The sequence below is a fragment of the Salmo salar genome, chromosome ssa12, assembly GCF_905237065.1.
Source record: "Salmo salar chromosome ssa12, Ssal_v3.1, whole genome shotgun sequence".
Lineage (NCBI taxonomy): Eukaryota > Metazoa > Chordata > Actinopteri > Salmoniformes > Salmonidae > Salmo > Salmo salar.
In genome coordinates this window covers 61088740-61232918 of record NC_059453.1, presented here as the reverse complement: position 1 = coordinate 61232918, position 144179 = coordinate 61088740, and the positions used below count along the sequence as shown (strand labels likewise).

The following is a 144179-nucleotide window of genomic DNA, read 5'->3' as shown; positions in this document are numbered from 1 at the left end:
TAACCTGCCTAAATTATTACCATCCCGTAGCACTCACATTGGTAGCAATGAAGTGCGTTGAAAGGCTGGTCATGGCTCACATCAACACCATCATCCCGGAAACCCTAGGCCCACTCTAATTCGCATACCGCCCCAACAGATCCACAGATTACACAATCTCAATTGCACTCCACACTGCCCTTTCCCACCTGGACAAAAGGAACACTTATGTGAGAATGCTGTGCAGCACGCAGCTCAGTGTTTGACACCATAGTGCCCACAAAGCTCATCATTAAGCTAAGTACCCTGGGACTCAGCAACTGGTTCCTGGACTTCCTGACGGGCCGCCCCCCAGGTGGTAAGGGTAGGCAACAACACATCTGACACACTGATCCTCAACACGAGGGCACCTCAGGGGTGTGTGCTTAGTCCCCTCCTGTACTCCCTGTTCACCCACGACTGCGTGGCCAAGCACGACTCCAACACCATCATTAAGTTTGCTGACGACACAATGGTGGTAGGCCTGATCACTGACAACGATGAGACGGCCTATAGCGAGTAAGTCAGAGACCTGGCAGTGTGGTGCCAGGATATCAACCTCTCCCTCAATGTGAGCAAGACTAAGTCGATTTTTGTGGACTACAGGAAAAGGAGGGCCGAACACGCCCCGATTCACATCGAGTGGGTCAAGAGTTAAGTTTCTTGGTGTCTACATCACCAACAAACTATTGTGGTCCAAACACACCAAGAAAGTTGTGAAGAGGGCACAACAACAATCCTCCACTCCACCCTCTCCGAGCTGGGCATCTCCGGCGCGGCCCACGCTTGGATTGCGTCCTACCTGACAGGTCGCTCCTACCAGGTGGCGTGGCGAGAATCTGTCTCCGCACCACGTGCTCTCACCACTGGTGTCCCCCAGGGCTCTGTTCTAGGCCCTCTCCTATTCTCGCTATACACCAAGTCACTTGGCTCTGTCATATCCTCACATGGTCGCTCCTATCATTGCTATGCAGACGACACACAATTCATCTTCTCCTTTCCCCTTTCTGACAACCAGGTGGCGAATCGCATCTCAGCATGTCTGGCAGACATATCAGTGTGGATGACGGATCACCACCTCAAGCTGAACCTCGGCAAGACGGAGCTGCTCTTCCTCCCGGGGAAGGACTGCCCGTTCCATGATCTCGCCATCACGGTTGACAACTCCCTTGTGTCCTCCTCCCAGAGTGCTAAGAGCCTCGGCGTGACCCTGGACAACACCCTGTCGTTCTCCACTAACATCAAGGCGGTGACCCGATCCTGTAGGTTCATGCTCTACAACATTCGCAGAGTACGACCCTGCCTCACACAGGAAGCGGCGCAGGTCCTAATCCAGGCACTTGTCATCTCCCGTCTGGATTACTGCAACTCGCTGTTGACTGGGCTCCCTGCCTGTGCCATTAAACCCCTACAACTCATCCAGAACGCCGCAGCCCGTCTGGTGTTCAACCTTCCCAAGTTCTCTCACGTCACCCCGCTCCTCCGCTCTCTCCACTGGCTTCCAGTTGAAGCTCGCATCCGCTACAAGACCATGGTGCTTGCCTACGGAGCTGTGAGGGGAACGGCACCTCCGTACCTTCAGGCTCTGATCAGGCCCTACACCCAAACAAGGGCACTGCGTTCATCCACCTCTGGCCTGCTCGCCTCCCTACCTCTGAGGAAGCACAGTTCCCACTCAGCCCAGTCAAAACTGTTCGCTGCTCTGGCACCCCAATGGTGGAACAAGCTCCCTCACGACGCCAGGACAGCGGAGTCAATCACCACCTTCCGGAGACACCTGAAACCCCACCTCTTTAAGGAATACCTGGGATAGGATAAAGTAATCCTTCTAACCCCCCCCCCTTAAAAGATTTAGATGCACTATTGTAAAGTGGTTGTTCCACTGGATATTATAAGGTGTAAGTCGCTCTGGATAAGAGCGTCTGCTAAATGACTTAAATGTAAATGTAAACAACGTATTTTTCCCCTCAGGAGACTGAAAAGATTTGGCATGGGTCCCCAGATCCTCAAAAGGTTATAAAGCTGCACAATTGAGAGCATCTTGACTGGTTGTTAACTGCTCGACCTCGACCGTAAGGCGCTACAGACGGTAGTGCATACGACCCAGGACATCACTGGGGCCAAGCTTCCTGCCATTTAGGACCTATATACTAGGCGGTGTCAGAGGAAGGCCCTAAAAATTGGCAAAGACTCCAGTCACCCAAGTCATAGACTGTTCTCTCTGCTACCACACGGCAAGCGGTACCAGAGTTTCAAGTCTTGGTCCAAAAGGCTCCTTGACAGATTCCACCCCCAAGCCATAACACTGCTGAACAATTAATCAAATGGCCAACCGGACTATTTGCATCGACCCCCCCCTTTTGTTTTTACACTGCTGCTACTCACTGTTTATTATATATGCATAGTCACTTTACCCCTACCTACATGTACAAATGGCCTTGACTAACCTGTATCCCTACACATTGACTCGGTACCGGTACCCCCTGTATATATTATTGTTATTTTGTTGTTTTATTTTTATTCTTAAGAAAATAGTTAACTACATTGTTGGTTAAGAGCTTTAAGTAAGGATTTCACGGTTATGTGTACACCTGTTGCATGTGAAAAATAAGATTTGATTTGATTTAGTGTAGCTATAAATCACTTAGTTAGCTGTGTTTACACAGGGAGGCCAATTCTGATGTTTTGCCCAATTATTGACAAAAGATCTGTTTGGTCAAAAGACCAATACTTTGGCAAAGGATAAGATATGGGCTGCCAGTGTAAATGCAACCGTAGTTGCTGTGGGAATGACGAAAAAAATTAAGTAAAAAATCTTCAAACATTTTTCGACAGATAGCAGCACCACTGAACATTTCTACCATTTCACGAGTACAAGCAGCGTATAGCCAATCATCGGTCGTTTTATTACGCCTTTCACTAAAACGCATTACCATTGGATAATTTTCTTCCGCGCTTACCCTATACAAACAAGATGGCTGGGGTTGTTGAACTCCAGAAATTGAAGGTGAGAATTATTTAAAAAGGAATAAAATCCAATACATACGTAATTCCTTATAGTCTGGCAACGTGTAAAATGTATAAGTAATTTACGTATTGTACGGTTTACCACTCCACTCACTAGATAATGTAGTTGTACGGTAGTAATACTCCGTGTGATTTGCCTGCAAATGGAAGCTAGCTACCTAAGACAGCTGTATGCCACTGTTAGCTAGCTAACTAACATGCGCACGTTCGTTACTGTAAAACATGAAATAACCGAGAGCGTCGTCATTTGACCAGCTAGTTGCATTAATTAATTTAGCTAATAAACACATTTTACCTAGCAAAGTAATTGTGTTTTTAGCTAGTTCTGGTAGCTACCTAGTTTGATTAATCAGGCTGTAATACACAATTGGTATATTATGCTTTATAGCCGATTTATGCTTGATCTGGCAATGCGAGCGGAAGTTCCGTACGGAGGGTGACACGATTGCGACGCCTCGGGTGGCTTGTGGAGGCCAAATCAAATCAAGTTTATTTGTCACATACACATGGTTAGCAGGTGTTAATGCAAGTGTAGCGAAATGCTTGTGCTTCTAGTTCCGACCATGCAGTAATATCTAACAAGTAATCTACAAATTCCACAACAACTACCTTGTACACACAAGTGTAAAGGAATGAATACGAATATGTACATAAAAATATATAAATGAGTGATGGCCGAACGGCATAGGCAAGATGTAGTAGATGGTTTGGAGTACAGTATATACATATGAGATGAGTAATGTAGGTTATGTAAACATTATCTAATATAAAGTGGCAAGTGAAATTTATTACATCAATTTTCCCATTTATTAAAGTGCCTTGAGTTGAGTCAGTATGTTGGCAGCAGCCACTCGATGTTAGTGATGGCTGTTTAACAGTCTGATGGCCTTGAGATAGAAGCTGTTTTTCAGTCTCTCGGTTCCAGCTTTGATACACCTGTACTGACCTCGCCTTCTGGATGTTAGCGGGGTGAACAGGCAGTGGCTCGGCGGTTGCCGTCCTTGATGATCTTTTTGGCCTTCCTGTGACATCGGGTGGTGTAGGTGTCCTGGAGGGCAGGTAGTTTGCACCCGGTGATGCGTTGTGCAGACCTCACTACCCTCTGGAGAGCCTTCCGAGCTTCGCACGGCGATGCTTCCTCTTCCTCTAGGAGGTTTAACGGCGGTTGGCATCCAATAACTGTTGGATTACTGCCACCTACTAGACTGAACTATAGATCCCTTTAATGTTGCTTGAAAAAAAGCATAATTAATACCATACCATCTAATACTACTCACACACAGAACAAAAACATACTCCACTATTTAAACATATTTAGTCCTACTTCAGACCAACAGTCTGAAAGGATGGAACACCAACACTTAACAGGCTCCGAAGTGGCGCAGGGGTCTAAGGCACTGCATCCTGTATCACTGTATCACATCCGGCTGTGATTGGGAGTCCCATAGGGCGGCGCACAATTGGCCCAACGTCGTCCTGGTTAGGATTTGGCTGGGATAGGCCGTCATTGTAAATAAGAATTTGTTCTAAACTGACTTGCTTGGTTAAATAATAAAATGAACTCCCTGTAACTCTGTCAAGTCTCTCTGCAGCTGCCACCACAACCTCTTTTCCGCAATTTACATTCCATCCCTGCAGTACAGTTGATAACCATTGCTATAAATGCTATAAATGCCAAAAATACAATCTCACTGAAACATATCACTTGTTGGTTTATCCACCTGTACTCGTACAGATCTACTACTCACACCACTCCTCTCAGGATCCCTCCCCGTTGATCCATCTTCCTCTACTTTCTTCACTGCCTCAGCATATGACAACTTATGCATGACTCTAACCCTGGAATCCTCAACCTGCTTCTCTCGCACGGGACATTTCTGATCCCCAGCCCCATGGGCACCCTTACAATTAACACATACAACTACTATCCCCAATGCTACACATTCCTTTGTCTCATGCCCTTCTGGACACTTCTCACACCTAGGAACCTCCCTCCTACACACTGCTGCCACATGCCCATAAGCTTGACACCTGTAACAATGTAATGTATTTGGCACAAAAGCTCGTACAGGATAACTTATATGTCCTAACATCACTTTGTCGGCCAAAGACTCAACATCAAAACTCAAAAGAACAGACTGACTCTTCTGTTTCACCACTCAAGCCACCCTGTCTGTGTCGCACCAAACGACGAGCATCACATACACCGGAATCTTCCCCTCAGTTGGTCAGCTTTCACATTTACCGCTACCCCAGTAATCACTCCTTTCAATGGCAGCCTTTTCTTGAGAGCAAAACAAATCACATCTCTTGCCCCCATTCGTTTAACACGGAGCGCCTGCTACGTCTGACCAGCAGAAACATAATTATCACAAGACCACTTCCGGTTACCCTCACCGATTCCACAGCACCCAACTCTGATTTCACCCACCCTGAAACCACAAATGGATCAGCCAAAAGGCAAGGGTCCATTTTTTTCAAAAACTTCACTCCTACTGTCAAAGACCCTTGGTGCAAGCCTCAGGCTCCGAGAACTTCACCACAACTACAATTTCTCCTCCTGTCTTCAATTCACTCTGCTTACATTTCCTACCATTCTTCTTTAACAAACCATCTCCCTTTTTCTGACATTTTTTCCCAACTCAAGTTCACCCTCTTCCTCCCTCTCTCTCTTAGACCTCCTCTGCCTCTTTTACCCTCCGTATTCCAAGTATACGTCTCCTTCTGATAATACTGCACTTCTCCTGACATACATCTTGTTCTTGCCTTGTCAAGGGATTCCATTTAACCGGCTGTCACCATCTCTGTACAATCAGCACGAACCCCTCGGGATTTTTTTATTTTATTAATTTTTTATTTCACCTTTATTTAACCAGGTAGGCAAGTTGAGAACAAGTTCTCATTTACAATTGCGACCTGGCCTAGATAAAGCAAAGCAGTTCGATAACATACAAAAACACAGAGTTACACATGGAGTAAAACAACATACAATCAATGATGCAGTAGAAAAAAATAAGACTATATACAATGTGAGCAAATGATGTGAGATAAGGGAGGTAAAGGCAAAAAAGGCCATGGTGGCAAAGTAAATAAAGTATAGCATGTAAAACACTGGAATGGTAGATTTGTAGTTTGAAGAAAGTTCAAAGTTAAAATATAAATAATATGGTGCAAAGGAGCAAAATAAATAAAATAAATAAATACAGTAGGGGAAGGGGTAGTAGTTTGGGCTAAATTATAGATGGGCTATGTACAGGTGCAGTGATCTGGGAGCTGCTCTGATAGCTGGTGCTTAAAGCTAGTGAGGGAGATAAGTGTTTCCAGTTTCAGAGATTTTTGTAGTTAGTTCCAGTCATTGGCAGCAGAGAACTGGAAGGGGAGACGACCAAAGGAGGAGTTGGCTTTAGGGGTGACCAGAGAGATATACCTGCTGGAGCGTGTGCTACAGGTGGGTGCTGCTATGGTGATCAGTGAGCGGAGATAAGGGGGGACTTTACCTAGCAGGGTCTTGTAGATGACCTGGAGCCAATGTGTTTGGCGACGATTATGAAGCGAAGGCCAGCCAACGAGAGCGTACAGGTCGCAGTGGTGGGTAGTATATGGGGCTTTGGTGACAAAACGGATGGCACTGTGATAGACTGCATCCAGCTTGTTGAGTAGGGTATTGGAGGCTATTTTGTAAATGACATCGCCGAAGTCGAGGATTGGTAGGATGGTCAGTTTTACGAGGGTATGTTTGGCAGCATGAGTGAAGGATGCTTTGTTGCGAAATAGGAAGCCAATTCTAGATTTAACTTTGGATTGGAGATGATTGATGTGAGTCTGGAAGGAGAGTTTACAGTCTAACCAGACACCTAGGTATTTGTAGTTGTCAACAAATTCTAAGTTAGAACCGTCCAGAGAAGTGATGCTGGACAGGCGGGCAGGTGCAGGCAGCGATCGGTTGAAGAGCATGCATTTAGTTTTACTTGTGTTTAGGAGCAGTTGGAGACCACGGAAGGAGAGTTGAATGGCATTGAAGCTCGTCTGGAGAGTTGTTAACACAGTGTCCAAAGAAGGGCCAGAAGTATACAGAATGGTGTCGTCTGCGTAGAGGTGGATCAGAGATTCACCAGCAGCAAGAGCGACATCATTGATGTATACAGAGAAAAGAGTTGGCCCAAGAATTGAACCCTGTCGTACCCCCATAGAGACTGCCAGAGGTCCGGACAGCAGGCCCTCCGATTTGACACACTGAACTCTGTCAGAGAAGTAGTTGGTGAACTAGGCGACGCAATCGTTTGAGAAACCAAGGCTTCTGAGTCTGCCGATGAGGATGTGGTGATTAACAGAGTCAAAAGCTTTGGCCAGGTCAATGAATACGGCAGCACAGTATTGTTTCTTATCGATGGCGGTTACGATGTCGTTTAGGACCTTGAGCGTGGCTGAGGTGCACCCATGACCAGCTCTGAAACCAGATTGCATAGCGGAGATGGTGCGGTGGGATTCAAAATGGTCGGTAATCTGTTTGTTGACTTGGCTTTCGAAGACCTTAGAAAGGCAGGGTAGGATGGATATAGGTCTGTAGCAATTTGGGTCAACAGTGTCACCACCTTTGAAGAGGGGGATGACAGCAGCTGCTTTCCAATCTATGGGAATCTCAGACGACACGAAAGAGAGATTGAACAGGCTAGTAATAGGGGTTGCAATAATTTCGGCAGATAATTTTAGAAAGAAAGGGTCCAGATTGTCAAGCCCAGCTGATTTGTAGGGGTCCAGATTTTGCAGCTCTTTCAGAACATCAGCTGAATGGATTTGGGAGAAGGAGAAATGGGGGAGGCTTGGGCGAGTAGCTGTGGGGGGTGCAGTGCTGTTGAATGCAGTAGGGGTAGTTGCATTCAACAGTGCATCCCACTTGTAAAGCAGCTGCTTCGTCTTGATGCTCTTCTTTATCAATAGCGACCGCAACGCATTTCAATTTCAAACAAGCGCGCTCTCTTTCTCCCGGATTCCTTGATTTGCTTGTTCAGACTCTGTGCCACACGGTCATGCTCCTTCCCGGAAATCCCGTACGGTGATGTCTTGTCTCCCACATTTTGTAGCAATGTGGAGGGCTCCGTATAGCTCCACATTGACATGATTGTTTGACGGTAGGTGGGTTCGGGAGGGCCTCTATAAACACAAACTCACTTTCTTGACAACAGCTCTGTTACCCAAAGCGCAAGAAGTATGAATGCTCTGGCCAGTGGTGTAAAGTACTTACGTATAAATACTTTAAAGTAATACTTAATTCGTTTTTTGGAGTACTTTACTATGTATATTTTTGACAACTTTTACTTCACTACATTATATTTAAAACCAAATACTTTTATACTTTTACTCAAGTAATATTTTACTGGGTGACTTTTACTTGAGTCATATTCTATTAAGGTATATTTACTTTTACTCAAGTATGACAATTGAGTATTTTTTCCACAACTGACCGTATCGCTATAAATGCTGTATGGCCTTTGCAGAAAACGGATGAACTTTTAATGCCTCATGTCCACCAGATACATCAAAGTCTTTGCAGCGGAAATCATTCATTGTCAATGGTACAGTCCACAATGAGACGTTGGGAGTGCCGCACTAGGCTGCGGTGTCTTCTGTGTACCGCATGCGTTCGATATTTTCAACTAGGGGTTGCTTTACTGTGCGGTGGTACAAACGAAGGTACACACAGACTTTTAGCAAGTTGAAAAGTGAAGAACATGTGCGTCAAGTACGGAAAATGCGGGCTTGACATCCAGCAAAACAAAACTCATATGCACCTGGTGAACATCGGATGTTAGCTCTTGAAAACGGCCTTCTCCCTTGCCTGGAAACTCAATTGCATTGAGTTCTATGTCAGGCAGAAGGTCTGTTGCCAATGGCTGCATTGTTGTGCCAAAACTCTTTACTTATGTGGTAGCCATGTTATTATGACTGATTTAGTACATTTTTTGTAGTTGACCCTTTTTATATAAATGTAATCAATGTTAATTGACAGCTGTATTATATGCATACGCTCTTCACTAAAAGTCTTCTACGTTTGTCGACCCTACCTTCTCCAGTTGGCTGAGCTCAAGCAGGAGTGTGCTGTGAGGGGATTGGCCGTGAAAGGAAACAAAGGTGACCTTATTGGCCGGTTGCAGGCGTACCTTGAGGAGCATGGTATGATGGACATGTCTTTCTTCCACTAACACTTACTCTTTTCTTACCAGCACTGATTGTAAAATGTAGCCTAAATTAGTCCCCCCAAAAAATTGTGTCGTACGAAGGCATAATGTTTCCCTACCCTGTGAATGATGTGATGGGGAGTTCACTTCAGTTCCAACTATTAGCATAATGTATTGTCGTGTTTAGGTGTCGGTATGTCTGTGGTTTCTTATTTTTGCTCAGTAACAAACACTTTCCTTCAGATCGACTTTTTGTCTTGATTTGTTTCTGAACTGTCATGAAATGTCTTGATTTCTCCCATAACGGAACCTTGGTTTGGTAGATGTATGTAGCATTATTCACTCCGACAGATGGGGTATACATTCTCTTCTGTACTATGCTCCGTTAAATATTCTTGTTTTTACAGCCAACTTGTCTTGAAAATGTGTAGAACATTTTGTATTTTACATTTTATGTTCCAGAAGATGAGGTGAATGAAGAGGAGGTTTTGGGAGAGTTGGAGGTAAGAATGTGAAACATGTTTAATAAAAATATTATTGTTTAAAGCTGCCTTCTTTTTTCAGAATATTTTACTCTTACAATATTTCAGAATATTTAAAATTGTGCTGATTTACATGCTTGGTGTATATTTACAGGACAATCCTAAAGAGGAGGAAATCAGTGAAACACCTGCAGAAGTGGCAGTAGAAGAGGCAGCTGTACCTGAAAAGTCAGTACTCTATTTGTTACTCACACCTACCTATTGGATGTTCCATTTCCTAATGACTGATGGTTATTATGTGATTGAAGTGGGCCTAGCCTAATCATTGTTATCGTGATTCTCATGGCAAATTCAGCAGTTTTTCAACATGTTAAGATAAAGCTTGATGTTGGCATCTTCTTTTTTTAGTTTTTGAATGTCAGTCATGATCAATTTATGTTGTCAGACGGTATGTACAAGATGTCTTTGGGGGATTATTTCACTGGACGTGCAGTGGATTATTTTAACCAATAGAGGGCAGGCTAGGTTTATAAAGTTTTCCACTGGAATGTTTATTCAACTTCACATTTTGTCTTGCTTTAGGGATGCTGAGAAGAAAGTTGTAAAGATCACTGCCCCATCAGTTGCAGATGAGGTATGTAGTACAGTATTCTAATTGTATGCATGATGCACACAATAACTGCATTAAATAGCTAGATTTAAAATCTTGTTTTCCACAATGTTCTACTCATCAACTCTGGGTCGTTCCATTTCATTCCAATCAGTTTTGACTCAGCCCATTTGATTTGACTGAAACTTTCTATATATATTTGCCCATTGTCGAAGTGGTCAGAAAGGGACTTTTTGGAACTGAAAGCCAAAACATTTAGTTGGAGGTGCTAAAAATTCACTCATTTTGTATACCCCACCCTACCATGAAACATCCATGTCTTCATCAGTGGAAAAGATAAACAGTTGAGTTTGATATAATTTAAAAGCTTACAAACAGGGTTGTCAAACAATTTAATAATTTCTAGATAAAAAAAATAAAATAAACATTGTCATTGTTTTTCTCCTTTTAACATCAATTATCTAAAAACACCTAAAGTCAGATGTTTTTCATATTCACATATTTTGTAGATTAGACCCTATTTTACGTCATCTCAGGGGTTTGTGTTGTGCCTGCCTTCGGTTGAGACACAGCATACTCTTGAATACAGGGTGGGTGTAATTTAAATAATAGAAGTATAATTCATAGAATGGGCATATCCCTTTAGACTAAGGGCTGTGGCAGTCATGACATTTTTTTCAGCTGGTTATTGTCATTCAAAAGACTGCTGGTCTCATGGTAATTGACAGTTAATGAACATAAACACATTTAGCAGCTCCATGCATACAGCTGCTGATACGCGCCTTTGGAACATCTAGATAAAAAAGTCTAACAAATCAATTTAATATACACCATCACAAAAAAATATTATTTTACACCGGTCTAAAGAAACATTATAATACAAAGAAAATGTATTTCAGAAGTAAATAATGACTTGGCCTACTGTGTGTTATCTGGATATGTGCCATTCCATAGGCTGTAGGCTTGTTCGTTTAGCAGACAAGATATGCTTATAAGTCCCGTGCCATTATTTAATATTATATGATTTTATAGTAGGAATAATATAATTTAACTTAGCAGAATAAAATAGAAAATATATTTTCCCCATTCCAGAGTGCACATATGAAGTGGCTATGTTGATCATTTGAAATAGGTCCTATATGCTAGATTTAAAGTTATTTGGCCACTTTAGTTGTGAATGATACAAACCTTAGAATGTCTTAGAAATCAGAACATACAGTATATGGGCTGCATGGCGCGACTATAGGCTATTGATGATTTCTGAAAGTCCCCCAAAAAGTTTGCGCTTTGTTCTTTGCCTCAAGTTGCATACGCTGTTCTCTCATAAAGTGATCATATACTGGACAAAAATAAGAACGCAACATGCAAAAATGTATGATTTTGTTGAGTTTCAGTTTATATAAGGAAATCAGTCAATTGAAATAAATATATTAGGCCATAATCCATGGATTTCACATGACTGGGCAGGGGGCGCAGCCATGAGTTGGCCTGGGAGGGCATAGGCCCACACACTTGGGAGCCAGGCCCAACCAATCAGAATGAGTTTTACCCCACAAAAGGGATTTATTACAGACAGAATTACTCTTCAGTTTCATCAGCTGTCTGGGTGGCTGGTCAATCCCGCAGGTGAAGAAGCTGAATATGGAGGAGTTGGGCTGGTGTGGTCTGTGGTTTTGAGGCCGGTTGGACGTACTGCCAAATTCTCCAAAATGACTTATGGTAGAAAATGTTATGTTAATTTATCTGGCAACAGCTCTGGTATACATTCCTGCAGTCATCATGCCAATTGCACGCTCCTTCAGAACTTGATACACCTGTGGCATTGTGTTGTGTGACAAAATTGCACATTTTACAGTGGCCTTTTATTGTCCCCAGCACAAGGTGCACCTGTGTAATGATCATGCTGTTTAATCAGCTTCTTGATATGCCACATCTGTCGGGTGGATGGATTATCTTGGCAAAGGAGAAATGCTCACTAACTGAGATGTAAACAAATATGTGCACAAAATTTGAGCACTCGAATAGCGAATGGAGACTGCTTAGTTTTTTTCAATCTGGGTAGCGTACTCCAGTTGTTTTCCCAACAAAACATATTTCACCAAACTATTGACAGCCCCTCTGTGTGCTCGAGAAGGAAATGAAGGAGAGATGGAAATGCACTGTGGTGAGATATTCTGTACCTAAAGGTAATGTGTCAGCCTATTAATTATATATTCAAAAACAAATGTACTATAATTGTAGGCTAACCCTGTAAGCCGACCTGAAAAATCAATAAACTAACAGCATCGCCTAGTCCTAGGCCTACATGTTCTCTCCCAGACTCATGGATAGAACGTTTGGAGGACAGCATAAGGTAGCTAACCAGTCTATCAGATATGCATAAATATACAGTCCACACTCAAAGAAGATTACTAGAATTTGTTTTATTTTGGAGTATAGGCTAGACCAATTATGTAAAGACATCTTAAATCCGTTAAAAAATTATAATAATTTCTGCCATGCGTAATATGCGGTAGGCTAGGTATTGTATAACTTATTTCAGGCTTGAGCTCATGTTATAGGCCTATGGGTATACATAAGATCTAATATGCCTTTTGGGTGTTTTTAATTAATCATCACCTTAGAATGCACTGCCCATTTGGTTGTGTTAGGCTTTGAAACAACATCCACAACGACCATGTTTTCCACTCAGTTTCAACCTGTTGATCAATCTGAACAAAAATTACAATCACACTGAGGTGAGTTTTAAAAGCAAGGAACTGTTTTGATGATGTGTTTGTGATTTATGATTTCATTTACACTGTCAGAGTGGTTAGAGGGACAATAGAGCCCTTAGTACCAGGCCATTAGCGACCTGATGGTCATTAGAGAGTTGGGTACTACCAATGTATGTCATGTGGAATTTTACTGCGGTCATAACTCACATGACCGCAGGTGTGGTGGTAATATGGTCACCGCAACAGCCCTACTGCAATTTAGTTTGTACATCATTAACATTTTAATTGAGTACACATTTTTACTTCTAATTACTACCACAATGATGGCCACCGGTCCACCCACAGTCGAATGTCAACTTAAATGGTAATGTATAATCTGTTATCCGTACAGCTTATTCGGAAAGTATTCAGACCCCTTCACTATTTTGTTACGTTACAGCCTTATTCTAAAATGGATTAAATTGATGAGGGAAAAAACAATCTACACACACAACCCCATAATGACAAAGCAAAAACAGTTTTTTAGAAATGTTTGCAATCAACTGAAATATAACATTTACATAAGTGTTCAGACCTTTCACTCAGTACTTTGTTGAAGCACATTCGGCAGGAATTACAGCCTCGAGTCTTATTAGGTATGACGCTACAGGCTTGGCACACCTGTATTTGGGGAGTTTCTGCCATTCTTCTCTGAAGATCCTCTCAAGCTCTGTCAGGTTGGATGGGGAGCCTTGCTGCACAGCTTTTTTCAGGTCTTTCCATAGATGTTCAATAGGGTTCAAGTCCAGCCTCTGGCTGGGCCACTCAAGGACACTCCTGTGTTGTCTTGGCTGTGTGCTTAGGGTTGTTGTCCTGTTGGAAGGTGAACCTTTCCTGTTGGAAGGAGGTCCTTAGCATTGTGGAGCAGGTTTTCATCAAGGATCTCTCTGTACTTTGCTCCGTTCATCTTTCCCTCGATCCTGACTAGTCTCCCAGTCCCTGCCGCTGAAAAACATCCCCACAGCATGATGCTGCCACCACCATGCTTTACTGTGGGGATGGTTCCAGGTTTCCTCTAGACGTGATGCTTGGCATTCAGGCCAAAGAGTTCAATCTTGGTTTCATCAGACCGGAGAATCTTGAGTCCTTTAGGGGTCTTTTGGCGAACTCCAAGCGGGCTATCAAATCCAAATCAGATTTTATTTGTAACATGCGCCGAATACAATAGGTGTAGACCTTATAATGAAATGCTTACTTACAAGCCCTTAACCAACAATGCTTTAATAAGTTAAGAAGAACAAAGTGTTAAATAGAAAATAAAAGTAACAAATAATTCAACAGCGGAGGTAAAATAACAAACGAGGCTACATACAGGGGTACCGGTACAGAGTCAATGTGCGGGGGCACCGGTTAGTCGAGGTAATTGAGGTAATATGTACATGTAGGTATAAAGTGACTATGCATAGATTATAAACAGAGAGTAGCAGCAGCATAAAAGGGGGGTCTGGGTAGCCATTTGATTAGCTGTAGAAGCTGTTAAGAAGCCTTTTGGACCTCGACTTGGAGCTCCGGTACCGCTACCATAAAGGCCTGATTGGTGGAGTGCTGCAGAGATGGTTGTCCTTCTGGAGGGTTCTTCCATCTCGACAGAGGAACTCTGGATCTCTCTGAGTGACCATTCTTGGTCACCTCCCTGACCAAGGCCCTTCTCCCCTGATTGCTCAGTTTGGCCGGGCGGCCAGGTCTAGGAAGAGTCTTGGTGGTTCTAAACTTATTCCATTTAAGAATGATGGAGGCTAATGTGTTCTTGGGGACCTTCAATGCTGCAGAAATGTTTTGGTACCCTTCTCCAGATCGGTGCCTCGACACAATTCTGTCTGAGCTCTACAATTCCTTCGACCTCATGGCTTGGTCAACTGTGGGACCTTTATGTAGACAGGTGTGTGCCTTTCCAAATCATGTCCAATCAGTTGAATTCACCACAGGTGGACTCCAATAAAGTTGTAGAAGCCTCTCAAGGATGATCAATTGAAACAGGATGCTCCTGAGCTCAATTTTGAGTCTCATAGCAAAGGGGCTGAATACTTATGTAAATAAGGTATTTCTGCTTATTTTTTACGAATTTGCAAAAATGTCAACCTGTTTTTGCTTTGTCATTATGGGGTATTGTGTGTAGATTGATTAGATTGAGGAAATCAAACAATTCTATCGATTTTAGAATAAAACTTTAACGTAACAAAATGTGGAAAAAGTGAAGGGGTCTGAATACTTTCTGAATGCACTGTATTTCTATTATTTCAATAGGTTTCCTATGGAGGATTGACAGTATAATTTTTAATAAATGATATTCCCATTCAAGTCAACGTTCTCTGATGTGTGGACCTCCAACCGTCTTTGTGCTACCATTTAAAAGTTGACAGGTCAAAAAACTTTCTCCCATTAGCCAAAACATGACTCCCACCATGTATTCAAGAGCATTCTGTGTCTCAACCAATGGCGTGCGTGCACAACACAAAACACCCGATGATGTAAAGGGTCTAAGCTACAACATATGCGAAAATGAAAATATATACACTGCTCAAAAAAATAAAGGGGACACTTAAACAACACATCCTAGATCTGAATGAAATAAATAATCTTACTAAATACTTTTTTTCTTTACATAGTTGAATGTGCTGACAACAAAATCACACAAAAATAATCAATGGAAATCCAATTTATCAACCCATGGAGGTCTGGACTTGGAGTCACACTCAAAATTAAAGTGGAAAACCACACTACAGGCTGATCCAACTTTGATGTAATGTCCTTAAAACAAGTCAAAATGAGGCTCAGTAGTGTGTGTGGCCTCCACGTGCCTGTATGACCTCCCTACAACGCCTGGGCATGCTCCTGATGAGGTGGCGGATGGTCTCCTGAGGGATCTCCTCCCAGACCTGGACTAAAGCATCCGCCAACTCCTGGACAGTCTGTGGTGCAACGTGGCGTTGGTGGATGGAGCGAGACATGATGTCCCAGATGTGCTCAATTGGATTCAGGTCTGGGGAACGGGCGGGCCAGTCCATAGCATCAATGCCTTCCTCTTGCAGGAACTGCTGACACACTCCAGCCACATGAGGTCTAGCATTGTCTTGCATTAGGGGGAACCCAGGGCCAACTGCACCAGCCTATGGTCTCACAAGGGGTCTGAGGATCTCATCTCGGTACCTAATGGCAGTCAGGCTACCTCTGGCGAGCACATGGAGGGCTGTGCGGCCCCCCAAAGAAATGCCACCCCACACCATGACTGACCCACCGCCAAACCGGTCATGCTGGAGGATGTTGCAGGCAGCAGAACGTTCTCCACGGCGTCTCCAGACTCTGTCACATCTGTCACGTGCTCAGTGTGAACCTGCTTTCATCTGTGAAGAGCACAGGGCGCCAGTGGTGAATTTGCCAATCTTAGTGTTGTCTGGCAAATGCCAAACGTCCTGCACGGTGTTGGGCTGTAAGCACAACCCCCACCTGTGGACGTCGGGCCCTCATACCACCCTCATGGAGTCTGTTTCTGACCGTTTGAGCAGACACATGCACATTTGTGGCCTGCTGGAGGTCATTTTGCAGGGCTCTGGCAGTGCTCCTCCTGCTCCTCCTTGCACAAAGGCGGAGGTAGCGGTCCTGCTGCTGGGTTGTTGCCCTCCTACGGCCTCCTCCACGTCTCCTGATGTACTGGCCTGTCTCCTGGTAGCGCCTCCATGCTCTGGACACTACGCTGACAGACACAGTAAACCTTCTTGCCACAGCTCGCATTGATGTGCCATCCTGGATGAGCTGCCCTACCTGAGCCACTTGTGTGGGTTGTAGACTCCGTCTCATGCTACCACTAGAGTGAAAGCACCGCCAGCATTCAAAAGTGACCAAAACATCAGCCAGGAAGCATAGGAACTGAGAAGTGGTCTGTGGTCTCCACCGGCAGATCCACTCCTTTATTGGGGGTGTCTTGCTTATTGCCTATAATTTCCACCTGTTGTCTATTCCATTTGCACAACAGCATGTGAAAATTATTGTCAATCAGTGTTGCTTCCTAAGTGTACAGTTTGATTTCACAGAAGTGTGATTGACTTGGAGTTACATTGTGTTGTTTAAGTGTTCCCTTTATTTTTTTGAGCAGTATACTTATTTTTTTTTCGATAATTCAAGTTCAACGTTAAAAGAATTACATTTTTAGTAAACTTTTTTTTTCAAGAAATTATCAAATAGTTTGACAACCCTGTTTGTAAGCTTTTAAATGATATCAAACTCAACTGTTTATTTTTTCCAGTGATGAAGACATGGATGTCTCATGGTAGGGTGGGGTATGCAAAATGGGTCAACTTTGACCAACTCTTTCTGTTAAATGTTTTGGCATTCAGGTCCAAAAACTTCTACCATTTGCAAAATGCATAGAATCTTTCATTCAAATCCAAAGAGGTTCGGTCAAAAAGTTATTGAAATCAAATGGATGACCCCTCTTGTAATTCACACTGTGTTGGAATGTGAAACTGATCTATTGTAGGGCTGACGGCAATTAGTCAACTGTTCGATTGTTTGGTCGTTAGGTTGTTGATCGACCAAGATTGTTTTAGTGCTCAACTAAAACAATCTGTCGACTGACAGCCTAACGACCAAACAATTGACCAGTCGACTAATATATACATTACAAGTTTGGACACATCTACTCATTACATGTATAATAATTGTGAAGACATCAAAACTATGTAGTAAACAAAAAAGTGACTACCTGATGAAGCTCAACCAGCTTCATGAGGTAGTCACCTGGAATGCTTTTCCAATAGTCTTGAAGGAGTTCCTACATATGATAAGCACTTGTTAGCTGCTTTTCCTTCACTCTGCGGTTCAACTCATCCCAAACCATCTCAATTGGGTTGAGGTTGGGTGATTGTGGAGGCCAGGTCATCAGATGCAGCACTCCATCACTCTCCTTCTTGGTCAAATAGCCCTTACACAGCCTGGAGGTGTGTTTTGGGTCATTGTCCTGTTGAACAACAAATGATAGTCCCACTAAGCGCAATCCTGATGGGATGGCGTATTTCTGCAGAATGCTGTGGTAGCCATGCTGGTTAAGTGTGCTTTGAATTCTAAATAAATCCCTGACATTGTCACCAGCAATGGAATCCCACTATCACACCACCTCCTGCCCAAGTCAAGCACTGCTTCTTATCCCTTACGCAAATAGCCTACAGCTGTGTCTGTGTGCGGGAAACTCGTAGGGCCCAGAATATTTTATACAATGTTACAAGTTCGCTAGTAGTATGAATATTTAACTTGTATCTATTTGTGTCCACAGAGGCTGCAGAAGAGGGCAGAGCGTTTCAACCTGCCTGCTACTGCTGATAGTAAGAAAGAGGCCCGCGCTGCCAGGTGAGCCCCTGGACCGAATTACACATTATAATGGATCATATGTTGACTTTGGATAAAACTAGGGTTATACATATTTTGGATAAAACAAATGGGTTGTACTACAACCCTGGTTTTACGAATGATGAACAAGAGTTCTTACTATGCTATAAGATGTCTCCAGACAGCACCACTGAATAATAATTTATTACATTTTTTTGTATTTTATTTCCCTTTTTCTCACAAATTTCATTATATACAATTATGAACTTGTCTCATCGCTTCAACTCCCCAACGGGCTCAGGAGAGCCGAAGGTCGAGTAATGCATCCGCCGAAACATGACCCGACAAACCTTGCTCTGTAACACCCGCCTGCTTAATGTGGACCAATGTGTAGGTGAAAACGCAGTTCAACTGACGTCAGCCTGCAGGCGCCTGGCCTGCCACAAGGAGTTGCTAGAGCGCGATGAGCCAAGTAAAGCCCCCCCTGTCCAAACCCTCCCCTAACCCGGATGACGCTGGGCCAATTGTGCCCTGCCCTATTGTACTCCTGATCACGGCCGGTTGTGACACAGCCTGGGATTGAACCCAGGTCTATAGTGACGCCTCAAGCACTGCGATGCAGTGGCTTAGACCGCTGCGCCACTCAGGAGGCCACGACTGAATAATTTTCAACTTTGAAACCACCCAAGTCCTGTTTTGGCCAAGGCAGGCAGTGATTGTCCTGTGCATAACAGGAGTGTCCAAGGCGCTCCGGATACCATGCCTCTGAGGGCCAAAACGGGGCCACCAGTATGAGTTCCAGCCTGTGCTCCATCACTTTGTCCAAGACCTGTTGTAGCAGGGGAATTGGAGGAAATGCATTTTGACGAGCTCAGGGCCATTGGTGGGCCAACGGTGGGTTGTTGTTCAGAATGGAATATCAAAGAGGGCAGTGTGTTGCACTTCGAGATGCGAACAGATCTACGTGCGCTCCTCTGAACTGGCACCAAAACGCCTCTTATCACATGTAAAATGTAAAAGAGCCAGGCGAATTGTTTCCAGCTCCAAAGCATTTGACGATTTTCGGATTCTTCCCACCGACCGTTCGTTATGCGTCCCTCGTAAACTGCCCCGCCATCCCATCAGGGAGGCGTCTGTTGTTATGACAACCAGCAAGGCTACGGGACCCAGCTGGACCCCAGTTGAGAGCATGTTCGGGCTTTGCCAGAAGCATAGGCTGTGGCGACATTGCCACGTAATGGTTATCAGCCGATAAGTCTGTTTGGATGAATGCGTTGGTCTCATGAGTAATAGGCTGTGTGTCTTGTGTGCACGTATACCGGGCGGCTTTTACTGGCAATGGCAATGTGTAGCTAGTCTTCTCTTTCATGTTGCTAACAGGCAGGGAGCGGATTTCTCTGACTGTAAGATACAACACAAAGTCCCTCCCAGGATGCCTCTCAGGCCCTCCATGGTTTCTTCCCTCTGTACACCTGGGCAGCGTGCTGCTGCTGCTGAGGGCAGAAAGAATTACAGTTCCAGCCTCTCGCACCAGCTGCTGGAACGGCACAGGACACCTGTGTGGGTCTGTCCTTGGCCCGGGAAGCACTCACAAAGCGACGGCGAGGTGGCGGGCCTCCCCTGTTTTGGCGAGGCTGGTTGGGATGAGGTCGTGGAGCAGGGAAAGGAGCCCGAGGCCTGCAGAGCATGATAGCCTTGAAGGCTGCAGAGCCTTCCTGTTGCTGCTCAAATTTGTGTGTGATGGTCTCCACGAAAGGCCCGAAGAGCCCAGATACTGTGACAGGAGCATTCAGCAGCATGTTCTTCTCTCATTCTCAAATGAAATGAAATCAAGCTTTTTTTATACAGTACATTTCAGACATGGAATGCAACGCAATGTGCTTTACAGGAAAAAACTAATAAAAAACAATAAAAATAAAAGCGGCAATACGCTACATAACCAAAAGTATTAGGACACCTGCTCCTCGAACATCTCATTCCAAAATCATGGCCATTAATAATAAGGCTGCTATAACAGCCTCCACTCTTCTGGAAAGGCTTTCCACTAGATGTTGGAACATTGCTGTGGGGACTTGTTTCCGTTCAGCCACGAGCATTAGTGAGGTTGAGCCCTGATGTTGGGTGATTAGGCCTGGCTCACTGTCGGCGTTCTAATTCATCCCAAAGGTTTTCGATGGGGTTGAGGTCAGAGCTCTGTGCAGGCCAGTCAAGTTCTTCCACACCAATCTCGACAAACCATTTCTGTATGGACCTCGCTTTGTGCTCGAGGGCATTGTCATGCTGAAATAGGAAAGAGCCTTCCCCAAACTGTTGCCACAAAGTTGGAAGCACAGAATCGTCTAGAATGTCATTGTATGCTGTAGCGTTAAGATTTACCTTCACTGGAACCAAGGGGCCTAGCCCGAACCATAAAATACAGCCCCAGACCATTATTCCTCCTCCACCAAACTTTACAGTTGGTGCTACGCATTCGGGCTGGTAGCGTTCTCCTACCATCCACCAAACCCAGATTGGTCTGTCGGACTACCAGATGATGAAGCGTGATTCATCACTCCAGAGTACGCGTTTCCACTGCTCAAGAGTCCAATGGCCGCAAGTTTTGTTTCCAGAGGCAGTTTGGAACTCGGTAGTGAGTGTTGCAACCAAGGACAGACGATTTTTGCGCGCTGCAAGATTCAGCACTCGGAGGTCCCTATCTGTGAGCTTGTATGGCCTACCACTTCGCGGCTGAGCTGTTGTTGCTCCTAGACGTTTCTATTTCATAATAACAGCACTTACAGTTGACCTGGGCAGAAATCTGACGAACTGACTTGTTGGAAAGGTGGTATCCTATGACGGTGTCACGTTGAAAGTCACTGAGCTCTTCAGTAAGGCCATTCTACTGCCAGTGTTTGTCTATGGAGATTGCATGGCTGTGTGGTTGATTTTTATACACCGGCCAGCAACGGTTTGGCTGAAATAGACAAATGCATTCATTTGAAGGAGAGTCCACATACTTTTGCACATATAGTGTATTTACTACATAACAAACATATAACATAAAAAAACAAACTGAATGACTAAAAAGCACCCTAAGGAAAAGCAAAGCTAAAACGATCTATTTTAAGATGTCTTTTAAATATGTCCACAGTTGTGGCCCCCCTTCTAAGGCAGGCTTTTCAAGAGGCTGGGGGCATAATACCTAAAGGCTGCCTCTCCATGCCTCTTGGTCCTAGGCTTTGGGATAGTTAAAAGACCAGTGCCAGAGGACCTGAGGGACCTACTGGGTACATAACTCAAAAGCATGACTGACATGTATTGGGGTGCACAATCGTGGATTGATTTAAAAACCAATAGAAGAATCTTAAAATGTATTCTAAAACCCACAGGCAGCCAGTGCAGAGACCTTTAAAATCGGTGCAATGTGTGTTCTCCGTCTGTTCTTGGTCAGTGTCCGTTCTGCAGCATTCTTTATGTTTTTGACATTTGGGTGAGGTTGAGCCACAAGTGGCGGTGTGTCACGACCGAGAATCCCATGATTTTGCCCACATCCTAGGCAGCACACCTCATGTGTAGTGTGCCTTCCTGAGCTCGACGTACATCTCTGGAGTAGCCTGCCATTCCATGTCCAGAAGGACCTGGGCCTGGTAGGCCTGGAGGAGGACCATGGTGTTCAGCATGGCTGCTGACTGGGCGGCTACTTTGAACGACTTCTCTGCCAGGTAAGCGGTCATACGGCATGCTCTGGATGACAGCTGCGGCTTCTCTGCCGCGGAGGCTGTTGAGAGGTGTGAGGCTATGGTTTCTTCGTGCGGGGGCATGGTCAGATTCCCCGGCTCGGGCTCTGTGTCGATCCTGGACCATGAGTTAAAGCTCTGGATGGGAGAGTGTGTCTGTGGCTTCTCCCAGGACTACCTCAACTCATTCCTGACATCTGTGAACAGGGGGCGGGGTCTGTGGGGGCTGGCTGGCTAGCCGGTGGCTAACGGTGGGAAGTAAGCCCCTGCCAGCATGGTTTCAGGGGCTGGTTGTGGATTTGGCCAAGACAGGCCTAGCTTAGTCACAGCCCTGCCCAGGACCTCCATCAGCTCCTTGTTGTAAGGGTCGGCATCTCCTCCTTGTCCTCCTCTATGTCACCCTTCCCTCTGAGCCAGGATCTCCATAGGCGTTCCACTGGCTGGCATGGAAGTCTCTCAGCTCCCGGTGCGCTGCGTCCTCGAAAGAAGCAGCAGTTTGGGGAAGGGCTGAGGTGGAGGTTCTGTCAAGTATTGGAGCGCTACATCTCGGCCACTCGTCCACATGCTCCCGGGGAGCTATATGGGAGGAGCTGGGTTGTGGAGATATATACAGTGAGGGAAAAAAGTATTTGATCCCCTGCTGATTTTGTACGTTTTCCCACTGACAAAGAAATGATCAGTCTATAATTTTAATGGTAGGTTTATTTGAACAGCGAGAGACAGAGTAACAACAAAAAATTCCAGAAAAACGCATGTCAAAAATGTTATAAAATGATTTGCATTTTAATGAGGGAAATAAGTATTTGACCCCTCTGCAAAACATGACTTAGTCAAATACTTATTTCCGTCATTAAAATGCAAATCATTTTATAACATTTTTGACATGTGTTTTTCTGGATTTGTTTGTTGTTATTCTGTCTCTTGCTGTTCAAATAAACCTACCATTAAAATTATAGACTGATCATTTCTTTGTCAGTGGGCAAACGTACAAAATCAGCAGGGGATCAAATACTTTTTTCCCTCATTGTATACATCTCCACAGCCCAGCTCCTCCCATATAGCTCCCCGGGAGCATGTGGCCGAGATGTGGCGCTCCAATACTTGGCAAAAACCCTTGTTGGCAATCACAGAGGTCAGACGTTTCTTGTAGTTGGCCACCAGGTTTGCACACATCTCAGGAGGGATTTTGTCCCACTCCTCTTTGCAGATCTTCTCCAAGTCATTAAGGTTTCGAGGCTGACGTTTGGCAACTTGAACCTTCAGCTCCCTCCACAGATTTTCTATGGGATTAAGGTCTGGAGACTGGCTAGGCCACTCCAGGTCCTTAATGTGCTTCTTCTTGAGCCACTCCTTTGTTGCCTTGGCCGCGTGTTTTGGGTCATTGTCATGCTGGAATACCCATCCACGACCCATTTTCAATGCCATGGCTGAGGGAAGGAGGCTCTCACCCAAGATTTGATGGTACATGGCCCTGTCCATCGTCCCTTTGATGCGGTGAAGTTGTCCTGTCCCCTTAGCAGAAAAACACCCCCAAAGCATAATGTTTCCACCTCCATGTTTGACGGTGGGGATGGTGTTCTTGGGGTCATAGACAGCATTCCTCCTCCTCCAAACACGGCGAGTTGAGTTGATGCCAAAGAGCTCCATTTTGGTCTCATCTGACCACAACACTTTCACCCAGTTGTCCTCTGAATTAGAGGTCGACCGATTAATCGTAATGGCCGATTAATTAGGGCCGATTTTCAAGTTTTCATAACAATCGGAAATCGGTATTTTTGTACGCCGATTTGGCCGATTAATTTTTTTTTTTATAAGACCTTTATTTAACTAGGTAAGTCAGATAAGAACACATTCTTATTTTCAATGACGGCCTAGGAACGGTGGGTTAACTGCCTTGTTCAGGGGCAGAACGACAGATTTTTACCTTGTCAGCTCGGGGATTCAATCTTGCAACCTTACGGTTAACTAGTCCAACGCTCTAACCACCTGCTTTACATTGCACTCCACGAGGAGCCTGCCTGTTACGCGAATGCAGTAAGAAGCCAAGGTAAGTTGCTAGCTAGCATTAAACTTATCTTATAAAAAAAAAACAATCAATCAATCATAATCACTAGTTAACTACACATGGTTGATGATATTACTAGTTTATCTAGCCTGTCCTGCGTTGCATATAATCGCCTACCATAAACATCTATATTTATCTAGCCTGTCCCAACCATAAACATCAATGCCTTTCTTAAAATCAATACACAAGTATATATTTTTAAACCTGCATATTTAGTTAATATTGCCTGCTAACATGAATTTCTTTTAACTAGGGAAAATGTGTCACTTCTCTTGCAAACAGAGTCAGGGTATATGCAGCAGTTTGGGCCGCGTGGCTCGTTGAGAACTGTGAAGACTATTTCTTCCTAACAAAGACAGCCGACTACGCCAAACGGGGGATGATTTAACAAAAGCGCATTTGCAAAAAAAGCACAATCGTTGCACGGCTGTACCTAACCATAAACATCAATGCCTTTCTTAAAATAATACACAGAAGTATATATTTTTAAACCTGCATATTTAGCTAAAAGAAATCCAGGTTAGCAGGCAATATTAACCAGGTGAAATTGTGTCATTTTGCGTTCATTGCACGCAGAGTCAGGGTATATGCAACAGTTTGGGCCGCCTGGCTCGTTGCGAACTAATTTGCCAGAATTTTACGTAATCATGACATAACATTGAAGGTTGTGCAATGTAACAGGAATATTTAGACTTACGGATGCCACTCGTTAGATAAAATACGGAATGGTTCCGTATTTCACTGACAGGAAAAACGTTTTGTTTTCGAGATGATAGTTTCCGGATTCGACCATATTAATGACCAAAGGCTCGTATTTCTGTGTGTTATTATGTTATAATTAAGTCTATGATTTGATAGAGCAGTCTGACTGAGCAGTGGTAGGCAGCAGCAGGCTCGTAAGCATTCATTCAAACAGCAATTTCGTGCGTTTTGCCAGCAGCTCTTTGCTGTGCTTCAAGCATTGCGCTGTTTATGACTTCAAGCCTATCAACTCCCAAGATTAGGCTGGTGTAACCGATGTGAAATGGCTAGCTAGTTGGCCGGGTGCGCGCCAATAGCGTTTCAAACGTCACTCGCTCTGAGACTTGGAGTAGTTGTTCCCCTTGCTCTGCATGGGTAACGCTGCTTCGAGGGTGGCTGTTGTCGATGTGTTCCTGGTTCGAGCCCAGGTAGGAGCGAGGAGAGGGATGGAAGCTATACTGTTACACTGGCAATACTAAAATGCCTATAAGAACATCCAGTAGTCAAAGGTATATGAAATACAAATCGTATAGAGAGAAATAGTCCTATAATAACTACAAACTAAAACTTCTTACCTGGGAATATTGAAGACTCATGTTAAAAGGAACCACCAGCTTTCATATGTTCTCATGTTCTGAGCAAGGAACTTAAACGTTAGCTTTCTTACATGGCACATATTGCACTTTTACTTTCTTCTCCAACACTTTGTTTTTGCATTATTTAAACCAAATTGAACATGTTTTCATTATTTATTTGAGGCTAAATTGATTTTATTGATGTATTATATTAAGTTAAAATAAGTGTTCATTCAGTATTGTTGTAATTGTCATTATTGCAAATAAACAACCAAAAAACGTCCGATTAATCGGGTTCGGGGTTTTTTGGTCCTCCAATAATCGGTATTGGCGCTGAAAAATCATAATCGGTCAACCTCTGCTCTGAATCATTCAGATGTTCATTGGCAAACTTCAGACGGGCATGTATATGTGCTTTCTTGAGCAGGGGGACCTTGCGGGCGCTGCAGGATTTTAGTCCTTCACGGCGTAGTGTGTTACCAATTGTTTTCTTGGTGACTATGGTCCCAGCTGCCTTGGATCATTGACAAGATCCTCCCGTGTAGTTCTGGGCTGATTCCTCACCGTTCTCATGATCATTGCAACTCCACAAGGTGAGCTCTTGCATGGAGCCCCAGGCCGAGGGAGATTGACAGTTCTTTTGTGTTTCTTCCATTTGCGAATAATCGCACCAACTGTTGTCACCTTCTCACCAAGCTGCTTGGCGATGGTCTTGTAGCCCATTCCAGCCTTGTGTAGGTCTACAATCTTGTCCCTGACATACTTGGAGAGCTCTTTGGTCTTGGCCATGGTGAAGAGTTTGGAATCTGATTGATTGCTTCTGTGGACAGGTGTCTTTTATACAGGTAACAAACTGAGATTAGGAGCACTCCCTTTAAGAGTATTAGCTAGCTATATAGCTAGATGGACCATTAGCAAAGAGTGGGTAGCAAGCTAGCTTACTCAGGCTGCTAAACGGACCAATGCCGAAGGAATCTAAATCAAATCTAAAATATCTTCTTCGCTGCACGGTCGAATGCGTAGGCTGTCCGAAATTGAGATGTTTAGACGAAAAATAAGAAAACATGAATTTACAGGTGGTAAATGGTGGCTTTGATAAACAGTGGTGGCTGAATAAAGCAAGAGTGACACTCTGGCTGGGCAGAGTCATAGCCCGGAGGGGCCAATCACTGCCTGCCATGGCCAAGATGGGACTTGGGTGGTTTCAAAGTTGAAAATTATTCAGTGGTGCTGTCAGGAGACAGCTTATAGCATAGTAAGAACTCAAATTCGAAATGAAGTAAAAGCAGTCATGTACTGTTAATCTTGCATGTAGTCAACAGCAATGTTTCACACTTTTATGACCCCTTCATATCCTCAAATGTATGAAATATTGTGCTTGACAATCAAGTTTTGATCATTCCTCAGTGAACAATGTCAGGTAGTTATGTTAAAAGAATATTTAATATATATTATATGTGGCAATAATCTACTCCAGGGTCAACTCATATTGGGCTTTCGAAAGGATAGTAAAAGGGATGTTAAAAACATGTAGGCTGTGAGAGTGAATATTCATTGAATTGATCTGATGTTTTGTCAGATTTGGTTTACCGGCTCCATCACCGGCTTCCAAACCAGGTGAGTTGGATTTTCATAGGTTTTTCAGCATGACCAGTCAAAATTGTATGTTCTAATTCATGTATATTCTTTCTCTTTGTCTATTAGGTGCATCAGTTGCAAATAGTAAACTAACTGTGAGTATCAATGGGGTCATTACAATTTATTTATTTTCCTATTGCGACAGTGCCTGCACATAATCAGCACATTTACTGTAGGTTGCTATGACAATGTTGGTGTTTCCCCTGTATTAATTTGGCAAAATAATATGGAACAGGAAAAAATATAGTGATGGTAGATGGAAAGGCTTTCCCAAAAACCTTCTCAATTAAAGGACCCCCCAGAGGAAGTTGCCCCCGCTATTTCGAAGCAATTTCTTGTCCTAAAGAGGGAATGCACTTTTAGGTTCCACCTCCGAAGAATGACGACGGCTACGTATACATATTCACGAATTGGGTGTGGGAATTTCCATGTGGAGTTGATAAACATCAACAACAAGGCCACTGACAACTGTCAGAGTATCTAGCTAACATGCTAATCTTATCTAGCTAGCTATCCTGCTAATCTTATTTAGCTAGCTAATGTTATCTGTTGTTGTTGCTGGGTTTTACTACACCGTATTCAAAAGATTAGCCAGCTGGCTCTACTGCTGGTTCTGTAGATGGATTTATCATAATTTATTTAGGGAAACCTTTGCCACAGATGGAAACCACTGGACAATCTTTGACTTTGCCATCTATTGTTATTTCCAAAGTTTTGGCGTCTTCCATTTTTTATTTCTCCAAATAGGATAGAAGCCTACACCAGAAATAACTAATATTGATAACCATCTAGATGATACATAGCCTACATACAGTCTACTACTCAATGGGGAGGGCATGAACGGCAACACCGGGACACAGTTCCCTTCGCTCCCGCTTGACAAGCACTACTGTCCAGTAATGGTGTGGGAAGTAGCTACCTAGTAGCCATTAGCCAATATCAGGGTGACAGTCACAGTAAGCACACGCATACAACGAATGAAGTAACAGTACCCCCATCATAAATACTTTTAATCAAAAATAAACAATCGTCTGTTTTATAACTGAAAATGGACAGTTATTTGTGTAAAAGTAATAGTGAAATATGACTCATTCATCCAGTCCACTCTCACGGTATGGTAGCTCAATGTATGGTAGTTGCGTGGTAAGAAATGGAAGAAGAAGTAAACAGCTCAGTCAAAACCGTCTAACCTATAGCAGAGCGCTTTCGACACACCCACTCCATTCCACACGCCCACTATTTTCCTTTCGACACACCCACTCCATTCCACACGCCCACTATTTTCCTTTCGACTCTCCCATGCTCCAGTCGCCATATTGGGATGCAGCTAGCTCCTTCTCTGTAGTGAAGCAAAACTTTGCTGGTCAAACCATTAATCTTGGGGTGACAGGGGGAGCGGGTTTGCAAATTGGTAATATCACACAATTATACCATTTATAAAATGGTCATGTGTATATATATTTACATTTTTTTACAAAATGTTATTATACAGTAGCTAAAACAATATATATATATTTTTAAAGTGTGAAGTGCAAAAATATAAGTTTGCACGCCCTATTTTAATTTGATCCATGGCTCAGGTGGCCAAGTGGACACGAGGCTGTTTGACTCATCTCAGTCGCGAAGAGTAGTAACTTTGCGTCTGTTTCTGATTAATAAACAATGCCATGCCGGTGGGTAGTAACATTCAAATAAAACGAAACGTAGGCTGAAAATAATTTATACGTCAAATCATAGGAAAATACAAAACAAAGTGGGCAGTTCAGATTTGTCACTTCAAGCCCAAATATATCATACTTTGACTAAATCGTTGTGCAACAAATCAAATCAAATTTTCTTGGTCACACACATGGTTAGCAGATTTTAATGCAAGTGTAGCGAAATGCTTGTGCTTCTAGTTCCGAACTCTAACAAGTAATCTAACAAATTCACAACAACTACCTTATACACACAAATGTAAAGGGATGAATAGAATATGTACATATAAATATATGGGTGAGCGATGGCATGCAGTAGATGGTATAGAATACAGTATATACATATGAGATGAGGAATGCAGGATATGTAAGCATTATTAAAGTGGTGTTATTTAAAGTGACTAGTGATACCTTTATTAAGTCCATTTATTTAAGTGGCCAGAGATTTTAGTCTGTATGTTGGCAGCAGCCTCTCTATGTTAGTGATGTTTGTTTAACAGTCTGATGGCCTTGAGATAGAAGCTGTTTTTCAGTCTCTCAGTCCCAGCTTTGATGCACCTGTACTGACCTCGCCTTCTGGATGATAGCGGGGTGAACAGGCAGTGGCTCGGGTGGTTGTTGTCCTTGATGATCTTTTTGACCTTTCTGTGACATCGGGTGCTGTAGGTGTCCAGGAGGGCAGGTAGTTTGCCCCCGGTGATGCGTTGTGCAGACCGCACTACCCTCTGGAGAGCCTTGCGGTTGAGGGCGGCGCAATTTCCGTACCAGGCGGTGATGCAGCCCGACAGGATGCTCTCGGTTGTGCATCTGTAAAAGTTTGAGTGTTTTAGATGACAAGCCAAATTTCTTCATCCTCCTGAGGTTGAAGAGGCGCTGTTGCGGCTCCCTCTGCTGTTTCCTGAAGTCCACGATCATCTCCTTTGTTTTGTTGACGTTGAGTGAGAGGTTATTTTCCTGACACCACACACTGAGGCACCTCACCTCCCTGTAGGCCGTCTCGTCGTTGTTGGTAATCAGGCCAGCACTGTAGTGTCGTCTGCAACCTTGATGATTGAGTTGGAATCGTGCATGGCCACACAGTCATGGGTGAACAGGGAGTACAGGAGAGGGCTGAGAATGCACCCTTGTGGGGCCCCAGTGTTGAGGGTCAGCGGGGTGGAGATGTTTCCTACCTGCTCGTCAGAAAGTCCAGGACCCAGTTGCACAGGGCGGGGTCGAGACCCAGGGTCTCGAGCTTAATGACGAGTTTGGAGGGTACTATGGTGTTAAATGCTGAGCTGTAGTAAATGAATAGCATTCTTACATAGGTATTCCTCTTGTCCAGATGGGATTGTGCAGTGTGAAGGTGATTGCATCGTCATTGGATCTTTTGGGGCGATAAGCAAATTGGAGTGGGTCTAGGGTGTCCGGTAGGGTGGAGGTGATATGATCCTTGGCTAGTCTTTCAAAGCACTTCATGATGACAGAAGTGAGTGCAACGGGGCAATTGTCATTTAGTTCAGTTACCTTGGCTTTCTTGGGAACAGGAACAATGGTGGCCATCTTGAAGCATGTGGGGATAACAGACTGGGATAGGGATTGGTTGAATATCTCTGTAAACACACCTGCCAGCTGGTCTGCGCATGCTCTGAGGACGTGGCCGGGGATGCCGTCTGGGCCGGCAGCCCTGCGAGGGTTAACACGTTTAAATGTTTTACTCACGTCGGCCACGGAGAAGGAGAGCCCGCAGGCTTTGGTAGTGGGCCGTGACAGTGGCACTGTATTGTCCTCAAAGCGAGCAAAGAAGTTGTTTAATTTGTCTGGGAGCAAGATGTTGATGTCCGCCACGGGGCTGGTTTTCTTTTTGTAATCCGTGATCTCCTTGCCATGATTAAAAGCGGTGGTTCGCGCTTTCAGTTTTGCACGAATGCTGCCATTAATCCATGGTTTTTGGTTAGGGAAGGTTTTAATAGTCACAGCGGGTACGACTTCTCCGATGCACTTGCTAATAAACTCACTCACCGAGTCAGCGTATACATCAATGTTGTTGTCTGAGGCTATCCGGAACATATCCCATTCCACGTGATCTTGAAGCGTGGAATCCGATTGGTCAGACCAGTGTTGTATAGACCTGAGCACGGGCGTTTCCTGTTTTAGTTTCTGTCTATAGGCTGGGAGCAACAAAATGGATTCATGGTCAGATTTGCCGAAGCCAAGGCACGGGAGGGCTTTGTGAGCATCGCGGAAGTTCGAGTAGCAATGATCCAGAATTCTGCCAGCTCGTGTCGCGCATTCGATATGCTGATAGAATTTATGGAGTATTGATCTTAGGTTAGCTTTGTTAAAATCCCCAGCTACAATAAATGCAGCCTCGGGATGTATGGTTTCCAGTTTGCATAGAGTCCAGTGAAGTTCTTTCAGGGCCGATGAGGTAACTGCTTAGGGGGGATATACATGGCTGTGACTATAATCGAAGAGAATTCTCTTGGAAGATAATGCGGTCGGCATTTGATTGTAAGGAATTCTAGGTCAGGTGAACAAAAGGACTTGAGTTCCTGTATGTTGTTGTGATTACACCATGAGTCGTTAATCATAAGGCATACACCCCCTCCCTTCTTACCAGGGAGATGTTTCCGTTGGCACGATGCGTGAAGAAACCGGGTGGCTGTACCGACTCTGACAACGTATCCCGAGTGAGCCATGTTTCCGTGAAACAGAGACTGTTACAATCTCTGATGTCTCTCTGGAAGGCAACTCGTGCCCTAATTTCGTCCACCTTGTTATCTAGAGATTGGACGTTGGCGAGTAGTATGTTAGGAAGCGGTGGATGGTGTGCTTGTCTTCTGAGTCTGAGCAGTAGGCCGCTCCGTCTACCTCTCCTGCGGCTGACCGCGTTGTTTTGGGTCGGCCTTTGGGATAAGATCGTATGTCTAGGGTGGAGGTCCGAACAAAGGATCCGCTTTGGGAAAGACATATTCCTGGTCGAAATGATGGTAAGTTGACATCGCTTTTATATCCAATAGTTCTTCCCGGCTGTATGTATTAACGCTTGAGATTTTCTGGCCTAACAATGTAAGAAATAGTGAATAAAAACAAATTACTGCATAGTTTTCTAAGGACCTGAAGTGAGGTGACCATCTCTGTCGGCGCCAACAACATGGTTAAGGTCTGGCCATTATCTTTCAGCTCGAAAAGTTGATTTCTACTGGTGTGGGCGTTTAAATGTTAACTAGCTACAAAGTAGCTTACCTGACAGAATGAGATTGTGATTATTTGCATCAATCCAGTGTACGCTACGGAAACACTGCTAAGCAAAAAACTGTGCTTGGTGCATGCACACTTGAATTAAAGGGTAACTACATAAAAAATGTCAATTTTTCCCAGACCTCAAAAGTGGTCTCCTGGTGTGGTTTTAGCACTGTTGTGTACTTAGAGCATCCAATTTTGTGGTTTTTCTGTAAGAAATGTGTGATTGAAAGATCTAAACCCTGAAAAAAGTGTGAGAGAATCCGAAACCTGAACACTCCCCACCACCCTTCCGACAGCCTTGCAGGCATGCAAACTTGGCATTTTTCGTTGATATTCATCGCTTTGATCTCAAAATAGTCATTCACGTGAACCGTGAAGAGCTGTTAAAAAAACGTGGGGGGTCTGACGAAAAGTGGGCAGACGCAGTGTGTATCACCCACTGAGCTATAAAAGAGAGGCGCAAAAATATCTTCTCCCTGTGTGATCGCTGCCTTCTCTGGCGGCTGTGTCATCACACATTCCACGCAAAAACGTTGTTCCTGACTGGGAAATTTGGAATGCAACTCGAGGTAAGTAATCTGTGTTCGAAAATAATGCTGCGATTATACTTGATGAAAAGCTCATTATAGTTGCATGTATGTTTCAATAGCACAAATTATTACACACAAAGTTAACATTAGCTAGCTGATGTTAGCCGGCTAGCTACGTTAGCAAGCTAACATTACCACCTGCATGCCTCCGCTAACTATGTGTTGCCTCAGCTTACTTCACATGTCTGTCTAATAACCCACGGAACACTTATATGCATTGGAGGAAGCGACGGAGTAACTTTATAAACTTGGTTGCTTTATTACTAAACCTAGCATGGTAGCGCAGGCAGCTGCACAACAACGGTGTATACTGGAGTCATAATGTTCCAATACTTTAACAATGATACCAATGAATAAGTACCGCTGGTGCCGTGTTTGACTACTTACCTTGGGCAAACCCACATTATCACACTATGTGTGGGTAGTCTAGTTATTATGTAGGAAATTAGAAAATCAAATGTACTTATTATTATACTGTGTTGTGTTGTTGGCATCTTTGTATTAAATAGTGTTATTTATGCTATGCTTTCGTTTTCAGAATGAGAGAGTTTTAGGAGAGGGAGTCACTGTCTGAGCTTGAGTCAGGTTTGAGGTTCAAGTGGAGCTGGGCCTGGCTGAAATTAGATGCAAAGACTGATGCCAAGGGATTGCAGCACACCCCTCCCACATTTAAAACAAATAATGTAAAGATAGACAAGCCAGGTCATGCAATTTACAGCCTGTTACTGTTTATTATTTTGAGCATTAAAATAATTTTCGTAAAAATAATGGGGGTTATGAGTCGTGTGTGTGTGTGTGAATGACAGGTCAGATTATATTAAAATGAGACAGTTGTTTAATGTTGGATTAAAATAATTTAATTATTTAGCAGATACCCTAGACCTTCACCTTACAGTTCTTCATTAAACCCACTGGAAAATACATGTCCTCAACAAGAAAATAAGAAAATCCTAACTCTGTCTGGGGAGACTGAGATGATCATGTCATGATTAACCTTAAACCCAGACCAAAGAGCCCAACCCCCCACTACCGCAGGATACACTTTTCTCTGTCTATTGTGGTTTGGAAAGTTAGGAGTATTGAGATTGTTCAAATAGGTACTTGTTATTCTCTGACAATATGTAAGTAATATGCAAATTGTCACCTTTTTGGACTCTCACCTGTTTGCATCCCTGTTTGTTGGAGAAGAACAAGCCTGTGGTCTTCTGTTTGTAAGAGGATGACAGGATCTGGTTTCCCTCGCTTTTTCAATGTGATGTTATGAATAGGAATTTGTGAACACCTGACTTGTCTTTTATGGAGCACATAAATAACACCTCTCCTCCATCTGTGGCGTTAGGTCAGCGTTGAGGTCCTGAAGAAGCGGGCAGAGCGCTTTGGCATGAACGTCTCCTCTGTCGCCAAAACGGTGAGCTGACTCATGAATTCACTACATAACCAAAAGTATGTGAACACCTGCTCGTCTTCTCTCGATCCCCCTCTTCTCTTCTCTCGATCGCTCTCTTCTCTCTATTGCTCTCTCTCTATCCTGTATGGCGTCGTGTGGGCGAGCGGTTTGCTGATGTCAACGTAGTGAACAGAGTGCCCCATGGTGGCGGTGGGGTTATGGTATGGGCAGGCATAAGCTACGGACAACAAACACGGTTGCATTTTATTGATGGCAATTTGAATGCACAGAGATACCATGATGAGATCCTTTGGCCCATTGTCGTGCTATTCATCTGCTGCCATTACCTCATGTTTCAGCATGATAATGCACGGCCCATGTTGCAAGGATCTGTACACAGTTCCTGGAAGCTAAAAATGTCACAGTTCTTCCATTTCCTGCATACTGACTAGACATGTCACCCATTGAGCATGTTTGGGATGCTCTGGATCGACATGTAGGACAGCGTGTTCTAGTTCACGCCAATATCCAGAAACTTCGCACAGCCATTGAAGAGGAGTGGGTCAACATTCCACAGGCCGCAATCAACAGCTTGATCAACTCTATGCAAAGGAGATGTGTCTTGCTGCATGAGGCAAATGGTGATCACACCAGATACTGACTGGTTTTCTGATCCACGCCCTTAACATTTTTTTTTTAAGGTATCTGTGACCAACAGAGACATACCTTTATTCCCAGTCATGTGAAATCCATAGATTAGAGCCTAATTTTATTTATTTAAATTGACTTGATTGCCCAATGTACTTTACTCAAACCAGTGAATATCACTTATTATGAATGAGATTATTAACTATCAGCTCTTGGAATATCCAGGGCCTATACTGTTTGTATTTTTGTTCTAAAACAGCAAATCCAGAATTTCTTAAATACGTCAAGGGACAGGACATCATAATCCTTCTCGAAACATGGTGACGTGGAGGCATTGATACTCCGTGTCCCTCAGGCTACAGAGAAGGTTTACTACCATCAATCAAACATAAAAACATTAAACAGGGTCAGGACTCCGGTGTAATCATAATTTGGCATAAGCAGGACTTAGCACTGAATGAAATGAAAAAAGGTACTAACCACATCTGGCTAAAACTTAATAAAGGTACAATCGATTTTGACAATGATGTATACATACAGTGCTGTGGAAAAGTATTTCCCCCCTTTCTGATTTTCTCTATTTTTGCATATTAATTAAATATATATATATTTATTATTATTATTATTATTTTTTTTTTTTTAAATAAGTAGACCCAGGAAGCTAGGCATATGTCACTACTTCACAGGAGAGCCATTTGAATCAAAATGCGTTTTTTGGTAGAAATGCCTTCTGGAACATGTGAACTTTCATGTGCCTTAATAACAAACTTGAATGCCGTCTGTAAATACGAATACAATTGTTAAATTATGAGCCTAGTTTGTTTATCTACGGAAAAAGTCAGCAACCTTCCCGCTAGCCATGATTGGCTGAGATAATGACTGGGCTGGACATCAAATCAAATTTATTTATATAGCCCTTCGTACGTCAGCTGATATCTCAAAGTGCTGTACAGAAACCCAGCCTAAAACCCCAAACAGCAAGCAATGCATGTGAAAGAAGCACGGTGGCTAGGAAAAACTCCCTCGGAAAATCTCCCTAGAAAGGCCAAAAACCTAGGAAGAAACCTAGAGAGGAACCAGGCTATGAGGGGTGGCCAGTCCTCTTCTGGCTGTGCAGGGTGGATATTATAACAGAACATGGTCAAGATGTTAAAATGTTCATAAATGACCAGCATGGTCAAATAATAATAATCATAGTAGTTGTCGAGGGTGCAACAAGCACGTCCGGTGAACAGGTCAGGGTTCCATAGCCGCAGGCAGAACAGTTGAAACTGGAGCAGCAGCACGGCCAGGTGGACTGGGGACAGCAAGGAGTCATCATACCAGGTAGTCCTGAGGCATGGTCCTAGGGCTCAGGTCCTCCGAGAGAAAGACAGAAAGAGACATGCCGAGAGATGAGTTCGGATTTGTCTGCCATATAGCACACTTCTGTATATAACATGATCTGGTCAGTGTGTGCAGGTAATCCTTTCTAAAGCGTCTTTTTTTGAAAGATTTCACGTAGTAGAACTGCGTAAGTGTTGCTCTCCACTTTCTGGAGGCCCGAGTTTTGAAACCAGTGGAATTAAAGTCTGATAGCTAAGGAGATGGAGAAAATTCTTGCGTTTGATTGCAAATATGCAGACAGAGTCTAAAAGAGAACCCACAAAAGGCTGTGGTATAAAACACCTGTCTCCGGATTACATCATCAAACTAAAGGCAACCATGGCATCCGTGACAGAGAGGGTGAAGCGTCAATCCATGTATATGGGTAAGAGAGCTAGCTACATTTTCAGATATATTACACGTTTCTAATTTTGTCAAAGTCGTTTTAATTTCAAGTTAGTGTACTGTTAGCTAGCTAGGTAACGTTAGCTGGCTGGCTCGCTACCTAACGTTACATGTATGATCTGTGTAATAATATTATTCGTATCTCAGAGCCATTGCTAGTTATAGCCTAATATTAGCTTGCTAACATTGAGCCTAGTTGGTCGGCTACCTGTCGATTCATGCAGGGTAGTAACGTTATGAGTTGGGATTATGGTTCATTGTTTAGCTAGCTAGGTGTTTATGCCACTGAGCTGTACAGAACCAAAAGTTAGGCTTTGAGTAGTACACATACAACCCGGCTGACAGAACCTTCTCTCCCAGAGTTATAGCTACTGCAGTCCCCGTACTGGGCGAAGTAAGCCAAGCACTAAATTCCTAGAATTACTAGTTAGCCCTGTCTCGGACCTACGGGTCCTCAATAGCCATCTGATAAAAGTTAATGTTCCGTATGCTTACGCACAATGTGCTGTCTCGCTCCATTCGTCAAGGCGATTCGTTCACTACTGTCGATCTGCAGGATGCTTATTTTCACAAACATTCTGCCAGCACATAGGCTGTTTCTCAAGTTTGCCTTTCAGGGCATGGCCTATAAGGATCTCACTGGTCCATTTGAACTGTTACTAGCCCCTCAGATTTTCAACAATGTGTGCAGGTGGCATTCAACCCATTGAGGTGCAGGGGGCTCAGAATCTCTGTGTACTGTATATAGACGACTGACTACCTGCTCTGTACCCACACACAGGAGCAAGCAGTTAGAGACACGGCTATCCTCACAATCCACCTCACAGAGCTTGGTCTCAGGATCAATCCGATAAAGAGCTGTTTGGTGCCCACACAGAACAGAATATCTGGGCGTCAGAATAAATAATATTTATTCTCGCGCCACCCAATCAGAGAGGTGAGTCACGTCATTCCGCCTATGCCTCTTTGTGTTCAGGCTGGGGCATACGGTCACACAGAAAGGATCTCTGTATGTTGGAGTTGATGACCTCCACTATCTTACAGTGCTTCTAGCTCTATAGCAATTTCTGTCTTTTATTCAGAATCGTAACGTTCTGATCAGAATGGACAATATGACTGCAGTGGCATACATCAACCGCCAGGGTGGCAACCAAACCCTGCACCTTCACAAACTCCTTCTGTGGAGCAGAGTACAGCTCCTTTCTTTACACGTGACCCATGTCCCAGGCATAATGAATACAGAAGCGGACTTGTTGTCCAGAGGGAATCCCTTGTACAGGTAGTGGGAACCTCACCCCTTTTGTAGTGGCCCAAATATGGGAGAAATACGAACAGGCGTCCGTAGATCTTTTGGCATTGTGCGTAAACGCACGCTGCCCACTGTTCTTTACACTGGCAAGCGGCGATGCGCCACTATGGGGGGACGTGATGGCACACCTATTGCCAAGGGTGCATCTTTACGCTTTCCCCCCTCTGTCTGATCCTTCCCACTCTCTCCAGAGTGAGGGAACGACCAGCCCTGGTAGTTACCGTTATCCTGTTAGGGCTAGGGGGCAGCATTGACACGGCTGGATAAAAAACATACCCGATTTAATCTGGTTACCACTCCTACTCAGTAACTAGAATATGCATATACTTATTACATATGGATAGAAAACACCCTAAATTTTCTAAAACTGTTTGAATGGTGTCTGTGAGTATAACAGAACTCAAATGGCAGGTCAAAACCTGAGAGATTCCTTTACAGGAAGTGGCCTGTCTGACCATTTCTGGAACTTCTTTGCCATCTCTATCATTTACTAAGGATCTCTGCTCTAACGTGACACTTCCCACGTCGTCCATAGGCTCTCATAGCCCGGGGAAAAAAGAGAATGTCGTCATTCCAGCCCCAGGCTGAAACACATTATCGCCTTTCTCAAGTGGCCCATCAAGAGACACTAGCTTATGCGCGTGACCCCGACCGCCCCCGCCTTTGGGATTTTTTTCCTCTGTTTGCGCGAAAAGGAGATTCCCTGTCGGAATTTTACCGCTTTTCTACGAGAAAAATGACGTAAAAATTGATTTTAAACAGCGGTTGACATGCTTCGACGACGCGGCAATTGAATACTTTGAATTTTATTGTCAGGAATTGCGCAAGCGCCGCGACACTTCTTTACTATTTCGGATAGTGTCTGGAACGCATGCAACAAAACGCCGCTATTCGGATATAACGATGGATTATTTTGGACCAAACCAACATTTGTTATTGAAGTAGACGTCCTGGTGTGTGCATTCTGACGAAGACAACAAAAGGTAATGACATTTTTATAATAGTAAATATGATTATGGTGAGTGCTAAACTTGCCGGGTGTCTAAATAGCGAGCCCGTGATGCCTGGGCTATATACTTAGAATATTGCAAAATGTGCTTTCACCAAAAGCTATTTTAAAATCGGACATATCGAGTGCATAGAGGAGGTCTGTATCTATAATTCTTAAAATAATTGTTATGCTTTTTGTGAACGTTTATCGTGAGTAATTTAGTAAAATGTTAGCGAATTCCCGTAAGTTTGCGGGGGGTATGCTAGTTCTGAACGTCACATGCTAATGTAAAAAGCTGGTTTTTGATATAAATATGAACTTGATTGAACAAAACATGCATGTATTGTATAACATAATGTCCTAGGGTTGTCATCTGATGAAGATCATCAAAGGTGAGTGCTGCATTTAGCTGTCTTCTGGGTTTTGGTGACATTATATGCTGGCTTGAAAAATGGGTGTCTGATTATTTCTGGCTTGGTACTCTGCTGACATAATCTAATGTTTTGCTTTCGTTGTAAAGCCTTTTTGAAATCGGACAGTGTGGTTAGATTAACGAGAGTCTTATCTTTAAATGGCTGTAAAATAGTCATATGTTTGAGAAATTGAAGTAATAGGATTTTGAAGATTTTGAAAATCGCGCCACAGGCTGGCAGTGGATGTTACGTAGGTGGGACGAATTCGTCCCGCCGGTCCCATAGAGGTTAAGCAGGGATCTGTTGACCCAAGCAAACAGAGATTTTCCGTCCTCTTCCGTACATGCTGGCTCTTTGTGCCTGGCCCGTGAGAGGATGAATCTTCAAGGGCAGCTCTGCCATTTTTCAACCTTATATTCATCATCTCCAGCACCAAACAAGTGTCTACATTAATGAACACAGCGCGTTTCTATCATCTGTAGTTAAAAAGATAAGGAAGGTCTTAAGAAAATGATTCTCTGTGAAATCACAGGTTAGGATTAAAATGAAAAAATAGATTTTTTTCAAAACCTGCAACGAGTTCTAGCCTAAGGGAGGGTATTTGCTTGCTCCACACGTTACCCCGAATCTCAGTGTTTGAAAATCACTATTTTTAAAATGTTATGAACTTATTAGAACTTTTTAACTTTTTAATTTATTTTACAAAATGTGACGTTTTCACATATGTTGACCTGATATTGTGCTGGAGATAATGAAAATGAGGTTAAAAAGTGATGAAGTTGCCCTTTACTGTGACAGGCCTACCCTTTGTGTCGTGGAGACTATTCAGTGCGCTAGGCCCCTTCTACACACTCACTTTATGACAACGAATGGCGTGTGTTTGAGAGATGATGTGAGCGGAAACGGGTTACTCCCTTTCTATGCTCATTTTCAGAGGTACATTGCTTTCTGCGGGACTATCTCTGCCTGCTATATAAGCTTCAACAACGATACAGAGGGGAGACACCCCCTTATCTGCCATTTTATGAAGGGCGGCGTCGCTTTCACTCGCTATCCAAGAAGCTAGTCCCATCCTGGGACCTATCTATTGTGCTTGAGGCCATTTCACAGCCGCCGCTGGAAAGCGGGGAAGTGAGACTTATCTCATTTAAAACTGCTTTACTTTTAGCCATTACATCCGCCTAGCAAGTGGGAGAGCTGCACGCACTGTCTGTCCACCACTCATGCCTGCACTTTGCCCCTGGGTTGTCCAATGTTACCCGACAACCTAACCCCGCTTTTGTGCCTAAAGTAAGTAGTGCTTACAATAGACTCACTTTGGAGCTGTCAGCCTTTCACCCACCGCCCTTTTCCTTTTTGGAGGAATGGCGTCTCCACCGCTTGTGGAGCATCTACATGGACAGGACAAGAGCCCTTAGAAAGAGCGACCAGCTCTTTGTCTCTTGGGCACCTCCCCACGCAGGGAGGCCCATTTCTCGCTGACTCTTATCCCATTGGATAGTGGATGCTATTATAGTGGCCTATAATAGCAAGGGTTTACCACCTTCAGAGGGCCTGAGAGCTCATTCCACTGGAGGTTTGGCTGCGTCATGAGCATTGTTCAAGGGCATCTCTGTTCAAGAGATCTGTAATGTTCCGTGTTGGGGAACCCCCTCGTTAGAGCATACGGTGCTTAGTTTCGGGACTTCTGGGGGTTGATTCTGTCTAGACAACCTGGCTTCGGAGAGTATATGAGAACTACGGGAGTTGGCTATATCCCTATCGTAAAAGAGATCAAGCAAGTATTTTGAAATTAACCTTTGGGTTACTTGACGTAACCCTGTTCTATGATAATGAGTGACGTCTTTCACCACGTTTCCCTTCACGCTTTGCGTAAGGAAGAAAACATATACTTGGAAAGTGAAGCTAGTAGGGGATGACGGAGCCTTATAAAAGATTGGGGGCTTCCAACTATTCGCCGTCGCTCGTGTCTGTCTACAACAGATGTGTGATTGGAGCTTCCTTGAATCACTTACCCATAGTAAGAGACCTCTCTCATATTATCATAGAACCGGTGTAACGTCAAGCAACCAAATGTTTCTTTCTTTAACCGGTGATCCATAATCAAACAACGGGAGAACATCGCTAACTACACATACAGTGCATTCGGAAAGTATTCAGACCCCTTGACTTTTTGAACAAAAAAAATACGTTACAGCCTTATTCTAAAATGGATTAAATGTCTTTTTTTACTCATCAATCTACACACAATACACCATAATGACAAAGCAAAAACATTTTATTTTTTATTTTTGCAAATGTATTAAAAATAAAATGAAATATTACATTACGTAAGTATTCAGACCCTTTACTCAGTACTTTGTTGAAGCACCTTTGGCAGCGATTACAGCCTCGAGTCTTCTTCGGTATGACACTATGAGCTTGGTACACCTGTATTTGGGGAGTTTCTCCCATTCTTCTCTGCAGATCCTCTCAAGCTCTGTCAGGTTGGATGGGGAGCGTCACTGCACAGCTTTTTTCAGGTCTCTCCAGAGATGTTCGATCAGGTTCAAGTCCGGGCTCTGGCTGGGCCACTCAAGGACATTCAGAGACTTGTCCCGAAGACACTCCTACGTTGCCTTGGCTGTGTGCTTTGGGTCGTTGTCCTGTTGGAAGGCGAACCTTCGCCCCCAGCCTGAGATCCTGAGCATTCTGGAGCAGGTTTTCATCAAGGATCTCTCTTTGCTCTGTTAATCTTTCCCTCGATCCTGACTAGTCTCCCAGTCCCTGCCGCTGAAAACATCCACACAGCATGATGCTGCCACCACCATACTTCACCGTAGGGATGGTGCCAGGTTTCCTCCAGAATTGATGCTTGGCATTCAGGCCAAAGAGTTCAGTCTTGGTTTCATCAGACCAAAGAATCTTGTTTCTCATGGTCTGAGTCCTTTAGATGCCTCTTGGCAAACTCCAAGCGGGCTGTCATATGCCTTTTACTGAGGAGTGGCTTCCGTCTGGCCGCTCTACTGTAAAGGCCTGATTTGGTGGAGTGCTGCAGAGATGGTTGTCCTTCTGGAAGGTTCTCCCATCTCAACATAGGAACTCTGGAGCTCTGTCAGAGTGACCATCGGGTTCTTGGTCACCTCCCTGACCAAGGCCCTTCTTCCCCGATTGCTCAGTTTGGCCGGGTGGCCAGCTCTAGGAAGAGTCTTGGTGGTTCTAAACTTCCATTTGCAAAAATGTCTAAATACCTGTTTTTTCTTTGTCATTATGGGGTAATGTGTGTAGATTGCTATTTTTTTTTTATTCAACCCATTTTAGAATAAGGCTGTAAAATGTGGAAAAAGTAAAGGGGTCTGAATACTTTCCGAATGCACTGTACATACAATAAGTGTTTTTCTCATAATAAATCGTTTGCTTAATCAATGTCTAGTTATTCATAAAGGCAAGTCTTTTGATTAAGTGACAGGGCATAGGACAATCGTCACAGGTAACGTATATTTATTAGTTAAAAGATAAGTGAAAAGTACAAAATGTCCATTTTCAGTTGAGGCTTTTTCTTTTTTGGTACACCACTTTTTCTGTTTTATATTGAACTTTATTCTTAAGTTACACATACAGTAGCTTTTGTAGTGTGGTCTTTATCGCCTTATGGAAGATGGTGGCATCTCTGTCAATTGATCTGTTCAGGGATTTTAACTTACATTTTTTGTTATGTGTTGTGAAGATATGGCTGTCGTTAGTAGAATGAAGTCATGTACCGTGCTATTGAGAACACTGTCACCATTGGGCAGTCGATCTGTCAATTTGCAAATCATCTTTTTTTTTCTCACCTTGACGGGAGGTAATCAGTGAACCTGACTTAACCCTTACCTCACCCCTCTGACACATTTGAATCCTTCCTTTGTCTTTTGTGTTGTCGTCCCTCCTGCTACGAGGCTTGCGCTGTGAGGGGAGGGGTGTACATCAGATTTTGGTCAATGCCCCCCACTCGAATCCACTATCCTGTTTGATTGTCCTTGAGAGGCTCTCGCTGGTCAGGGATAATATCTAGTGACAGGATGGAGAAAGGCCCTGGTAGCCACGGTGATTGTTACAGAGAAGGGGTCTGCCACTGCGACCGGCCAGCCACCTGGAGAGAAGAGCTTGCTCGTCCACCTCAGAGCTATTGTGCCGGGGTGGCTAGGCAAGGCCAGGCCAGGCTGGGGAGAGAAGGCAACAACAGTAACACATGGGAGCAGGCTCTAGGGGCAGCAGAGCACAGCATTGTTCTGTCGGGACTGAGGTTCAGTTAGCAGAGCAGGGAGAATGAACTTCTCCCCTTCAAGGGCTCTGTGCTCTATTCTACAGGACCTTTGTGGACTCTTTGTGCTTTGTTGAAACAGCTTTGCTCTGTAACGTCAAGGTGATGTGCTCCTACGCTGTCCATTCTCATCTGCCAAGATAAGATTTTGATGAAATCACCCTCTTGATGTGATTGACGTTATTCCCTCACAGTCAGTTGAACTCTTTTCTTTTAAAATAATTAAATTATTGCTGCTACAGCCTTACAGTTCTGTCAATGGAATGCTACATTTCTTTCCTCCGAATAAGTGCTTTCTCACTCCAATTGAGCTGGTTAAATGTGAAAGCCAGTGAATGGAGCAACCTCAATAGGCGAAAATAAACAATTGCATTGGTCCAGGAATACAGCGGGGGAGAGCCAGGGGGAGGGAGAAAGGCCCCCCTAACAAGCTAAGATTCCCATGGAGACTTACGCACTTAGGCCTCTCTCTGTTTAAAGCAGGTTCTCGTAAAGTACTTCAGCAGTAGATGATTTCTTTTCTTTTAACACATACTCACTCTGACACACACACACACACACACACACACACACACACACACACACACACACACACACACACACACACACACACACAATTTGCTCCTCACTTGTCCAGCACTAGCCCTCAGAAAAGCAGTCCATTGTTTGCAAGTGAAAGGCTCTTGTTTCAGCTGTGTAACTAAATCAGGAGCTCCTTCCACACAGAGGCCTGCATAGCCTCACTCCTCCAGATTGTGTCCATTCGAGTGGCCGGGGTATTAACTGTGTTCCCCCATTGTTAGGAGAGCACCCCCACAACCTTAAACAACTTGCCCCACGCCCAATTTCTCCCGTGGTCCAAGTTTATGCCCTCGCCTTTCCTCAAGGTTTCCATTTCAACCCTTTTAGAAAGACAGCAGTGAAGGAGGTTGGTCAGTGATTCTATTTGAAGTGTGTATTCCATTTAGAAAAGGAGGCAATGTATGGTTCTAATTTTAAGTAAATGGATGAAAATGATACATTTCAATCTTTCTTAATTTGAATTGTCAATCTACTACTTGTATGGTCATATTAGAGCCATAGGCTATACCTTTTATGTATCAGTAAGCTTATATCAAGACCACTGACAAAGAATTTATTTCTATTTAATTTGTTGTTTTTTATGGGATAAGGCAAAGCCTGAACACTGTGAGAAGTGCACATGGGATTTACAAGGTTGGGAGAGAGTACGCATGGTTTCCTAAATCTAGGAACTGACCCTCGGGTCAGGTCATTGGTTCCTCTTCCCAGTGCACCCTCTTTGTATGATGTCATTGTGGCAGGCCTCTGCCAGCTAACCCACTTTGCAGCTACACAAGGACATGAGAGGAGCCTTTTTTAAACAGGGTTTGTTTATTCTTGTTTTAATTGGTTAACCATTTAAAGGCCCAATGCAGCCATTTCTATCTCAATATCAAAATATCAAATCCTTTTATGGGTAACAGTTAAGTATGTTACTGTGATTGTTTTCAGTCAAAATGTTCAAAAAGAAACAAATCACTTCTTAGGAAGAGCAATTTCTCAAGCAAGAATTTTGCTAGGATTGTCTGGAAGTGGTCTGAGTGGGGAGGTGGAAAACTGGAAAACTAGCTGTTTGGAACTCTCTTTCTTATTGGTCTATAAAGCCAGACTCAGTAAGTCTCATTTACGTCGTTTACGATTATGAAATATCAAACTGTTGGGGTAACAAAACAAACTCAGGCGAGACGTCATAACATGCTCCATATAAGAGTTCTCATAGCGGCCGCTGGGCCAACCACCCTTCGATCAGTCAGTATCAGACAGCTGTGTTCTGGTTTGCTTGTAGCCTACAACGAGCATGTAGGTTACTCTACTGTATAAAAATTACAATTTACATGTGGAGTCAGCTATGAACGTTACAGCAGTAAAATTGTATTTTACTTTAGTAGACAAGTTCAACGATATAGGCCACCTACTGCAGTGCAACGGTAGCACCATTATCTGCTTGATTTCTTGCAGTGTAAACACTTGCCTGGAAAAGTCCACCCTCAGCAAATATAGGGTTGAATAAATTCACCATCAAAAGGTTGCAATAGTAAACTCCACATCCAAGAGGAAAACAATTAGCCAGCTATCAACTCCAGCAAAGTTTGCAAGTGCATGAAAGTTTATATGGCTGTTGGCTTAATCACCCACCGGTAGGCTATGCACATTTGCAAGCAATGTGTGTGGATCGATCTGTTTCTAGCTAGCTTTCTTCACTTGCATACCAGTAGATAGAGCTGGCTTCGTGATTATTATCCATAGTGTCCAGCATGTCTGTCGAACAGACGGACTGACAGCCGGGAGCCAATATTATTAACCTCTAAGGCATCTGTGTCCCTATACCGGGGCGGTTGTTGCTAACGTGCGCTAATGTCACTAGAATGACGTTGTAAGTAACAGCAAACATTCCAGGACATAGACATGTCTTATATGGGCAGAAGGCTTAAATTATTGTTAATCTAACTGCACTGTCCAATTTACAGTAGCTATTACAGTGAAATAATACCATGCTATTGTTTGAGTGCACAACAACAAAAAACTTTTATCACGACAACTGGTTTGATTACATTCAGTAATCTTGCTCTGATTTGTCATCCTGAGGGTCCCAGAGATAAAATGTATCATAGTTTTGTTTGATAAAATCAATTTTATATTCAAATGTAGGAGCTGGGTTTGTTCATATTATCTATTACCAGATCTAATGTGTTATATTCTCCTACATCAACTTAACAATTCCACAAACTTCAAAGTGTTTCCTTTTCAAATGGTATCAAGAATATGCATATCCTTGCTTCAGGTCCTGAGCTACAGGGAGTTAGATTTGGATATGTAAATTTAGGCGAAAAATGAAAAAAATGGCCCGATCCTTAAGAGGTTTTTAACCATTACGACATGCATTTGTCAGCTAAATTAAGTTTATTCTGTATCACTCAACTCTCATTTCTGAGTCTCATTTGTATTGAGAAGGATATACGTACATGTAGCTAGATATGTATTGTTGATGTGTTGCTGTAGTCATACATGGATCAGAGGGACAGAGAAAGTGCGGAAGAGAAATTATCAATAGGCCTATGCGTTTAAATTACCTGGAGAAATCTGACCTGCAATTTGTAAACAAAGCTGCTGTACTTATAATTAGTAAAACCTTTATTGGTATCACTTTGAAGTGATCCAAATGGCAAATTCATCTTTCATTTATACATTTATTTATATATATATATATATATATATATATATATATATATATATATATATATATATATATATAATTTAAGCCAGAAAAAAAGTGAAATTGTATTTAGGACTTACTGAGTCTGGCTTTAAAGATGCACTATGCGGAAATCGCAATGCCATTTCCTGGTTGCTAAAAATCAAATAGTTTGCCTAAATTCCGTTTGTGACAGAGTAAGCAAGTATAGTGTACCATCTAAACTGCTGTGAAATATATTTTCTAAATAATTTGTATTTTCAGTTGTTTGAAGCTGGTGTACAAAACGGAAAGAAAAAAAATCAAAACGGGACGGATAGAAATAGTGCACATTGAACAGCTCTACTGTTTCTTAGACTTGCGTTCAATGAGTGACAGATCTATAACTCACATTTCTATGTTTTAACTAATTTACCGCCTGGAGATGTTCCCATGGGGGACCAGTACGGAGAAAAAAATGTATGAAATGTATGCATTCACTACTGTAAGTCGCTCTGGATAAGAGCGTCTGCTAAATGACTAAAATGTAAATGATGTCACCAGGCAGACCAAAACTCTATCCCACCAAAACAGGCTGAAATTTCAGGTGGTCTTTTATAACAGTTCTTACACTAAAATGGCATTATCAATTTCACAGTATTTTTCTAACCTCATAGTGTTGGAATATGTAAAACACAGACAATTCATGTTTTTGACTGCACTGGGTCTTTAAGTTTTCTTGTTTGGTAAGGCCTTCATACACAATTACTCAATTGCGGTCTGCATGAAAATTTAATCTGCTGTTGCTATTGAATCATCTATTAAATGATCTCTGCCAGCACCCTCATTTGCTTTGCTGTCATTTACTGTCATATTACATCACATTCACTAATGTTTTACATCAGTAAAACAACTTGTACCAATTTGAAAGATAGCCTTTTACTTCGCTTAAAAATATAATACTAATGATAGCCTTCTGGTAATTATGTTACTGTGATTTAGTAGTAACTTGTGGTGATGAATTTCCTCATACAGATCTATAATTTCAGTCAGTTTCAGCCTTTATAATCCCTGTTCCTGAATGAATTATCAACCCAAAACTGCCCTTCTTTCCCTCTCCCCTGCTCGCACGCCATGGTACTGCAGGATGTTCTCCAGCATTATGTAATTGCCCAAAGAAGCCATGTCCCTGAGGTATGCGTGGTTAGGGCTAGGAGAGCTTTAGTTACCAGTGATACCTCACCCCCCACTGCCTTTTCATATCCGAATCTCATTTCCTTGCGGACTTGGTTATGACCGAAGCCTCATTACTCCGCCTCGGCCCCATGCGGAGCGTTCCAGTCCGACCTGGAAAGGAGGGGGTGGTGTCTCTAATGAGGGCTCCCCGGGGATTGGGGGCAGGGACCCGAGAGCGGGTGACCTGCCCGTGGACCTGGCTGTGTTTGGGGAGGCGTGCATGGACTAATGTGATTGTTTAAATGACTAATTAAGAAAGTATTATTGGTGCAGCAATGCTGGCAGCTGGTGTTAGGGAGAGAAGTGAGAAGGTAGAGGTGGATTAGCTGGAGAGAGAAAGAGAACCATTTATAAGGTAAAGAGGCTTGAAGAAACAATCGGTTACAGTGCCTTACGTTGAGATTTTATGTTTTTGTCATTACCAAGCAACTGGAATTTGAATGATTTTATTTTGCTATCTGACCGTGTGTTCTTTAATTGGATCTCTGGGTCAACAACATGGCCTAAATGTAACTATTGTTAAAAAAATATATTGGTTCTCCACTCTTGTTGTGTTCAGACCACTCTTGTTGTGTTCAGACCACTCTTGTTGTGTTCAGACCACTCTTGTTGTGTTCATGTGTTCAGACCACTCTTGTTGTGTTCAGACCACTCTTGTTGTGTTCAGACCACTCTTGTTGTGACGTGTCTCTAATTTACTTCTGCTAATGCTAATACAGGGCTCCAAGCTAATGATGGCTAGCTCCCAAGTAGTCACTGCTGAGTACACTACAGGGATTTTTCTGCCATTGAAATACTTGGGTGGGCTGCCTAAGTATCCAAACAGTGTTAAAAAAATGTATATATGAGAAAAACAACCTGCACTCACTAATTGCATAGTTGAGCAGCAAGATGGTTAAATGCCAAGTTGATTAGTTGGTCAATATTTTCAACTACAGTGCCTTGACTTTTTTCCCTTGACATTTTCCACATTTTGTTGTGTTGGTCTGAATTTAATATAGATTAAATTTAGATTTTGTGTCACTGATCTACACATAATTCCACTTTGACACTATGGTGTATTATGTTTGTACACATTTAATTAAAAATGAAAAGCTGAAATGTCTTGAGTCAATAAGTATTCAACCCTTTTGTTATGGGAAGCCTAAATAAGTTCAGGAGTAAAAATGTGCTTAACAAGTCATGTAATAAGTTGCATGGACTCACTCTGTCTGCAATAATAGTGTCTAACATGATTTGTAAATAACTACCGCATCTCTGTACACCCCACATACAATTATCTGTAAGGTCCCTCAGTCGAGCAGTGAATTTCAAACACAGATTCAATCACAAAGACCAGGGAGGTTTTCCTATGGTTTGCAAAGAAGGGCACCTATATGTAGATGGGGCCAAATGATTACAAAGTTTAATGGCTGTGATGGGAGAAAATTGAGGATGGATCAACAACATTGTAGTTACTCCACAATACTAACATAAATGGCAGAGTAAAAAGGAAGCCTGTACAGAATAAAAATATTCTAAAGCATGCATCCTGTTTGCACTAAGGCATTAAAGTAATAGTGCAAATTAATTTTTTGTCCTGAATACACAGTGTTATGTTTGGGGCAAATGGTGGTGGCTTGCATCATGTTATGGATATTCTTGTCATCGGCAAGGACTAGGGAGTTTTTTAGGATAAAAATAAACGGAATAGAGCTAAACACAGGCAAAATCCTGGAGGAAAACCTGGTTCAGTCTGCTTTCCAACAGACACTGGGAGACAAATTCACCTTTCAGCAGGACAATAACATAAAACACAAAGCCAAATCTACACTGGAGTTGCTAACCAAGAAGACATAGACCCCTTTCTGTGTTTACAAATATTGCCGCACGATGATGATGTGCGCAAGTTGGTGGCAGAACAAGGGGGAGTTCTTATAGAACGGCAGCAAAAGCCTGTATTTGCATGTTGCTTATGAATTCATTTCACACTACTTTTGGATTGTAATTGGATTTTAAGGCTCATATGAATGTCCTGCTTAATGTAATGTTTGTCATCATTGCAAATCAACTGCATTATACTGAAACAACAGTTAAACTTCAACCAGTAAAATGGCTCTATGGCTAGCCTTTACTACAGCCTATATCAATGAGAGTTAGGATTCTAGCTGCTGCATCCAAACTAGTTACACTATTTTGCAAAGATCACAACCAAATATAATCTTAGCGATGGTTCAAGCAAAAATCAAAACGTATGAAAATCCCAAAAAAGGGATTTTGTTTAGAAGTAATAAAAAAGTAAATCTAGGCTATGTTGAATGGGCACAGATGGCCATCGCTTTCTTAATGCCGCCAAAAGTTGCACGTGACGTCAGTGTTTCATGTACTAGAAAATGGTCTTGAATGTTCCGAAGAGGACGAGTTACAGTTTTGACTTAAATCGGCTTGAAAATGTATGGCATGACTTGAAAATGGTTCTCTAGCAATGCTAGAGAACCAATGGTATTGTGTATATAATTTTCGTTCAGTGAAGTTACAGTTGAAGTCGGAAGTTTACATACACCTTAGCCAAATACATTTGAACTCATTTTTTCACAATTCCTGACATTTAATCCTAGTAAAAATTCCCTATTTTATGTCAGTTAGAATCACCACTTTATTTTAAGAATGTGAAATGTCAGAATAATAGTAGAGAGAATTATTTATTTGCGCTTTTATTTGGGGGTCAGTGAGTCAGAAGTTTACATACACTCAATTAGTATTTGGTAGCATTGCCTTTAAATTGTTTAACTTGGGTCAAACGTTTCGGGTAGCCTTCCACAAGCTTCCCACAATAAGTTGGGTGAATTTTGGCCCATTCCTCCTGACAGAGCTGGTGTAACTGAGTCAGGTTTGCAGGCCTCCTTGCTCGCACACGCTTTTTCAGTTCTGCCCACAAATGGTCTATTGGATTGAGGTCAGGGCGTTGTGATGGCCACTCCAATACCTTGACTTTGTTGTCCTTAAGCCATTTTGCCACAACTTTGGAAGTATGCTTGGGGACATTGTCCATTTGGAAGACCCATTTGCGACCATGCTTTAACTTCCTGACTGATGTCTTGAGATGTTGCTTCAATATATCCACATAATTTTTCTTTCTCACGATGCCATCTATTTTGTGAAGTGCACCAGTCCCTCCTGCAGCAAAGCACCCCCACAACATGATGCTGCCACCCCTGTGCTTCACGGATGGGATGGTGTTCTTCAGCTTGCAAGCCTCCCTATTTTTCCTCCAAAACATAACAATGGTCATTATGGCCAAACAGTTCTATTTTTGTTTCATCAGACCAGAGGACATTTCTCCAAGAAGTACGATCTTTGTCCCCATGTACAGTTGCAAACCGTAGTCTGGCTTTTTTATGGCGTTTTGGAGCAGTGGCTTCTTCCTTGCTGAGCGGCCTTTCAGGTTATGTTGATGTAGGACTCGTTTTACTGTGGATATAGATACTTTTGTACCTGTTTCCTCCAGCATCATCACAAGGTCCTTTGCTGTTCTGAGATTGATTTGCACTTTTTGCACCAAAGTCCGTTCATCTCTAGGAGACAGAACGCGTTGCCTTCCTGAGCGGTATGACAGATGGTGTTTATACTTGAGTACTGTTGTTTGTACAGATGAACGTGGTACCTTCAGGCGTTTGGAAATTGCTCCCAAGGATGAACCAGACTTGTGGAGGTCTACAATTTTTTTCTGAGGTCTTGGCTGATTTCTTTTGATTTTCCCATGATGTCAAGCAAAGAGGCACTGAGTTTGAAGGTAGGCCTTGAAATACATCCACAGTTACACCTCCAATTGACTCAAATGATGTCAGTTAGCCTATCAGCAGCTTCTAAAGCCATGACATAATTTTCTGGAATTTTCCAAGCTGTTTAAAGGCACAGTCAACTTGGTGTATGTAAACTTCTGACCCACTGGAATTGTGATACAGTGAATTATAAGTGAAATAATCTGTCTGTAAACAATTGTTGGAAAATGTACTTGTGTCATGCACAAAGTAGGTGTCCTAACTGACTTGCCAAAACTATAGTTTGTTAACAAGAAATTTGTGGAGTGGTTGAAAAACGAGTTTTAATGACTCCAACCTACGTGTATGTAAACTTACTACTTCAACTGTAGATGGGTGAGGCCAAAAATCTATTTAATCAATTTTGAATTCAGGCTGTTACATTAGAAAATGTGGATTAAGTTAAGGGGTGTGAATACTTTCTGAAAGCACTGTACATTAGAAAGACAAGAAGGAGTATTAGCAATGTTATCTGCCAGCTCAAATTGAACACGATTACACCGTTTTACAGTTTCCCAAAAATGTTCTGTGCTCTTCTTAAAAGCTGAGAGGAGTGAGATTGCATAGGGGTGACTTACAAGTACACATTTTAATGGCCTTTGATTTATAGAACTTGGCAGCACATATTGCCTCAGCCTTTTTTCGCCAGACTGTCCCACATTGCTCTGTGGACCTGCTCACATCAGGAGTGTTATGGATAAGTGAGTCAGAGGCCAGGACTCCTAACACCTGAGGAACACAGCACACGGTTTGTGGGGGGTGAGTGCCATCAGAAGACTGAACTCTTTCTCACAGATTTACAAATCCACTCCCTTGATAAGAGACCTGTTAGGTCAAGCTGGTTTGTGACAGGTTTAAGTGTGCGTCTATGTGTAAGGCTGGTTGTGTAGCCTAACCGGGGAAGGCATTTGTCTTGGTTGTTTTCCAAAATGGCTGTGGGAGTTGTAAGTATTGTTGGTGTTGGGGGTAGTGTTGAGGTGAGGTTGAATGTGTCGATGCTGGCGTTTTGATGGGGGTAAATTTGACCTGACAGGGCCCAGGGTCTCCAATGAATCAAATGTGTCAGGAAGGCGCTGGAGATGGAGCGGTGCCCATTGTGGCACTGACACCTATGAGAGGGGCCTTGGCTGCTCTGGGTCAAGTGTGACACCTCATTAGAACAATGTTGATTTAGTGAGGCCACAAGGCACTGGACAGAGAATGAGGCCCACTGCTCTTCATCTGAAGGGTAATCAGCTGACAGCTTGCAAATCAAGCACCTCCAATGCCACCCTGCCCCCTCTTTAAATCAAATGTTATTGGTCACCTACACATATTTAGCAGATGTTATTGGGGGTGTAGCGAAGCGCTCGTGTTTCTAGCTCCAACAGTACATTAGTATCTAACAATTCACAACAATACAACACAAATGTAAAAGTAAAAGAATGCAATTAAGAAATATTTAAATATTAGATTGAGCGATGTCGGAGTGGCATTGACTAAAATACAGTAGAGTAGAATACAGTATATACATATGAGATGAGTAAAGTAGTATGTAAACATTATTTAAACATCATTATTAAAGTGACTAGTGTTCCATTATTAAAGTGGCCAGTGATTCCAAGTCTATGTATATAGGGCAGCAACCTCTAAGGTGCAGGGTTGCGTAACCGGGTGGAAGCCGGCTAGTGATGGCTATTTAACAGTCTGATGGCCATGAGATAGAAGCTGTTTTTCAATCTCTCGGTCTCAGCTTTAATGCACCTGTACTGACCTAGAGCTGCTGGATGGTAGCGGGTTGAACAGGTAGTGGCTTGGGTGGTTGATATCCTTGATTATCTTTTTGGCCTTCCTGTGACATTGGGTGCTGTAGGTGTCCTGGAGGGCAGGTAGTTTACCCCTGGTGATGCGTTGGGCAGACCGCAACACCCTCTGGAGAACCCTGCGGTTACTGGCGGTGCAGTTGCCGTACCAGGTGGTGATACAGCCCAACAGGATGCTCTCGATTGTGCATCTGTAAAAGTAAGTTAGGGTTTTACGTGCCAAGCCAAATTTCTTCATCCTCCTGATGTTGAAGAGACGCTGTTGCGCCTTTTTCACCACACTGTCTGTGTGGGTGGATCATTTCAGATCATCAGTGATGTGTACTTGAACCTTTCCACCTTCTTCACTGTGTTTCCGTCGATGTGGATGGGGGCGTCCTCCCTCTACTGTTTCCTGAAGTCCACGATCAGCTCCTGTATTTAGTTGACGTTGAGTGAGAGGTTATTTTCCTGGCACCACTCTCCCAGGGCACTCACCACCTCCCTGTAGGCTGTCTCATCATTGTTGGTAATCAGACCTACTACTGTTGTCTGCAAACTTGATTGATTTGGAGGCATGCGTGGCCACGCAGTCATGGGTGAACAGGGAATACAGGAGGGGGATAAGCACGTACCCTTTTGGGGTCCCTGTGTTGAGGATCAGCGAAGTGGTGGTGTTGTTTCCTACCTTCACCACCTGGGGGCGACCTGTCGAAGTCCAGGACCCAGTTGTACAGTGCGGGTTTCAGACCCAGGGCCAAGAGTTTAATGATGAGCTTGGAGGGTACTACGGTGTTGAAGGCTGAGCTATAGTCAATGAACAGCATTCTTACATAGGTATTCCTCTTGTCCAGATGGGATAGGGCAGTGTGGAGTGCAATGGCGATTGTGTCGTCTGTGGATCTATTTGGGCGGTAAGCAAATTGAAGTGGGTCTAGCGTGTCAGGTAAGGTAGAGGTGATATGATCCTTAACTAGCCTCTCAAAGCACTTCAGAAGTGAGTGCTACGGTGCGATAGTCATTTAGTTGTGTTACCTTTTCTTTCTTGGGTAAAGGAACAATGGTGGCCATCTTGAAGCAAGTGGTGACAGCAGACTGGGATAGGGAGAGATTATATATGTCCGTAAACACTCCAGCTGGTCTGCGCATGCTCTGAGGATGAGGCTAGGGATGCCGTCTGGGCCGGAAGCCTTGCAAGGGTTAACAAGCTTAAATGTCTCTCTCACATCAGCCACAGAGAAGGAGAGCCCATAGTCCTTGGTAGCGGGCCGCGTCAGTTGCACTGTGTTATCCTCAAATTGGGTGAAGAAGGTGTTTTAGCTTCTCCAGGAGCAAGACGTCGGTGTCCGCGACATGGCTGGTTTTCCCTTTGGTGTCTGAGCTGTTGAATTGCGACTCCACTTTGTCTCTGTACTGACTTTTTGCCTGTTTGATTGCCTTACGGAGGGAATAACTACACTGTTTGTATTCGGCCATATTCCCAGTCACCTTGCCATGGTTAAACGCGGTGGTTCACACTTTCAGTTTTGCGCGAATGCTGCCATCTATCCACAGTTTCTGGTTTGGGTAGGTTTTAAAAGTCACAGTGTGTACAACATCTACTATACACTTCCTGATGAACTCAGTCACCGTATTCGTTGATGTTATTCTCAAAGGCTACTCGGAACATATCCTAGTCCGCATGATAAAAACAATCTTGAAGCATGGATTCCGATTGGTCAGACCAGCGTTGAATAGACCTTAGCACGGGTACTTCCTGTTTGAGTTTGTGCCTATAGGAAGGGAGGAGCAAAATGGAGTCGTGATCAGATTTTCCGAAGGGAGGGCAGGGGAGGAGGGCCTTGTAGGCATTTCGAAGTTAATCATGAAACATACACCCCCGCCTTTCTTCTTCCCGGAGAGTTCTTTATTCCTGTCTGACCGATGTACTGAGAACCCAGCTGGCTGTATGGACGGGGACAGTGTATCCTGAGAGAGCCATGTTACCATGAAACAGAGTATGTTACAATCCCTGATGTCTCTCTGGGAGGAGATCCTCGCCCTGAGCTCGTCTACTTTATTATCCAGAGACTGAACATTAGCTAGTAATATACTCGGAAGTCGGACTGGAAGTCCACTCTGAATACCTCTTCTCCGCCGGCGGTGTTTTGGAGCAGCCTCTGGAATAAGTTCAATTGCCCTGGGGGGTACGAACAAAGGATCCAATTCGAGAAAGTCGTATTCCTGGTTACCGACGCTTTGATATCCTAAAGTTCTTTCTGGCTGTATGTAATAAGAAATTCTGGGCTAATAATAAAAATCTAAATACTGCAAAGTTGCTTAGGAGCTAGAAGCAGAGCTGCCATATCTGTCGGCGCCATCTTACATTTGCACCCTGTCCCTAGATTTATTTTATTTATTTTAAATATTTGTATGTTGAATATATAAGGTAGCTAAGTTCACAACTGTTTTCAGTCACTTGTTTCGTAGTATTTCCTCCCCTCTTTTCTTTTTCTTAAAGAAATGGGTGCAGGTCTGTTTTTGTGACCTCCCTCTATCCTTGTCAGAGTATCCCTGACCTGTCACCTTTTGATCTTTGGGGTTGGATTTGTTCTCAGTAATGTCAAGATTAGTTTTGACAATCTGCAGTTGAGCTTGTAGAGAGGCCTTGCAGGTTTTGGGAATGGGGGTGGGATGGGCAGAACACATTTTCACATTTTATGTCTTCATTTTTTATTGCTCTCCCCCTGAATGATTTGTGGGTACTGGTGGATCATTCCTATTTATTCTGTGATGTCCAACTTACATAGGACCCCCAAAAATCTCTATTTAATACATTCTTAATTCAGGCTGTAACACACCAAATTGTGGAAAAAGTCAAGGGGTGTGAACACTTTCTGAATGATCTGTACATGGCTCCTGCGTGGCGCAGCGGTCTAAGGCACTGAATCTGTGAGAAGGCACATCTGTTAATTGAAATGCATTCCAGGTGACTACCTCATGAAACTGGTTGAGCGAATGCCAAGAGTGTGCAAAGCTGTCATCAAGGCAAAGGGTAGCTATTTGAAGAATATGAAATATAAAATAAATGTTGATTTGTTTAACACTTTTTTGGTTACTGCATGATTCCATATGTGTTATTTCATGGTTTTGATGTCTTAACTATTATTCTACAATGTGGAAAATAGTAAAAAAGAAAGAAAAACCCTTGAATGAGTAGGTGTTCTAAAACTTGACCGGTACTGTATGTGAAGTAGTATGCAATTTTTGGGGACCGTGCGTGCTACTTTCAGAACTACAGGCTAAAAAGTATGCAAAGTACAGGAGAATCTCTATTAATAGCCTACTGAGGCATGGAATTCAATAGTTCGAACATTTCAACCATGTCCTTTGTGTACAACATGAAGTTTGTATGTAAGCTACACCAGATAAAGGCGTCATCGCCAATCAAAGCGGCAGGGGAGCACTGAGCAAGCTGCTATGTAGGCAGCGGAGTGGGAAGCAGCTACATAAAGAAATCTATAACCGCAGCCACTACGTATTTTTGTCTTGAACACGTGTAACCTTTATTTAACTAGGCAAGTCAGTTAAGAACAAATTCTTATTTACAATGACGGCCTACACCAGCCAAAACCGGACGATGCTGGGCCAATTGTGCGCCGCCCTATTGGACTCCCAATCACGGCTGGTTGTGATACAGCCTGGATTCGAACCAGGGTGTCTGTAGTGACGCCTCTAGCACTGAGATGCAGTGCCTTAGAACGCTGCGCCAGTCGGGAGCCCATCCATCTGTCTAAATCGTTACGACAAAGTGTATATTTTGTTCAAATGTTAATATCCTTTCTTCCTTCAACTACCATTGCGCAAAGCAGTTTTCTCCTCTTGTCTTCAATCTTGCAGGCTCGCAGGGCCCTTGCGCGTTGCCATAGAAACTTGACTCACACAGCTTTGAGCTAGAAACCCAATCTCTTCCAGGTTGAACATAGTCAGATAATGCCGTCTGTTTCAAGGATTTTACAACTAGCTAAATACTTCACATGCTGATATTGAATTATGTATTATTGTGTGTTACGTTTTCTAGCTAGCTACCTTGCTACCCATCCAGCCTTTCTAGGGGAAGCATTGTATTGTGGGTTTTGTAGTCAACTGGAGCACTGCAGATTTCCACAATTTTCACGTTGCTTATTATAATGCTGAAATGGCCCAAAAAATCGCAACCTATATTGTTCTCATATATTTACATTATTTAACAATGTAAATCATAGGGATTTGTAGTTTTGAGTGGATTATTCCTTTAAGTCATACAAACCATATCTACCTGTATTTAGAAGCAAATATGTTTGACTAACTCTAACATCATATACACAATTTAAAAATCTCTGTTCTTTTAACTTAAAATCATGAGTGAGCATAAAATCACCAGTCTGATTAATCACCAACTCATTAGAATGTATGGTGGATGGCTGTTATAGAAATTGTGTAAACAAGCCTAGAGTTCAAAACTGTATCCCCCACACCCCCCTTATCCTCTGCTCTCCATTTCTCTTCTGTGTACCCATTTACTGAGGTTACATGTACAGGTGAATGCATATTCTAAGAGTGTGTGCATGCATTGAGTTGAGCTTGTTTTTGCTGACTTCATGGGGTGACAGATGAAAAACAATCTGTTTCCTTTCCATTTGCATTATTCAAGTGTGTTCATTTCTGTGCAGTGGGGAGCTAACATGATGCATCCCAGACTCCCAGTGAGTGCAGTCATTCCCCAGGACAGGCTAGAGCTAGCAATGAGTAAGTGGACCAAGCACTGTGCACTCACGCTATAAGGGGACATAGGCTGCACTGATAGACAGATTTCATCATCTCTCAATCTATTACTGAACCGTTTTTCATGTTATAGTATTGAAATAGTACGGAGGTATCAGGATACAGTGGAACACTAGTGCCTATTACACCGCAAAGCCACTCACTGTCACTGCTATGCTATGAAAGGCTCCCACCAGCACCTAAATCATTGTGGAAATCTTTTTATATCTGCAACGGTTTGAATTTGAGTGGGGTGACACTGATGACTTCCCCCATATGTGATGGCCGGCAATCACTACGCTGTGCCCCCCTCTCCCTACCCTGCATTCCACAAAAGACAATTGAGGAGCCGTTTTCTGCATTACCACATCATGCATACTTTAATTTGAATTGAAGAAAAGCAATGAGCCAAATTTAATTTATCGGTCCTGAGAATGAATGAGTGAATAACTGAATCCCCAGCTTCGGTCATTTATCATTCTCCACACATAGACAAGGCATTTGTCTACTCATTTGAAGGACCATCATTTACATGTGTGATTTTTAAGGAGGAGGCTTGGCCGGACTTTCAGCTCTATCTGCATTTGAATCTGGAATTATAATAGCAATGCCTCCCCCCCCCCCCCCTCCCCACAAAGTGTATGGAACCACACTCAAATGTACGCACACACTTTTGAATAGAAGTATAGAGGGCCATCTGTCCTATCTGGCCATACATATCTGGGAAAATAAAGAAGGCTTCTTGACATGTCACATAATTTAATGTCCCTCAGAATAGGGGCACAGACGTCAGTTCAACGTCTTGTTTTGATTTACATTTGGTTGAGTTCAAAACAAAGTTTATTAGTCGCTTACACAGTTTAGCAGATGTTATAGCGGGTGCAGCAACATGCTTATGTTACTAGCTCCTGACAATGCAGTAAAATCTCAAACAGGTGTACACAAATAATGAACTTAAACTAAGAACAAGAAATAAAGAAATGTCGGAACGAATCCAATTAACCCATATAGCACTGTAACAGTAATCCAAATGCAATCTATACGCATCTACACCAAATGAATTTACACAAGATATACTAAGAATGATATATACAGCAGGAAATAAATTGGTAGTTCTATTTTATTTTGAACCTCAATCTTAAGCTGTTGGGGGGGGATACTAAGCTAACATATGGAATTGTTTTAAGATGGTCATACCATGGATCATTTAGCTTTTGATTTTTAATTTTATGACCCCTTTAGGTATAAAAAAAAATCTATATTTAAAAATGATTTGAAACAATATTTAATTTGGCCTTTACTACTGAATAAGGCTTTGAAGTGTCCTATATCTTGGAGATATAAGAAAGCTCAGGAAATGTATATATTTTTTGACACATTTAACCCCTTATTTTTGTTGGCACAAAACTACCTCCATACTTCCATTCGTTTGTATGGGTTACCTTCAGACGAGTCCCCTTTCTATAGAGTGGTCATATTAGTTTGTAAGCTAAAGCGTTCAGACGCTACCGATTTTCAGAAGGCCAACATTGGGTGGATACGGTTGATTGAGACGCAGCCCATGCAAAAAAATACATATCTCAAGCTTAAACTGCTGGATTTGGATGGGGATTTGCATGATCGAGAGGGATAGAGAGCAGTTGCTTCGTGAGGTATCTCGTCCTGAAAATACATGATCTAAGTGAACAATAGTTGGCATTCAGCAGTCAAAAAATATGCCTTATTTATTTTAAAGAACCATTTTGTCAGACAGTATAAGGCAGCAGCTCTATAGAGATGAGGTGATGACTTGGAATTAAATAATAGTAATCAAATAAAACAGATACACAACTTAAATTTGATTAAAGTAATGTGAATAAATGATGGTTAATAAGTGATAAGCAGTAATGGGCAGTCTACCATCATGGGACTTTTATTCATTGTTTTATTCTGTGTTACAGCATTCAACCCACAGTGCATAGTGCATTTCATCAAAAAAATTATAATAATCGAAACTGAACCGACCTCAAAAACCACTAATCGCTCAGCAATATATATTACAGTGAGCAAGAATCCAGTATATAAATAAATATGCAGTGTGTATAAATGGTAACTAAAATGCTATGTACAGTAGTAGAATTGTCAACTAACGGGAATTCAATGTGAAATCAAAAAAAGATCACATCATTGGATTTAGGTTAAAAAATATATATTTTTATTTACTTTTTGCAAACCCAAATTTAATTTTCCACGTTGATTCAATGTCATCACATAGATTTTGGGGGGTTGAAATTATGTGGAAACAACGTTGATTCAACCAGTTTTTGCCCAGTGGGTGATGTCAAGGTTCAGAGATGATCGAGAGTTCTTTGTCGGTTTCTGTTAATCAGAAATAGCAATGTCTGAAAGCTTTCGTATTTGACTGTTTCTGTGGGCAAGGTTGTGATTTGTGGGAAAAGTGACATCATACGAAAAGTGTTAGACCCGTCATCTCGCCTCTGACCGGTTCATTTTTCCCTCCGTTTTTGCATTTAGCTAAGAATGATAGATTTATGAATGCACTTAGCTACATGCCATGGTCCACTATTGTAGCCTCTGATTTTTTACTCATTAGTCTGAATAATAACTGTCACTAATTCAAGCTGTTCTAGAATGGCTTTGTGAGTAGAGAAAGGAGGAGAGCGAGGAAGAGGGAGAGCAAGAGAGGGAGGATAGAGAGGCCTGAGAGATTAACTCCAGTGAGCTCACTCCGTGAGGCCCAGGAATGGCTGAATATTGTTCTAGGGGTGGGGGGGGATGAACTTGATGATCTCGGGGGGTGGAGGGGGGGATTGCTGTTCCCTGCTCCTGACAATCAAAGTTAGATTGGCCAGCACTGTGTCAACACTGGCCTCTGCTTAAGGCATCACAGGGGCAGGGGGGGGACAACCGGTTTTTGAGAGTTTGCCATGTGAACTATGGAGAACCCACAGAGCCTTTCACTGACTGTGCAGGCCTTAAAGAAATGCACAACTCTTTTCATAGGCCAACACTGAAACAACTCTTCCCTCAACTCAATCTTTTGTGACAAACATATCCTCTCAGTACATGATTATGTTCTTCTGTTCATCAATATCTTGTGAAAATAGTATCAAGTAATTGGAAATGAAAAGACTCTCCACCTCTTCTTCTCATTCCTTCGGCACATCTTCACTGTGAAGGGGCCAAAACGATCCATTCCTGTTGAATAGAAGGGTGGTTGGTGAAGGCAGAGCCAGGAAGAAGTAACACTACATGACCAAAAGTATGTGGACACCTGCTCGTCGAACAACTCATTCCAAAATCATGGCCATTAATATGGAGTTGGTCCCCCTTTTGCTGCTATAACAGCCTCCACTCTTCTAGGGAGGCTTTCCACTAGATGTTGGAACATTGCTGCAGGGACTTGCTTCCAGTCAGCCATGAGCGTTAGTGAGGTAGGGCACAGATGTTGGGTGATTAGGCCTGGCTCGCAGTCGGCGTTCCAATTCATCCCAAAGGTGTTCAATGGGGTTGAGGTAAGGGCTCTGTGCAGGCCAGTCAAGTTCTTCCACACCGTTCTCATAAAAACATGTATGTATTGGCCTACCTTTGTGCACGGCAGCATTGTCATGCTGAAACAGCAAAGGGCCTTCCCCAAACTGTTGCCACGAAGTTGGAAGCACAGAATTGTCTAGAATGTCACTATGCTGTAGTATTAAGATTTCCCTTTACTGAAACTAAGGGGCCTAGCCCAAACCATAAAACACAGCCCCAGAACATTATTCTTCCTCCACCAAACTTTACAGTTGGCACTATGTATTCGGGCAGGTAGCGTTTTCCTGGCATCCACCAAACCCAGATTCGTCCGTCTGACTGCCAGATGGTGAAGCGTGATAAATCACTCCAGAGTACGCGTTTCCATTTCTCCAGAGTCCAATGGAGGCAAGCTTTACAGCACTTCAGCCGACGCTTGGCATTACGCATCTTAGGCTTGTGTGAGGCTACTCAGCCATGGCAACCCATTTCATGAAGTTGCTGACGAACAGTTATTGTGCTGAAGTTGCTTCCAGAAGCAGTTTGGAGCTCTGTAGTGAGTGTTGCAACTGAGGACAGACAATTTTTATGCGCTTCAGCACTCGGCGGTCCCGCTCTGTGAGCTTATGTGGCCTACTACTTCGCTCCTGAGCCGTTGTTGCTCCTAGACATTTCCACTTCACAATAGCAGCTCCAGCAGGGCAGAAATTTGACGAACTGACTTTTTTTGAAAGGTGGCATCCTATGACGGTGCCACGTTGAAAGTTACTGAGCTCTACAGTAAGGACATTCTACTGCCAATGTTTGTCTACTGAGATTGCATGGCTGTGTGCTCGATTTTATACACCTGTCAGCAACGGGTGTGGCTGAAGTAGCCGAATCCACTAATTTGAAGGGGTGTCCACATACTTTTGTATATATAGTGTAGGTCAGACACTTTAGGCACATGGGGTATGGCTTTCCATTCTCTGCATTTGAATGTTGTTCAGACTCACAGCTTCGACGTCCCTTCAAAACCAGAAATGACTGTGGATGTCAGCACGAGGATGGAGAAGCTTGTCATCATAGTGTTTGAGACTGGAGCTACGTGATTGGGTTCTTCAAATCTAGCACTGATGCATGCACAATTCTGGTTTGAGAATCTCGGATCTTCAGAGCCGGCCCCCAACTCGAATGAGACCTGTGGACTTTTCTAATTCAAGAGAGAGGATTTGCAGGCAGCTTTTCAAGGGGACTGCTTTATCACTTTCCAGCGAATGGAGGTCTTCTGGTAAGGAATTTCTCTGGCAGTACTAGAAAAGCATTATCTTAAATTGAGAATGGTCGGTATCTGGAGAACCAGGGTTTTAAGGGGAAGCTTGGTTGATAGACTGGTATGTGGCTTCAATCAAATCAAATTTTAATTGTCGCATGCGCCGAATACAACCTTACCGTGAAATGCTTACTTATAAGCCCTTAACCAACAATCCAGTTCAAGAAATAGAGTTAAGAAAATATTTACTAAATAAACTAAAGTAAAAAATTATATGAAAAATAACACAATAAAATAACAATACCGAGGCTATATACAGGGGGTACCGGTACCAAGTCAGTATGCGGGGGTACAGTTTAGTCGAGGTAATTTGTACATGTAGGTAGGGGTAAAGTGACTATACATAGATAATAAACAGCGAGTATCAGCAGTAGCAGGGGTGTCAATGTATAGTGTGGGTGGCCATTTGATTAATTGTTCAGCAGTCTTATGGCTTGGAGGTAGAAGCTGTTAAGGAGCCTAGACTAGGCTTGGTGCTCTGGTGCCGCTTGCCGTGCGGTAGTAGAGACAACAGTCTATGACCTGGGTGACTGGAGTCTTTGACAATTTTTTGGGCCTTCCTCTGACATCGCCTAGTATATAGATCCTGGATGGCAGGAAGCTTGGGCCCAGTGATGTACTGGGCTGTACTCACTACCCTGTGTAGCGCCTTACGGTCAGATGCCGAGCAGTTGCCATACCAGGCGGTGATGCAACCGGTCAGGATGCTCTCGGTGGTGCAGCTGTATAACTTTTTGAGGATATGGGGACCAATGACAAATCTTTTCAGCCTATTGATGTGGATGAGGCGATGTCGTGCCCTCTTCACGACTGTGCTGGTTTGTTTGGACCATGATAGAACCTTAGTGATGTGAACACAGAGGAACTTGAAGCTCTGGACCCACTTCACTACAGCCACGTCAATGTGAATTGCGGCGTGCTCGGCCCTCCGTTTCCTCTGTAGTCCATGATCTGCTCCTTTGTCTTACTGACGTTGTGGGAGAGGTTGTTGTCCTGGCACCACACAACCATGTCTCTGACTTCCTCCCTATAGCATGTCTCATCGTTGTCGGTGATCAGGCCTACCACAATCGTGTCGTCGGCAAACTGAATTAATGGGAAACTACACCCCCAACTACACCTTCTTCTGATGTGGTTTAAGCATTGTTGTGGACTTAGAACATCAGATTTTTGTAGTTTTTCTATTAAAAAAAGTGTGAAAACCTGAAAAAAATAGGGAAACCTGGAAAAACTAAATGGGGAAAACTGAATTTACCAAAAGCAGATTTTATAGAGCCCTACAACTGTATATTGACTTCAACATCGCTAACAATAACACACTTTTTGAGATTGCGCAAAGGTTACATTTTTTTTATCTTCAAACAATCAATGTAAATCTGATATTGTCAAGTTAAAATTGTAATATTTGTGTATGGAGGTTAGGTCATTATAGACTATAGGCTACTTGTTCAGCCCGCAAATTAAAGATAACATTTAAATGATGCGTGCAGCATCTGCTTTTCCAGGCAAGTATTCTTTTCATTGGGGGCCAGTAGCTTTCAGTTGGCACTGGCCCGGTGTGCCAATGGCATATTTATCTGAATGTCAAGCCCTGCAAGGGCATTCTAATTTAAAAGATGGCTAGTCATTTTTAGCCTGGTTCTGTATGGAATGCAGGTACATTATGGGCCTCAGGTCCCTGCGCAGCGCCAAATCATGTGCTTGTGCCATTAACTGAAAAAACATTATCACCGGTGCCACCAGTGGAAAAAGTTAGTCTAGAAACCTATGGTGAGGAGCGCTTGCTAGGAAGCATTTCACTGTACCGTTTACACCCTGTATCCTGTACACTTGACCAATAAACTTCGATTTGATTATTGCTGAAGTAGCCTATGGCCACAATTGTAAACTTCAGAAAAATATGTAACTTTGACCAACTTATTTTTCTTCTTAATTCAACAATTATGGTGGTAGCGCAACCAAAAGCTCATATTTGCCTTCTTTGTTGGTCTTTAAGCTAGTAATGCTGTATGCGGCGTCCTCACTCTCAGCCCATCCCGCTCCTCACGTTGGTTATGGAATGTGGACGGGGATGGAGCCGACCTCAAGGGTTGTGTTTTGGAGGTTTGACCAGTGACCTGGAATCTGTCAGTTTGTTCTTGTTGGCAATCTCTTGCCAGAACACAGTGTGTGAGGGAAAAGCTTGCTGTGTCCTTGCATAACCTTAACATTATTCGCCAGGCCACCAGAATTTCAGCCCTTTTAATTTACACCCAGAATTTGGGGGTATTTTTCTTCCCCCTTACTCAATGTACTTTTGCATTTCTGTCAGCGGAATGTCATTTATTTGTTGCTTTTCCAAAAGTCTAAGTCTCCTCATCCATTTCTGATGTTGTGTTGCAGGTTGAAGTCGATGAGAAGCTGAAAAAGAGGAAGGAGAGATTTGGGATTCTCACTGCTGCTGCTGTAGTTGGGGCCGAAGATAGCGAGGTACAAAAGGTTTTGTTTTCACGTTCTTGGGCTATGACCTGTTGTTGCCAAAAGAGAGCTGGTGGGACAGATTTGTAAGTAATCAAACACTGTTGTGAGAAACATTCAAAATAAGCGAATGAAATGTTCACATAGTTGTGTTGGGAAGGAGGGTATAAGAATGTTTTGTAAGTTGCTATTAGAATGTTTTAGAACAGAAAAAGAATGAAGAATAGCAAACTTCTGAAAGAAGAATAATTGGGCATTGCCTCAATATTTAGGTGGTGTTTGAAAGAGAAAACCAAAATCAAACATTTTAGTTGATGTTATGAACCTATTTTGAGTCAATAGATGTGTAAAATATGTTGGGTAAATGTAATGTGAGTCATCTTTAACAAGTGTAAATGATTGCTTAATTTCCACATTCCACAATTCATATTCTTGGAAAATGTAATTGTTTCCGAAGTTCATAGGGGTATACAGCGTCGAGTTTAACTTTACAGTTCTCAAAGTTTCTACCTTGAGTTTTTTGAAAATGTCTTGAATGATTGATGTTCCCTTGAACATACACACAGGAATTCCAGATGATATCGGAGCATGTCGATGATCTATATAGTCATCCAGCAATGACAAGCAGTTAGTGTTTTGTGCATTGCTTAGTTCTGCTGTTATGATATCTAGCATACAATATGGTTATTAATTATTTTGCATAAATAAGTAATCAAATTACTAAGTCATATATGTAAGGATGATGCTTGCAGTTGTAATGTTGCAGGTATCAGGCCTGCTTGTTTTGATACTGACTTAATACTCTGATGTGATGTTTCTGCTTCCTCACCACCACCCCGTCATTTAAATAATAATTCAGCAATTCTAATCTCACTTGATAAGAAAGATCTATTTATTATTGTTGCACATGCATATTCCACAAATATAAATCCTGAGTCACAATTTACAATTAATTATGTATATGCTCTTCTGTATACATTTGAAACACATGACATTTATGTAGAATGTTCCTTACATGTTCATTTCCCCCCCATTTCAGGCAAAGAAGAGGAAACGTGCAGAACGATTTGGAAATAATTGATTCCATTTTATATTTGTACTTTTTTAATGATTTAATTTTGTATTTTTTTAACTTGTTACTCTTGTTTTACAGTGGTAAAATACCAACCTTTGCTGTTCAGTAAGAAATAATCTTTACAGTATGTAAAAGTTGGGAAATTAAAGATTTTATCCAATTTCCCACAAGTGTCCTAAAAACCCTTGAGTCCTATTGCTGTTGGGAAAAAAGTCTGTGTACCCCATCAGGTGTTAAAGGAACTCCTCCAGGGGAGGGATGGTCCTGATGTATCTGCTCTGCTCTGGAGGGGAGAAGGGGCTGATGTTCCCTGGCAGGGATTTTAATAACTAAACAACATATAACTAAACCTGTCAATAGTCCCCTGCAAACCAGGTGTTATGGTACCACTGCTCCAGGTTTATGACATGTCACTCAGTGGACATGCTGTAACAAGTGTGGAGGCACTAAGCTACTTTTCAGTTGGGAATTCATTGTTATATCAGATATCCACTTCAATAGTTTGCCAGTTTAGATTCCTGGCTGCACACTTAAGCTAACTTCATCATGAGAAATGCATCATCTTACAGTAATTTAATAGTGCTACAAAATACATTTCAGACACTTTGGGATGATTTAGGCATAGCATTTCAAACATTAAGTATTGACTTGGCATTGATTTTTGAACAGAAATGCTAGTTGGCATTTGGTAACGTGAGCCAGGTAAACAAAAGCATTGTTGTGGCTCTGCTTTTCCAAAGACTACTTTCATATTGTTTTCCTTACACTGTGATTTTTAATTTGGGTGAACTATTCCTTTAACACGTTTGCTAAGTGGGTTTGTAAACAGTTAATAATGAATAGATCGTTTCTAGATCTGTAATAAAACATGTGACTGTTATTGGACTTCTGACAAATTGTTCTTAATACATTTCACAATATCATTTAAATCAAACTCCAGCTAAAAGTCTCCTTAACCATATGCTATAGCATCAGCAATACCTACTAACACCACCAATACTGTTTTTTCCCCCTTCATATTTAAACAATTTAACCAACACACTTGAATATTCCCTGAGACAGTAATTTGGGATGGAGGCAATTATCACTTGAAGTTGAAGCGTCCCTGAAATGGGCTGAACTGGACTCTTTCATCCTTCACACAAGTGAACAAGTGTGATTTTTCTTGAACAACCTCCCTCTCTGAACACTGGTCTGTTATTGAGCAGGACACAAAAGTGTTACTGATTACTGTGTTCAGCAATCAATCCTATTGAGTGCTGCCCCCAACTTACCTTCAATGAACTTTTCTTCACTTTATGGCTATTGCTGCAATCATGAACTTCCCAACCCTCTTTCTTGAGAGTTTTGTAAGATTTTAATATTTTTCTTGTTTTCTGCTCGAGTGCATTTAAACAGGTATATTTTATGATTTGTAGCTGTTGTCAGTGGTTTAATGTTTTATGTGTTAAAGTATAGTGACACATTTAGCTGTAATGTTTGTGATAATGTAAATGACTAATGATGATAAGGAGTAGTTCTGGAAGTTGGACAAAGTGTTAGTAGCTAAATAATTGCCACTTTAGCACTTTAACCAGTGCCTGTCACTTGTAGCTTACCTGAGGGGATCTGATTGCCCTTTGGCAGCATGAAGTTGAGAGCTCTCATACCCCCCCTCAAATGATCTGTGCTCTACTAGTTTGACAGTTTTTCATTGAAGACGACATTGACTGAGAACAGGTCCCCTGTGGCTTTTAGTGGTCCATATAGACCAGAAATTAGTTGTGAATATCTATCGATGTGTGCGCATAGGTGAGAGTTTGATTTTCAGTGTGTGTGATTACGGGCAGAGTGTGTGAATGTTTTGTTTGGGAACGTTTTTGTGTGAGCGTGTCGTAAGGTTTATGTCATTGCTGGCGTCAATGTTCTCTTCTCTGGGGTGAGTGGTCTGTGTGCATTTGCATCAGTAAAGAGCTCCGTGTTCAGTCTCATTTGTCCCCCATTGATTCGCTAAATTAGGTTGATGAGAGGCCGTCCTATCAGGTGACATATTAATTGGGTCATGCTAGATCCCGTACGAAATCTAAACAATGGCCTCCCAACACTAAACCTTTCTCTTCGGCCTGTTTCTCTCCTCCTCTCTCTCTTCCACCAATTAGCCTCAGAATTAATATGTCAGTTTCCTGTTACCCTCACCCCTCAACCATCCCAAGAGTCAGGGTGCCACCAGGCAGTCCCTGACCTCTTAAATGCATTTTGTGTGACCCATGACAGGTATGTTTATAAGTTAGGAGCTGGAAATGCTACAAGTAAGGTGTGGCAGTGGGCTAGGGTAGGGGTAGCCAGAGAAACACAGGGAAAGGTCAATCAATCAGCCATGAATTTCGTAAGCTAAATAAATGATTTATTGTACAAAATAAAACAGAAAACAAATAACAAAAAAGAAAAAATAACAATGGAACAATTATTAATATGCACAACCATTAAACTACAATGTTGGGGTGAATTTTATCTACACAACATGATGAACAAATGAAAGCAAAAGAAAGTTGGCAAAAACAGAAGCGGAGAACCTGTCCAAAACATAAAATGTCAACATTTGGGTATTTATTTACATAGAGATTTTTTCCTCTCATATATTTATATATATGAAAACACTTTCTTACACATACCAGTATACAGACAAAAAAATTCAAAATGCAACTTTATCCACAGCATTAACCAGAGTTCAGCCATGGTCCTGGGCACAGCGATTTTCTTCTTCTTTTGTCAGTATACATTACCTTTAGCTATTTGCTTCAGTCACTCTTTTGAACTCAGTTGTCAATTACTCAATCTTGACTTGAGACTAAGGCGACCCTGTGGCTTTAGTCTACTTTTTTGGGTTTACTATCCAGGTTACAAGTTTGCACAGATTAACTCATAACAAAACCTAACTGTCAAATTTATAACAGAATGCTGAAGTGAGGTAGACATACTTTGAAATTCATTGATTTGATCTTAATAAATACAGAGACACTTGACCAGTTGAATTGTTTCCAACCGCTGCCCATACCACGTTTTTTTCTCCCTTTGAAATTGTTTAGCATATATATTCCTGCAGTTACAAAAGTTACAGCACACATCATCCTCTACTTTGGCTAACGATCCCTGGATACTTTTTCCCATTCTAAAATGGGCACTTTCACTCAAAACACACAAAGGCAAAACATGTCTGTGTTAGACCGTCAACACAAGTCGCTCAAATTCAAAAGGACAAAAGTCTCTCAGAGTTGATGACAGATTGATTGAAGTTGACGGAGGGGCATTTCCAGTTTAAAGCGTTCTATGTTCATCGGTCCAGACACTTGTAACACACGACTTATCACCCCGGGAGGCCGACGAGGCCTTTTGGCCGCTGGTCAGTCCAGGTTTCTGAGATGAGTGTAAGAGGAGCGTGAGAATATGGACAGGCCTCCGCTTCAGACGAAAAGGAAGTCAGGAAAGCGTGATGGTAACAAAAGAAGTGATAGGCTCACTAGTCTATCCACATGGTGTATCGCGAGATGCTTGGACCGTTCGTTTTTCAATTGTAAAAGCTCTTGTGCTCGATAAGGTAAAACACAAACACAAACAACACGACTCCTCACGCCATGAACGTCCCATAGTGCAAAATTTATTGTTGGTAAGGTAGTGCCCAGAAAGTATTTTTTGTACCCCTTTTTATTATATACATATATTATTTATATATAATGTCAGAAGGCTCTTCCTTTATCCAACAGCATAGTGCTTTCGTTTTTAACAAAGGGATATCTTCGCTTTGACATCCAGGAGACAAGACAGACTTTCTAATCTACGCTATGTTCAAGCACTTCCAATATTTACTGCATGTTACAGATGCAGTTGAGGTGGGGGTGGGGGCATTGAGATATTAAATCAAAATATATATTCTCTCTAAACTAGAAATGGCATTTCAGCTGTATTCTTGTCCGTATCAATGTTCCTTATTTTCATATGACTCACAATCTAGTTCTTCATCCCTTTACTTACTAGTATGAAGCCCTATGTCAATCAAGCATTTGAGTTTCTTTCCAACACAAGGTTGTCTTCTTTGCCACAACCATTTTAACATTCCCACCATAGCAACTTGTCAGAATAAATTTGGTCCTCTGATCATTAGGTTTGTTTGTGTAAATGGGAATGTTAAATGCAGAGTGAAAATGACAGAAGTATATAAGGCTGCGTTTACACAGGTAGCCCAAGTCTGATCTTTTTTTCCACTAATCTGTCTTCTGATCAATCAGGTCCACTCTGAAAAAGATCTGATGTGATTGGTCAAAAGACCAATTAGTGGGGAAAAGATCAGAATTTGCTTGCCTTTGTAAACACCGCCTAAGTAGGCTATATTCATGTGGACCAGGTTAGTCAATATACTTGTGGGGTTCCCTTTCACTGGGAATTTACTCCATAATCTGACAATTACAGTAGTGTAAACTGGCACCCTTGCATGATTCCCATATTCTTGATTTTTAATTCTTGATTTAGTTGATATGTAATAGATATCCAAAGATGGGCTTTACAAATATCTAACAAGCCAAATCTTGAATTCTAAAATTGTGTGCCCTAGACCAACCAGAAGGTTTTATGAGTGTAGCTTTGACATGTTTGTCTTAGTTCATCTAAACATTTTGCGCAGGTTGATATTGAGGTCATCTGAGCTGTTATGTGAGCTTCTGCAGTAAAACAGGTAGAATGTGTATTTCAACCCTTTCCTGTTCACTTTTAAAGGTCCATTGCAGGTGTTTTTGTCTCAATATCAAATAATTTATTGGTATCAGTTAAGTACCTTACTGTGATTGTTTTCAATTAAAATATTCAAAAGAAACAAAAATAGCTTCTTAGCACAAAGCTATTTCTCAAGAAGGAATTTGAGTGGTCTGAGTGAGGAGCTTAATTGGAGGAGGCTAATGGGAAGGCCATATAACCTGAAAACTTGCTGTTATTGGGCAAGTTCGTTTGGCATGGCCCGGTGCACCGGGTGGCTGGAGATTTCACTTAAGGACCAATGGAATGGTCTAAAATGTACAAACTCTGCCTACACAGGGCACTGGGCCATGCAAAATGAACTTGCCCATTGTCAGAGAGGACGGCAAACTCTGTTATTTGTTTATTAACTCATACCACCTGATGATGTCGCCAGGCGGTCCAAAACCCCACCCTTGCAAAACAAGCTGAAATTTCAGGCGGCTTTTTCAAACAGCTCTTACACTAAAAGGGCATTATCATAATTTTCACAGTATTATTCTAACCTCAGTGTGGTAATAATATAAAACATAGGGAAATCACATTTTTGACTGCACTGCCCCTTTAAAGGTAGTGAAATAACTCCTTTCTTTTCTTATTTTTCTCAATATAACTGTGAAAGGGTTCAGAGGACACAGAGTTTGGCTTTGGATCTCAACACTTTAAACCTTTAGAACATTATTATTTTCATAAACATTTTGGATTCATTTCATAAACTTTTAAGTCTAAAAGTAGACAAGTAAGGGAGATTTGTTTTGTAATGACATAAAGATGCTAAAAGTGAAGCATTGCACAATAGCACTGGTAATTAGAAGATGAAGTCCCCCTCTATTGGCACTGTCTATAAATGTCTTGGTTGTAAATCAAATCCCATTGATAGGAGTATAAATGTGAATAAAGCAATTTTTACACAGATAAAACAGTTTGGCCCCTCACCTCAGAACTGTATTTGCTTGGAAGTAAAGATGTGGTAAAATTATAATATACTGTAACTGCTTAGGAATGTCTCCCTCCATCAGCCTGGATCCACTATCCAGGACATCTCAACAAAGACACCATCTTTTCAAAAAACCTGATAGACATTTTCTTTCAAACATTTCTTTGAAGAAAACCAACCACAAAACAAACAAACACCTAAAACATAGTTTTGTCTTATTTACCATAAGTTTCTCAAGCTGCTCCACAGACACATCCCCTTTATAATATTCAATATATATTTCTACCACAGCCTCAGTCCTATCTTCATTTCATATTTCATTTTTACGTTTGACTAAAATGAATAACTAAGAGAATGTCGGTCCAGTGGGATTTTTTGTGGCGGAGTGAGAAGGGGGAGAAAGTCTGGTGCCAGAGGAGCGCTTAGTCAGGGTTTTGGGTGGAAATGATGTGGAGTTAGGCGTGCACGAGTATGCATGACTTCCGTTGGGTCTAAGAGCAGCCACATCTGTCCACCACCATGCCAGGGATCTTGCCGTGGATGATCTGCTGCTTGTCGTTAAAGTAGAGCATGTTGATGGGCGACATCTTGGTGGGGGTACAGCAGGGCCCTGCTGAGCCTCTGGGGTTGGCGTGTTGTACCAGGTGGGTGTGTGGATACTTCTGCATGAACATGTATTCGCACTGGCCCGAACAGTAGTTGGCCTTGTAGCGCTTGGGAGCGATGATCCAGTCCCAGCCGAAAGCCTCAAAGTCCACCGTTAGCGGGTAGCGGCAGCAGCGGGATTCAGTGGAGTGCTCATCGCAGTCCAGTCCCAGGTTACGTCGGGAACGTTTGGTCGTCTCGAGAACCTTAACCTCCAGGAACGGCTGCTGGAGTCAGGGGAGGGGGAGGGGAAAGGAGCGGGGACAGGAGGAGAATGGAGGTGATTAAGATAGAACTCAACAGTGAGGCGAGTAATGCTTCTAGGAAAAAACCTGGAGTACTGGGACGATTAACGTCACTGGAGAAAAAATGTAATCAATGCACTCCTCTTACTACCTATGGTTTTAACAGGGTTGGAGAGTAACTGATTACATGTAATCAGTTACATGTAATCTGATTACCAAAAAAAACGAACTAATCAGTTACGTTACCAGGAAAAAATATATTGTAATCAGATTACAGATACTTTTTGAAAAACTTGGTTACTTATTGGATTACTTATAAATTCAGAAAGGATGTTTGTGAAAAAATGCATTTACACCTTTCTGTTTTCTCAATGACACTCAATCAGCATTGAAAATAGGCACAAATTGAAGTTTGTTCCACCAGAGACCACTGTGATGATACATCAAATACATTTGATGGATATTTTTTGCATTCTTCTAATGCCTCTTAAGGGGAAAGAAATCCAACAGTAACGGAAAGTAATCCCAAAAAATCTAATCAAATTGTATTGGTTGCATACACATATTTTGCAGACGTTATCGCGGGTGTAGTGAAATTCTTATGTTCCTAGCTCCAACAGTGCAGTAATACCTAACAATACACACAAATTCCAAAAATATAAAGAAAGGAATTAAGAAATATATAAATATTAGAACGAGCAATATCAGAGTCCAGAATATAAATACACTGTATATGATGGTGTGGAGACATTATGGACAGTATATGAATAGAAAAGGTGTTTACAGCAGTAGTTATATAGGATGAGCCTGGACTAGAATACAGTATATACTGTACATTATGAAGTAGTTAAAACAGTATGGAAACATTATTAAAGTGACCAGTGTTCAATGACTATGTACATTGGGCAGCAGTCTCTAAGGTGCAGGGTTGAGTACCGGGTGGTAGCCGTGTAGTAACAGTCACTAAAGTTCAGGGCAGGGTACTGGTCGGGGCCGGCTAGTTGTAACTATTTAACAGGCTGATGGCCTGGAGATAGAAGCTGTTTTTCAGCCTCTCGGTCCCAGCTTTGATGCACCTGTACTGTCTCCGACTTCTAGATGGTAGCGGAATGAACAGGCCTTGGCTCGGGTGGCTGAGGTCCTTGATGATCTTGTTGACCTTCCTGTGACCCTGGGTGTGCTGTAGATGTCCTGGAGGGCACTCAGTGTGCCCCGGTGATGATTTGGGCTGACCGCACCACCCTCTCGAGAGCACCGCTGTTGCCAGGCGGTTATACAGCCAGACAGGATGCTCTCAATGGTGCATCTGTAGAAGTTCACTAGGGTCTTATGGGCCAAGTTGAATTTCTTCAGCCTCCTGAGGTTGCAGAGGCACTGTTGCGCTGCCTTCACCACACTATCTGTGTGGATGGACCATTTAAGGTTGTCAGTGATGTGCACGCAGAGGAACTTGAAGCTTTTCACCCTCTCTACTTGGGTTCCGTCGATGTGGATGGGGGCGTTCCCCCTCTGCTGTTCATGATCAGCTCCTTCATTTTGTTGTCTTTGAGGGATAGGTTCTTTTCCTGGCACCACTCCACCAGGGCCCTCACCTCCTCCCTGTAGGCTGTCTCGTCGTTGTTGGTAATCAAGCTTACCACTGTTGTGTCATCTGCAAACTTGATGATTGAGTTGGAGATGTGAGTGGCCACGCAGTCATGGGTGAACAGGGAGTACAGGAGGGCGCTGAGCATGCACCCTTGTGGGGCCCCCGTGTTGAGGATCAGCGTAGCAGAGATGTTGCTTACCCTCAGTTGTACAGTGCGGGGTTCAGACCCAGGGCCCCGAGCTTAGTGATGATTTTGGAGGGCAATATGGTGTTGAAGGCTGAGCTGTAGTCGATGAACAGCATTCTTAAATACGTATTCCTCTTGTCCGGATGGGATAGGGCAGTGTGCAGTGCGATGGCGATTTTCATCCATGGATCTGTTGGGGCGGTATGCAAATTGTAGTGGGTGTCGGGTAAGGTGAAGGTGATATGATGGGGGCAGGTAGACAAATCCCTGAGCCAACTAGGTGAAAATCTGTCTATGTGCCCTTGAGCTAAGCTCCTGTAAGTCGCTCTGGATAAAAAGTGTCTGCTAAATGACAAAACATTTTATCTAACTAGCCTCTCAAAGCACTTCATGATGACAGAAGTGAGGGCTACGGGGCGATAGTCATTTAGTTCAGTTACAGTCGTCATTGTAAATAAGAATTTGTTCTTAACTGACTATCCTAGTTAAATAAAGGCTAAATAAAAACTAAAAACAGTGCCTTTGGAAAATATTCAGGCCCCTTGACTTTTTCAACATTTTGTTGCATTACAACCTTATTCTAAAATGGATTAAATTGTTTTTGTTCCCTCATCATTCTACACACAACACCCCATAATGACAAAGCAAAAACATTTTTTTGAAATTTTTGCTAATTTATTACAAATAAAAAATGGAAATATCACATTTACATAAGTATTCAGACCATTTGCTCAGTACTATGTTGAAGCACATTTGGCAGCAATTACAGCATTGATTCTTCTTGGGTATGACGTTACAAGCTTGGCACACCTGTAGTTGGGGAGTTTCTCCCATTCTTCTCTGCAGATCTTCTCAAGCTCTGTCAGTGTCACGCCTGCCTCCCCATTCCTGGCGCTCGAAGGTGCCAGGCACCCCAGCACTCCTGCCACCATCATTACACACACCTGCCTTCCCCTCGTCACGAGCATCAGCGATTATTGGACTCACCTGGACTCAATCACCTGTTTATTACCTCCCCTATATTTGTCAGTTCCTCATCTCCGGCGTCCCACCTGGGCGAGCCTGAAGGGCCGGCCGAGGCACGGGCACTGGACAAGCCGGCTGGGCCTAAACTCCCGACGAACCGGCAGAGGCATGGGAGTCTGGCGAGCCGGCTGAGGCATCGGAGCCCGACGATCCGGCTGGGATGTGAAAGCCTGTCGATCCCGCTGAGGCATGGGAGTCCGATGATTCGGCGGAGGCGTAGCAGCCTGATGAGCCGGCTGGGCTTAAAAAAACAGACGATCCGGCTGAGGCCCGACGTGGGATGGGTGCCTTCCGAGCCAACCGGGGCAAGAACCTCTCGAGCCAGCTAGGGCGTGACAGCCCAAAGAGCTGGCTTAGGCACCCCCAGTTCCATCGGTAGCGGCCCCCGGACCCGACGTCACCACCAACCGGAATGCCGGCTCTCCCCAATGCTTCGTATGATGGGTGCTGCATTCTGTAACGACCAACGCTGGAGCCGAGAAGCTCAATTTTGAGTCTCATTGCAAAGGGGCTGAATACTTCTGTAAATAAGGTATTTCTGTTTTTTATTTGTAATAAATTTGCAATCATTTCTAAAAAACTTTTTTCACTTTGTCATTAAGGGGTACTGTGTGTAGATTGCTGAGGATTTTTGTATTAATTTAATCCATTTTAGAATAAGGCTGTAATGTAACAAAATGTGGAAAAAGTGAAGGGGTCTGAATACTTTCCAAAGGCACTGTGCTTTTGCTTTTTGTGGTACAGGAACAATGGTGGACATCTTGAAGCAAGTGGGGACAACAGACTGGGATGGGGAGAGATTAAATATGTCCGTAAACATTTCACCCAGCTGGTCTGCACATGCTCTGAAGACGTGGCTAGGGATGTCATCTTAAATGTCTTACTCACGTCGGCCACAGAGAACATAATCTGATTACATTACCTAGTTTGGGTAATCCAAAAGTTAGGTTACTGAGTATGATTTTGGACATGTAAATGTAACGGATTACATTTAAAAAGTGCCCTACCCAACCCTGGGTTTTAAAGACACATAATACTGAGGGGAAGATGTCAGTCGTATCAGTTGATGCTAAGCTGACCTCTAACATAAATTGAATGGCCAACATTCTATACGCTTAGCTTGATCTATGATCTCTGGAGTCATCCACAGGTTACCATAACCTTGACCCTTGGGCATGCGAGAGCAGCGAATATTTTACTTCAGCATGTTTATGTTACAAAGCCCTCATCTCTCCACAGAAATCCCAATTTAGACTTGAGCGTTTTTTTGTGATGCTTTCAACAGAATAAATAAGCAGAGGCCAGAAGGGTCAACCCACATCAGCTTGCGCTTTAGGGCTTTTGTTGCTATGGGGGAAATCAGAAAAATATAGGTTCAGAGGGGAGTTTGCCTCTTTCTTTACTTTTTGTGTTTTGTTTTATTTTTGTACACAGGCCTCTGTCTTTCTTCTTCTCCTTAAGAAAAACAGAGCTTGCTGCTATGCAAGGATTCATTGGCTGAGAGTCCAGAGTCAACCCCTGGGCCATGCTGTGAAGAACTGAACCAAATTAAATTACTAGTGGGTTACCATTTCGTGATGCTTAATGGGGATGAAACTTGACTTACTGTATGTAGTAATTTGGGTTTGAGATTGGCTAGTTGGGGCCCAGCCAAATCTCGCTTAGGGCCCCCAAAAGGCTAGAGCTGGTACTGCCAATGCCTCTCAAGTGATCTTTCCTTGATTCTTCGCTTCCTATCTCCCTGCCTATTTCTCAATCGTATTGGAGGAGAAGGTCCAAGGTCCTTCCCTTTAGACTTTCTTTTCCAATGCATTTTGAGAAAGAGGCATGAAGAGAGGATGCCAGGGATCGAGGAGAGATTCATTTACATTGGGTTTTTCTCATTTGGGCAAAAGACCATCCTCTCCTCCGAGACCCGGAAACCGATAAGTGGTCGAGTGGACGAGGAGTGTCAATTCATTAGTAGGCAAATGGAAGAGTGTCCTCCCCTCCTCGATAACCACCTTTCATCGATGATACTCGTGTGTATCCTACAATGGAAGAGTTTTGAAATCTGCCACACCCCCTTGATAAAGGTTTAACATCAGCCCTTGTTTTGTCAGAGGAGAAAAACATGCACGTTTAAAAACAATATGCTGCTTATTGTTTTATCTATAAATGTCTTGCACAAACTGAATTTGTTTTTAACACTTTACACATTTATTTGGGGATCCACCCCGTAAACGTAATTAGCCTAATGACGCGCAAGTGGAGAAGGACCGTCTCAATTCAAGCAAGCGCATTGACATTCACGTTCACTCTCCTCGCCGACTCTCCTCGATTAACTTTGACCTTGTTCAAAAGGAGGTGAGAGAGGACGCAGGAGGTGAGCAAATCTAATTTATAAAAGGCCAAAGTGTCATTGTGTCAGTGGGTAAGGCTGCGACAGGTCTGAGGGTCCTTACCAGCCCTTCCTCCCCCGGTCTTAGCGAGGTCACTGCCAGGTCGTTCCCGCTCTCATCGAAGGCGTTGATGTCGATCCCCCAGTTGGTGTGTGGCTGCTTGAACCAGTTCTGCAGCACGTTTTTGAAGTCGATGCTCTGCCAGTGGCCCACGCGGGAGTTGAGTTCGATCTTCAGCGAGCGGATCCGGATGTGGCGGCTGCCCTGCTCCGTGACGGGCTTCAGCCTGAGGATCTGCAGGTAGATGGTGGACGTCTGCTGCAGTGGCCGTAGGTACACCCACAGCTGAGCCTTCAGAACCTTGGTGAACATGAGCTTGGGGCTGAACTTGAAGAAGCAGCAGCTGGGCTTGCCATCCACCTGCACCAAGGGCTCCGCTGTGGGACAGAGACAGAGAGGGTTTCCACATGAATAAAGGTTTAATATCTGTAAATACAAGTAACTGCCAAAATATGGGGAACACTTGAGTAAATGAGGGATACAAAGTATATTGAAAGCAGGTGCTTCCACACAGGTGTGGTTCCTGAGTTAATTAAGAAATGTACTTCCCACTATGCTTAGTCAAATAAAGGTTAAATAAAAAAATAAATAGGGTCATGGATAAAAACGCTGGGCAGGCCATTATTTTGGCTATCATGGCTACGATCCCATAGGATGGCAATGATAGGCTTCTGATAGGCTAATTGACATCATTTGAGTCAATTGGAGGTGTACCTGTGGATGTATTTCAAGGCCTACCTTCAAACTCAGTGCCTCTTTGCTTGACATTATGGGAAAATCAAAAGAAATCAGCCAAGACCTCAGAAAAAGAATTGTAGACCGCCACAAGTCTGGTTCATCCTTGGGAGCAATTTCAAAATGCCTGAAGGTACCACGTTCATCTGTACAAACAATAGTACACAAGTATAAACACCATGGGACCACGCAGCCATCATACCGCTCAGGAAGGAGACGCGCTCTGTCTCCTACAGATGAACGGTCTTTGATTTTTACTTTTCGCACCAATCTCAGAACAACAGCAAAGGACCTTGTGAAGATGCTGGAGGAAACAGGTACAAAAGTATCTATAGCCACAGTAAAACGAGTCGTATATTGACAAAACCTGAAAGGCCGCTCAGCAAGGAAGAAGCCACTGCTCCAAAACCGCCATAAAAAAAGCCAGACTACGGTTTGCAACTGTACATGGGGACAAAGATCGTACTTTTTGGAGAAATGTCCTCTGGTCTGATGAAACAAAAATAGAACTGTTTGGCCATAGTGACCATTGTTATGTTTGGAGGAAAAAGGAGGAGGCTTACAAGCCAAAGAACACCATCCCAACCGTGAAGCACGGGGATGGCAGCATCATGTTGTGGGGGTGCTTTGCTGCAGGAGGGACTGGTGCACTTCACAAAATAGATAGCATCATGAAGAAGAAAGATTATGTGGATATATTGAAACAACATCTCAAGACATCAGTCAGGAAGTTAAAGCTTGGTCGCAAGTGGGTCTTCCAAATGGACAATGACCTCAAGCATACTTCCAAAGTTGTGGAAAAATGGCTTAAGGACAACAAAGTCAAGGTATTAGAGTGGCCATCACAACGCCCTGACCTCAGCCTATATAAAATTTGTGGGCAGAACTGAAAAAGCGTGTGTGAGCAAGGAGGCCTGCAAACCTGACTCAGTTACACCAGCTCTGTCAGGAGGAATGGGCCAAAATTCACCCAACTTATTGTGGGAAGCTTGTGGAAGGCTACCTGAAACATTTGACCCAAGTTAAACAATTTAAAGGCAATGCAACCAAATACTAATTGAGTGTATGTAAACTTCTGACCCACTGGGAATGTGATGAAAGAAAGAAGCGGAAATAAATCACTCTCTACTATTATTCTGACATTTCACATTCTTAAAATAAAGTGGTGATCCTAACTGACCTAAAACAGGGAAGTTTTACTAGAATTAAATGTCAGGAATTATGAAAAACTGAGTTTAAATGTATTTGGCAAAAGTTTATGTAAATTTCCAACTTCAACTGTACATACGAGATCACAAACAAGGTGTCAGCATATAAATGAAGATCAATGACACTGGACTGGAGCATGGCTTTACAAATATCAGTTTAGCGTTGTATGTTGTCAATATCTTCTTTCATACTTTAAGATGGTTAAAAAGGTATTGCCTTTGAAAAAACGACTTCATAATGAAGATTTCAGATATCATGGTGGAGCACTGGAGCTATTATAATATTGCTTTATACCGGTCCAATCCTTTCAGTTCTACACTGTGCCTGGGGGGGAAGGGGTTTGGGTCGATTTGGAATTGAGCAACTGACTTATGTCACCCAATGCGAGCTTGCCGCTCTCCAAATCCAAGAGCAGCCATTGGTTTTCACCACTAAATAACTGACACAGCATGGAGATCCCACCTAATGTGGGGATCAGGGGTCAAAACCAATCTCCACACAGCTGCCACCAAAATCACAGGCAGGAGGAGGGATGGGGAGTCGGATGGGTGTCTGAAGAGCCAGGAAAACAGCTAAGCAGGACTAGTCATCAAATGGTTAATAGATCCCTTGAGCAAACTCATGATCGAACCGTCAGTTAAACCATCAAAATGATTTGCCGTTTTAGAGCCACTTCTAGTCTAGATCCAGTTAACTAACATTAGTGGAGATTCGAATGGGCTCTGTAGAGCTAAACTGTATGTTATAGTAATTTAGGGACAATACATATTCTCTGTAACACCCAAATTAGAAGTTATAGTTACTGTTGCAGTCTCTGAAGTAAAAAAAAAATGCTGTCAAGATTTATTACCAGATAATCTAAATGACACCATACCAGGTTTTTAAATGACACCATACCAGGTAAAGTATTTTAAATAGAAGCACGCTGTTTTTAAAGGAGGCATGCTTATTTTAAAAAAATGCATGTATTTGGATGATGCATTTATTACAATGCATTGAGGGGCCCCTTGCTAAATCCAGTACCAATATTTTATGGAAGAAATGATATACATAAATTGCACCAAATATTATCAATGAGTTACATTCAACATTGACAGCAACCTTCCACAGAATTCACCAGTTGGTAAACTGCAGATAGTTTGGTCTTGAAGCAGACAGTCGAGAGTGTTAATGATCTAGAGACTCAGCTGAATAAGGCTTGTGTTCCCTCTCATTGTTCTCTGCTGAGAAGTGTGTTGCTGCCTCATTTTAACATAAAGTGCAGGGACCTGTCAATCATTACTAAATCTGAGGTTGCTCAGGCAACCTGCCAAGGCTTCCTGGGTCAAAAGGTCATTTTGGCACCTCGGCCTAGTTAAGAAATGAGGTCAGGGGTCAAAACCGTCAGCCTTTTACATCCTCGGGGTGCTGGGGAGGTGCAGTCCTTATAGCCAAATTGAGTTTGAAGGTCAAGGTCGAACCTATGGCGATGGTAATACGTTTTTCTTCACAACAGTCCTTTCATCTATTCACATAGAGAACCCATTTTATATTTCAAAGGTATACAACTTATTCATCCACAATTCTTGTTGTGTTTTGGGCGGGGTTTAAGCAGCCAATGGTGAATTGTTTACCAGACTTCGACTGACTGGAAGAGAACACAGAACAATACTTTTTTTTTTTACACTGAACAAATGTTGTAATTGATTTAGCAGGCATGCATAGAGGAATATGAATTCAATGAGGTAAAGACAGAATCATATCCATTAGAAGAGTCCAGAGGAACATTGAATAAGTGCCAAGCGAGAGACAGACGTGGTCCTTCAGCCTTTATTACAAGGGCCAGTCATTAGTGAGTGTAAATTATACAGTGTCTCACGGTGGACAAACAATATGTCAATGTTCCTTTTGGTGGGTTGCTTGGGTCGCAGCAATTAACGTGTTGTGTTGTTGTTGTGTTTGCTCATCAGCACCAAACCGGGAATGAATGATTCTGCAGTTTTCTCCTGGTTTACTTGAGATTACTATTTGTTGTTGTTTTTCTGATGCATAGTGAATGGTGAAACTTCACCAATACCTTTCCACACTGTACCTTTATCCAAATGAACAACTAACCAACAGCTGAAAGAAAAGACTCCCTTGAAACAACCGGTTTGAGTTGCTTTGGCAATTCACTTTCTTCTATATGTCTTCTGCAATAAGCTGAGACCTAAAGTAGAGTTTTCGACGTAATCTGAGATGCAGGTTTTTCTTGGTCATGCTACATTTAGTGCCATATAACACTAAGTTATTAAACACACCTGCACAACATATGAGCTACATCATGCTAAACAATGCGAGCATTGATTGGTAAAATCAATTTGTGCCTTTATAGAGCTTGAATGGGAAAAAATGTAGGGAAACTCAGTGAAATGTGCATACCTGCAGCCTAATTATGTCATATACCTTGGCAGAACTTTCCACCCATATTAAATGAGGGAGGCTTGTAAAGATCACTCAAAACCAATGGGATTTTAAGCCCCGGCTTGAAATACCTTGATCCCTTTTGCCAGGAAATATTACTGATGAATAGAGTTAAGTATTTTTCTGCCAGTGGTGTCTAGTAACATTTATGTGTCTTCATTTCCTGTACCCATTTCTTTATAACGGAAAACCCCTCCCCGATCCCCCAGTACCCTTACCTCTTTATCCAAACCTGGGGCACAAGCTCAGGTTTTGCATGCAGCACCACCTACCTGTGCAATGACAACTTCTCTACTTTTGTGAATTGATCATTTTATTTTTATATTCAGATTTTTCAGGAGGTGCTGCAGCACCCTCAGCACCCCTATTTCCCACGGCTATGCTCAGAAACATAATTCAACTGTTGACTGAGATATCAACCTTCACCTACTTCTGGCTTTTCTTACAAAGACAACCAAGAAGGACTCATACATGTGAGCAGTGTTTAAAATCAAATATTATTTGTCACATGCTTCGTAAGCAACAGGTGTAGACTAACAGTGAAATGCTTACAGGCCCTTCCCTTCAATGCAGAGAGAAAAATATAGAAAAAATAATAACAAAAGGAATAAATACACAATGAGTAATGATAACTTGGCTATATACACGAGGTACCAGTACCGAGTCGATGTGCAGGAGTACGAGATAATAAAGGTACAGTGCCTTCAGAAGGTATTCATACCCCTTGACTTATTCCACATTTTGTTGTGTTACAGCCTCAATTCAAAATTGATTAAATATATGTTTTTTCTCACCCATCTACACACAATACCCTATAATGACAAAGTGAAAACATGTTTGTAGATTTTTTTTACATTGATTGAAAATGAAATACAGAAATATCTAATTTCATAAGTATTCACACCCGAGTCAATACTTTGTAGAAGCACCTTTGGCAGTGATTACAGCTGTGAGTCTTTCTGGGTAAGTCGAGCTTTCCACACTTGGATTGTCCAACATTTGCCCATTGTTCTTTTCAAAATGGGTGGCTGATCATTGCTAGACAATCATTTTCAGGTCATGCCATAGATTTTCAAGTAGATTTAAGTCAAAACTATAACTCGGCTACTCAGGAACATTCACTGTCTTCTTGGTAAGCAACTCCAGTGTAGATTTGCCCTTGTGATTTAGATTAGCGTCCTGTTGAAAAATGAATTAATCTCCTGGTGTCTGGTTTAAAGGTTTTCCACTAGGATTTTGCATGTGCTTAGCTCCATGCTGACGTTGAGGGAGAGGTTGTTGTCCTGGCACCACTCTGCCAGGTCATTGACCTTCTCTCTATAGGTGGTCTCATCGTCGTCGGTGATACCACCATCGTGTCGTCATGAAACTTAATGATGATGTTGGAGTCGTGCACAGCCACGCAGTCGTTGGTGAACAGGGAGTACAGGAGAGGACTAAGCACGCACCCCTGAGGGGCCCCCGTGTTGAGGGTCAATGTGGTGGATGTGTTGTTGTCTACCTTCACTACCTGGGGCGGCTCGTCAGAAAGTCCAGGATCCATTTGCAGAGGGAGGTGTTCAGTCCCAGGGTCCTGAGCTTAGTGATGAGCTTAGAGGGCACTATGGTGTTGAACACTGAGCTGTAGTCAATGAACAGCATTCTCACATATGTGGATCTATTGGTGTAGTATGCGAATTGGAGGGGGTCCAGGGTGTCTGGGATGATGGTGTTGATGTAAGCCATGACCAGCCTTTCAAAGCATTTCATGGCTACAGATGTGAGCCCTACGAGGCGATAGTCATTTAGACAGGTTACCTTGTCGTCCTAGGGCACAGGGACTGTTGTGGTCTGCTTGAAACATGTAGGTATTACAGAATGAGTCAGGGAGAGGTTGAAAATGTCAATGAAGTCACCCGCCAGCTGGTCAGCGCATGCTCTGAGTATGCGTCCTGTTAACCTGTTATGGCTAGGGGGCAGTATTTTCACGGCCGGATAAAAAACGTACCCGATTTAATCTGATTATTACTCCTGCCCAGAAACTAGAATATGCATATAATTATTAGCTTTGGATAGAAAACACTCCAAAGTTTCTAAAACTGTTTGGATGGTGTCTGTGTATAACAGAACTCATTTGGCAGGCCAAAACCTGAGAAGATTCCTTACAGCAAGTGACCTGTCTGACCATTTCTTGCCCTTCTTGATTATCTCTATCCAATACAGGGGATCTCTGCTGTTACGTGACACTTCCTACGGCTCCCATGGGCTCTCAGTAGGCGGCAAAAAGCTGAATCGTGGCTTTGCAGGCTCTGGCTGAAAAAAAGTAGCGCGTTTGGATAGTGGCCGGTCACAGTACTATGAAACTCAGGCTCGTGCACGAGGGGATCCCATGCTTTTATTTTCTCTCTCTTTGTATGTATACACGCTTTCCCGGTCGGAATATTATCGCTTTTTTACGAGAAAAATTGCATAAAAATTGATTTTAAACAGCGGTTGACATGCTTCGAAGTACGGTAATGGAATATTTCAAAATATTTTGTCACGAAATGCATCGTGCTCGTGACCCTTATTTACACTTCGGAAAGTGTCTTAAACGCACGAACAAAACGCCGCTATTTGGATATAACAATGGATTATTTTGAACCAAACCAACATTTGTTATTGAAGTAGCAGTCTTGGGAGTGCATTCTGACGAAGAACACCAAAGGTAATCAAACTTTTCTAATAGTAAATCGGAGTTTGGTCAGGGCTAAACTTGGTGGGTGTCAAAATAGCTAGCCGTGATGGCTGGGCTATCTACTCAGAATATTGCAAAATGTGCTTTCACCGAAAAGCTATTTTAAAATCGGACACCACGATTGCACAAAGGAGTTCTGTATCTATAATTCTTAAAATAATTGTTATGTTTTTTTGTCAACGTTTATCGTGAGTAATTTAGTAAATTCACCGGAAGTGTTCGGTGTGATTGCTAGTTCTGAACGTCACATGCTAATGTAAAAAGCTGGTTTTTGATATAAATATGAACTTGATTGAACAAAACATGCATGTATTGTATAACATAATGTCCTAGGCGTGTCATCTGATGAAGATCATCAAAGGTTAGTGCTGCATTTAGCTGTGGTTTTGTTTTTTGTGACATTATATGCTAGCTTGAAAAATGGGTGTCTGATTATTTCTGGCTGGGTACTCTGCTGACATAATCTAATGTTTTGCTTTCGCTGCAAAGCCTTTTTGAAATCGGACAGTGTGGTTAGATAAAGGAGAGTCTTGTCTTTAAAATGCTGTAAAATAGTCATATGTTTGAAAAATTGAAGTTTTTGTATTTTTGAGGAATTTGTAATTCGCGCCACGCCTATCATTGGATATTGGAGCAGGTGTTCCGCTAGCGGAACGTCTTGATGTAAGAGGTTAATCTGTTTGGCCCTGCGGTTAACTTGTTTAGAAGGTCCTACTCAAACATTAGCTATGAAGAACGAGATCACACAGTTGCCCGAACTGCTGGTGCTCTCATGCATGGTTCAGTGTTGCTTGCCTCGAAGCGAACATATAAGACATTTAGCTCGTCTGGTAGGCTTGCGTCACTTGGCAGGTCGCGTCTGGGTTTCCCTTTGTAATCCGTGATAGTTTGCAAGCCTTACCACATCCAACAAGTGTTAGAACTGGCATAGTAGGATTTGATTTTAGTCCTTTATTGACGCTTTGCCTGTTGGATGGCTCGTCAGAGGTCGTAGCGGGATTCCTTAAAAGCGGCAGCTCAAGCCTTAAGTTCAGTGCAGATGTTGCCTGTAATCCATGGCTTTTGGTTGGGATATGTACTGTACTTACGGTCACTGTGGGGACGACGTCGTCAATGCACTTTTTAATGAAGCCAGTGACTGATGTGGTAAACTCCTCAGTGTTATCGGATGAATCCCGGAAGATATTCCAGTCTGTGCTAGCGAATCAGTCCTGTACCTTAGCATCCGCTTCAATGGACCAGTTCCATATTGAGCACTTCACTGGTACTTCCTTTTTGAGTTTTTCCTTGTAAGCAGGGATCATGAGGATAGGAGGGAATATGCGTTTCTGTGTGTGGAGTAAAGGTGATCTAGCGTTTTGTTGTCTCTAGTTGCACAGTTGACATGCTGGTAAACGGGAAGTGCATTTTGGAAGTGCATTTTCTTGTTTGCTTATGGCCCTATACAGCTCGTTGAGTACAGTCATAGTGCCAGCATCAGTTTGTTGTGGTAAATATATAGCTACGAAAAATATAGATGAAAACTCTCTTAGTAAATAGTATGGTCTGCAGCTTATCATGAGATATTCCCTAACATTAGAGATAGCGCACCAGCTGTTGTTAACAAAGAGACACACCCCTCCATCTCTCAGCTTAGCCAAACCTGCCATTGATCTTGACGATGCATGGAAAAGCCAGTGAGGTGTATATTATCCATGTTCTTGTTCAGCCACGACTCCGAGAAACAGAGTATATTATAGTTCATCAGGTCCCGTTGATAGGATAGTCCCGAACGGAGCTCGTCCAATATGTTCTCTAGCGATTGTACTTTTGCCAACAAAACAGAGGGCAATGGCGGTCTACATGCTTGCCGACGTAGTCTAATCATGACGCCACCTCGCTTGCCTCTCTTTTCCCGCCGCTTCCTCTTTAGAGTCCCAGTGATCAGGTCCAGGGTAAGCATAACATCCAGAGCTGCCGACTCATTGAAGTAGAAATATTCATCCAAATCGAGGTTAGTAATCGCTGTTAAGATGTCCAGAAGCTGTTTTCGGTCATAGGATCAGTGTACAAAATAGCAGATTTGGTCAGGAGCCCGTAACACGGCAGCTATCCAATGCAGCGCCATCATAGGACACATGCCTGTTTTGTTCTTCTCTCCTGTTTCCACTATGGCAGTGTAGAGTGCTGCTCTGCTTCATTACTGTAGCAACTTATTTCCCTACGGTGTGATGGGAGCATATGTAGCACATGAATTTTAACTGCCAAGGCACAGCAGGTCTGCAGGTGGGACTACTGAACATCTGGCCCTCTCCCTGGGTACCTGTTTTCCAATGCTAGCTCGGGGCACTCTATGTGTTAATGTAAGGGGAGACTTATAAAGTATAAGTGTTTATTCACCAATTTCATCTGTCCATTCAAATACCTCCGAGGCCATTTCAAAGCATGCTATGTTTTAATAGTTGGCAGTAATACTACCAGGTGGTGGTGCAAGGACGTGGCAAGAGAAGAACAAATGTGATGACCACATTTTTAGGAAATGCTAAATAAATTTTGCACAGCGAGAGAAGAGTGTAGGCTATATTACTCACACCATATGCTATGTTGCACAACACATCAGCACATTGCCGCATGAGCTGACCTCAGAGCGTGGCTTATGTCGTTTCAAAATCTCAAATTAAAATCATGGTGTCCCCGAACCAGACACAAAAAACTAGCCTGACATTAGATTGAAAGGTGGCAAACAGACAATCCCATTGCCTCGTTATGCAGACAGTTCACAATGGAGCCTTCTGCTTGGTCTGATAGGAGGCACATAGAGAATGTAGATTAAGTTGATGGAATATTTGATGGAGACACCACATCCAACCTCTCCAGTCCTATTTGTATGAAGGCAATCTGGGCTGACAGACAGACAGGGTGGTTTGTGTACCCTGCTGTCTGTCAAAAGGCTAATCCTTAGAGGCAACCCTGTATAACTTCACCCAATCAACCCATGCAGACCATTCACTGGTTATAAGGGAAAAGTGCCAATAAGATAGTGTCAGAGACAAGCGAACAACTATGGTTGCCATGGTTGTACATTCACTGAGAATTAATACGTTTATGATACGTCTGTTAGTAAACAATATAGTTGTTCCATGTTGCACTAAGACAGCAAGTTCAATTCAGTGTTCTTCCTGTCTCTTGGATTCCTAAAAATGTAATGATCATGGTTTGAACTTGTATTCAAACAACATTGGTGGTTTTGAAGTCCCCACGTGTGTGTGTGTGTGTGTGTGTGTGTGTGTGTGTGTGTGTGTGTGTGTGTGTGTGTGTGTGTGTGCATCCAAATGTGCAGTAAAAAAGGAACAGCATGCCAATCAGGCTCAATAGATAGACTGCCAAAAAAAAGAGCGAAAAAATTCAGAAAACGGTCATCTATTGTGAATGTCCAAAACGATAGTGCATAATGGCATAAATCAAGATGGGGATTGCATTTGCATATATATCTGTATTTTCTTTTCTTAATGGGAAATGCAAATGTGCCATTTTGTGGTGAGTGCACATTTGGGAGCCCTGGCGTTAGATAAATGTGACTCTAGGGTATCCCCGCACACCTCGGCAAATTAATCATTGTGACACGTTCACGACCCTTCTAATAAGACAGAGGCCACAGTGCACCCCCTCAACCATCCCACCCCCACTCCCTCTTTGTCTCTCGGCCTGCCCCAAAGGGGAGGAGAGGAGGGTGGGGGAGGCAGGGGTAGAGGTGGGGGGATGTGAAGTTAGACCCGTCATTCAGACCCCCTCCCCTGGGACAACGGCAGGCACAAGACTCCTATTAGGACTGAGCACAGGAGCCCCCCAGGAGCAACAAAAGACACCTCCTAATACTCCCTGTTCCAACCCAGTGAGCGCACACACATACACACACACATACACAGGGGCCCCAAACAGACTCTCTCCCCAAGACAGGGATAGGGGTCTCTTACAATAATAATAAAACCCTTCCACAGAAAAGAACTGAACCACAGAAATGCATGCAGAACTGTGGGAGAGGGAAAGGGAGAAAGGGAGGGAGGGAGAAAGAGAGAGAGCGCAGTGAGCTGAAATAAGCCGGACAGCTGGACAGCAGGAAACGGGCAGGGTTTTGGGGGTGTTGTGCGTGTCCGTGCATGCGTGCGTGCATGTGTGTGTTCTGATGGATTCTGACCGAGAAGGGATATTATGACCGATTCTGCAAATGTTTTTTTTTTTTATATTGCCAAATCATGTAAACAACACAATGTCCATTCATTTCAACTAAAGTGCCTTCAGAAAGTATTCATAGCCCTTGACTTATTCCACATTTTGAGGCCTGAATTCAAAATGGATTAAATCTATTTTTTCTCACCCATCTACACACAATACCCCCATATTTTTTCATTTACATAAGTATTCAAACCCCTAAATCGTTACATGTTAGAATCACCTTTGGTAGCGATTACAGCTGCTAGTCTTTCTGCATAAGTCTCTAAGAGCTTTGCCCACCTGGATTGTACAATATTTGCACATTATTCTTTAAAAAATTATTCAAGCTCTGTCAAGTTGGTTGTTGATTATCGCTAGACAACCATTTTCAAGGGGGGGTGGGGATTCAACTAAGCTATATGAAATTGTTTTAGGAAGTTCATACAAAGGATCATTTTGCTATTTGATTTAGAATTTTAAGACCCTTTGAAGTATCAAAAGAAAAAAAAATGGCCTTCGCGCTATTAGCCCATACAAACGCATTGAATAACAGATTCACTACATGGAACAACAGATCGTACCTCCAAAGAATCTAAAGGAAGTTTGTCCTGAAGTGTCTGTCATATATCTGAGAGATATAAGAAAGATCAAGAAACACTTGTTAAATATATATATATATATCTTCTTTTTTTTACATGAATTTAACCCCTTTCATAACTTTTTTCAACTGGTACTGGTGGACCTTCAGGCGAATCTTGTGAGGCCTGTGGGCATCCTAGAGTAAAACATCCGACGTACGTGTTTGTGCGAGTCTCACCTTTCCAAACTGTACGTGTTCCTGTGAGTCTCACCTTTCCAAACTGTTCGGACACTACAGACAGAATTTGACAGATCAGCTGTACCGACTTCAGATGACTCCCAAGACACTTGTGGGGTCATAGAGCTAAACGGAGAACACCGTCGTGTCCGTGACAGTCTCATACAGTTAAAGTCGGAAGTTTACATACACTTAGGTTGTCATTAAAACTCGTTTTTCCAACCACTCCACAAATGTATTGTCAACAAACTATACTTTTGGCAGGTTAGAGTTAGGACATCTACTTTGTGCATGACACAAGTAACTTTTCCAACAATTGTTTACAGACAGATTATTTCACTTATAATTCACTGTATCACAATTCCAGTGGGTCATAAGTTTACACACACTAAATTGACTGCACCTTTAAACAGCTTGGAAAATTCCAGAAAATGATGTCATGGCTTTTGAAGCTTCAAATAGGCTAATTGACATCATTTGAGTCAATTGGAGGTGTACCTGTGGATGTATATCAAGGCCTATCTTCAAACTCAGTGCCTCTTTGCTTGACATCATGGGAAAATCAATAGAAATCAGCCAAGACCTCAGAAAAAAAAACTGTAGACCTCCACAAGTTGGGTTCATCCTTGGGAGCAATTTCCAAACGCCTGAAGGTACCACGTTCATCTGTACAAACAATAGTACGCAAGTATAAACACCACGGGACCACGCAGCCGTCATACCGCTCAGGAAGGAGACGCGTGCTGTCTCCTATAGATTAACGGAATTTGGTCCAAAAAGTGCAAATCAATCCCAGAACAACAGCAAAGGACCTTGTGATGATGCTGGAGGAAACGGGTACAAAAGTATCTATATCCACAGTAAAACGAGTCCTATATCGACTTAACCTGAAAGGCCGCTCAGGAAGGAAAAAGCCACTGCTCCAAAACCACCATAAAAAAGCCAGACTACGGTTTGCAACTGCACATGGGGACAAAGATCGTACTTTTTGGAGAAATGTCCTCTGGTCTGATGAAACAAAAATATAACTGTTTGGCCATAATGACCATCGTTATGTTTGGAGGAAAAAGGGGGAGGCTTGCAAGCCGAAGAACACCATCCCAACCGTGAAGCACGGGGGTGCGAGCATCATGTTGTGGGGGTGCTTTGCTGCAAGAGGGATTGGTGCACTTCACAAAATAGATGGCATCATGAGGAGGGAAATTATGTGGATATATTGAAGCAACATCTCAAGACATCAGTCAGGAAGTTAAAGCTTGGTTGCAAATGGGTCTTCCAAATGGACAATGACCCCAAGCATACTTCCAAAGTTGTGGCAAAATGGCTTAAGGACAACAAATTCAAGGTATTGGAGTGGCCATCACAACGCCCTGACCTTAATCCTGTAGAACATTTGTGGGCAGAACTGAAAAAGCGTGTGCGAGCAAGGAGGCCTACAAACCTGACGAAGTTACACCAGCTCTGTCAGGAAGAATGGGCCAAAATTCACACAACTTATTGTGGGAAGCTTGTGGAAACTTTTGACCCTAGTTAAATAATTTTAAGGCAATGCTACCAAATACTAATTGAGTGTATGTAAACGTCTGACCCACTGGGAATCTGATGAAAGAAATGAAAGCTGAAATAAATCTCTCTCTCTACTGTTATTCTGACATTTCACATTCTTACAATAAAGTGGTGAACCTAACTGACCTAAGACAGGGAATTTTTACTAGAATTAAATGTCAGGAATTGTGAAAAACTAAGTTCAAATGTATTTGGCTAAGGTGTATGTAAACTTCCGACTTCAGCTGTATTTCCATGGAGGGGTTAGTAGGCCAAACCGTTCAGATGCCACGGACGATTTGTCACGGACGCTATGTCACCTTTCACTGCAGATGTGGAAGTGCAACATACGCGGATGCGGTGGATTGAGATGCATCCAATGCAAGAAAACTGACATCTCTGGCTTAAACAAACAAATTTGTATGGTGATTTTTTTATTATGCTAATTATATTTCCGTGGGGTTTGGCCTTGTGTTTTAGGTTATTGTCCTGCTGGAAGGTGATTTTGTCTTCCAGTGTTTGATGGAAAGCAGACTGAACCAGGTTTTCCTCTAGGATTTTACCTGTGCTTAGCTCTATTCCGTTTCTTTTTATCCTAAAAAACTTCATAGTCCTTGCCGATGACAAGCATACCCATAACATGATGCAGCCACCACCACAAATATGAAGAGTGGTACTCAGTGATGTGTTGTGTTGGATTTGCCGCAAACATAAGACATTGTATTCAGGACATAAAGTTAATTTCTTTGCCACATTTTGCAGTATTACTTTAGTTTCTTATTGCAAACAGGATGCATGTTCTGTACAGGCTTCCTTCTTTTCACTCTGTCATTTAGGTTAGTATTGTGGATTACAATGTTGTTGATCCATCTTCAGTTTTCTCCTATGACAGCCATTAAACTCTCTAGTTGTTTTAAAGTCACCATTGGCCTCAATTCCTGAGTGGTTTCCTTCCTCTCCAGCAACTAGTGATGAGCAATTAGTGCTTTTTGAGGTCAGTTCGGTTTTGGTTCGATTATTAAAAAGGAATCAAGGTTTTCGATTTTGGTTTTGATTATTTTTTTTATATTAAATGAACGATGCATTATGTGTGTTGAATGATGTGACAACACTGAATAAAGCAATTAATAAAAGTCCCATGATGGTAGTGACTGCCATTTCTGCTTATCACTTATTAACCATCATTTATTCACATTATTTTAATAAAATATTTGTTTTATTTTACGACTTTATTATTTAATTCTAAGTCATTATCTCATCTCTATAGGGCTGAGAGGGTGCAGAGGCCAGAGGGACCCACAAAAGGAAGATGTTTTGATAGGCTGTTTTGTTAGGCCATCATCGAATTTGTTCTTAACTGACTTGCCTAGTTAAATAAAGGTAAAATAAAAAACTTCCACATTGTATGGACAGGAAACGGTTCTAAAGGACAGGGACTCAGAGGATGGGGAACAAGGCCAGGTCACATTGATTTTGTCCACAGTGAAAATCCTTGGCCAAGGCTTTGAGCCTTGAACTTCTATCCTTGGGCTTTGTGCCTTGAGCTTTGAGCCCTGAGCTTTGATCCTTGAACTTTGAGCCTTGGGCTTTGAATGTGCTTCAGGGCTGCCTCAATAGCCCAGTGAGGGCAAACAGAGAGGCCAAACTCACATCATCACCCAAAGACGGGGGAATGGAGGGAGTGCATCATTTTATTTTATATTAAAAAAAAAAGAACCTTTATTTAACTAGGCAAGTCAGTTAAGAACAAATTCTTATTTTCAATGACAGCCTAGGAACAGTGGGTTAACTGCCTTGTTCAGGGGCAGAACGACAGATGTGTACCTTGTCAGCTCAGGGATTCAATCTTGCAACCTTTCGGTTACTAGTCCAACGCTCTAACCACTAGGCTACGCTGCTGTTATTCCATTCCAAATCAGTCACAGCTCTTTTTCTTCCACCAGCACTGTACATTAAAATAATCAAACTTGGCTCCAGGTCTAAATAACATTTGGACGTTTGGACAATGTGTTGCTTCCATATAATTAACTTCCTGAGTTGATCTCGGCTCTCGGCATGCTGAAACGGAAATGCATGCAGCCATAGGCGATGGATGAATACTGTAAGGAGCCAGTCTCAGGGCCACTTAGAAGGGCTCAAATAAAATGTTCATGCAGATATTCATCAGCTGTGGCAGTGGTGATCCACTCAATCCGCACCATCCAAACCTCTTTCAGGCACGTCGAAATCTTGGTGTGATCTGGCATTGTGTCCATGCTGCATTTCCTCTGATCAGAGATGCCTTAATTTAGGATTAATGGGCTCCGCCATAAACGTCTCCGCAGCACCGCCTCCACAGCCCGACTCACCCGTCAGTAATAATCCCCTCAATGATCTCCATTTTATATTTTCTCTCCTCTCCTCTGCCCTCCTCTCCTCTCTTCTGGTCTGTTCCTCCTCTACACAGTGCTTAATTACTGGTGGGAAGTAATTATTTCCTTTTTTAGTGAGACGTAACATCTGTTTCAGGTCTTTTTAAGTGTACCTATAAAAGCCCCTCCATGATTTTGTCCCTTAAGGATAGGACTGGGCTGCTTGTTGCTCCCTGTGGACCCCCTCCCCAACACTCCCCCATGCAGCCTTCCACCACTCTGCATGCCCACGCACTATGGGCCACATACAGCGCAGCAAGCTGGATGCTACAGTAGCGCCCTGAATCCCCTTAACAGGCACTGAGCAGCATACCAGCTTACTACTGGGTACACACACACACACACATGACAGGAGGAAGTGATGCAGTTATTGGTCTGATGATGGTCATCGTAATGTTTTAAGTCTCCCAAGTTTTCCACACCGGGACTGGTTGGTGTGGTGGGGACATGGGGGGAGCGTGGGAATACGGAACGAAAGGTAGAAGGAGTGAGATTCCTGAAAACGCTGGTGAAATTTCGCCCCCTGTATTAATAGGTTTTGGTCCTTAGAAATTCTATTAGCCATAAAATGTACAGTGTGTTCTTCTATTTCAACAGGACTGGCAGTTTCTATAAAGTTAGAATTTCTTCTTAAAAGAATAGTAATGACCCAGCGTCCAAACAAGTCATCACCAAAGTTTATCTTTCCCTTCAGAGGCCCTCTCAGTGGACGGGAGTGACTGAAAAGGGACAGGAACAGGTGTCACCATTAAACATAGCCTTCCATGGAATGAATAAATATATAAAAACCTCACATAGTCATTGACTTCCCACTGGCCAGTGAGCTGAAGACAGTCCGGCTTTTGCTGGCCTGTCCTTTTAGCGCTCTCCCTCTTAATGTTTATGGTTCCTGCACCTTCAGGAAATGACCCTTTTATAGGGTCAACACTATAAAAGACTTGTGGTTTTTTGGTGGGAGTGGTTGGTGTGTGTGTGTGTGTGTGCGTGTGTGTGTGTTTGCGTGCGTGCGTGCTTGTATGGGAGTGGGGGTAATGCTGTGTAAGCTACTACCGGTTCTCCTTTGCTGCCGAAGAAAGAGACCCAATGAGGTTAATTGGATCCTCATCCAATATATCACATAGCTGTGAACTCTGTGACCCTTTTTGTCAATAGGGAGACTTTTGTCCTGTGTGTGTGTGTGTGTGTGTGTGTGTGTGGGGTGTATGTGTGTGTGTGTGTGTGTGTGTGTGTGTGTGGTGTGTGTGTGTGGTGTGTGGACCAAGTTCCCTATTTTTCTTATGTTTCTCAATTGTTAATTGACACAAATAGAAAGATAACAGAACTAATATGGTAATCCAAGTGTCAAATCAGGTGCTGCAGCTATATTTGCAAAGATTCCCTGTCAATAAGCTCTGATGAAACTGTTGCGTCTTGGTAGCGAGGATGACTGATAAAGAAAAATAACTCCATTTAGATGTTTGATGCACAGATGAGAATGGAAAGAATGAAGAGGATATTTCGTCATATCTACACATACACTGACTCCTGTGTGCATTTTTATTTCTCATGTGTATTTTATCTGAATTAGTGTTGATTCTGTGCTCTTTTAAAAAATCTATTCAGGATTCAACTAAAATCAGCTATCTAGGCTATAGATGGGTTGGTTGTTTAGCAACAGAATCTATGCGTGCACAACTATGGCGCAAAACAGACATGGTTGGCTTAGATTGTTGACAACATGTAAACTATATTTTGTGTCCAAATATTTATTGAAAACAAAAATACATTTGCACAAATACATTGTTACAGTTGTTGGTTAGCTAGCTAGCAAATTTGAGCCATATTAGCATAGACATGACATCAAATCAAATCAAGTTGTATTAGTCACATTCGCTGAATACAACAGGTGTAGACCTTACAGTGAAATGCTTACTTATGAGCCCCTAACCAACAATGCAGTTAAAAAAAATACGGATAAAAATAAGAAATAAAAGTAACAAGTAATTAAAGAGCAGCAGTAAAATAACAATAGCGAGACTATATACAGGGGGGTACCGGTACAGAGTCAATGTGCAGGAGCACCGGTTAGTTGAGGTAATATGTACATGTAGGTAGAGTTATTAAAGTGACTATGCATAGATGATAACAACAGAGAGTACCAGCGGTGTAAAAGAGGGGCAGTGGGGAGTGGGCAATGCAAATAGTCTGGGTAGCCATTTGATTAGATGTTCAGGAGTCTTATGGCTTAGGGGTAGAAGCTGTTTAGACATGGTATCAATTACACGATACAACGAGCTGAAACGAGCCACCTATGATTCCCCACAAGGCAGCTTCTTCACATTGTTGATAGCTATCTGACCGTTCAGAATCATAACACACAGCCTTCTGCCTCATCGATGCGCACACATCATTTCTGTGACCTTGCCAGCCAACCTGTCATTAATAACCATAGAGTAAATACACCTCCCACCTCAGACCTTTAGGATTAGGCTGGGGGGCATAGCGTGGTTAAGTATGGGACAGGTGGAGTGTCATGCACTCCGGGGTTAGGAAAGTGATGAAAGTGCAAGATTCTGGGAGAGGGTGATAGGGCTTTCCTCAGGATAGGGGGAGACTTTTTAGGAGAGGGACAATGGAGAACAGTTAGATACATTGTAAATCTCATATACAGTGTCTAGCAGCTTGATCATCATGGTATCTTATGTTAGTAATTTTTCAGGCATGAATTATGGTAAGTATAACTAAAACTTGTATCTCATTATGGTAAGTGGTGAAATAAGTATAGCTAGTTATAATTGTAATTATAATCTGTAATAGCAGATAATAAGAAATGATGATAAATCTTTACCTGGCTAAAAGAGATGTAATATTTATTTAACTAGGCAAGTCAGTTAAGAACAAATTCTTATTTACAATGACGGCCTAGGAACAGTGGGTTAACTGCCTTGTTCAGGGGCAGAATGACAGATTTTTTACTTGTCAACTTGGGGATTCGATCTAGCAACCTTTCTGTTACTGACCCAACGCTCTAACCACTAGGCTACCTGCCGCCCCAAATATAATGTATTTGTTGACAGGAAACTCACTCTACATCTACTCGACAGATGAAGTTGTGTGGGAAAAGGATTGGGGGGAGGCAAAATGTACTGTCATGTGCAAAGGGGTGATGATATTATTAGTTAATAATCATTTTGATCAGAGTGTGAAACTATCCAAACAGATCTGCAAGGAAAGTGGATCCTTTCGAATATGCTAGTGGACGATAAACAGATTTGGCTTATTAATCTATATGGTCTGTCCAAATAATGATGATCCACACTTCTTAGAAAAATATTTCTAACACTCTATTGAACTCACAAGCAACGATCTTATTATTATGGTGGGAGACTATAACACGGTTTTAAGTACTTAAATGGACCGTAAAGGAAATCACACCACAAACTATCACCTTCAAGAACTTAAGGAGATCACGAATATCATGGACACATTAGAACTAGTGGAAACAGTGCCTTCAGAAAGTATTCACACCCCTTGACCTTTTCAAAACTGTGTTGTGTTACAAAGTGGGAATAACATTTATTTAATAGTCCTTTTTTTTCAACGATCTATACAAAATACTCTGTAATGTTAAAGTGGAAGAAAAAAAAATACATTTGAAAAAAATTAAAACCATTAATATACTACATGACCAAAAGTATGTGGACACCTGCTCATCCAACATCTCATTCCAAAATCATGGGCATTAATATGGAGTTGGTCCCCACTTTGCTGCTATGACAGCCTCCACTCTTCTGGGAAGGTTTTCCACTAGATGTTGGAACATTTCTGCGGGGACATTAAGCCATAAGAGCATTAGTGAGGTCAGACACTTATGTTGGGCGATTAGGCCTGGCTCGCAGTCAGCGTTCCAATTCATCCCAAAGCTGTTCAATGGGGTTGAGGTCAGGGCTCTGTGCAGGCCACTCAAGTTCTTTCACACTGATCTCGACAAAACAATTCTGTATGGACCTCACTTTGTGCATTGGGGCATTGTCATGCTGAAACAGGAAAGGGCCTCCCCAAACTGTTGCCAAAAAGTTGGAAGCACAGAATCGTCTAGAACGTCTCTGTACGCTGTAGCATGATAATGTACGTTCACTGGAACTACGGGGCCTAGCCCAAACCATGAACAACAGCCCCACACCATTATTCCTCCTCCACCAAACTTGACAGTCGGCACTATGCATTCGGGCAGGTAGCGTTTTCCTGGTATCAGCCAAACCCAGCTTTGTCCGTCGGACTGCCAGATGGTGAAGCGTGATTCATCACTCCAGAGAACGCGTTTCCATTGCTCCAGAGTCCAATGGCGGCGAGCTTTACACCACTCCAGCCGATGCTTGGCATTGCTCATGGTGATCTTAGGCTTGTGTGTGGCTGCTCAGCCATGGAAACCCATTTCATGAAGCTCCCGACGAACAGTTATTGTGCTGATGTTGCTTCCAGAAGCAGTTTGGAACTTGGGAAGAGAGTGTGACAACCGTTCTGTGAGCTTGTGTGGCCTATCACTCCTGTTCCTTGACATTTCCACTTCACAATAGCAGCACTTACAGTTGACCGGGCAGAAATTTGACAAACTGACTTGTTGGAAAGGTGGCATTCTATGACGGTGCCACGTTGAAAGTCACTGAGCTCTTCGATAAGGCCATTCTGTTTGTCTATGGAGATTGCATGGCGGTGTGTTCGATTTTATACACCTGTCAGCAATGGGTGTGGCTGAAATAGCCAAATCCACTAATTTGAAAGGGTGTCCACATACTTTTATATATAGTGTATATCTTGATTAGATAGGTATTCAACCCCCTGAGTCAATCACAAGAGGCTGCTGAGGGGAGGATGGCTCATAATAATGGCTGGAACTGAATAAATGGAATCGCACTAATTGATAACATTCCACTTATTCTGTTCCAGTCATTACCACGAGCCCGCCCTTCCCAATTATGGTGCCACCAACCTCCCGTGGAGTCAATACATACAGTGAGGGAAAAAAGTATTTGATCCCCTGCTGATTTTGTACGTTTGCCCACTGACAAAGAAATTATCAGTCTATCATTTTAATGGTAGGTTTATTTGAACAGTGAGAGACAGAATAACAACAAAAAAATCCAGAAAAACGCATGTTAAAAATGTTATACATTGATTTGCATTTTAATGAGGGAAATAAGTATTTGACCCCCTCTCAATCAGAAAGATTTCTGGCTCCCAGGTGTCTTTTACACAGGTAACGAGCTGAGATTAGGAGCACACTCTTAAAGGGAGTGCCCCTAATCTCAGCTTGTTACCTGTATAAAAGACACCTGTCCACAGACGCAATCAATCAATCAGATTCCAAACTCTCCACCATGGCCAAGACCAAAGAGCTCTCCAAGGATGTCAGGGACAAGATTGTAGACCTACACAAGGCTGGAATGGGCTACAAGACCATCGCCAAGCAGCTTGGTGAGAAGGTGACAACAGTTGATTCGCAAATGGAAGAAACACAAAAGAACTGTGAATCACCCTCGGCCTGGGGCTCCAGGCAAGATCTCACCTCGTGGAGTTGCAATGATCATGAGAACGGTGAGGAATCAGCCCAGAATTACACGGGAGGATCTTGTCAATGATCTCAAGGCAGCTGGGACCATAGTCACCAAGAAAACAATTGGTAACACACTACGCCGTGAAGGACTGAAATCCTGCAGCGCCCGCAAGGTCCCCCTGCTCAAGAAAGCACATAGACGTGCCTGTCTGAAGTTTGCCAATGAACATCTGAATGATTCAGAGGACAACTGGGTGAAAGTGTTGTGATCAGGTGAGACCAAAATGGACCTCTTTGGCATCAACTCAACTCGCCGTGTTTGGTGGAGGAGGAATGTTGCCTATGACCCCAAGAACACCATCCCCACCGTCAAACATGGAGGTGGAAACATTATGCTTTGGGGGTGTTTTTCTGCTAAGGGGACAGGACAACTTCACCGCATCAAAGGGACGATGGACGGGGCCATGTACCGTCAAATCTTGGGTGAGAACCTCCTTCCCTCAGCTAGGGCATTGAAAATGGGTCGTGGATGGGTATTCCAGCATGACAATGGCCCAAAACACACTGCCAAGGCAACAAAGGAGTGGCTCAAGAAGAAGCACATTAAGGTCCTGGAGTGGCCTAGCCCGTTTCCAGACCTTAATCCCATAGAAAATCTGTGGAGGGAGCTGAAGGTTTGAGTTGCCAAACGTCAGCCTCGAAACCTTGATGACTTGGAGAAGATCTGCAAAGAGGAGTGGGACAAAATCCCTCCTGAGATGTGTGCAAACCTGGTGGCCAACTACAAGTAACGTCTGACCTCTGTGATTGCCAACAAGGGTTTTGCCACCAAGTACTAAGTCATGTTTTGCATAGGGGTCAAATACTTATTTCCCTCATTAAAATGCAAATCAATTTATAACATTTTTGACATGCGTTTTTCTGGATTTTTTTGTTGTTATTCTGTCTCTCACTGTTCAAATAAACCTACCATTAAAATTATAGATTGATCATTTCTTTGTCAGTGGGCAAACATATAAAATCAGCAGGGGATCAAATACTTTTTTCCCTCACTGTATTAGAATCACGTTTGGCAGCAATTACAGCTGTGAATATTTCTGGGTAAGTCTCTAAGAAGATTCTACACCTGGATTGTGCAACATTTGCCCATTATTCTTTAAAAAATTCTTCAAGCTCTGTCAAATTAGTTGTTGATCATTGCTAGAAAACCATTTTCAGGTCTTGCTATATATTTCCAAGCAGATTTATGTCAAAACTGTAACACAGCAACTCAGGAACATTAGCATTCAATGTCTACTTGGTAAGCGGATCACCACCTCAAGCTGAACCTCGGCAAGACGGAGCTGCTCTTCCTCCCGGGGAAGGACTGCCCGTTCCATGATCTCGCCATCACGGTTGACAACTCCCTTGTGTCCTCCTCCCAGAGTGCTAAGAGCCTCGGCGTGACCCTGGACAACACCCTGTCGTTCTCCACTAACATCAAGGCGGTGACCCGATCCTGTAGGTTCATGCTCTACAACATTCGCAGAGTACGACCCTGCCTCACACAGGAAGCGGCGCAGGTCCTAATCCAGGCACTTGTCATCTCCCGTCTGGATTACTGCAACTCGTTGTTGGCTGGGCTCCCTGCCTGTGCCATTAAACCCCTACAACTCATCCAGAACGCCGCAGCCCGTCTGGTGTTCAACCTTCCCAAGTTCTCTCACGTCACCCCGCTCCTCCGCTCTCTCCACTGGCTTCCAGTTGAAGCTCGCATCCGCTACAAGACCATGGTGCTTGCCTACGGAGCTGTGAGGGGAACGGCACCTCCGTACCTTCAGGCTCTGATCAGGCCCTACACCCAAACAAGGGCACTGCGTTCATCCACCTCTGGCCTGCTCGCCTCCCTACCTCTGAGGAAGCACAGTTCCCGCTCAGCCCAGTCCAAACTGTTCGCTGCTCTGGCACCCCAATGGTGGAACAAGCTCCCTCACGACGCCAGGACAGCGGAGTCAATCACCACCTTCCGGAGACACCTGAAACTCCACCTCTTCAAGGAATACCTGGGATAGGATAAAGTAATCCTTCTAACCCCCCCTTAAAAGATTTAGATGCACTATTGTAAAGTGGTTGTTCCACTGGATATCATAAGGTGAATGCACCAATTTGTAAGTCGCTCTGGATAAGAGCGTCTGCTAAATGACTTAAATGTAAATGTAAATGTAAGCAACTCCAGTGTAGATTTGGCCTTTTGTTTTAGGTTATTGTCCGGCTGAAAGGTGAATTAATCTCCCAGTGTCTGGTGGAAAGCAGACTGAACCAGGTTTTCCTCTAGGATTTGCCTGTGCTTAGCTCTATTCCGTATCTTTTTTCTTGAAAATCTCCCCAGTTCTTAATGATTACAAGCATACCCACAACATGATGCAGCCACCACAATGCTTGAACATATGGAGGGTGGTACTCAGTAATGTGTTGTATTGGATTTGCCCCAAACATAACACTTTGTATTCAGGACAAAAAGTTAATTGCTTTGCCACATTTTTTGCAGTATTACTTTAGAGCCTTGTTGAAGAAAACTGCATGTTTTGGATTATATTTATTCTGTACAAGCTTCCTTCTTTTCACTCTGTCAATTAGGTTAGTATTGTGGAGTAACTACAATGTTCTTGATCCATCCTCAGTTTTCTCCTATCACAGCCATTAAACTTTGTAACTGTTTTAAAGTCATCATTGCCCTCATGGTGAAAGCCCTGAGCGGTTTCCTTCCTTTCCAGCAACTGAGTTAGGAAGGACGCCTGTATCTTTGTAGTGACTGGGTGTATTGATACATCATCCAAAGTGTAATTAATAACTCTACCATGCTCAGAGGGATATTCAATGTCTGCTTTTTTTATTTTTACTCATCTACCAATAGAGGTATTTGAAAAACTCCATGGTCTTTGTGGTTGAATCTGTGTTTGCAATTCATTACTCGACTGAGGGACCTTACAGATAATTGTATATGTTGGGTACAGAGATGAGGTAGTCCTTCAAAAATCATGTTAAACACTATTATTGCAAACAGAGTCCATGCAACGTATTATGTGACTCGTTAAGCACATTCTTACTCCTGAACTGATTTAGGCTTGCCATAACAAAGGGGTTGAATACTTACTGACTTAAGACATATCAGATTTCATTTTTAATTCAATTGTCAAAATTTCAAAAATACATATTTCCACTTTGATGTTATGGGGTATTGTGTGTAGGCCAGTGACACAAATCTCTATTTAATCTATTTTAAATTCATGCTGTAAGACAACAAAATTTTGAAAAAGTCAAGTGGTGTGAATACTTTCTGAAGCACTGTATGAAGGCTAAAAACCCCTGACCTAGTGAGATATACATGAAGGAGGCTTAATCAAGCTATCTGTCTTGACTACTTTCTTGTGTCATCCTTGCTGGCACCAAAAGTATAAAAAATGGTGATAGGAGACAGAATGCAATCGGACCACCATGGCTGTCAGTCAAAACCCATACAGTGCTGTAAAGCGTAGCGCCTGAGCTCGGATGTAATTTATAGGATGTTACTGTACAGCCACTGCGTTCCAAATTAGGTGCTTATCAGTGGCCAAATCTGCCATTTTCTTTTTATATATATTATTTTCCAATGAAAAAAAAAGACAGATACAAACATTGACATTCCTTGTAGTGTTGAATGGGATGGCAAATTTAGAGGGCAAAACAATACTTAACTCACATATACAAATTTAAGATAAAATTCCTATTAGGTGCTACCTATTAGAAGAAGACAGCATATAGTCATTACAAGCAGTGTAGTTAAACTAAAAATAAATATTGAGTGGAGTACAGCACAGAGTAGCAGCAGATCATCAACCCAGTTATGAAGGGGGAATAGTGTGAGGACAGACACTGGGAGACGAGAAGCAAGTACAGGGAGTGAATATTTAATAAATACCAGACATGAAACAAAACACGGACAGTGTCTGGACAACGGAAACATAACGACATTAATGCTGACATAGGTATCAAACTGAGGAATAGACAGATATAGGGAAGGCAATCAATAAAGTGATGGAGTCCAGGTGAATCCAATGAAGCGCTGATGCGTGTAACGATGGTGACAGGTGTGTGTAATGATGGGCAGCCTGGTGCCCTCGAGCACCAGAGAGGGGGAGCGGGAGCAGGCGTGACTGTACCCCCCCTTTAGGGGCGCCACCCGGCATCCCACCTGGGTGAGCCTGAAGGGCCGGCCGAGGCATGGGAGCCTGACAAGCCGGTTGAGGCGTGGGAGCCTGACGAGCCAGCTGAGGAATCCCCGGTTCCTTCGGCAGCGGCACCTGGACCCGACGTCACCAACCAAAACAAAAACAAACAAAAAACTCCCTGATGCTTCCAATATTGGTGTCAGCATTCTGTGAGTACAGACGCTGGGAGACGAGAAGCAAGTACAGGGAGTGAATATTTAATAAATAAATATTTAAATATAAATAAATATTTAATAAACAGACATGAAACAAAACACGGACAGCTTACGGACAGCGGAAACATAACGACATTAATGCTGACACAGGTATCAAACTGAGGAATAGACAGATATAGAAGAGGCAATCAATAAAGTGATGGAGTCCAGGTGAGTCCAATGAAGCGCTGATGCGTGGAAGATGGTGACAGGTGTGCGTAATGATGGGCAGCCTGGCGCCCTCGAGCGCAAGAGAGGGGGAGCAGAAGCAGGCGTGACAGAATAGACCATTTATCCAGTATTGGCTGCCATATTTTGTAAAACATTGGACTTCTATAAGAGGTATTGTATTGAATATGTTCTATATGCATTACATTCCCTAAATCCCGTAACCACATTTCAAAAGGTAGGTACAGTCTCCAATTTCCAAAATTCCAAAATGAGCCTTTTGGCTAATAGAGTACAAAGAGAGACAGCCTTCCCTTCCTGGTTATTCCAATCAACTGTACCAAACAGAGCAATGAATGGGTCTGGGAAATCTGCCATTTTCAACCTGTATATGGGTACAAGAGTAAAGGGCTATCTAAGACAAAAATAATTATAACTGACTTTTTCCTGCACAACATAGGTACATCATACCCCCTTATTGTATAGGACACTTTCAGAGGCCATTCAATTTCAGAGGCCATTCAATTCAATACTCATCTTTAAAACAAAAGCAGTTTCAGTCAAAAGAGATTAGACTAACAAAGGAACAGTGGTGTAGTAAAAATACTTGAAAGTACTACTTAAGTAGTTTTTTGGGCATTCTGTACTTTACTATTTATATTTTTGACAACTTTTACTTTTACTTCACTACATTCCTAAAGAAAATGATGTGCTTTTTACTCCATATTTTTTCTCTGATGCCCAAAAGTACTCGTTACATTTTAAAACTTAGCAGGACAGGTAAATGGTCTAATTCACACATTTATCAAGAGAACATCCCTGGTCATCCCTACTGCCTCTGATCTGGCGGACTCACTAAACACATGCTTTGTTTGTAAATTATGTCTGAGTCTTGGAGCGTGCCCCAAGCTATCCGTAAATTAAAAAAATAAGAAAATGGTGCCGTCTGGTTTGCTTAATATAAGGAATTTGAAATGATTTATACTTGTACGTTTACTTTTGATGCTTAAGTATATTTTAGCAATAACATTTACTTTTGATACTTAAGTATATTTAAAACCAAATACTTTTAGACTTTTACTCAAATAGGATTTTACTGGGTGACTTTCACTTTTACTTGAGTCATTTTCTATTAAGGTATCTTTACTTTTACTCAAGTACGACAATTGGGTACTTTTTCCACCACTGCAAAGGAAATAGAGGAACTAACAGCACAGGTAGATAGCAATAAAACATTTACTATAATGTAACAGAATGTTAGTGTCACGTCCTGACCATAGAGAGCTCGTATTTTTCTATGGTAGAGTAGGTCAGGGCGTGACTGGGGGGTTTTGTCTAGTTTCATTTTTCTATGTTGGGGTTTTCTTATGATTCCCAATTAGAGGCAGCTGGTCATCGTTGTCTCTAATTGTGGATCATATTTAAGTACTTGTTTTTCCCACTTGTGTTTGTGGAAGATTATTTTGAGTTAGTGCATGTTGCACCTCTTCGTCACGGTTTGTTGTTTTGTTTATAGTTTATTGTATATCTTGCATAGTTTCACATATAAATAAAGATGTGGAAAGATACCCACGCTGCGCCTTGGTTAGAGTGAAAACAAAAAAAACTGGAGGAACTTATTCAAGAACAATCCAGCGAAGTGGATGAATATAGCGAAGTGGATGATTGTAACGGCCGTCGTTCAAATGAGACCAAGGTGCAGCGGAGGATGTGTTCATCTTACAAGATTTTAATAACCGAATGAACACTATACAAAAAGAACCAAAAAAACGACCAGCAACAGTTCTGTCAGGAACAAACTAAACAGAAAACATTCACCCACAAACCCCAAAGGAAAAACAGGCTTCCTATGTATGACTCTCAATCAGCAACAACGATCTACACCTGTTCCTGATTGAGAGCCATACACGGCCGAAACAAAGAAAACCACCAACATAGAAAAAGAAACCTAGAACGCCCACCCATGTCACACCCTGGCCTAACCAAAAATAGAGAACAAAAAACCCTCTCTATGGCCAGGGCGTTACAATGATAAAGAAAATGCAATACATTTTTTTTGAATCTTCAACATAAAAATGCTACCAAAAATGATTTACAGAAACTCGGTAAAAATGACAGTCATCCATGATTCACCAAATTATATTTTAAAAGAGGAAACAAAATATTTTAAGCATGTTTTCTTTTCAGTCTCCTCCATCTCCCCTAAATGGTGTTAACGTGATTGAATAATTTATGTTTTAAGATAATGACTAAAGTGTTCCACCCTGAAACTATAACTGTGTGAAATGTATTAGAATTATAAGACTATAATCCAATAATGTGTGTGTAAGACAAGTTAAGACTAAAACATTGTGTTACTATTTAGCAATAAGAGAAATGTATATTTGAGACATCAAAGGACAACTGAACTGTCTACAGATGACCTTGTGATAACTCTGAAACCAATAACAGGAAAGAGGCCTCCCCAACCTAGGTAGGGGAGTAACTGTTAGAAATGGCTAGGCTTGCAGAAGATAATGAGATGTGTTAGTATAGTGGAAAAATACAGACTATCTGAGCAGGGAGTAGCCTATGACAGGAACTTGTATGTGTGTGTATAAAAGATGGGCTCTGAACTTGAGAGGGCAGAGCTCTCTGAATAAAGGACTGATCTATTGCAGACTGGGTCTTTGAATAATTATTTATTAACCAGAGCATTACAACCTCTGGGAATTATTTAAAGATTGAGTGATAGTTGAGTTCAACCATTGAGATAGCAAAATTCTCGTGACATAACAGTAAGGATTATTTTCCTAATAATGATCAGGTTAAATTAACAAAATGTACAGAAATATCTGTGTGAAGGCCAACTTACAGAAAAGGAAATTAAATCCTTTCAGTCTGGAAAAACCCCAGGGTTTGATGGCATACCAGTAGAGGTATATCAAATATTTTTTGATGTACTCAAAGATCAATTATTTGCATGTTTTAACTACTCCTTTAAAATGGTAGACTATCAGGTATTCAGCAAGAAGGTCTGATTTCACTATTACTGAAACAGGACTCATGTGGTAAGTATAAAGATTCAGTCAATTCAAGCTGGAGGCATCTTACACTTCAAATGTTGTGATGCAAAAACCCTGACTAAATTAATAGCGCATATAATTAAAAAGGTTTTACCAGATATTGTTCATTCTGATCAGACAGGTTTTTTACATGGAAGGAACACTGGAGATAATATACGACAATTACTTGGAACAATAGAACAATATATAACATCAAAGAAACAAGGACTGGTCTTCACAGCAGATTTTGAAAAGGCTTTTGATAAAGTATGACTACAATTTATATATAAATGTTACATTTCGGTGAATCTGTTATACAATGGGTTAAAGTTATCCATAGCAACCCCAGGTGTATAATAGTAAATAATGGTTACTTCTCAGAAAGTATTGAAGTGTCAAGAGGTGTAAAACAAGGCTGTTGTCACGACTTCTACCGAAGTCGGTCCCTCTCCTTGTTCGGGCGGCATTCGACGGTCGACGTCACCAACTTTCTAGCCACCGCCAATCCACTTTTTATTTTCCATTTGTTCTGTCTTTGTCTTACACACCTGGCTTCACTCAACCAATTACTTGTTTATTATTTAACCCTCTGTTCCCCATGTTGTGTTTGTGAGTGATTGTTTATTGTATGCGGTACGTCTTTGTGGGCTCGTGATGTTACTTTGTAAATTTGTCTTTTTGAGTGAAGTACGTTGATTACTCACATCTGCTCTCCTGCGCCTGACACTCTACACCAGCTACACACAGGACCCTTACAGCTGTCCGCTGTCTCCATATCTATTTGTTATGGCAAACGAAATGCTAGCTATTAAAATCTGATCCAACAAGAACATCAAGTGTTTCGAAATCCAGGGCTTAAAAAACAAAATTGTCAATGTATACCGATGACTCAAGTTTTCTATAAGTCTGCAATCTGGATCCCTGCAAGGTCTCATTGAAGATCTAGATAACTTTTCTAGCCTTTCTGAACTAAAACCCAATTATGATCAGTGTACAATATTACATATTACATATTGGATCGTTAAAAGACAACTTTTACATTACTCTGTAGTTTACCAATAAAACTGGCTGATGGTGAAGTAAACATATAGTACCAGTCAAAAGTTTGGGCCACCTACTCATTCAAGGGTTTTTCTTTATTTTTACTATTTTCTACATTGAAGAATAATAGTGAAGACATCAAAACTATGAAATAACACACATGGAATCATGTAGTAATCAAAAAGGTGTTAAACAAATAAAAATATATTTTAGATTTTAGATTCTTCAAAGTAGCCACCCTTTGCCTTGATGAGAGCTTTGCACACTCTTGGCATTCACTCAATCAGCTTCACCTGGAATGCTTTTCCAACAGTCTTGAAGGAGTTCCCACATATGCTGAGTACTTGTGTGAATCAGGCCTTCATGGTCGAATTGCTGCAAAGAAAACACTATTAAAGGACACTAGGAAGAAGAAGAGACTTGCTTGGGCCAAGAAACACATGCAATGAACATTAGACCGGTGGAAATGTGTCCTATTGTCTGAAGTCCCAATTGGAGATTTTTGGATCAAACTGCCATGTCTTTGTGAGATGCGGTGTTGGTGAATGGATGATCTCTGCATGTGTATTTCCCACTGTAAAGCATGGAGGAGGAGGTGATATGGTGTGGGGTTGCTTTGCTGGTGAAACTGTTTGTGACGTATTTAGAATTCAAGGCACACTTAACCAGCATGGCTACCACAGCATTCTGTAGCAATACGCCATCCCTTCTGGCCTCCACAATCACCCAACGACAACCAAATTGAGATGGCTTGGGATGAGGGACTGCATAGTGGGACTGCATAGTGAAGGAAAAGCAGCCAAGAAGTGCTCAGCATAAGTGGGGACTCCTTCAAGACTGTTGGAAAAGCATTCCAGGTGAAGCTGGTTGAGAGAATGCCAAGAGTGTGGAAAGCTGTCATCAAGGCAAATGGTGGCTATTTGAAGAATCTCAAATATAAAATATATTTTGATTTGTTTAATAACATGATTCCATATGTGTTATTTCATAGTTTTGATGTCTTCACTATTATTTTACAATGTAGAAAAATTGTAAAAATAAAGAAAAACCCTAAAATGAGTAGGTGTTCTAAAACGTATGACCGGTAGTGTATATGTAACAAAAAAGCTGTAAAAGCAAAAATGTTAAACAAAGTTACTTTTGTCTTCCGAAGAGGGGATGGATGGGCTGATTTTCTTTTCTTTTTTGCATATCTTTGATTTGATTGTTCTCGAGACAAATGAGAGAACCTGTTTAAATATCAAACTGTTTGCTCTGTGGTTGTGACTTTGAACCCTGCTTTTGTAAAGACTTTGGAAGAGCTTGGCTAGAATCGCAACTCAAACAGATGGTTGACCGCAGGTGTTGGATTTAAGTGGTCAAATTGCAATAAGAAGGGCCGATTACTGAAACAATCCAGAGACAGGGGGGATGACAAATTACCAACAAACGTTTTCCAAATGTACGTAGTTGTGTGCTGGGAGAGAGAGAGAGAGAGAGAGAGAGCATTGATGGGAGAGGAAGGTCTGGTCTCAAAGCCATGGACAGGTGACAAATGAGGGCCTATTGGGGTCAAAACCTCACCCCTCATTGGCCCAGCATCCACCAGCACACACAGACACACACATACAGCCTGTTTGTGCAGGGCTCAGCTCAAGTATAAAATCAGACAGCTTTCTGTGTAACTAGCATATACACACACAGTTTCAAATCATTTTCTATGTGGTATATAATGTTGTGACACAAATGAACCACATAGGACCAGAGCAGTTCCTATGTGTGGAGCTTCACTCCATATACATGGGTAGGGCACTGCATCCATATCCTTGCAACACACCGTATGGGGAGGGAATGCTACAGTACGTTACAGTGCCGCACTGTGATATAAATAGCTTTTCCATGAAATTTTATAGTAATTAGCGACCAGGAAGCATGGACCCTCTCAACCCCTACTGCGGCACCCATGTACCTTGAGCGAATACTAAGAAGCAACTCTGGCATACTAAGAAGTGACGCTGGCACCGGTCCAGTTCAGCGTGTACTGTGTGAACCCGCACGGCCCATCAAAGGCAGTGCACACACCCATGAGAGGGTGATTGGGTTCGAGGTGCGCAGGGAATAGTGTTTGAAGTACTCTCTGGCTCTATCTGAGAGACGGAAAAGGCGCTTTTCATCTTGCGGGATTGCTGAGGTGCCACAGGCGAGATGAGATTCAGTCTTCTCTTCTCAACGTGAAACTGTTCCATGAACACCAGAGGAGAGTGATAACGGAGAGAGAGAGTTCAGAGGGAGAGGAGGAAAGGGGAGAACAGAGAGAGGGGTAGAGAGATGAGGAGTAAAGAGAGAAGAGAGGAAGAAAGAGAAGTGAGAAATTAGAAATGAGAAAGGATCAAACATAGAGTGGGTGGAAGAGGAGAAAACAGAGAAGAAAAAAGAGAGAGAGGGAAAGATGCAAATGCAGCCCCATGGCATCCTGCTAACAGTGCAGAGCAGAGCAGCACAGTACATGTTTCTTGCACCAGTGTCAGTGAGTGCACTCCCATTCATTCAAAACAAAGCAGCAGCTCCCACGCCTGACATTTTAATAGAGATATCTTATGGACCTATCAATAACCAAGGCCCACAACTGTCTAATAAACAGGCCATTAAAGAAACAGAAACATGGGGTTTCCATCCCTCCCATTCAAAGCCCATTCCCCTGCAAAACAAAAGCCTCTCTTCTAAATGCAAGCGTCACTCTTCTTCCAGTCCCATCATATCATATCTGTGCTGCTGATGCAGATGCTGCTTGAGGCCAATTACTTCTCCTCTAATGGACAGGAGCAGTTGTGTCATGTCATGTCCGGCTCGAGGAAGAGTGTTGAAACAGGTTTAACACATCCATGGGGCGACAGAATACAACACTGGACAGGGCATCCTTGAATGGAGGCACCACATCCATATAACCCTCAAACACAAGATACACTGTTACGCAGGCTCTGTCATCAGAAGACACTTTTGCAGTATGTCCCACTAACAACACGCAGAGAGAGAGGGTCGAGAAAGAGGGGAGGAGAGGGAGAGAGATGGAGAACTGCTATGTTGTCAACTGGTGGAGAAAGCTGGACATACTAAGGCTGGAGGAGAGCCTACATTGACCATTCTATGGCCACTTCGTTGACCTCAAAAACCTGGACGATGAGAATCACATCAAATAATCACATCAAAGTCATACATCGTTAGATTGATAAATACTTATCAATAAATAGTATCGTACAACTTTATGATGCTCCACATGAGTCTCATTCTATGTAAACGTGTTCAAAATGTACTAAAGCTCGACAATTGCTCATGTTTTCACCACATCTCCATTCTCTAACATAGACCATAGGCAATACTTGTTCAAAAAACGATTCATAGGAATCATTTTCCATAATGGTAAGCGAGCTGCAAGCCTGCAACAGCAGTCAAGATCTCATGCCTGGCAAGAACAATGATGCATCCCTCAGAGGACCAAAGGCTGAACTTGCTTTGAGGGTTGTCAATAGCAACTGACACTGTGATTTTCATTACCATGGGCCACAGTTGTTTTGGTAGCAGATATTCAAGAATAGGTAATTCATCACAAAGTAGGCCTATGTGCAGAACGAGGATCATTCATGAAAGTTCAGCTACAAAGAAGTTTTGGTGAGTAAAATGGACGATTAATTAACGGAAGAGACAATCTATTAACCCTAATGGATATGGACAATTGAAAGTCATTTCTTGACGTTTTAACAACTCCTTATTTGTAGAACGAACAAATAAACATCAAATGAACGGCACAGGCACTTATTTATCTCTGACAATAATAATCAACTGTAAAAATCATCTCACATGCGTTTGGCACTCACAAACAGATAAACTGGTTAAGTTTATTATGTCACTAAAAGAGAGGGCACAATGTGGGGCTGTATGTCCATTACTTTTAATTTGTATGTTTAGTCTACAAGACCAGACTGCAACCTGGTCAACCTGGGGTAGACGGAGCATAGTAAACATTAAACCCATGACACTCCAATTATTATGATATGTTACATTTCGTATGGTATGTATTCATTTGTGGATGTCCATCATCCATTTCCTATGATATGCAGGGCCGGCTGGAGTCACTAAGCGAGATTTGGTTGGGGGGGGGGCGACAGAGAGACTCTTGACGACAGAGAGAGAAATGTAAGTTTTAAAGTTAATTTGCTGCAGTTCTATACATTTTGCCATCGGACAGAGAGAACATTTAGCAATTTTATAACACATTTCATGCAATTCTACAAATATTGCCATGGGGCTGGGAGACATTTTTGCAGTTTTAAGCAGGTTTTTTGCAGTTCTACATGTTTTGCCATGGGGCGGAGAGGGCCATAAGCGACCTCTTATGTTGCTTATGCCTGGAGATACCCTGAAGATATTACAATTAGTATGATACAGTTGCTTAAAATTGATTTTACTGTCTTAATTGTCTATGATATTGTAACGCCCTGGCCATAGAGAGGGGGTTTTGTTCTTTATTTTGGTTAGGCCAGGGTGTTACATTGGGTGGGCGTTCTATGTTAATTTTTCTATGTTTTTGTATTTCTTTGTTTTGGGCCGTGTGTGGCTCCCAATCAGGCACAGCTGTAGTTTGTTGTTGCTGATTGGGAGTCACATATAAGTAGCCTGGTTTTCCTTTGGGTTTTTGTGGGTGATTGTTTTCTGTTTAGTGTGTAACCGGACAGAACTGTTGCTGGTCGTTCTGTTTATTTTATAGTGTTCATGCGATTCATTAAATCCTTTATGATGAACACATCCTCCGCTGCACCGTGGTCTCTTTCTGACGACGGCCGTTACAGATATACACAAAATACTCTGTAATGTCAAAGTGGAAGACAAATTCTAACATTTGTAAAAAAAAAAAAACATGAAAAATAAAGGAATATGTCAAATCAAACTATTTGACACATGCGCCGAACATGTGTAGACCTTACTGTGAAACGATTTACAAGCCCTTAACCAACAGTGTAGTTCAAGAAAGAGTTAAGAAAATATTTATATATAGACAGGGGGTGTGTCAATGTAAATCATCCGGTGGCCATGTCTTGATTAGATAAGTATTCAACCCCCTTATTCAATATATGTTAGAATCACCTTTGGCAGCGATTACAGCTGTGAGTCTTCCTGGGTAAGTGGCTGGAACTGAATTAATGGAATCACATCAATTAATACCATTCCACTTATTCTGATCCAGTCATTACCACGATCCCGTCCTTCACAATTATGGTGCCACCAACCTCCTGTGGAGTCAATAAACATTAGAATCACAATTGGCAGCGATTACAGCTGTGAATATTTCTGGGTAAGTCTCTAAGAGCTTTCCACACCTGAATTGTGCAACATTTGCCCATTATTCTTTTAAAACATTCTTCAAGCTCTGCCAAGTTGGTTGTTGATCATTGCTAGACAACCATTTTCAGGTCATGCCGTACATTTTCAAGCAGATTTAAGTCAAAACTGTAACTCAGCCACTCAGGAACATTCACTGTCTTCTTGGTAAGCAACTCCAGTGTAGATCTGGCCTTGTGTTTTAGGTTATTTTCCTGTTGAAAAGTGAATTCCTCTCCCAGTGTCTGGTGAAAAGCAGACTGAACCAGGTTTTCCTCTAGGATTTGCCTGTGCATAGCTCCATTCCGTTTCTTTTTTATCCTGAAAAACTCCCCAGTCCTTAACCTTTTCACATGCGAGTTCCAAATATCTTTAACGGTCACCCCAGCGTGAGTTGTTTTATGCACGTGATGTCAGAATGCACTCACTGTTCCAAAATGTGATTGTTACGCAACAGGACAGTTAACACGCGCTGCCTGCTAATTATCTATAGGCTATGTTTCAACTTGTCAATTTCAAATTATTTTCTAACAAGTTGTATTTTCTAACAACAGTTTGAATTGAAGTGTGTTCCACCTCCTCATTAATTTACATAGAAGTAGCCCATTTCAGTGTTGCGGACAATTTATGTTTGAAGCTTTATTGAGCTCTTCGAGGAGAGCTCTTCCCCATTTTTTCCGCACATCAAGTATGCAGACATTTGCACAGTCTTGCTGGCATATTTTCCGGCCAGCGCTCTCATTGCCTCCATTGTTGTTTTCCTTACAAATAATAACTTAGGACATGTGTGCCTTATTTTCTGTATATCATGTTGTCGTTTCGACTGTAGCATCCAGTATGTATGTATGAATGTATGGAGCATAATGTATTTACAGTTGTACTCACGTTTTCAAGTATTGGTGACAAATAATGCATTTCGATTATTGCATAGATTGTAATGGACACCTATGATGTGTGTAAAATACTTGTTTGGTATTTTGTTGTACTGATTATAATGAGTTAATGCTAAGCTATTTGCCAGCTATGTGTGGCGCCATGTTTGTTGATATTATGCAGTGCATTCTGGGTGCCATGTAAATGTCTGTCAGACCAAATAAGTTATAATGAGGTGAAGTAATGGTTCACTTGTCTTTCGAGTAAACTTCTGGAAGTGAATGAATGGAAGTAGACAACACACCCCCTTAAACATGCATACTGAAAACAGACCAAATTCATCTTGTCTCTTATTATTTTTGGTTGACACAAAAAAAAAACATGGCGGCGAGCACAAACTACCCATCGTCGGATTACTTTTGATTTCTATAAAGTGTTTTACTCAATTATTTTGATCAATGTTAAGTTCACCCGTGATGTGATGAATTATAAATAGTAATTTCTATTAGCTCATTCATATTGGGGTTTCTGTCAGCCGAGAGTTCTCATATGACCGCTTGTGTTACGTCAATCTTTCCTCAGTTAGCGGTAGGACTAATTTAGCCTACATTTTCCAGTTTGGATGATTGTGTATGCTGTCGCTACTTCTGTGAATGTCTGAATATTGCATCCCAAAATATACTGGTCACATTCAGGACATAACTTTGTAAGGACTGTAAGGTAATTTCACTGTAAGGTTGTATTCGGCGCATGTGAAAAATACAATTTTATTGGATTTGTTTGTGCAAAATGTTTCTGTGAAAAAAACAGTGTGACTAGCTCAAATGCTGACTGTTGTGTAAAGCGAAACTGGACGTTCTAAATAAGCGCTCTAATCACATTGGTTTGAGCTTACACTGCAGGAACCACTGTAAAGTGATCACACGTGTTTGTTGGTACATGTGAAAAGGTTAACGATTAAAAGCATACCCATAACATGATGCAGCCACCACTATGCTTGAAAATATGGAGAGTGGTACTCAATTATGTGTTTTATTGGATTTGCCCCAAACATAACACTTTGTATTCAGAACAACATATTTATTGCTTTGCCACAATTTTTGCAGTTTTATTTTAGTGCCTTGTTGCAAACAGGATACATGTTTTGAAATATGTGTATTCTGTACAGGCTTCCTTCTTTTCACTCTGTCAATTAGGTAACTACAATGTTGTTGATTCAGCCCCAGTTTTCTCCTATCATCAACCCAATCTTCGGGCTACCCAAGAGGAAACGCCGGGGTTACAGAGGCAAGAGAGGGGGGATCCTGGTGAGATTAAGGCGAAAGGAAAACCAGCCACCTCTTCCCTCCATTCTACTGCGAATGTACAGTCACTTGATAATAAGATGGATGACCTCAATTGCGGATTTGCTACCAACGGGACTCTCGGAATTGCAATATTCTTTGCTTTTCAGAAACATGGCTCTGAGACAAGATACACCCCATGGCTATCCAACTTGATGGATTCTCCATTCACCAGGCGGACAGGACAGTGGAGTTGGGGAAATCGAGGGGGGATGGGGTTTGCCTCTTCATCAACTGCAACTGGTGTGCTAATTCCAGCGTGGTGGAAGTGTTGACCCACTGTTCACCCATCTTGGAATACCTTATTGTCAAATGTTGACCCATCTGGCCTCCCGAGTGGCACAGCGGTCTAAGGCACCGCATCGCAATATTGCGGCGCCACTACAGCCTGGGGTTTGATCACAGGCTGTGTCATTGCTGGCCGTGATCGGGAGTCCCATAGGGAGGCACACAATTGGCCCAGCGTCGTCTGGGTTAGGGGAGGGTTTAACCGGGGGGCTTTACTTGGCTCATCGCGCTCTAGCGACTCCTAGTGGTGTGCCGGGTGCCTGCAGGCTGACTTCTGTTGTCAGTTGAACAGTATTTCCTCCGACACATTGGTGCAGCTGGCTTCCGAGTTAAGTGGGCAAGTGTTAGGGAGCACGGTTTGGTGGGTCATGTTTTGGAGGACGCATGACTCGACCTTCACCTCTCCCGAGCCCGTTGGGGAGTTGCAGCGATGATACAAGATCGTAATTGGATCGCAATTGGATATCACAAAATTGGGGAGAAAAAGGGGGTTAAAATACAAAATAATAAAATATTTCAAGGCTGACCCTTCTACCTCCGAAGGGAGTTTACAGCTGTTATCGTGACTGCTGTATACATTCCACCTCAGGACAAGAAAAATAACAAGCTGGTGCTTAATGAGCTAGGCTATAAAAAAGCAGGAAACCCTACACCCAGAGGCTGCCTTTCTGGTTGCCGGCAATTTTAATTTGGCTTCACTAAGACACGTGATGCCCAACTTCCATCAACACGTCTCCAACGCCACTAGGACCTATAAAGTCCTAGACCACTGCAATTCTATCCACAAGCAAACATACAAGGCCCTCACTCGTCTGCCATTCGGCAAATCAGATGATGACTCCGTACTCTTGCTTCCTGTTTACAAGCAGAAGCTGAAACAGGAAGTACCCACGATTAGTTCCGTTGAGAAATGGTCACCAGAATCAGAGGGTATGCTTCAGGACTGCTTTGCTAGCGCTGATCGGAATATGTTTTGAGACTCCTCCGATAACCACCTCCGTCACCGGCTTCAATCGAAAATGCATCGGCGACGTTGTACCCACGTTGAGGGTTCGCTGCTTCCCCAATCAAATGCCCTGGATTTACACCGAGGTTGGCGCTAAACTAAAGAGCGTGGCTACTGCACACAGAGCTATCATAAACAACCCTGATGCTACGGCCGAAGTGTCACGTTCTGACCTGTAAAGGTGTTATTTGTTAGTGTTTAGTTTGGTCAGGACGTGGCAGGGGGTATTTGTTTTATGTGGTTCAGGGTGGTTGTGTGTATGTGTCCATGTAGAGAGGGGTATTTGATTTATTAGTCCAGGGTTTTGGTTATTGTTCTGTTTGTTTATTTCTATGTTCTGTCTAGTCATTTGTATTTCTATGTTTAGTCAATTGGTGTTGCGGCCTTCAGTTGGAGGCAGCTGTCTATCGTTGCCTCTGATTGAAGGTCCTATAATTAGGGGTGTGTTTGTATTGTGGATTGTGGGTAGTTGTATTCTGTTTTGTGCTTGCCACCTGACAGAACTGTTAGTGTCGTTTCTGTTAATTGTATACGTGTTTATTTTGTTTCTCCTTCTTATATATTAAAAAGAGAAGATGAGTATACACTTCCCTGTTGCGTCTTGGTCCTCCACACTCGTTACACGAAGACAGGAATAAGTTCAAGAAAGTCCCGTTATGACCTCCCCAGAGTCATCAAACAAAGAAAAGGACAATATAGGAATAATGTGGAATCATATTACACAGGCTCTGACACCTGCATCATGTGGCAGGGGCTACAGTCTATTACGGATGACAAAGAAAGACCCAACTGTGATCTGCCCAACGATGCCTCTCTACCAGACGAATTCAAAGCAGTTGATGCACGCTTGGACAACAACATTGAGCCAGGTGTGAGGGCCGTCACCGACCCAGAGGACTGGGTGATCTTGCTCTCCGAGGCTGACGTGAGAAGGGTCTTTAATCAGGTCAACACCCGCAAGGCCGATATTCCAGGGTGCATTCTCAGAGCATGGGCAGAACAGCTGGCTGGCATATTCAGTCATTTTCAACCTCTCCTTGTCGCAGTCTGTAATCCCCACATGTTTTAAAATGACCACAATCATGCCTGTTCCTAAGAAATCTAAGGTTTCATGCCACAATGATTACTGCCCTGTAACACTCACTTCTGTAATCATGAAGTGCTTTGAGAGGCTGGTTATGGCACATTAACTCCACCATCCCAGACACCCTGGACCCACTCCAATTTGCATACCGCCCCAACAGATCCATAGATGACTCAATCTCAATTGCTCTCCACACTGCCCTCACCCACCTAAATAAGAGGAATACCTATGTGAGAATGCTGTACATTGACTACAGCTCAGCGTTCAACACCATTATCCCCTCACCAAGCTTTGGACTTTGGGTCTGAACACCTCCCTCTGCAACTGGATCCTGGACTTGAGGGGCCGACCCCAGGTAGTGAGCGTAGGCAACATCACCTACACCACGCTGACCCTTAACACAGGGGTGTGTGCTTAGTCCCCTCCTGTACTCCCTGTTTACCCACGACTCCAACACCATTATCAAGTTCACTGACGACACAACGGTGGTAGGCCTGATTACCAGAAACGATGAGTCAGCCTACAGGGATCAACAACCTCTCACTCAACGTCAGCAAGACCAAGGAGCTGATCGTGGACTACAGGAAATGGGGGGGGGTGAGCACGCCTCCATCCACATCGATGGGGAGGCAGTGGAGCAGGTAGACAGCTTCAAGTTCCTCGATGGTCTAATCACTAAAGTCTTAAAATGGTTTAAACACACACACACAGTCCAAACACACACACACACACACACACACACAACAGTGCCTCTTCCCCCTCAGGAGGTTGAAACAGTTTGGCATGGGCACTGAAATCCTGAAAAGGTTCTACAGCTGTACTATTGAGAGCATATTAACTAGCTGCATCAAATCAAATGTATTTATATAGCCCTTCGTACATCAGCTGATATCTCAAAGTGCTGTACAGAAACCCAGCCTAAAACCCCAAACAGCAAGCAATGCATGTGAAAGAAGCACGGTGGCTAGGAAAAACTCCCTAGGAAAAACTCCCTAGAAAGGCCAAAAACCTAGGAAGAAACCTAGAGAGGAACCAGGCTATGAGGGGTGGCCAGTCCTCTTCTGGCTGTGCCGCGTGGATATTATAACAGAACATGGTCAAGATGTTAAAATGCATCACTGCTTGGTATGGCAATAGCACCACCCTCGATCGCTACAGAGGGTTGTGCGGACAGCCCAGTACATCACTGGGGTCGAGCTCCCTGCCATGCAGGACCCCTATATTTTCTCTGCTGCCGCACGGCAAGAGATACCAGTGCAAGTCTGACACCAACAGGCTCTTGAACAGCTCCTATCCCCAAGCAATACGACTGATAAATAGCTAACAAAATAACTACATGGACAGAGTTTCCCTTGTATCTTTATCAACCTTTTATTTCAATATTTCAGTCTCTATGCACACTCACAGGGCCCAATACACACACAAACACTCACTCACATAATTTTCTCACTCACACATAATATGTACATACATTTATACTGACTCTACACACCCGCACACCCACTCACATGTAACCTGCTGTTACTTTGTTTATCTTATATCCTGTTGCCTAGTCACCTTACCCCTGTACATATCTACCTCCATCACTCCAGTATCCCTGCGTGTAAATATGGTATTGGAACTGACTTTTTAAATATTTTCCTGTATATAGTATGTTTACTTATTTACTTTATTGTGTATTCCATATTTCTTAAACTTATTTCTTGTGTGCTTTTTTCTAGTAATACATTGTTATTGATTATTGCATTGTTGGTTTTGAGTGTGCAAGAAAGGCATTTCACTGTACTTTTTTAAATTTGAAACATTCTATTGCGCACAGAGTGAGTCCATGCAACTTACGCAACAAGTCACATATTTAGGCTTGCCATAACAAAGGGGTTGAATACTTATCGACTCAAGACATTTCAGCTTTACATTTTGTATTCATTTGTAAAAATCACAAAAAACATAATTCCACTTTGACACTATTGGATATTGTGTGTAAGCCAGTGACAAAAAATGTCAATTTAATCAATTTTAAAAATAATGTGAAAGAAGTCAAGGGGTCTGAATGCTTTCTGCAGGCACTGTATGCTATGAATTGCAATTCATACAATATGTTATGAATTTGCTAAATATATGATATGTTACGAATTCCAATTTGTTGTGGCTAACGTTAGCTAAGCTAGGGGTTAGGGTTAAGGTTAAGGTTAGGGTTAAGGTTAGGGTTCGCTTTTGTGCTAAGCAGTTGCAAAGTAGCTAAAAGGTAGTAAGTAGTTGCAAAGTTGCTAATAAGCTAAAGTTGTCCATGATGAGATTTGAACACATTCACACATTACTGTTTTATGTAACCATACCAAACCTAAACTACCATACTAATTTGGACATCCCGGATTTACATTTACTATGCTACGTCTAGTCTATGAGACCAGGCTGGTATGACAATCGAAGGAGAAGTTAAGGGAACACAAACCTATCTTTGTTCCCTCTTGGAAAAAAACGGATTATTTGCATGGCTTTTCGTTCCCTTGTGCGGAATACATTATGTGTGTAAATGTTGTTGAACCACGGCGATTCGCCGCGAAAAGGTCACACACTCCCCTCGACCCCAACTGTTTCTCTCGCTTTGTGTCCTCACAGGGAAAAAACGAGCTGTGCCTATAAACTTCGCATTTAAAAGACAAGTGCGGTCGAGGGGGACTGCTGCATGGGGGAAACAATAGCAGCTTTTTTGGACACACTTTTTCTCACTGCGATGAACAGCAGGGAATCCGGTAGAGCCCTCTTATAAAGAACCATAGAGCACAGCTGCTGGGCTCTATAATTTTAGGGAATGTTGGTGTTTTTTTCTCATTAATAATACGCAAAATCTTCCTGTCCACATTTGAACATGTTATTTTATACTTGTTTATAGGTCATATTAGGCATAAACTGTCCCTCTGCTATTTAAACCATGTCATATTGTAGGCTATATTTTGGCCATACAACTGCAAGATATGCAAAATAAGGGATAATGTGCAAAGGTTCGGCGCAATACATCTGCCTGCCAAATGCTAAATTATCATTAGTGATTTATGCACTCCAAACAGACATTGGCATAGCATTCAAAAGTCTGTCATGCGGCTAATGAAAGTCAAATCACAAAACATGACAGAACAACCGGAAATTGCAAATGATCAGTGACCTAATTTGCAAAAAACTGAAACAACGGTTTCAGAACTGCTATGTATAAGAACATGATACAGAGTTATTTAAAAGTATGTTACATGAAGTCTGGCCTTGAAATGATTCGAAACTAAGAAAATATGCTATAATTTGGGGTAGACTATAGACTTCCGCGGGCACACCCCATAGATGACCTAGGCTAAATCCGCGCACGAGCTGTCAGTACTGGCACTCTAGCCTATAGCACAGCTGTAGCCTAGAAGTCCATCCTCCAAAAAATCCCTTCTCTTCATGTAGGCCTACATAGAAAGACTGAACGAGTTACATTTATGCGTCATATGAATAATAATAATATGAATAATATTAGCCTAATAATAATCATAATAATATTGGCTTGACCAACTCAACGTTAATTACTCTGGTGACCTGTCATAGAGTGATGAGACTCGTTATTGATTTAGTGATTTATCAAGTTCACACTTAATCCATACAGATATTTTTGACAGGCGTAGCAAACAGCTGACCCTGCATCATTGGGGCGGCAGGTAGCCTGGTGGTTAGAGCGTTTAACCAGTAACCGAAAGGTTGCTAGATCGAATCCCCGATCTGACAAGGTAAAATTCTGTCGTTCTGCCCCTGAACATGGCAGTTAACCCACTGTTTCTAAGGCGTCATTGTAAATGAGATGTTGCTCTTAACTTGCCTAGTTAAATGAAATAATTTGTCCTATTTAAACGGTTATGTATTTTAGTAGGCCTATTGATGTTCAAATGTCCAGGATATCCTCTGTCCAAGCATGCCAATAATAACCACAATCACCATACATTTGACAACGACTTGCTGCTCACACCTACTATTGGTTTACAAAGTAATTCATCATTTTCAGCAGCTATGGGACAAAGTTGCATTACTCACGCTCGGAGGCCATAGTGATGACGGACTCCGTAGTGGCGTGATATTCGTCCTCCTCCATAAACTCATCCTGAAAGGACGCGTCTCCCTGGAAATCGTGATGGTCCAGAAGCTGCTGGAGCGGGGGTGCCTTGGGGAGCAGCTGGTTCACTACCTCCCTACTAATGTTAGGAGCCTGCTTGAGCCGCAGCTTGCTCAGGATCTGAGACTTGATGGTCTCCAGCCTCAGGACTTTACTTTGCTCTCGCCAAACGCATGCGGAACATCCATGAGCGCCCGCTTCTTCATCGAGGAGCGAAAGCCCGTCGTCCGTGGGAGTCTCGCTCGTTGGTGGCAAAAAAAGATTAGGCTCGTCACTCCCGGACAGTCCCAGACAAATATAAACCATCAAACACAGCAAAAAGTTATACCTCGGCATGATGATGACTTGTCAGGCTATATAACTTTCTGCTCGCGTTATCCCTTTCTCTACCCTCTCTGAAATGTTGCTTGTCACAACCTGTTTCCTTACCTTGGAAAGGTACCAATGATATGCAACTACTCCAATAGAGTCGCCTCTTAAAACGATTTTATTGTAGGACAGCAATAAACCTAGGAAGGTGAGTCCTAGTGGGTTTTCTCTGTACTTTAGCCTATCTATCGATTTGACGCATAACCCGTTTTCATGCTATAGTTTTGGTTGCCTTATCTGATAACAATTAAGTCCATAGGTGCGAATGTTAAGATGTGTCATTGAAAAGTGTGCAAGTACCTCCTAAAAGGGCTCGTTATATATCTCCGCTCCTCCGTGTCGTAATCCGTCTCCATTGGCTAAGATTTCAACAAAAGGCTTTTAGGTCTGTCACCAAGTCAAGAAAAAGAGGGAGCTAGAGGGAGGGAGCAAGGGAGAATGGATTGGAGAGTAGTTTGTCCAGTTGGCATTTTATTACTGTATTGAGATAAGGTTTCAAGTCATTACATGTCATTAGTGGTATGATTTATTTTCTTTACGTTAAGAAACTAGTGTTGGTAAGCAGTGAATAGAAATTTCAACCACGACTTATCCTCCCCCTTCTCTTCTCTCACGTTTAATATGTCCCTATTATATATATTGAACAAAAATATAAACACAACATGTTTCATTAGCTGAAATAAAAGATTCCAGAAATGTTTCATATGCACAAAAAACGTATTTCTCTGAAATTTTGTGCCGATTTTTTTTACATACCTGTTAGTGAGCATTTCTCCTTTGCCAAGATAATCCATCCACCTGACAGGTGTGGCATATCAACAAGTCGATTAAACTGCATGATTATTGCACAGGTGCACCTTGTGTTGGGGACAATAAAAGGCCACTCTAAAATGTGCAGTTTTGTTACACAGCACAATGCCACATATGTCTCAAGTTTTGAGGGAGCATGCAATTGGGATGCTGACTGCAGGAATGTCCACCAGAGCTGTTGCAAGAGAATTGAATGTTAATTTCTCTACATAAGTCACCTCCAACATTGTTTTAGAGAATTTGGCAGTATGTCCAACCGGCCTCACAACCGCAGACCATGTGTATCCACGCCAGCCCAGGACCTCCACATGCGGCTTCTTCACCTGCCCAATCTTCTGAGAACAGCCATCCAGTAAGCTGATGAAACTGAGGAGTATTTCTCTCTGTAATAAAGCCCTTTTGTGGGAAAAAAAGTTATTCTGATTGGCTGGTCCTGGCTCCCAAGTGGGTGGGCCTATGCCCTCCCAGGCCCACACATGGCTGCGCCCCTGCTCAGTCATTTGAAATCGATAGATTAGGGCCTAATGAATTTATTTCAATTGACTGATTTCCTTGTATGAACTGTAACTGTAAAATTGTTGATATTGTTGCATATTGCGTTTTATATTTTTGTTCAGTAACATTATTTGTAAAATGAGTCAAATGTATGCATAAAATGATACGTTGAACGTGGCCTGCCCCCATAGAATTGTGAAACTTCCAGACTTGACTCATGAGTGACAGGTTGTCCTAAATGGCAGTGGGATAGATAGCATCTTTGTAATTTAAGAAGTATTACGTTGACAATAGTGACACTCATTTTGTGTTAGACTACCTCAAGACTTTTAATGCAATGATTTTACATCGAGATGTGCAAATGCAGCATAAATTGTAATATAGACTGTCAAACATCTAGGCCCTGATGATAAAACCATGCATTCCATAAAAGAGTGGGATATGCCAACAAAGAAAACAATGGCGCAAATGCGTCCCATGACATTTTCAATTGTACCTAACACTTGATTTAAATATATCTATATATCCATAGCGCTCAAGGATTTACATTCCATGAGGGCAACACAACTTTTTCTAAACATGATTTGAAGCTTTAAATAATCTGTTAACAAAGTATTCTATTACATAAAGGCATAAGGGAGTAATATGCTCTTAGTTTTTTTTAATAACCTGGGGAAAATCTCTTGTGAAATTATCAATGTTGGTCAGGCAATTTCTGTTCTATCACTGATTTACAATTATAAAGATTTGCTCTCATACCTTACCATATTTGTTCAATATGACAATCTATGATTGTTTCAACCATTATATGCATGGTCAGTGCATTAGTAACAACTGTTAGATTTCAATACAGTAGCTCAATTTGAGTGACAAATGCCTGTTGGTAATGTTTTGTCTTTCTAAACAATATTCCAAAATAGCAATGAAGCAATTAACCAATAAACTAACCACATGGATCAATTAGTCAACCAATCAACCAATCAATCCATATACTCTAGCCATCATTATTTTAAATGAATCCCTTTTATTATTTCTAAAGTCCTCATCTCCTCAATGAACATTAAAGTTCTATTGTTACTCAAACCTGGAATACACAATTGATAATTAATACTTTATTGAGGCCTCTACGTATGTGAAGCCAACTACAATGCACTTGTAAATGAGGTTCATTACCTCTGCCTTCCATAAATACTTCCAGCTATTACATGCTAAATATTCTGAATCAATGTAATTACTTATTTTGAGATTATCTCTGGCTAATTCCTAATGGTAAGTATTGTTCCAATTATGGTATTGACTGTCCATCAGTTGAGTAGCCTACCATGTAGTGTACCGCAGAACTAGCTTACTACTGTCACCTACTGGCTGAATATACAATTGCAGTTTCAGTTAAACAAGGTAGATTTAGAAGTTAGTAATATTCCATATGCAAACTTGTCCTTGGTAGAGCACATCTACCAGTAGTCTCCATTAGAATTTAGGATTTCTGACACTTTAAAGAATTCTACACAATAGCTACTTGGTATGTAATGGTGCCTAGTGGAGCTTGTTTAATGAATCCTAAAGATATCAACAAGTAGTTGATAGGTTAATACTGTGTAATTACCATTTTACCATGTACCTTCTTAGTAAATACATGGTCATTTCTGTATCTTGCGGCCCATTTCTTTTCTCAAAATGGTATTTGGTAATGTCAAAATGTGTTTATTGGTTTGCATGTGAAAGTAGGTTAGGAGTCTGTGGGCCACTGTAGTATGTACATTATGTCACACTTTGAAACCACAGACCCTTTCCTTGTTTCTAGATGCCAACTCAGCACGAATGTGCATGTTCCAATTGAATCTAGGGTAATCCCATTTTAGAGCAACTGAAATGAAGAAACGGTCGATGGCTGTATTTGATGAAAGTTTTATTATAAAGTATGGATTTCAGCAAACAAAGACAGGCCCGACTTTACACAGGACAAACATTGGTACACGGTAAGGGTTTAAGATTTTACAATTTGACAAGTATCGAATGACAGCGAATCGGAGCTCCAGTCCGCCCATACTTGTCGCCGCTCAATTCCCTTGTACTTGTACGTGGAGTTGAGTAACTTGGCCACAAGAAGTATGAATGGACCATAACAGTTGAACAGATGCACTCTCCCTGCAACCACAGTAGGCCTAGGCCTAACTCCTGTTTTGTCTGTTCCCCCTCAATCACTAGGCTACACTAATGTCAATGAGAGATGCAACAGCTGCAATGTGCTTAGCCTTTGCCGAACATGTCATAGCAGAGCATAGGCAATAAACGAATTATGACTGAATCTTATTTTAGTGCTTTCGAAAGGTGTCAGGACTGTGAGCACATTCATAGAAAATATGAAGCTGTAGGCTTTACTGAGAGTAGGCAGAACTGATGGGATGTAGGATGGAATTACCCATGTCTGTGTGTGTTCCTTTAGTTGTCTTGTGACCCTATGAAGTCTTAGGCCTATTTGTTTTACACCCTAGCCTCAGCTTTTCTACGCCAGCGGTCACCAGGTAGGCAAAATGTTCCCATTTTGAACCATATCATTTGTCTGGAGAACAAAAACTCCACCTACCTGATGGACCGGGAGATCTGTGGTTAAATCGAGTGTGCCATCTTGCACGACCACGGCCCCAGCAAAGTTTAATACTGGCCTACTTGAGATTTCATAATTATTTTAAACCATGACCAGAGAGAGGCTGTCAAAGAATACAGCAAAGAGCTGCTTTTCTTATGAGTGAGTTCATGTCTATATTTTATTCAGCACTGTCAACACTTTTTATTCAACACTATTACAAAACATGAAACGCGCTTCTCTCTAATTCCACTGGCGCTGCAACTGCAATGAATGAGTAGCCAAGTGTATCGATAGTATTAGCAGCTCGTCGTGTCTATTTTAATTTCGAGGAGTATTTCACTTTTTTCTGGTCATAGGAACAACATGAATTTGTGCCTGAGGCAGATGCTGTGCGAGTTTCGCCATCAGGTGGAGACTGTGTCCCTTCTCTCTGGACTGTGTCCCTCCCTCTGCTGAGACTAATGCGGTGTTCAAACAACTGGGAACTGGGAAATCTCCGACTTCTGATTTCAGTGCGTTCAAGACAACTGCGAACTCTGAAAAAAACGAGATCCTACTGGGAATAATAGTTTTGAACTATACTCGGAAATTCGGGCATCTTTCGAGAGCTCCGACTTTCCGACCTGAAGTTCACTGACGTCATGATTTGAACCCCTTCCCAGCTGTCTTGAAAGCACCATGACCATCAGTCCATGATGCAAGTACCATCACTCCAGTAAAAAAAAGAAAATAAAGTTAATTATTTATATTTATGCTCAGCTGTGCCTCGCAATTGTTACACCAACTTGTCTATTTTGTTATCAAAGCTTGAGTATTGACATAGGTGTTCCTATGTGAGAATGCTGTTCATTGACTACAGCTCAGTGTTCAACACCATAGTGCCCACGAAGCTCATCACTAAGCTAAGGATTCTGGGACTAAACACCTCCCTCTGCAACTGGATCCTGGACATCCTGTCGGGCTGCCCCCAGGTGGTAAGGGTAGGCAACAACACGTCTGCCACGCTGATCCTCAACACTGGGGCCCGGCAGGGGTGTGTACTTAGTCCCCTTCTCTACTCCCTGTTCACCAACGAGCGTGGCCAAACACGACTCCAACACACTTCATACTCGCTGTTTATTATCTATGCATAATCACTTCACCCCTACCTACATGTACAAATGACCTCGACTAACCTGTACCCTCACACATTGACTCGGGAACCGGTACCCCCTGCATATAGCTTCGTTATTGTTATTTTATTGTGTTACTTTTTATACATTTTTACTTCACTTTGTAAATATTTTATAAACTCTTTCTTGAACTGCACTGTTGGTTAAGGGCTTGTAAGTAAGCATTTCACGGTAAGGTCTACACTTGTATTCGGCGCATGTGACAAATAAAGTTTGATTTTATAATATGGTCTGAGGAGAAGAATATTGGCACGGCAGGCATATAGCCAATATGCTGTGATAATGTATTAGGCCTACTGCACAAACCGCATTACTACAGAACTGTTTTGATTAGGTTACTGTTACATTTTCAAGTTGAGCGGTAGATATCGGCTTGCTTTTTGACTGCACACACCCGAGTCATGTTTTGTGTGGTGTGGATGAAGATATCGCGACAGAATGAACTGGCTCCCTGTAACGTGGGCGGAACCTGTTTGTCTCTGTGTTGCCTTTAGGGTTGCCTCCCGAACGTTTTCTGAGTCAAGATAACTTTCGCAGTCTGCACTCATTTAATCTAGTTGTTAAGAACAGTATTAATATTTTTTTTGCGTATCGTAGGCTACTAGAAAAATGCATTCCGGGACATTGGAAAGAGCTGGGTCACCGAGGAAAAGGACGCTTTCTCGGGGAGTGAGCGAGGATGAGTCACTTCGCAACATTATCAAGGAGGTGAGCGTCGAGAAATCACGTCGTCTTTGTTTAATGCGACATTTACATGAGGCATACAGTCTATTTTCTCAATTATCTATTTTTATTGAGTAATTTGAGATTGTAGCATATCCTACTAACATTGAAGTTTAGCCAATTGAAGCTTAGCCTTGGCAACATTACTAGTGGTTACAGTCGAGAAGATTCATCCTCTTACAGTAAGCCACTGCCTGTTTATATTTTTAGGCGTTTGTTTACTTTGTGGTTTTTAACCCTACTGTGCACCCTACTGCTCATTTTCACTCTCATCCCAGTGTTACTGTAGCATGTAGTGTTACATTGAATACGGTTACGTACACACATAATGTGATTATTGTGGATTGTCCGATAAATATAATAGTTCAATTAAAACGTTTTATAAACGATAAATATGGTTTTCAAGAATAATACTTTCCCTCAATCCCGTTTAGTCTACATGGACTCATCTGAAATCAGGCTACTTTATGGCACATTGATAAATGCGGACTAGGTCGGTGCACCGGGACTCTAAATGCGGTGGTCCGGCCCTGATTGTAACCAAACTATGCACATCTGAATAGCCTTATGTTTAGCTTGCTACTTAAATGCCAGAGAAAAATAGCATATTCTCCTGATCTCTGTCTAGTGTCTATCCCATTAGGGCACAAGTAAAAAAACAAAAACAAGTATGGCTGCTTCCTTACGGTGTGCATAGAATAGGGATGACACATTGTATGACCAATCTAGTTAGAATTCAGTCATCAGTAGTTCATCATACGTTTATTTAATTATTTTCTTATTGGTAGACCTACAGTCCATAAGAACTGGACCTAGAGGTTTGCCTAAAATCCATGTTTCTATCCATATGCTCTATGAATGTAAATGATGTGTTGACATGTAGCCTAGGCTATTAAACAGTAGCAATAGCCCACTCATTTGATAGAGCATCATTTATGAATCCATCTGTAAAACAATCCTCCCGCATCATTATCTAGCATTAACCCTAAATATATGTAAGTATGTGATAACATGTAGGCTAATTTTCAATAGCAGGACACTCATTCAATTGAGCATCACTATCTGTAAAATAAACATCCGGCATCATATAGCTTGCTCTTCACTTTGTTTAAAAGGCTTGGGGATGGTATAGATTTTATTGATGGACCTGCTAAACCATCTTAACATATACAAGCTGACTATTGGATGTGGAACAATGTACAAAGGTGCAAACAGTTATTCCCACACGCTTTTGTAAACATACAATCCCGAAATCAGCTGTAACTGTCAATATTGAAACGATTTGAGTGAACCCTGAATAAAGAAAATGTATGGTGAAATTGCGTCCAGACTCGTTAGACTCCTCTTCACCACTCTATAATATCGATTCACGCTCCTTAAATATGATTCATTCGTTTCAGACTGGAGCTCCTGATATCAGTGCATAAAGTCTCCTAAATTAGCCTAGTGCGCCCAGCTGCGTACTAGGGCGGAGCTCGTTTTCCCTGGCTAAACAAGCTGGCTAGCTGAACTATGCTAGTTTGTCCTTATTTCCAAACTTAATAAATACTGCACCCTCAACGTCTAAACAACGTTGCTAGTTATACAATCGTGTTACTAAGAAACGCGAAAATGATTTATCGTTTTATTTTGTTGAATAGTCATGATTGGTTCGAGATATCTGTCATATGACGACGGTGGCGAAGGATATCTGCTAGTTAACGCGGATCGAAGTTCAGTTTTGAGATCAATTGGCGTACGTTTCCGGACGTTTCTGACTGGTCTTGGAACTGTGACAACAGGCATCCTTTCCCCGCTTGGCTCGACTGGATATCTAGTGATTTTGCCAACACAGCCAGATATGCACACAGTCTTGTACCCTTAACCTTTTTAAACTGACTACCGTATTTGGTCATTAAATCAGACATTATTAGTATAATGAGTAATGCAGGAATGTCACAATTTAACTGACACGAGAAAATAGCAACTCTACAGAGCGCCAATGGCTACAATGATTGACTATTTTACTTCCTGGCACGAAGGGTCGTCGGCGCTTCTCCTCGCCACTCTATTATGGCTGCCTGAGATGTATTTTTGTTCCTTTGTCAGACGGAGAGTTCGACCAGGCGTCTGACGCACAGTGACAGCAGAGGGGGGACCCTCAAGAGGAGAAGTGGGAGTCAGGTATAATAAGTGTAATGGATGAAGGGCAATTCCATGCTAACAGAATGATGCAGAGACTCAAGTTTTCACATTTAGATGTATGCCAAACAAAAACCATTGATTGCAAACTTAAACAACCCGTACAACTCTATACACAAGGAGTACACTGAACAAAAATATAAATGCAACATGTAATGTGTTGGTCCCATGTTTCATGAGCTGAAAAGCTTATTTTTCTAAAATTGTGTGCACAAATTCGTTTACATCCCTGTTAGTGAGCATTTCTCCTTTGCCAAGATAATCCATCCACCAGACAGGTGTGGCATATCAAGAAGCTGATTTAATAGCATGATCATTACACAGGTGCACCTTGTGCTGGGGATAATAGAAGGCCACTCTAAAATGTACAGTTTTGTCACACAACACAATGCCACAGATGTCTCAAGTTTTGAGGGAGCGTGCAATTGGCATACTGACAGAAGGAATGCCCATCAAAGTTGTTGATCAACCTTGCTAGATAATTGAATGTTCATTTCTCAACCATAAGCCCCCTCCAACGTTGTTTTAGACAATTTGTCAGTACGTCCAACCAGCCTCACAACCGCAGACCACGTGCATAGCGTTGTGTAGGCGAGTGGTTTTCTCATGTCAATGTTGAACAGAGTGCCCCATGGTGAAGATGTGGTTATGGTATGGGCAGGCATAAGCTACCGACAACAAACACAATTGTATTTTGTCGATGGTAATACCGTGACAAGATCCTGAGGTCCATTGTCATGCCATTCATCACCCATCATCACCTCATGTTTCAGCATGATCATGTACAGCCCCATTTCACTGTATACCTGTTGTATTCGGAGCACGTGACAAATAAACTTTGATTTGATGTCGCAAGGATCTGTACATGTCCCAGTTCTTCCATGGCCTGCATACTCACCAGACATGTCACCCATTGAGCATGTTTGGGATGCTCTGGATCGACGTGTACGACAGCGTGAACCAGTTCCCACAAATATCCGGCAACTTCGCACAGCCCTTGAAGAGGAGTGGGACAACATTCCACAATCAACAGCCTGATCAACTTTATGCGAAGGAGATGTGTTGTGCTGCATGAGGCAAATGGTGGTCACACTAGATACTGAGTGATTTTCTGATCCATGCCCCTACCTTTTTTTAAAGCTTTCTGTGACCAACTGATGCATATCTGTATTCTCAGTCATGTGAAATCCATTACATTAGGGCCTAATGAATTTATTTCAATTGACTGATTTGGCATGGGTTCTCAGATCCTCAAACAGTTCTACAGCTGCACCATCGAGAGCATCCTAACTGGTTGCATCATTGCCTGGTATGGCAAGTGCTCGGCCTCAGACCGTAAGGCACTACAGAGGGTAGTGCGTACGGCCCAGTACATCACTGGGGCCAAGCTTCCTGCCATCCAGGACCTCTATACCAGGCAATGTCAGAGGAAGGCCCTAAATATTGTCAAAGACTCTAGCCACCCTAGTTATAGACTGTTCGCTCTGCTACTGCATGGCAAGCGGTACCGAAGCCAAGTCTAGGTCCAAGAGGCTTCTTAACATTTTCTTCCCCCAAGCAATAAGCTAATCAAGTGGCTGCCCAGACTATTTGCATTGCCAATCTGGTGATTGGTTACTACTACTTCTCAACTTCCATGGACCGGTGTCGGTCGGTGCTCATTGGGTGAGTTCGTAAATGGAAAGAGAGTGGCCTCATGGGTAGGTGTCAGTAAGAGCCCGGAGAGGTGACATTAACAGGAGACTAGTGGTGCCTGGAGAATTGAATTAACATTTTTTAAATGTAACCTTTTCTTTAACTAGGCAAGTCGGTTAAGAACAAATTCTTATTTACAATGACGGCCTACCCCGGCCAAACCTGGACGACGCTGGGCCAATTGTGCGCCATCCTATGGGACTCGGCCGGATGTGATACAGCCTGGAATCGAACCAGTGAATGTAGTGATGTCTCTTGCACCGAGATGCAGTGCCTTAGAACACTGGGTAGCTTTCATTTGACACCAAATTTGATGTGCTCCTATGAACTTCACATGTTGGTGCTCATGGATCCTTTTACATGGAAATGGCCTGAAGCTACTGGCATAATTAGGTTTGCGGCCCAAATGCCACCCTATTCCCCATAGGGCTCTGGTCAAAAGTTGTGCACTATATAGGGAATAGGGTGCCATTTCGGACGCTGGCCTACTATGGTCTGTCATTTAAACATAATTACTTCTGATTCTATCACTGTTATTAAATGTACTGAGTATGCTCAAACTTCTCATATATAACTTGTTGATGAGTCTTGTTGACCTTTACCTTTGTCTTGGTCATTTCAGCAGTCTGAGGAAGATCAGGAACTGATGGAACTCCCTGAGATGGTGATTATCTGCACAAGCTGTTTTAATGATGTTTTGCAGGATAACTTTTTTTCATATTTTAGCAGTATAACCAGTTCTACTGGATGTCAAATTAGACATTCTCACAGCCTGTGCTGCATATTCAAAGGGTGCACACTCTTTATGAAGCTAACGCCAAATAACCCAGAAATATATTAGAAATAACTTTGCTCCATTTCTATTATGTGTTGTAATGCCAGTAACTCTGCCATATAAAGAAGACACAAACCCTGGTATGACGCAGATAAGGACGACCATGGGCCAGAAGTAGCTATCAAAACAATGACATCATTATCCAACAGCTGACGAACAAATCACATGTTAATTAAAGCACCGTTGTTGCTAGTGTGATTAGATGAAGCTGCACACTGTCATGCCTAATGTATATTGTTTGTCTGAGATCCAAATGGTACCCTATTCACTTTTGTCAAAGGTAGTACACTATAAAGGGAATAGGATGCCTTTTGGGACAGATGATTTTCCTCTTGGCCATATGAAGCTGATATGCCTGTGTATACATTGCCCAAGCTGCCCACTGATATGACTAATGAATACATCTCTCATGCAGAATGACCTGCAGGCGAGCTACGACGATGTGTTGCAGGAGCTGCGTGGGCTGGAGCTGCAGCGGGAGACTCTGTTGTTCCAGGTGGACATTTTGCAGGACACCCTGGAGGGGGCCGAGGAGATGCTGGCCGAGGCCCAGAGAGAGGCCAGCCACGCCACCATGGTACACCTAGTCATACACACTAGATGCTTCCCAAATGGCACACTGTTCCCTACATTTACTACTTTTGACCAGTGCCTATAGTGAGAGTGCACAATATAGTGAATAGGGTGCCATTTGGGACACACTCACTCCTTTCTAGCCATGAATCAGCTAAAGCCACATTCTGAGAGGCTTAAGGGTGGGGTCATCGCTCTAAAAATAGCTGATAGACAAATTTATTGAGGAATGTTTTCCCTTGCAATAACTGTGATATGTGGTTGTCTTACCAACCTTTAGCGGAATGCACTGACTGTAAGTTTCTCTGGATAAATTGCCAAAATGGAATGTACATATAAAATACAGTGCCTTCGGAAAGTATTCAGACCCCTTGTATTTTTCCACATTTTGTTACGTTACAACCATATTCAAAAAATGTATAAAATAGTTTTCCCCCTCATCAATCTACACAATACTCCATAATGACAAGGAAAAACAGTTTTTTTTTAAATACATTTTTGCACATTTTATAAAAAACAAAAAAATGAAACATCACATTTATGTACACTACCATTCAAAAGTTTGGGGTCACATAGAAATGTCCTTGTTTTTGAAAGAAAAGCTAAAAAGATCTTCAGTTTCCTGGCAATTTGTCGCATGGAATAGACTTGCTGATAATGGGCCTCTATATGCCTATGTAGATATTCCATAAAAAATCAGCCATTTCCAGCTACAATGGTCATTTCTAACATTACCAATGTCTACACTGTATTTCAGATGAATTTCATGTTATTTTAATGAACAAAAAATGTGCTTTTCTTTCAAAAACAAGGTATTTCTAACTGACCCCAAACTTTTTAATGGTAGTTTAAGTATTCAGACCCTTTAGTCAGTACTTTGTTGAAGCACCTTTTGGCGGCGATTACAGGCTAAAGTCTTCTTGGGTATGATGTTACAAGCTTGGCACACCTGTATTTGAGGAGTTTCTCCCATTCTTCTCTGCAGATCCTCATAAGCTCTGTCAGGTTGGATGAGGAGTGTTGCTGCACAGCTATTTTTAGGTCTCTCCAGAGATGTTCGATCTGGTTCGAGTCCGGGGTCTCCCTCGATCCTGACTAGTCTCCCAGTCCCTGCCGCTGAAAAACATTCCCGCAGCATGATGCTGCCACCACCATGCTTCACCGTATGGATGGTGCCAGGGTTCCTCCAGACGTGATGCTTGGCATTCAGGCCAAAGAGTTCAATCTTGGTTTCATCAGACCAGATAATCTTGTTTCTCATGGTCAGAGTCTTTAGGTGCCTTTGGCAAACTCCAAGCAGGCTGTCATGTGCCTTTTACTGAGGAGTGGCTTCCGTCTGGCCACTCTACCATAAAGGCCTGATTGGTGGAGTGCTTCAAAAATGGTTGTTCTTCTGGAAGGTTCTCCCATCTCCACAGAGGAACTCTAGAGCTCTGTCAGAATGACCATCAGGTTCTTGGTTACCTCCCTGACCAAGACCCTTCTCCCCCGATTGCTCAGTTTGGCCGGGCGGCCAGCTCTAGGAAGAGTCTTGGTGGTTCCAAACTTCTTCTATTTAAGAATGATAGAGGCCACTGTGTTCTTGGTGACCTTCAAAGCGGCAAACATTTTTTGGTACCCTTCCGCAGATCTGTGCCTCGACACAATCCTGTCTCGGAGCTCTACGGAACAATTCCTTCGACCTCATGGCTTGTTTTTTTTCTCTGACAAGCACTGTCAACTGTGGGACCTAATATATACAGGTCTGTGCCTTTCCAAATCATGGCCAATCTATTGAATTTACCACAGGTGGACTCCAATCAAGTTGTAGAACCATCTCAAGGATGATCAATGGATACAGAATGCACCTCAACTCAATTTCGAGTCTCATAGCAAAGGGTCTGAATACTTATGTATATAAGGTATTTCTGTTTTTTATTTGTAATTCATTTGCAACAATTTTGAAAAACCTGTTTTTGCTTTGTCATTATGGGGTATTGTGTGTAGATTGCCTAGGGTTTGTATTTATTTAATACATTTTAGAATAAGGCTGTAACAACATAACAAAGTGTGGAAAAAGTCAAGGGGTCTGAATACTTTCCGAAGGCACTGTACATGTAAAAAGGTCCACGTGGAGCAACGCAATGCTCCAGTAGGAATGTCCAATTTCCTGTGACCCAACTGTGGGTCCCAACCCACCGTTTAAGAACCACTGCTCTAAAACACTTCACTACCCTCCGCTGAATTGATCTAAAGGGTCATAAATGGACTGACGCTGCTAACGTGTCTCTCTGCACTTGTAGGAGTTGGAGCGCGAGAGAGAGGCTAAGAGGAAGTTGGAGGACATTGTCAGCTCTCTGATGCAGGAGGTGGAGAGGCTAAAAGAGGTAATGGGGGATGAGCAGGATGGGCTTACATAATCATAGAGAGAGAGACACAATTACAGCAGGCTTCCTGGTTTTGGGCATAAAGAGTGACTAACGGCTTGTTGCTGCATGCCAGCTCTGGTTAGTTGCGTAACTCTTTCGTTTGTCAGGGGAGTGTTCTCTTGTTCTTTCAGCTCAACTGTGCTTTGCTGAACTTTACAGAATGAAGTGTTTCAGCTGCTGGGAAACTCCAGCCTGGGGGACAACCTCCCACCATACCTGTTATTCTCACTCTCAGTGTGTGTGTGTGTGTGTGTGTGTGTGTGTGTGTGCGCGCATTACCATTCCTAAAGTAGGGCAATTTAAATGATTGACAGATATTTGTTCTGGCCCAAAGCCTATAAAATGAGATGTTTGATAAAGTTGTACTTGCTACGTGTTGACTAAAGTCCTGTGGAGTACATTTTGTACTCTAATCTAAAGAGAGCAGCACACCGCACAATATAAGATGGACAAATTTCCCTCCGGGTTCAACCCGCATCCCTATCCCAGTCCATTTATCTGGTTATCTGCTACTGAGGCTTGAGGCAGATTAGAAGGGAGTTGCCTGTTTGCAATTTAAAGCCCTAAGAAGTGCTCAACAATATATCCTAGCTGCCTCTATATCGTCCTCAGTTTAAGAAACCTCAGTAGATTTTCAAACAAAAACATTTTTGCATTGACTGAGAGACCTTGGTTGTAATAATGTGGTCATCTGATCATCAGCATGGACTTGTGGTTGGGTAAGTCCAGTGTGACCGAAGGTTGTGTGTGTCCCGTCAAATGGCCTTGTACCCAGTGCTTGCTCTGCAGTAGAGGTCGACCGATTAATCGGAATGGCCGATTAATTAGGGCCGATTTCAAGTTTTCATAACAATCGGAAATCGGTATTTTTGGACGCAGATATAAAAAAAAAAAAAAACTAGGCAAGTCAGTTAAGAACACATTCTTATTTTCAATGACGGCCTAGGAACGGTGGGTTAACTGCCTTGTTCAGGGGCAGAACGACAGATTTTTACCTTGTCAGCTCAGGGATTCAATCTTGCAACCTTACGGTTAACTAGTCCAACGCTCTAACCACCTGCTTTACATTGCACTCCACGAGGTTACACGAATGCAGTAAGAAGCTAAGGTAAGTTGCTAGCTAGCATTAAACTTATCTTATAAAAATCAATCAATCATAATCACTAGTTAACTACACATGGTTGATGATATTACTAGTTTATCTAGCCTGTCCTGCGTTGCATATAATCGCTTAGGTACACGTTGCTCCAACCATAAACATCAATGCCTTTCTTAAAATCAATACACAAGTATATATTTTTAAACCTGCATATTTAGCTAAAAGAAATCCAGGTTAGCAGGCAATATTAACCAGGTGAAATTGTGTCATTTTGCGTTCATTGCACGCAGAGTCAGTGTATATGCAACAGTTTGGGTCGCCTGGCTCGTTGCGAACTAATTTGCCAGAATTTTACGTAATTATAACATAACATTGAAGATTGTGCAATGTAACAGGAATAACGTTTCGTTTTCGAAGTGATGGTTTCCGGATTCGACCATATTAATGACCTAAGGCTCGTATTTCTGTGTGTTATTATGTTATAATTAAGTCTATGATTTGATAGAGCAGTCTGACTGAGCGGTGGTAGGCAGCAGCAGGCTCGTAAGCATTCATTCAAAATAGCACTTTCGTGCGTTTTGCCAGCAGCTCTTCGCAATGCTTCAAGCATTGCGCTGTTTATCACTTCAAGCCTGTCAACTCCCGAGATTAGGCTGGTGTAACCGATGTGAAATGGCTAGCTAGTTAGCCGAGTGCGCGCTAATAGCGTTTCAAACGTCACTCGCTCTGAGACTTGGAGTAGTTTTTTCCCTTCCTCTGCATGGGTAACGCTGCTTCGAGGGTGGCTGTTGACGATGTGTTCCTGGTTCGAGCCCAGGTAGGAGCGAGGAGAGGGATGGAAGCTATACTGTTACACTGGCAAGACTAAAATGCCTATAAGAACATCCAATAGTCAAAAGTATATGAAATACAAATCGTATAGAGAGAAATAGTCCTATAATTCCTATAATATCTACAACCTAAAACATCTTCCCTGGGAATATTGAAGACTCATGTTAAAAGGAACCACCAGCTTTCATATGTTCTCATGTTCTGAGCAAGGAACTTAAACGTTAGCTTTTTTACATGGCACATATTGCACTTTTACTTTCTTCTCCAACACTTTGTTTTTGCATTATTTAAACCAAATTGAACATGTTTCATTTTTTAGGCTAAATTGATTTTATGTATTATATTAAGTTAAAATAAATGTTCATTCAGTATTGTTGTAATTGTCATTATTACAAAAAAAATGTAAATGAGAAAAAAATGGGGAAAAAACAGCCGATTAATCGGTATCGCCTTTTTTTGGTCCTCCAATAATCGGTATCGGCGTTGAAAAATCATAATCGGTCGACCTCTACTCTGCAGTAGGATGCCCCGTCCCCTGTCCAATTACTGACAGACATGTAGATGCTGCCTGTTTCTTATTGCAATCAGGAAACGGTAACATGACAATTGGCCTGGCTACTTTCCCAGCCAATGCCTCAAGCCATGCAAATAAAGCTATGAATGTATTGATACAGTGTAGCACAAGATGTACCAGAGACGAGGCTGTGCAATGAATTTGACAGAGATTTGGACTCATATTTGTAATAGTAGCAGCATTATATGACTGTACTTGTTGAATCTGGTTTTCATATCACCCACCTCTAGCCTTGACATTTTATATCCGGTTGTACAGTATGAAAATCAAAATGTAAATGTTCTTCCTGTTTCCCTGCTGTACTTAGGTCTATACAGTTCTGTGTCCCAAATGGCACCCTATTCCCTATATATTGCACTACTTTTGACCAGAGCCAGGACAAAAGTAGTACACCATATAGGGAATAGGGTGCCATTTGGGACACAACCCTGATGTGAACATTATTAATATAGCTGTTATATCATACTGTTCCACAGGAGAGGAACACCATATCAGCAGTCCCAGTGTACACACTTGTCAAGGAGCAGGAGAGGGAAGATGAGATGGCTAGACAACAAGCCCAAGAGATGAAAATCAAAAAGGAAGCACAGGAACAAATCAGGGATGCACCAAGGGATGACGACAATTCTCGGCAAGATGCGCCTCTCTCTATTATCCGATTGGACAGTGAGAGCCCCGGGCCCAACAACGGGCTATCATCTGAGACCAGCACTGGGGGGCTGCTCGCTTCCTTCTTCAAAAAGGGGAGGGGGGAGCAGCCGTCTGACAGTCCGACCCGGCCCTCTCCTCTCCACGTTGCCCGGCTGGTGTCCTCTGAGGACGTAGCAGATGGGGCACAGGACAGCTTCACCAAGTTCACAAAGATAGTCAACAAGACCTTTGGGCCGTTGGCACTGGGTAGCCAGACCCCCGGGAGCAATCAGGAGGAGAACGGGCGTGACCTCTCCCCCGACAGGAACAATGACACAGACAGCATCAGCGCCTACGAAGACGCCTGCGCTGACATGCCTGAGCTGGAAGAGGGTGACGGGCCAAAGCTGCCCCATGATGAAGGCTCCCCAGTAGATGATGAGGGAGATCCGTCGAATGGCAACGAACCCAAGAGCATCAAAAACCCCAATGAATCTTGCATTCTGTCGTAAGAGCTGCAGAACTGTTGTGCTACGAAGGATCAAATCTTCTCTGAGATCACTGCTCTCGCTCCGTCTGCCTCTTGTATATGCCATTTAGCAGATGCTTTTATCCGAAGCGGCTTACCTGCATCCATTTTTTCATTACGTCTTATGTTCTTGGACCTGTACTCTCAATTTACACCTATAGAAGGGTAGAGTCAATATTGGGAGTTGTCTTAATGCTACCAGGCAGGGTGGAATTCCAGTCATGTCTACAGACTACTCTAAAGCCAATCTCTCTCCCTCAGCATGTTTGGCACGACTTGCAAGGTTGCACTTACGTGTTCCTTTTGTTGTTGTTTTTTCCCTGCTGTTCGGCACAAAAGGCAAATGACCTCCCTCTGTTTCTTAGTGACTGATAATCACACAGGACTGTTTGCGTACACTGAACAATCAGATATGTCAGACCTCTTGCATTCTAAATAGGCAAACTATGTGATTCTTAGATTAAGACGATTCTAGTTGTTTTTATGCTCTTATAAGTTTAGACGCTGGCAAGATTGTAATCACAATAGCAGGCAGCCAAGGAGCTAGCTGCTATATATTTGAATAATTCCATTTATGGGTATAAAACCATAATGTTTTCACTGCCTTACTGGCCTTCACAGGGACATTTAATTTGATCTACAAGAAGGACTTGGTGCCTTTCCTGGCTCACCTTAATGCATTTTATGAATATGGAAGATTAACCTGAAAGATGTAATACATTTACTGAATTTAATCAAGCTTTAGTACAATACTAGCATGATTGAAAAAGTAACGACATTCCATTTAATAGTAAAACTTTAAGGATACCTGATAATAATGTATATGTACAGTAACAGTACTGCATGCTACTTGTCAGGTCGTGTTTGCACAGTTGCAGTGAAACTACTGAATTGGTAGACCTTACATGTTATTTTGTATCTGGCATTGCTGGACAATGTATCCTTTGTTTTTCTTCTCTCTACCCATAACCATTAACACAAAATCTGAGGATAATCTTTTGACTTGGAAAGAGTTACATAAACATTGCTACCTATTAATCTTCTTAGGAGATTTTTGCATAGTCCCAAAGGCACCTTATTCCCTTTTTAGTGCATTGCTTTTGACCAGGGCAATATAAAGGGAATAGGGTGTAATTTGGGACGCATCCTTTATCAACATTCCTGTCCATGTTTGACAGTAGCGAGGTCAAATGGAATTGATCTGTTTTCCAATCCTCACCTTTTTGAACATTTTCAACAGATACTGCGTTTGTAATGAACTTGGGGGCAAATCTTACAATGCCTTCAACACTAGGTTTTGTGTGTTAGACGTTGTGTATCTCAAGTCAGAATGCAGCTCTTAGTAGTAGGGGTTAAATGGATGTCAAGTTCGAAAGCAGCACACTGAAATAATTCCTAACTTTGATACTTGTGATTTGTGTTTTCTATTCTGTTTCTATTGCCTGAATTTCTGTTTCTGCGGGAGATAGTCTTCAGAAAGTATTCACACACCTTGACTTTTTCCACATTTTGTTGTTACAAAGTGGAATGGATTTAATTGTAATTTATGTTAACGATCTACACAAAATACTCTGTCAAAGTGGGAAAGAATAACATTGTATTACTAGAAAATAAAACACTAAAATATCTAATTTATGTAAGTATTCAACCCCCTGAGTCAATACATGTTAGAATCACCTTTGGCAGCAATTACAGCTGTGAGTTTCTGGGTAAGCCTCTAAGAGATTTGCACACCTGGATTGTACAATATTTGCACATTATTCTTTTTAAAAATTCTTCAAGCTCTGTCAAGTTGGTTGTTGATCATTGCTGTACAGTCATTTTTAAGTCTTGCCATAGACTTTCAAGACGATTTAAGTCAAAACTGTAACAAAGCCACTCAGGAACATTCAATGTTATTTTGGTAAGCAACTCCCATGTATATTTGGCCTTGTGTTTTAGGTAATTGTCCTGCTGAAAGGTGAATTTGTCTCCCAGTGTCTGTTGGAAAGCAGACTGAACCAGGTTTTCCTGGAGGATTTTGCCTGTGCTTAGCTCTATTCCGTTTATTTTATATCCCCCAAAAACTCCCTAGTTTGTTCTGTACAGGCTACCTTCTTTCCACTTTGTCATTTATGTTAGTATTGTGGAGTAACTACAATGTTGTTGATCCATCCTCAGTTATCTCCTATTACAGCCATTAAACTCTGTCACTGTTTTAAAATCACCAATGGCCTCATGGTGAAATCCCTGAGCGGTTTCCTTACTTTCCTTAGGAAGGGCGACTGTACTTTTTTGTAGTGACTGGGTGTATTGATACACCATCCAAAGTGTAATAACTGCACCATGCTCAAAGGGATATTCAATGTCTGCTTTTTTACCCATCTACCAACAGGTGCCCTTTGCGAACCATTGGAAAACCTCCCTGGTCTTTGTGGTTGAATCTGTGCTTCAAATGAATTGCTTGACTGAGCAACCTTACAGATAATTGTATGTGTGGGGTACAGAGATGGGGTAGTCATTTTAAAAATCATGTTGAACACTATTATTGCAAACAGAGTGAGTCCATGCAACTTATTATCTGACTTGTTAAGCACATTTTTAGTCCTGAACTTATTTAGGCTTGCCATAACGAAAGGGTTGAGTAATTATTGACTCGACATTTCAGCTTTTCATTTTTAATTCATTTGTAAAAATGTCTAAAAACATAATTCCAAATTGACATTATGGGGTATTGTGTGTAGATCAGTGACACAATCTCAATTTAATCCATTTTAAATTCAGGCTGTAACGCAACAAAATGTGTAAAAAGTCAATGTGTATGAATACTTTCTGAAGGCACTGTGTGTACTTTACTCGGGAGGTTTCTAAACGTGCAATACTACCTGTTATGTTGATGAACGGTTATGTGTCTTATCTATAATGCTCCTTGATGTCACAATTTATCTTGAACATTTAGGTCTTTTTTTTCTGAAAGCAACTGTGTCTTTGATATAAAAGTAGTTTTTCAGCAGAGTCTTGGCACAAAGTGTGTTATTTCAGCATGCTTCTGCTAATGTAAGTTTGCACTAGTTTTGTGATTTGCACTTCCAAACAGGGTTTGCTGCATCATATTATGTTCTAAAATGGCAAAAAAAAATATGGGGAAAGCGTACGTTCCTGAGTGGTAATGCTTATGCTTTATCATATTTTCATCAAATAGTTAAGATAAGAAAGTATGTATTTTTTGAATGAATTCTATTCTTTTAAAGAATAAATATTTTGTACAGCGCCACGTGTTTCTATTTCATCTTACATTGTTTTCTGTTGTCACGTTAAATAATGATTTATTATCAAACTACACATGAATAGAAAATACAAACAACAAGTAAAGGATTCAATAAGAAAGGAACTTAATTTGTAAACATACAAGACATTTGGACTGCAATACAGGAAATGCATTCATGGGCCAATGCACATTGTGATAAAAAGCTTGATAAAACAAGACTTGAAATGGAATCCAGTGGCCATATAGTGCTTTTTATAATTGTATATTGGAACACCATTAGAAAATGATATAGGCTACTTTGTGTTTATAAAACATAATACACAGAAACAGCGGATTATATGAAACTTTACAACCGTAATATTTGCAGTGAGCCATGTGTCTGTGGTAAAACATGCCTGGTCATGGACGGAAACATAACAAGCAGTGTCGCAGTTGCCAAATTGGATAAAGGACATTGATTTCGTCAAACCACAAGAAATGTGCTTTTCATGGTCTTAGTTCCTCTCTTTTTACCACCCCACTATTTTGTTCAACCATCACCCATGAACAGTCTGTAGCCTTGCAGTTAACTGTGCATGGTTCTAT

General features: G+C 42.2%; 3 protein-coding genes across 7 annotated transcripts; 2 read left to right on the top strand and 1 right to left on the bottom strand.

The window, feature by feature from the left end:
- Nucleotides 1-2895: 2895 nt before the first annotated feature.
- Nucleotides 2896-67506, top strand: sarnp (SAP domain containing ribonucleoprotein). 3 transcript variants are annotated; one of them, XM_014132573.2, is made up of 11 exons: nucleotides 2902-3025; nucleotides 9117-9216; nucleotides 9684-9724; nucleotides 9858-9931; nucleotides 10286-10337; nucleotides 18336-18409; nucleotides 27065-27102; nucleotides 27190-27218; nucleotides 33978-34046; nucleotides 65477-65563; nucleotides 66591-67506. In XM_014132573.2, exons 1-11 carry the CDS (start codon nucleotides 2993-2995, stop codon nucleotides 66630-66632), a joined length of 639 nt encoding a protein of 212 aa, XP_013988048.1. In that variant the 5' UTR covers nucleotides 2902-2992; the 3' UTR covers nucleotides 66633-67506. The 3 variants fall into 3 exon arrangements, with proteins under 3 accessions (XP_045547556.1, XP_013988048.1, XP_013988050.1); XM_014132575.2 differs by having other exon boundaries at nucleotides 2920-3025; nucleotides 9687-9724; XM_045691600.1 differs by lacking the exon at nucleotides 33978-34046 and having other exon boundaries at nucleotides 2896-3025.
- Nucleotides 67507-68992: 1486 nt separating this feature from the next.
- Nucleotides 68993-123538, bottom strand: LOC106565435 (growth/differentiation factor 11). 2 transcript variants are annotated; one of them, XM_014132571.2, is made up of 3 exons: nucleotides 122755-123538; nucleotides 78460-78833; nucleotides 68993-73196 (listed from the first exon to the last, which is right to left on the bottom strand). In XM_014132571.2, exons 1-3 carry the CDS (start codon nucleotides 123167-123169, stop codon nucleotides 72816-72818), a joined length of 1170 nt encoding a protein of 389 aa, XP_013988046.1. In that variant the 5' UTR covers nucleotides 123170-123538; the 3' UTR covers nucleotides 68993-72815. The 2 variants fall into 2 exon arrangements, with proteins under 2 accessions (XP_013988046.1, XP_013988047.1); XM_014132572.2 differs by having other exon boundaries at nucleotides 68993-73193.
- A 5155-nt stretch (nucleotides 123539-128693) lies between these two features.
- LOC106565433 (leucine-rich repeat flightless-interacting protein 2) lies at nucleotides 128694-143597 on the top strand. 2 transcript variants are annotated; one of them, XM_014132569.2, is made up of 6 exons: nucleotides 128694-128977; nucleotides 131081-131155; nucleotides 133491-133532; nucleotides 134119-134280; nucleotides 136559-136642; nucleotides 139665-143597. In XM_014132569.2, exons 1-6 carry the CDS (start codon nucleotides 128879-128881, stop codon nucleotides 140328-140330), a joined length of 1128 nt encoding a protein of 375 aa, XP_013988044.1. In that variant the 5' UTR covers nucleotides 128694-128878; the 3' UTR covers nucleotides 140331-143597. The 2 variants fall into 2 exon arrangements, with proteins under 2 accessions (XP_013988044.1, XP_013988045.1); XM_014132570.2 differs by lacking the exon at nucleotides 131081-131155 and having other exon boundaries at nucleotides 128718-128977.
- The last annotated feature ends 582 nt before the right edge of the window (nucleotides 143598-144179 follow it).

Excerpts from the sequence above, each read along its gene's own strand:
- LOC106565435 (XM_014132571.2), bottom strand. The coding sequence starts at position 123,169 with ATGCCGAGGTATAACTTTTTGCTGTGTTTGATGGTTTATATTTGTCTG. Across the intron at positions 78,834-122,754 it reads CATCACTATGGCCTCCGAGC|CGGAGCCCTTGGTGCAGGTG; the intron begins GTGAGTAATGCA and ends TCTGTCCCACAG. Across the intron at positions 73,197-78,459 it reads GACCGGGGGAGGAAGGGCTG|CAGCCGTTCCTGGAGGTTAA; the intron begins GTAAGGACCCTC and ends CCCTGACTCCAG.
- LOC106565433 (XM_014132569.2), top strand. The coding sequence starts at position 128,879 with ATGCATTCCGGGACATTGGAAAGAGCTGGGTCACCGAGGAAAAGGACG. Across the intron at positions 131,156-133,490 it reads AGAGGAGAAGTGGGAGTCAG|CAGTCTGAGGAAGATCAGGA; the intron begins GTATAATAAGTG and ends TGGTCATTTCAG. Across the intron at positions 136,643-139,664 it reads AGGTGGAGAGGCTAAAAGAG|GAGAGGAACACCATATCAGC; the intron begins GTAATGGGGGAT and ends ACTGTTCCACAG.
- sarnp (XM_014132573.2), top strand. The coding sequence starts at position 2,993 with ATGGCTGGGGTTGTTGAACTCCAGAAATTGAAG. Across the intron at positions 18,410-27,064 it reads AAAGAGGCCCGCGCTGCCAG|ATTTGGTTTACCGGCTCCAT; the intron begins GTGAGCCCCTGG and ends ATGTTTTGTCAG. Across the intron at positions 27,219-33,977 it reads TTGCAAATAGTAAACTAACT|GTCAGCGTTGAGGTCCTGAA; the intron begins GTGAGTATCAAT and ends CTGTGGCGTTAG.